Raw genomic sequence first — 144,179 nt, forward strand, 5'->3', positions numbered from 1 at the left:
ACTAAATTGGCTGTCAAACCTGCCACAGATGACCCTACGCACAAGCAGCCCTCTCATATTTCTCCTGTAATATGAACTGGGGGAGAGAAAGGGGAGGCAAAAATGCAATTACCGCTTCTCTTTCATATGTCATTTCTGTCATGTATGAAGGTAAAAACACAGAGCAGCTCTTGTTATAATGACTCCTGCCTAAAACTCATTTTCCACTCCCAGAACAGACACGGGTGTGCAGGATCCTATTACCTGAAATGCACAAGATTGTCAAAATCGCTCCACATTATATGTCATTACTCTTTATTCTTTCTCTGATTAAATAAAAGCTCCCCAGTATACTGACTCTCCTGAGGCCATAGAGCTTGAATTACATGACACCCTATTGTCCACAGGGCTCCAGACATTTTTTTTTTAAAATTGCCTTAGTGGTGATGTTAATAGTTTTTAGCTCAGCTTAAAAAGAATCTAACAAAACCAAACAATATCCACCACCTGACATTCTTATTAAAATGATTTATGTTGATAAGTGGCAGAGATGCAGTCTATAAATACAAATAGGTCATCACAGGAACTAAACTTGTCTTTTAAATGTATAGAACATAATATGAGCTTTTACAGTACAGCTTTCCTGTATACAGCTCTCACCACTACACTGAAAAACATCTAACTTTAATAAGAAACAAGATTGGTGATATTCTATACTATTGTTTTTGTGCAGAAATTCACCACTTCACCAAAACTAGCTAACACTGACAAGGTTTCTAGAAAATGCATGGTTTTCTCCTGTTTCAGTTGTTTTAATATAAAAAGTACAAAAGCCTACATCCTTCATCAGTTTATAAATACTTCTGCATTAAGTGTAGAAACCATCCTCTGCCTTGACAGAAATATATTTAAAAGGACAATTCTGCTTTACTATTGCTTACTAAAGTCTTATTTTAATATTCTGGGCCATTATTTCTACCAGTTGTGAAAACTTTGAATTCATCAAGTTAACTGTTGTTCCCTTGGAGTTGTGTAACAAAAACTTTGAAACAAAAAAGGACAAGCAGTAAAGTCATACAGGTTTTTAATCAACAACTTGCCATACTAACCTGAAAACAAAACAAAACAAAGATTGACAGTATTTTTTTTAACCTCAAAACTGTGACAATTCACAGCCTGATATTACCTCCTAATGATGCAGTTTAAGTCACGTGGCTACAGACCTCAAATGCAAGACTACAATTTTGTAAGCCAAGCCATTTCCTTTAGGGGCTCCAGATGCAACTTATCTGTTGTGCAAAAATAAAAATTAAAAAAGTCATGCAATTAGTAAAATAAAAAAATCAAGAAACCAACAACTAATTTAACTGATACCAAGTCATGCTCAGCAATCCATGAGCACACTGTTGCAATGTAAATTTGGCCATAACAAACAGTTAAAATTTCATCTCCTATCACCTTATAAAAGGACAGGTCTTACTATTATGACACTGTATATCCATTGGGAGCATGGCTATATTTGTATCCTACTAAAATTACATTGGATAAGAGTGTCTTGTACCTGCTTGAAATGAGATTGACTGACAGTCATCCACAATGATAAGCTGCTGTCTGGCCAGATTTCCTCATTTAATACGCTGCTATGACAGAGTAGAGGTGATCGATGCCACAGGATTCTCATCCTTGTGTGCTCCTGACACGATTTATCATTCACCCTCCCCCACCTCCCTCATCTACAGCAGCACCTTGTCCATTTCATTGTGTACGTATGGATAACAGAGGCTTGTCATCAGGTGTGGAGGAATGCACATGTAAATGAAACGTCTTCGTCCCATCTAATAAGTGGTAGAGCAAAAAGCTACGACTGAGGACCTTCCCAGAAGCACTGAGTCACCTTGGAGTTGTTCCTGAGCTTCATCTGATATTCTGACTCCACACTCAGACATTTCCTCCAGCTGATAGATCTAAAGGAACCCTCTCACTCAGAAATTAAATAGGAGTGTCTCTCTTCTGATGCTTTTCCTCCTCCTGCAACAAGAGGCAAGGTGATTCACCAACTCCAGGGGGGCAGAAAGGCCCCTGATGACTTGTATGACACATGAACTTCTCACACTCTCATTACCCATGATCTATCATCAGCACCCAGCCGACTTGATCTGCTATAGCTGGAGCGTGGAGCCTCGACTGATGAGTGACCACCAGATGAATCACAATTAAGCACTTTTTCCCTCTCCTCTGTCGCCACGGCGGCAGCTATATCACAGAGAGTTATCAGTGTGAGACAGCCCAGAGTGTAAATGAAATGCAGACAGAGACAGAAGCTGTCAGTCACCCTGTTCAGAGTGAGTGTATCCTCCACTGAGCAACTGGAGGCACCAAGAACGTGCAGCAGCCCATCGCCACTCAGGAATAGTTCCCACCTCCCCTCTTCTACTGTCTGATTATTATGTTCTTCATGAATAAATCTGGTTTTCAGTGTACTACTGTGCTGCACACTCTGCTCACACACTACTGTTTTTGGTAAAGAAAAAAAAGCTGCCTTTAATGGGGGCACAGGAATGCAGTGCACACACATAGAACATGCCTCTGCACTAGAAAACAACTTTCTACTGGCTATTTTTCATAACAAGCGCAAAAAGCAGACACGTGTAATGTGTGCCAGGTGTGTATATGCATGTGCGCGCGCGCGCACGCACGCACGCACGCACACGCACACACACACACACACACACACACACACACACACACACACACACACACACACACACACGCACACACAGAGACACCCTTAAAGGCACAAATGCTATTAGATTTCCATACCTTCCTTTGGTATAATGAAATTCAGATGCTCTTTTGTGCTCCAGACAACGTTGCTTTCTAGCATACAATTGCAGGATTACCATGCACTGCATGATGCTGGTGCATAACTGAGTTGTCTCAGCTGAACAACAACTTTTGACTCAAATATAACTAAAACGACTGAAGATGATAAATTTCATGGCTCTAAGAAAGACAATGCTACATTATTTTTTCAATGTCCATGGTCAAATCAGCCAGGTCAATAAAATAGATACATCTTTTTTTCCCATTTACTGGCACCACTTGGGTGGAGTGACTTTCTTGCCTTCTGTCTTGAGGAGGTGAACTTGCCCTTTAAGAAATACACCATCCAGCCAGAATGAAGTCATCCATGACCAAGTGGGTGTCCATTTGTAATTAAACGAGGATCCTTATGTAAGGAAACTTTAATAGGCTACAACTTTGCACTTCAAAGTTTCTCCTATGGTGGTTTAAGGGGATCCAGTGAGTGTTAAATGCGTTTCCCTCATTAAATGTCTCTATGTTAAGCACATATATGAGTCATACTGGGAGGGTTTCTATCACATGGGAACTTAAGTGTCTCTTGTTGTAAACATGTAGTTAGAGTCTTAGCTCATTTCAAATAAAGTTCATTAAAAGCCCTGACTTGTACTTTTATAAGATAAATACGAATAAAATAGTTTTCCTTATTTTAAACTGTCAGATTAATTATCCAAAGAGAGTCTGTTGCAGGCTCTTTCACCTTTGTCACATGCCACTTGTTAGCAAAGAGAAAGCCTAACAGGATACTTTTCTACCGCTCTGTCTGCAGCTAATTGGGTCCCTGAAACTGCTGCTGCTTGCCTGGTAATTGTGGCATTGTGTTTGAATTTGCACTTCACCGCTTTACCCTACTAGAATTAAAATTAATGAGAGCTCAGGGGTTAGCCGGGTGTTGTATGTGCACGAGACTACATATACATATGTGGGTGCTTTGGATAGAGGGGGGTTGGGTTGGGAGGGGTGCTCTCACTACCCATTATTAAGTGGAGACGGCAGTGCATTCACATCCTATCTAAAGAAATTACTGACTATTGATAATGCAGCAAACCATGTAAAGAGGTTTTGGTTTATTCGCTCTCTGGTCTTTCACTATTAGAAAAGAATCAGTAGTCAATGTGAGAGTCTCTAAGGAGATGCTCCCATGTGGAAATAGACTGCACTTATATCACATTTCTACTGTAACTTAGCAATTTACCTTCCATTTACCCATTCTAGTGGTGATGGAGCTGTCATGCAAGACACAGGCCTGGCCATGAAGAGAAACTGAGGATCAATGTTGAGGACAACATGTGTGCAGGAGGAGCCCAGGCTCAAACCACCATGCCTCCAATTAATGAAAAATAGACAATAAGCAATAAGCACACACAAGGCTAAAATAATAATTGATATTAAATGAAAATCATACTTTAAAACAATGCAATTAGTAAACTGCACGACTACACTTGATGATTTGTGTTATGTAGTGCATCTGACTGAGGTTCTAAACTGTTGAGTGAGTGGCTTTATAAAACCATGCCATTCTTTTGTAACTGGCAGTTTTGGTGTTAATGCTATCTGTGCAAGTAATGTTCGATCATGTTTTAAATCTATTGCACAGTTAATGTTGAACTGAAGCTTCACTTAAAAATTATTATATTGCAAATCAAATTGCAACTGTCGGGGGAAAAAAATCACAATTAGATATTTTCCACTAATTATCAGCCCTTAGCGCACCATTTCCAGAAATACAGCTACAATTTGTTCGGTTATTTTTATGAAAAACAACCTCTTTTGAAGGTGCAAATAATGACTGTCCTCTGCAGCAAAGTGGTTGATACAGCTCATTGTTTATTCCTTTTAACCATGAAGATTATCCCTCCCAAGGTTTTAAATTTTCCAGATGTGCTTTGCTTTTGAACAATAACCTATAAAAAGCCTAAAATATCAAATTTGTCAGGACCATATGGAAGCTGGAAATCTTGACCTAATCTTAGTTCATACTATTCTGACCAGGAGATTTCAGCATCAAATTATTTCAGTTAGATTAGAAATTGTCAACTCGCTTGTCTCCATCTCTGTAGGTTTTAGTGATGCTTCTAAAGGCCACTGGCTAATTTCCCACAGAGTCATTGTTTGTCTACAGGGACCTCAAACAGGATTCTCACAGTTCTCAGGTCATTTGAGTATTGCTCATATCCTGTTAGCTGTTCATCTACTTCTGAAGCCAAAGCTCAGGTTGACTGTGAGGTTTGGCATCACGCTTGTTAGGAAACAAAGCCAGGCATTGTAAATTCTACTTCCTCCTTCATTCCTTTTCTTTAGCCGTACTCCACTTGTCCTGCTGCAGGGCAGATTTTGAAGCATCAGACGTACAGTCCTCTAACAAAGTTTGTTGTGATTGAGGACAAAATTTTCAATCAAGAAGCTACAGGCATGTATGGAATTACCCTTTGACATTTGCAAGAAACAGAACATTGTGTGCTTGTGGCTTTTTTTAACACTTGTACTCATCCAAGACCAATGATCCACTAAATGAAAACATTCAGTGAACTGAAACACTGAATGTGAATCTGAATTCACTGTTATTGTTCATCAAAACACTTTCTGGTATCTTCATTTTGATTAAAAACATTAATTCATCACAATACAACTTTTGTTCACTTCTGCTAATTTGAAAAAAAGGAAAATAAAGAAAAAAAACTTTTATATCATTGCCCCAACTTTGGCCCACATGCATTTTATGTCTGAATTTATAGGATTTCCGTCTCTCTGTCTCAGCTATTTCTACTAGGTCACAGTATTTACTACACAGCTTGACTGTCATCAGTATCACAATTTAGCTACAATGTTTTACACAGCAAGACATTTATTATTCACTACCTGAAAGTGTTGCCTTTCCATTTTCCAAATCAAATGTTGATATCATTATATTAATAGCCATTTCATAATTCATTAATAGTCCTATCATTTGCACCTCGATTACACTTATGTGAAAGAGTACAAGAAAATTAGCATGTATTACAGTAAAGTTGCAACAATAACTGAATAAGATGCCAACTAATAAAAAAGTGCCAACTATATTGATTGTTGTTCAATCAGTTTGAGTACATGTTCAGATTTTTAAAAAAAGTCAAAATCCTCTTATTCAAGCTTAATTGTGAGTAATTTCTTTACTCCTTTGACAGTAAAGTGAATATCTTTCAGTTGTGGATGAAACGAGACATTAGAGGACATCGTTTTGGGCTCTAGGAAACACTGATCCATATTTTCTACCATGTACAGTCTGAATTTTTGAATAAAGCATTTCCTGCATAACATTATTGGTCATTTTTGACCATGTGAGCACAATCTGGTTAAAAGATCCTATCACGACCATCTGGGCTAGAATCACTAGCCACAATCTGAATCACAAGTCTCCCCACAAATTTACCTGAACTAATGTGATCACAGGATTAGTTGTGTATGTCATTGCCTTGCAACTCACAAATCTGTGCCATTTTACTCTGATTTTATTCTAACCGAAAGTGGGGCTCTTATTTCAACAAATGCTGCCGTTTCTTTTAGAATGTTGGTCCGCTCGCTTTTATTTTTCATCCACCAAACTCTCTTCAGTTTACAAAATAATTTACCAGATCGCTAAGGTGGCAGTCCATGATGTACTTCTACTGCCTCTCTAGTGTATCTCCTCCCAATGACGGACTCTGACTGGTGATGGTAGTTGGCTCCCTCATCACAAACAGTCTTTTATGGCTTCCGCTCTGGATCCGCCGGAGAGCAGAACAAGGACTACCATCACCACGTGCAGCCAGGGCGATGGACTTGGACTCTATCTGCGGCATAAGAGACTTACTAGAGAGGCTGCTAAATCACATCAAGAACTGCCGCCACAGCAATCTGGCCAGCCTGCAGATAAGGAAACACGTCTTGGGACGGGATGCTGCTAACTGGTTAGCAGTGACTGAGAAAAAAAAAAAAATCAAAAAACAAAAACCTTACATACTTAGTCCTTAATAGTTTAAACTGAAAAGCAGATAAAGTGCTAATCCGTATAAAAAAAAAAAATAAACAACTGGTGAATCTGAACAACTGCTGCTAGCTGACTAATGTATAATTACCAGTTTCAGTGCTATTAAGCTCTAAAGTGTGTTCATAATTTCAGAGAAATAACATTTGATTACAGCCTTACAGCGCAATACACCAACATCAGTAAAAAATAACAAACACACATCGTGCCTCTGTAGTTCAGCTGAGGGAAGGGGAACGTAAACACGGAAAGAAGCAGTGATTTTAGAGCAATTGTTCTGTGATTGAAGTACTGTTCTCCCCAGCCTCAGGCTATCAAATAAAGTCTGATCCCTCTTCCTCTATATCCTCCAAAATGTTTTAATGAGACCAAATCCTTTTAACTCGTGCCCTAACTGCCAGAGTTATGGATATAACTATGTTTGTCTGTGTGTGTGTGCGTGCGTGCGTGCGTGCGTGCGTGCGTGTGTGTGTGTGTGTGCGTGCGTGTGTGTACGCACAAGTGAGTTCTGAGCAGTTTTCTCCTTCTGTCGTCTCCTCTGGAGGAGAAATCACATCAAAGACATCAAAAGACTGAAAACGTGGAGCATCAATATTAGGTTAAATGAGTATTATCTCACACGACCAACCACAGTCTGAGAATCACGGCCAGCACAACCCAAACATACTGCCTTAGTGATAATTAATGCTGAACTACAGCTGAACTCTAAATAAAAAACCCTTTGTGTCCGGCATATTGCACCTGACAGACTTTCTGCTTTTACCAAGCAAGGTCTCAAATGTGAAACTATGACCACAATGTGACCAAGACATAAAACCTGAATGAGTTGTAATGTCAGATTTTATATGCCGAGTTTCCAGGCCAGTAAGTTTCATTAATCTCAGCAATTCCTTTTCATTGCAACAGTAAACCGAGTGGCAACAACTAAAATGATTTATCCTCAGTGGAAATGTCCAAAAAAATTATTTAATAGGCATCACACAAGTACGACTACATATCAAGGAAATGTTTTACCTTTGCCTCGCTTTATGGTGGAATTTTCTGAGGAACTCCTGTGAAATACAGTTGTTTATCATTCAGAGGAAGTGAAAAGGGGATTCTTCAGTGGCTGTAGAACTGAAATATTGTAAATAATACTTAGCTAAGGGTGGTACACAACTGAGAATATGCAAAGACCAAGTAGATAAACTTCAATAAAGTAATTTTTAGTCACTCAGGCTGTCAGTCGACTACTTGCATTCATTTCAAAATATTTTCATAAGTATTGGATGGACTGCACTGAAATGTACCTCTAGCACCACCATAAGGTTAAAAATTGCAGCTCAGACTGCAAAAAAAATTTTGATTGATTGTCCCAAAATTACCATACATACTTAGGGTCTCACTTAGATCTTGAGAGCACAAACATATCCAAATATCTCAACATCTGCTTGATTGGCACAAAGTTTTCTGCAAACATTCATGAATCCAAGACAACTTTTGCTTATTTTTTTGGTGATCCCAAGACCATTCATAGTCCCCAGAGGATGAGCAAGTAAGGACTCAGTGTCAGATTAAGACTTGTGGGAACTCTCCTACACGCTACACTGAGTCAGTCAGTTTTATCTATTCAGTTTCTAAAGCCATTGTTTGTGCCGCCTTGTTTCATGTGGGACTGAGAGGCAGGTTGGATAGAATGCCATTTGCTTAAACACAGCATGACCTCATTCCACTTGTTTTGCAATACAAACAACACGCAAGCTTTCTGTTTAGCTTTTGGCTGCCTCACCTTAAATGGCACTATACGGTTGTTGAAAATCAAAGTGAAAAGTAGCGATTACTCTGCTTGCTGTCTCTGCCTGAAATGAAGACTATAGCATTTAATTAAACATTAATCACTGAGAAGACGTAAGAGTCTGTTTACCTTGCTTCCCTGCTATTGGTCTGCTGTTTGGTCTTGACACAATGCAACGCATAGCAAAAAACAACACATAATGGACCCTGTACCTCACAAAACAACTAAATTAGATACAGTCCTCTCGAGTGATGCATGTGAGGTTATGTCATACTGTATGTATAGAATCACATGTGAGACACAAACAGGATGATCGATGCATACTGATGATGGCTACATAAACCTCTACAGCTCCAAGAGCCATTATTCTCTTCTGTCTCTTCTCAGCAGTGTCACATTGAAGATGAGTTTCTTCTTCGACACGGTAGCTCAAAAGAAACACATAATGATCCATTTCAGCCACGGGTGTCTAACCTGTTTAATCTGCTGTGGCTTAAAAAGCTGGCGTAAAGAGCATCACTAACTCCAGCCTTCTCCACTGATCACAAAGATGACGTGCCCGTGACTAAGAGCAAATGACCCCTGAAAGCTGTAATTGTCGGCTCCTCTTTGTGCACGGGCGGATGAAGGTGTGTACTGACCTTATTTTCACCTATTTTAATGACCGAGTGTTCATCTAGAAGGCCCAGCACGCTATCTGTTAACTGCTGCCACCTCTGATGTCAAGAAGAACATTTTCAAAGGGAAGCAGATTGAGAGGCTGACAATAAACAGCTCACGGTTCAGTACTCCTTTAGAGACAGAACTGTGCATGAGAGGAGCCTTAAAAGACTTAAAAGATAATTCAAGTTTACTTCAATTGGGTCTTAGTTTTCCAGTTTCAGCCGTTACTCCTCTTTATAAAAACAACAAAACCACCTGCAGTGTTAATTACAAAGATCTCAGATCTAATATATCAAGCAATGCACAAGTGGCCAGATTGTACTAAAAACACATTTGCATGTGTGCTGAACTTCAGAAGACAAAATGAAGTCTAGTGGTAAAATTAAAATCCAACCCGCAAGCCTTAACTAAGACCAAAACTATACCTACTCTTCGACCAGTTAATTAGTCACAGGAAAAAAAAAATGCATGAACATTATCTTTAGATAAGATAATCAGGCAAAGTGTCTAGCTAGTCTTATTAGCGTAAATATAGTCTGACTCACTGGATGTAGATCACGGGTATAAGTCTGACATTTGCCATGCATTAATGTGGCTTTCTTCTCCCCGACCACTGGCTACATGATCCTGTTGTTAAAAACCCCTTTAATACAGTAAACAACAACAACATCCAGCCTAGCAACCTACTGAACTCAAAATTTCAACTGTTGTTGAGGATTTGAATCGCCCAGTAAGGCAGTTCTGCTAGGTTTTATCAACGAATTAAATATTACAATGACAGTGCTCTTCTCTCTGCATTCAAATGTTGCATCTGAATCATCCCCCTGTCACGATTTTAAGGGGACACTTAGCTTCACCCAATACAACTGATTGATATACGAACATACAACTCAATTTTTTCTCTTCCCATCTGTTCAAACAAAACGCAGTCATGTCGACTGCTTCTTTGACATGCTCTTAATTAGTTAGGAACAGACTCCAGGTAAACATTAATAAATCAGACCTAGCAATCCCCATTAGGTAGGGAGAGTTTGAAGTCATAAAAGCATGAGGACATTCACAGGTAGTCTCTGAACATTGGATTAATACTACTACCTAAGGAAGTCACATCAGCGCTGGTCCAAATAAGTGCAGTTTGGTTGAAGAGTATATCAACCTACCGATTAACCAGTAAACCTGGAGAATGCAGGCTGTCTGATGCTTTGATATTCATCCTTCATTTTAGATGTGCTGCTAGTGTTGTCACATTTGAGCAACATGTTATATAAGCTCTACTGGTTATGACAATATATGACAGAAAAAAAATGTAATCTTATTCTGTTACATAAAGGTGCAATGGTGGAGAAAGTCAGGCCCCACCAATATTTTGGTGTTCCTCTGATGTGATTATAAGTGAATCCTAATTTTAAAAACCAAGTTAGAGGAGGATTCAAATATGGGATGTGTTACTGCGTGTACAAAACATCCTGAAATTACACCATGTCTGCTGCTTTTCTGCCACAACACACTAAGTTACAATAACTAATCCTATAGGTCACAACGTACACAACACCCTCACTTACCTAATAATTACACCGCCTCCTGCTCACACTCACAACACATGGACACCTGACAGTTCTCTATAATTTAGAAGGACAAAGGAAGAAAATGAGGGTCTTATTGAAAAGCAGGTGGGTGGGTTGAACTAATGAGTGAGCCTATTGTTAGGAATTACCCCACTGTCACGGTGCAGGATCACAGTGAACAGCTCATCGCCGCGCTCTCACGAACTGCATCACATTCGTGTCCCGAACTCCTCAAGTGCTGACAGGTACAGGCCTTTGGAGTGCATTAGTATGCCTGAGAGGTCGCTCTGCAAAAACACCAAGACAGCAATTAAAAGAGGCATTTAAAAATGGCGGCGCTCTGTCATGCCACCATTGGAAAAACATTTTCTTTCTCTGGCTTTTGTGATTTTCTGACAAATGCTGCGAACCACAGATAACCGATGGCCTATGACCAAGCCACACAAACAAACTCTTCTCCCTCACATACAAGCTAACACACACACACATGCTTCTGAAATGCTGTTATGCCAACAACCTCACAGGAACAACTGATGACAGAAAGAATGGAGCAGTGCTGACAGGATGGCAGGCGGTGAATACACTCGCATGGAAACAACACATGATGAAAAATGATACACCATTCATGGCAGAAAGGCCTCCAACAGGTGGCGTGACAGATGCTCCATGCAACTTTGTCGTATCTTCGCACTTTCTTTTACTCATTGTTTAAATTTTTTTTTTTAAATCATAAAAATTTGATGAACAAACTTACAGTATATCACAACAATCAGTCACTGCAGGTATAATACAGGATACTTCCAGGGCAAAATGAAGAAAATTTGCTTGTGATTGTGTTCTTAGTGAGGGAGAATTAAAGTTTGTGTTTTGTACCTCTCCACTTTGTCATACTATCTTCTTTCCACTTCATCTGTAGCGGCCCGTCCCACTTCAATCTGAGAAAGTCAATACATATGTACCTCAGATGTGTCATAAAAGTACCTTGTCAGTATTTTTGTTAATTTGCCATAGAATTGCTACCATTTCATTTCTATCAGACGATGAGTGTTTGTGTATGAAGTTCAATGGTGGGCCTGGACGGATTTGAAACTGAAAAATAATTGATAAATTTGCTGATGAGACTTATGGAAGCTATGAGAATGTTTCAGTCCCATAATAACAATACTGGAGAGCCTGTTAATGCTGCATTCACGTCACACAGAAGGAACATATTTGCCATTTTCCAGCTTATAAAACCAACATCCAAGTTGTAACTCCTCCTTTTCCTAAAGCTCTGATATATCCAACTTGGCCGTACATAATATGGAAAAGCAAATGACCACAAATGGCTTCTATAAACCAAAAGTAAATCATTAAAAAGATATGGAAACCTCAGTTTCCCAATTCTGTTCCTCCACACAATCAGTTCTGACTATTCTCCTGTCAGCTGACCTCAGCTTACTGCCGGAAAACTACTAATTTCTGAGCTAATTTAAATTTATCAGTCTTTTGATGTTCATACAAAAGTGAAATTTACCAAACTTTTTTTTTTTTTTTTTTTAAGAGAACAGAGTTTATTATTTTTGATTGCCACCAGAAATTGTAAAAATGTATTTTGCTACCTAATAAGTATGGAAGTTACTTATTCAAGTTTCCCAAGAATAACCAAGGATGTCTGGAAACAGTGTAACCTTTGCTGCTATAGCCTGAAGCGGCATTATAAAACAATGCCATACCTGACCTGCGTGCCTTTGCTTTGAGGCCCTGACTTGTGGCCATGACATTGAAGCTGTCTAATGTGTAAGTGCTGTAATTAACATTTATTTTGGGGTAAACAGCATCGCACTTGGCTTTGACACAGCTGTGGGAGAGGATTGTGACTTTAAAGAGACGTGATGAGTGAGACCAATTAAAAGCAGGGTCAGAAGTAAAGATCAGAGGATGTGTCACTTAAAATGTCACTTCAAAAGTAACACTGCATTCCTTGCAGAAGCTGCATGGGCATGTTATAAACATTGTTAAATTAGAACTGAAGTATTTACTTCAAATGCAGTAATAGAGGAAAAAAAAATGCAAACCTAAAAAAACAAATACTAAAAGTCAAGCAAATACACATTAGGTTGTTACAGTTGTAGATTTCCTCCTCTAGGCATGCCTGTGAACAGTCTGTATATATATTGCGTCTAGCCTGTCACCATATTTCTCCCCAAGAGAAATCTAATAACCTGTATATATGCTGTATATTGTTCAGGTTTCTCATAAAAGCATCCCTCACTGGGATAAGCTTTAATGGTTGTTATTTATATTTGGGCTGGGCAGGTTTATTCTGTGTGCCTACAGAAATCATTACACTTCCCCTTGGGAAAAGCTGTAGCAACGCGTGTTTCACCCAGGCAGATGACTCAGCGGTAATATGTTTCCCCTTTATCGGTTTTTCCTTTGGCATTATTGGTTACCTTCCACAGGGGTCATTAAAAAACAACTGGAGGAGATAGACAGAGGCCACACACTGGGGTTTCTTTGCAGTGTAATGAGGAAGGAACAACTTTTAATTATTGAATCCACACAGAGAGAAGCCAAGGGAGCTAAACACTTAAGAGCTATTAAGTATTTAACGCTATTTCAGTTGAGGCGCGTGTAAGGTTTACTGAACGAGAAATTCACTTGAAGTTATCACACTTTTGGCTCCACTGTTCACACAGTGTGCACACAAGCTATCTGAATGAGTTACTGAGTAATAACTTTGTAAAGTTATCCGGAAATGAAAAGCCTTTGGAATTCTATCAGCAAATAATATCAGAGACTGTCAGCGGAACTGGAAATAGCCAGATGGCAGACAGACATTTATATCAATGCACAACCACATGTGGCTGTTTGAGTAGTAACGCCTGTCAAACACAACAAAGACAGGTACGCACATTGGCACATGTCCCTGTCATACATACAACAACTAACAAAATGAACTATTCTCGTCTTTTTCAACACCTATCTACTACCTCTCTTTGATGCACACAAGCACATGCATTCGCTCTTAAAACAGCTGCTCAGGTTTCCATCAACCAGAACTCTGAGAGCTGCAGAAGCACATAAAACATCTGGATTATATGCAGCTACATACTGCATATGGTCCATAAAATGACTGAAAAACGCTACTGCTCACTGAAGCGTACAAAGTGTTTCAAAACTGATTAGATGAGGTATTTTGCTACGAGCTCTAAAAGACCTGAAGAAAGTGAGGGTAATCTGCATTTTAGCAGTAAAGGTTATAAGTATAATGGATCCTTGACGGGCTACCACAAGAAAAAAGAGAATCACATATAGGTCTGACCACATCTCCACATGCTTTCCACTAAAGGTCAGAGTGAGGAGGGTAAGGCAATCCAAATGGTTATACGAGGAATAAAACTGCATTAAAGATTTAAAAAACAAGCTTAATTATTGAAATTAAATAATGTAAAAAGAATATTAGGGATTAAATTAATGGTGTGGTTTCATTGCAAAAATAGCCCCAAACCTAATAAAACTGTGGTAAATAGAAAAACATTGATTTTGAAAGGATCAGATTTGGAGAAGACCTTGAATCTCGCATTAATTTGTTCCAGCTTTGTGGTGCAGAGAAACTAAAGCCTGCTTCACTGTATTTTGTTTTAAAACTTGGAGGCAAAGCAGTCTCATGTGACCCCAAAGGCCTGGAGGGTTTGGAACACCAAAGAAAATCTGTATGAGTATCTGATGTGGTCTGGTCCTAAAACATTGAGCAATATATTTAGAGATCTGAAAAACAGGACTCAAAAATCAATCATTTCAAAACCTAAGAATAAACAAATAAGCAAACAAACAAGTAGTTAGGAGCAGTGACCTTAAAGGATACCAAAATTAATATGGCAAAAATTACTCAGGCCAGATATAAGAAAATCTGACATAATATCACATTTTCCAAAATCATTTAATAGACATTTTTCCACATGTTGATTTGTCACAGTATGAAAAGTACATCTGGAAACGGCTCTGTGTCATAAGGCCTGGGCATCGAAGGCTATTGCACTGAATGTTTTATGAATGGCCCCACATCTCAAAAGTTGTCTATTTTATTATTGTATTTTTAGAAAACAGTCGAAATCTCATAAACACATAGTGTGGAAATTCTACAGGCAGCAGAGAAATGTGTTTTAAATCCTATCCTCTGATACATTCTGTAAATACACATAAAAACCAAGATAATGATAAAATTAAAACTAGGGGTAAAAGAAAAGCAGATAAGACCAGAAACATTAAAAAACACTTTCACATAAAGGTCAGCTTGGAGAAAAACTCCACTTATGGCACATATTTTGCAGGAAAGAATTTAAATCATATTTTATATAACTTTAGTGAAGTCAATGTGTGGATCAAAAACACAATGTAACATTAACTTTTGTTTATCACCTCAAGGCAACAGATTTACTTTATTGGTATTGATTGGGACTTTAGCTGTGAACTTCTTCTTCTCACCAGCACTTGCAGTTGCTCTCCTGGACTATTTAAAGGCTTGATCACCCAAATTACTACAAAATAAACTCACTACTAAAAATTAAAGTGAGCATTAATAACCTGTAAGATATAGCAATCCTACTCCAGCTGGTAGCTAAAAGGTGGCAACCCTTGTTTATCTCGGTGGTTGTCAAATGTTTGTGTCACAAGGCACACCTTTACAGATGATAATTGTTGTAAATCCCGTAATTAAGGCCAACTCCAAGACACGCAGTTTGAGAAACTAGCCTAGCTGGATGACCTTTCTTTGCCCAGAGCACAGTGTATAACATTTTATAATCTTTTTACTCTGAAATAACTTGAAAGTGATGCAGCTATAAGGTTAAAATCTAAATAAATGGTACAGTAAGTGTGCAAAAGAAAAAAAGGGAATGACAGTAAACCAGTATTTACAAAAGTAGGACTTCCCCTAAGTGGAATGCAGGTGTCGTTAATAAACCTGAAGTTTTGCATATTGCGACAGGACAATACATCTGTACAGGTGATAATCCAACAGAGTACATACCTGTTCCCCTCAACGTCTTGTTGCTGCATGCTGCTAATTTGGCTAGCCATGTTTGCTAACCAGACAAGCTATGTTTGCCAAAGCACCTCTGTCACGTTGTCTCGATGTTTCCTGCTGTGTTTACTCACAGTCCTGTCAGAAAGATGCTCCAGACGCTGAATATTTTAGTACCAACAACACGTAACCAAGAGACACGCTCACTGACAAACTAGCAGTTAGCTAGTTCTTTATTACGTACATTGACTGTATGGCGACTATACTTTCGGTGAGAGGGGTTACTTCCTGTTAAAAATAAATGCTAATATCTCCCAGCAACCATATACAGTGGGGCATAAAACTGCAACTATCAGAAGAAGTATTCGTTATGGTATATAATCACAAAAATTAACCAGAGCGTGAACTATGGGGTTCTATAAGTAATGCGCAATGCCAATATTTCTGGGCGTCCAATCGAGACTGTGCGCATGCGTGCTGCAGTAAGTTCAATTTATTATACAAATTTGGACGTTTTCTATTCATCTTTGATTGCATTCAGGAGGGTTATACAGCGTTAATGTAAAGATAAAAGTTCATAGGATAACTGCAAAAGAGATCATCCCTTTAATTTATGTATGAATCCCCTCTGAAGTAATATATTCTTCAAGCCTGAAAAAACACCATTAAAATAGCTCGTCTTATCAAATTAAATTCTGAGATAACTTTCTCTTCGATTCTCATGATAACTTAGACACTGTCAGCAAATCCTAGAAAATGGCTAAATTAAGAACGTCTCAATGCTTTAGGGGTTTTGTCACGAACTAAAACCATTATTTATTAAGTAAATATTGTAATAAAGAAAAGAAAAAACCTAAATTAAACACATTCTTATCTTCTCCCCAAGAAATACATTGACCTGTATTGTATTAGATTTTAGTGTATTAGTATATAAGTGAGTGAGCAAGTGTATTATGTATGCCTGTAAAAGCCAATACATTCCAATACAACACCTCATCCATATTTTATGGATATATTTACATACTTTAATGTCACAAACTTAATCATGTTCACTAACTCTGTTAACGACATTTTTATTTATGAAATTAATTGGCTCGCTGTCTTGTAAAATACTGAATTATCACTCTTCTCAAGACATTTTAAGCTTTTGAGTTACAATATGTGGCAGAACTGTGAACTGGATTGCATGTGTGTGTGTGTGTGTGTTGTAGGTGTGCATAATGAAGACGGTGAAAAAAATTATCTTCATCAAAGATGGAAAACATTTTAAATAGTAAAAGATGGATACAAGAGACGCAACCAATTCAAATGACATTTAGAACAGCTAATTCACCCTAATTACACTGAAGTTGTAAGGGGCTGATTAAATGAGAATATAATCTAACCAAGATTAAGTCTGATTCCTAAACTCAATACAGCCTAATTAATATGCACAGTAACAGAATCATGAATTATACTGGCACTCCCTAAAAAGTAGGATTAATAAAGCAAAATTTAATAAGCCAGAAAATAGACTGGGGACTACAGCTGCTGAGGAATGGAGTGGGTGTTGATATGCAGCACTCCGGTGAAATAATAAGGTCGGGCATATTGGGGGTAGAAAGGGGACCCTGTTGATGTCAGGCATCTGCTCCTCTGCCGAAAACCGAGATGGCAACAAAGACACAGGTGGAGCACACGAAGTACATTACTGCTGTCAGAGAAAGCCTGGAAGCTCCTGTTCAGGTGGTTTTATTTTAGCCTCTCCTTGACAGACATAGATTGTTAGGAATATCTATACCGATAAAAGCTTTTGTATATTCAGAAATGTTCTCCAGAAATTGGTTGTTTGTGGCAGCGCAACATATTGCATTCATTCAACTCTGATGTGATTTTTATGATTGCAATTCAGGGGTGCAGTCAGACAGGAAATCATTGACATTCATGCACCTGGTCTGCCACCTGTCACTGCTGGCAACCTAACGGGCAGCTCACTCACACATCTGTTCACACTGCCGGAGACGCTGCATATTATGACCAAAGACATAAAACTCGAGTGATATTTGTACCCAAACTGAGCTTTGTGGTTATGTTTCTCCCAATTTGCTGTTGGATTATATTAAACCTCTTCACAAAGTCCCACGTAAGCAGCTAAGGAAAAACAAACCACTGTTCCAAGTTCATTAAAGGTAATTTTATCAACACAGCCATGTCTGAATATGTAATGCATGAGCTCACAACAAGAAAACACACCTGTTCATGTGTTTACACAGGTACATGACTATGTACAATGCAACCCTTCACAAAGCACAGTAAAACATTACATCTCTTTTGTAATAAATAAATAAAAGCACAAACATATTGTATATACACTAAAATCACATCAGAATACTGCCACTGCTTTGCTGTACTACTGGGAAATCACAATAGCAATTAAACCAATTTATCTTTTATAGTGTTCATAAAAAACATCAGGAGACACCTAAAGCATTGGCACAGGGATGTTTTTACAGAAAAATGCTCATGAGAGATAATATGTAGCTTAAATGTGCTACATTAATATTCAAGTGTAAGAGTTTAGCATTAAACACAACAGCATCAGTAAGGCAACTTCATATTGTTCTGAGCACTTCAATACTCTCAGAACATTTTCCACCCTGTAAAGCTTGATGGGATTTTTTTTATGAAGTAAAACAAAGACAAATAAACATGAAAAACAACAATCTACACACCAGCAGCTCAGTGAGGCTGTATTTTAAGCACCGCAGTGCTTTGAGTTAAATTCAAGTGTTAAGATGCTAATATGCTCAAACAATAGTGATAGAATGTTAATGTTTATCAAGTACTACATTCACTGTGTTGTGTTTCTGCACTAAACACGAAGTGGAGGCCAAGCTGGTGGAAATGAAAATGATTTTGCAGGTACTTGTTCATAAACCAAAGCACTTGACAATGTTTGACATGAACACGGCGCAAGATGAAAAGTTGAAGGATCGCCACACTTATTACAATTCATCCTGAGGGGATTATTAATGTTTGTACCAAATGTCATGACGATCCATCCAATCATTGTCAAGACATTTCAGGCAAAGCCGCAAATGTCAAACAGGATTTATCCTCAGGGGACCATACATGTCTGTAAAATTTAACAGCAATCCATCCAACAGTTTTTAAGATATTTCACTCAAAACTAAAGCAGTGGACTGACTGACTAACTGACCATCCTTAGAGCTGCACTAAAACATAACTCTTGGGCTCAAAGTGATGTCAGCCAGCATTTTTCTTAAGTTCCTTCTCCTCCTCTACAATTTCATTTTACATTCTGCAGGAAAACATTCTTTTGCTCAAGTTTTACATTTCTCCTCGTTGATAAAACTGACATATTAGCACAACTGCGACATCTCTCTTAAAACCATATCTGTGCTTACTTCTTTTAGCAAGGCAAACATGCTTCAGATAAAAGAGAAATAAGTTATGGCTACAGGCAGTGAGTCTGGAAAAACATGGAACTGACGCTGTCGCTCCTCATTCTTCACATCTAATGTTTGTGCTCCACATTATGCTCGGCTTGTAAATAAACAGCACCTGACCGATAAATGAAAGCGGGCAGTTTACTCCATGGCAAGACAATCACCCACAAGAGAGATGCAGCCTGATGCTTCCCTGATATGCAGTATGTTTTTTTTTCCTCCCTCAGTGGCAAATTTAATAAATATAGAGCTCGAGGGACGAGATATGTGGGACCCGAACAAAGGCAGTGAGGGAGAGACAGTAGGAAGCAGCGAGGGGAGGAAAACGGGAAAATTTGTGGCTGCAGGGGACTACATAGTCAATATATGACCACACACACACAAAAAGAAAACAGAAAAGGAGACATTGAACACCCAGTGGTGCCTCCAGCTAAGGTGCATCACATATGTGAGACAGAGTGTTTGTTTATCTCTGTCTCTCTCTTTCTGTGTTACCAGTAACTCGCTACTTTACAAAAAAAAAAAAAAAAAAAACAGACACAAAAGTATGGTGAAAGAGAAATCTACAAAGCAGAAATGCCTTCTGAAGCCGGCCCGGTCCAGCACTGATGTTCCATAAATGTCTCATCCTTCACCAGGTGCCATGTTGGCTTTTGAGAGTCTGACATTGATCAACATTCAGAGGTAAACAATGGTTTCCTCCCTGCCGTCCTCCCCGTCACTGTCAGTCTCCAAGGAAACCAGCTCACTGAGGTCCAGCTGAGGGTCACTGGGATGCGGGAGCGTTGGATACGGGTCAGCTCCGCTTGCTGTTGACGACCAGCTCCCCCCGTTGTAGCTGTGATCTGGTTGGGCACAAAAAAAAAACAAAAAAATGCACCCAGAGCATTAGCATTCCATGCAGAGGAAATCCAGTCACTGACACTGATAATACATGTACCAAAGAGACTTCCTCATTTAGTAACCACTGATAAATAATCACCAGGATGGGACATGTAGCCACATGTTTAATGAGCTCAGTCTAATTGTTTAGCCCACTTATCTAATCACTAACAGCATACAGATCAACCCCAACTGCTGCAGCTCAGCCGGCATCTCCCTCCTGCAATACAGCACGAGACTGGAAATGAAAACAAAAAGATTATCCAGCAATCCATCACTCCCCCTCTCTACTTACGGCTGTCACTTTTATCATTATCTTTGTCAACGTCGTCAATTGTCAGGATTCAGTGACACCTGCCTCCTCACACTTGACGAGAAGAGATGAGGAAAACGAGGGGCCAGAAATGAGAAATGATGAACAACCAAGACGTTAACAAGGATTCACACCCTTGAGTTTGCAAACATATGGTTCAGCTCGTGGCACGCTGTTCTCATAATAAGGGGCGTCCCCTTCAAGGATCGATAGGAATATTATTCAGTTAAATGCGATCTGAGGGAGACTGTCTTTTTGCGGGTGGGATCCGGCTGAGTGTCTGTGGTGAGCTTGCATTCTTGCATTTGTGTGCATGGTGGGTGCTGTCTAGCATTAGGGCAGGTGTGCTGTCATGGTAACAGATGGCATGAACTATAAATTGCCTCATTGTGTCCCTGTAGGAAAGTGTCTCTGTTTGATTAATTATATAAGAGTCTGTTAGAGTAGCTCTGTTAGCCACCATATAGGCCTGGCCTCTGATAGATGAGACATCAGGGTGCAGCCAGACGATAAAAACACTCCATCTCTGTCTTAGAGCTTTACCCATGAAGTAATAAGACTTTAGCATTAATAATGTTACAACACAGACAGAAAATGCTTGCTATTTAAAGAAAGCAGAAATAATATCAATTTGTTCGGGCTGCAGAACATCCTAAGTGAAAAAACTCAAGGTTATTACAGGAGGTTATTATTTTCTGTCTATGCCAGTGAAATGCAACAATGGGACAGGATTGTTAATTTTTTTTTTAATGCTGATGGTGAGATTTTAGTTGGACCGTTTTGTAAGAACTGTGATCCATGTTGGAAGAACTGTGTAAATCTGGCTCCAAGTTGATCAATGCCACTAAAACAATTTTATGTGATTTTAAATCAGGCAGATGCAGTCTATTGACATCTCTTTCACTGTGTAATCAGTCTGGAGTTGTGAAAAGAGTACTTCAGTGATGTAGCGTTGCACTGTGACATTGATGGACAGTTTAGAACAGCATGGAAATGAACGCAGCAGAGCTAGACATATCTCTTTTTTTTAATTGCTTACATTTTTAACTTGCCAACTTGGCAGCTGAGAGTTCGATCTGGGATTTGGAGTGGTTCTAGCGCATTTATTTCTAACTCAAGACTGTCAAAGGGCCTCTCTGGTCATTGATGCAACCCCTAAAAACTTCTGTTATTTAAAGTTACATGTTTAACAGTTTTGCACCATGAAAAAAAACCTTCATTCCTTAAAGTGACTAGGATGCATTTCAACATCATTGCTTTCTTTAGAAAATGCAGATCTATGAATTCCACCTCTCTTTCCACTCACCCATCCTCACTTGCTGCAGCATGAGCACACCAGCTCACCTATTACTCTGCTCAGACACTGTAAAACTGCTGTACCTTGCACAATCGCAGGTTGGAATACGTGCATAATTCAGCTATACATGCTGGAACTGGAAAGTTTGTTACGTTGGAAACTTCAAAAGTCTGACTCTGTGTTTTTGAGATGGTCATTGGTGCATTGCAGTTTCAAGGTGGAACCACTCAGCCATGTTGCTGACTTCTTACTTCACTCATGATATGTCTTACAGCATATAAACAAAATACCACATGGACACTCACAAAATAAAAATAAAAAGATTGATTTACACCAAATAGGGGCCTACGTATTGTGACTTGAGTCAATGAATCATTTTGTCATAAATCATTTGAAGTATCTAGGAGCATACATTGATGAAAAACAGAATTTGTTGTTATCACATGTAAGGAAAATAGTAACATACTACTTCTTATCTGAAAATGAATAACTATTTAATAATATGCGTGTTTAATATCTCAGTCTGATATGTTTACCTGACTGTGACACACAAAAACACAAAAACTTGGGTTGATCAAACAAAGAGAGAAACTGTGGGCTTCCAAAATCACTTGATGTCCTATAATAAACTACTTCCTAAAGAAATGTTTGTCTATAATTAATGCCCCTGAGCATCACCTCCACTCTGAATTTGAGTTAATCTGTGATAAACAAGACTGTGGAACCTCAAACAAAATGAAAAATAAGGGATTCTTTGTTCTGTCCCAATGAATACAACAAATACAGAAATAAAATGTCTCCATGTAGGGAAATTTCATTAGATTGTCCATCTTTTGCACATACATTCTGCTATTGTGAGTTAATATTTTGATAGCTAGTTCAGAAGACATAGATACATTTCCTGCAATGATGGTGGGACAAAAAAAATAGATTTTTCCTCAAAGTTGGCGCAAAATAATAATTAGTATCATTTAGTCATTACTGTGAAGCCTGATTCATTGTTACTGTCACAAAGCAGGTTTTCATGTTACGTTGCATATTATACAAGGTTTCAATTCTCCTGGATACTGTAAAGCGCACGAGTTTCATCTTTCCTTTCTTCCTCGACCTACTCACAATGCTCTCATCTTTTGTGTGAAAAGGTGAGCAGCAAAAACTTGATACGACTCATCAGATGAAACGTCATTTCAGAAAATTCCTTCCAACTGGTTCCTCAAGATTACATTGTGCAGGAGCAAATTATGGAAATCCACTGAATTAAAAAGGGTGTGTGCGCATCTGTGTGCATGCAAAGAAATCCTCATGTGCTCAGGTGAGGATGAGAAATGAGATCATATTTTGATCCATGTGACTGACAGCACAATGGAGAATTTGCATTTGAAAGAGATGCCTTTCCTACTTGCATGAAAAAAAGAGATACCAAGTTCCTCCACATACCAAGCTGCATGTGATCCAGTATAAGGTTGCGCAGGAGCTCTTAAAATCTGCGATTGCACATAAAATAGGAAATGACTCCTTGCAGAGGTTTAAATCGAGCAGGAAATGATGTGAAGATTGAGAATTTTATTCACTGTCAAAGATTATTCCATGGCGGGCCCTTGTGCGACCCACTGAGGAATGCTTTGTGGGTAGATGTCAGCTGGAACGCACCCTGCCTTGTAGACCGCAGCCAAGAATCCGCCCCAGGCTTGTTAACAAGTGACTCAGTTTTCACTGGGGCGTGCGTGTGCTCAATAATGAGGAAAGGTTAATAAGCTGATCAATGAGGAAGAGATTGCGCTGCCTGCTGCAGCTGGTAAACAATACCAGCAACTCTGCATCAGCTGCAGTTAACACCGACCCCATTTTAACAAGGGCTGAGGGACAAGTGGAATGTAAGCTGTAATTTTCCTCGCCTGTTGTGAATATCAGAATGAGCGAGTGCATTAATTTATTACGAACGGGGATGGGCGAACGTGAGGAGGTGGCTGACACCTTCCGAGCAGATTAATTCATGTCTGCATCTCTCATTCCTCTGCACCCACCTTCCCCCCTTCTGTCTGATGCGATGACAAGTCATGCTCTAATGAGTTTTGTAAAGATTTTTTTTTAGATCGATGTCCCAATCAGTCAGCCATCGCCTGTGAACTATGATTCACATGCTGTTGTCTGCCCCGCCAGTCGATAGATAGAGAAACCATTGATTTTCTTTTCCTTTGGCAGGCGTGGGCCCTGGCTTGCTGCTGGTGCAGATGGAAGGCGGGGGGGAGGAGGTGGTGGTGGTTGAGGGGAAGGACAGACAAGGCCTCACCAGGGATACAGCCTTGAGAGCGCAGCGTTACTGTGTGTACAGTGCGCTCTCACATACATGGGTGAAACCAGTGCAAGCAGAGGGTTTGTTTACATTCTCACAGGTAGCAGATTTCTCATTTATGTTGGCAGTATGATAACACAGCACACTACTGTCCAACACAAGAGGTACATTAGATGAATAATAGTGCACCACTAGCAGCAAGATACACATTCTCCCATACTAAACATAATTAGTCATGAAAATTTGCTGTAGAACTACTTAATGCATGCGACTAAGTACTTAATCCAATCTTAGTTTTTTTTTTTTTTATATAAAGATAGTTAGATTTACCCATTTGCAGCATGAAAATGTATTCAAATGAGACAACCTGAGAAATGTAGGTCAAAACAAATCACTTAGAGGCTTCTGACATCTGTGTTACTGGGTCATATGTAGACACTGCCTTATTTTAACAGGTTTCTAATGATTTTGCACCGAATATATTAAAATTTAGACTTGTTGTTGGGGAAAAACAAGATATACATACATGCACAGAACTGTCAAAATAATAAAATATAACCCTCAAATGAGTTATGAGTCGCATTTGACACCAAGACAAGGTGTTGTGCACATGTACTAGAACAGCAGGTGAGTGCAACAGTGAAAATATCAGTCTTCATGAGTCCTTATGTGCTGTTTTGCTTTAAACTTGCCCTGTATTGCAGAAAATAAAATGCGATTAAGGTGATTCTTACCACTGGTGTGCTGCATGCCCAGCCTCCCTGCAGGGCCGTAGAGGTACTCTGTCCCCAGCACCCGTCCTTGGGAGCCTGAGTGTTGGCTGTGGGGAGTCTTAGCTATAGGGGACTGTCTGCTGTTGGATCTGGCCAAGAGCGAGTTGAGGCAATTGTGTGCGTTGGGGTCATTTCTTTTGTGGTGGACGTGTCGGTTGTTGACGCTGGTGCTGCCAAACGCAGCCTCATTGACAAACACGGAGCCGTTACCGGCGTGGTCTCTAGAATGACTTGGTGCTGAATCCTGAGGGAGAGAGCAAATGTCAGAGTGACATTCAGAGCTGAAAAATGACAGTGAGGACAGAAATTCATCGGAAGCTCACGTTTGTGCCCAGATGAGAACTTTGGGGGGAAAAAAAATGGATGTTGATGGTTGGATGGTGTCCACACCTGTGAAATCTTTCAACAATGCAGCTTTGAAATGCATCCATGCATTTGCATGAGGGATCAGGAAACACATTTAATAACATAACTGACAAAAGCTACACACGTGTCTTTTAAAAGAAGATCAATGTGTCGATAAGAAATACAAAGAAATTCACCCAAAAATCTATTTTCCCATCTGTCTGAGGTAAAAACATTGGTAGTTTTGGCTTTATTTGTTCAGGTTTTGAGGCACCTGTCTCTGAGATTTCAGTCTCCACCGTAATATAATGGAAGTAAATTAAATTTTATTTGTGATGTTCAAAAATGGCTTATTTATAATAGAATATATTAGAAAAGAATATTATAGAGACCTCACAGTTGCAAGTGTCACATGGAGACTATTTCTTTGATGGAAAGCTATGAAAACTGCTCACAGTGTGTTCTAGTAATTGTCCTGAGTAGTGGAGAGGCTGTTTCTAAGGAGACACTTTGCTGCAGAATTTTTCCAAACGTAATTTTTCAAAGCTTTGAGTGCCACAAATGAATCACTGTATTACTGTAAAGCACAGACTGTATGAAAAATGGACTTAGTATCCAGGTCAAATAAATGAAGCCAATATAGAGGTGTCTTAATGCTGGGCCAACCTGATAGCCGCAAGGTTAAATTTCACACCAAATTCCTTCAAGCAGCTCTTCGTTCGATTCCTAGCCAACCTGGACCTTCAGTCCATGTGATCCTCCAGTCTCTCTTTACTGTAACTATCAAATAATAAATCTAATTTCTATGGCCAGCAGGGTCAACTCCAGTAGTTGTAAAAAGAAGTATAGACATTGATGTGAAAATGACCCCACTTCTCACATAATTTGCTTCCTCAGTATCCATTTTCATATTAAGTTTATGGTCTCAGTCACTGGTTTCAAGTCTCCTTCAGTATAGCGTGATGTTCATGTTAAAAAATGATCAGTCCATTTAAAAAAAATACACAACAAGGCAGGGTATGCTTTAGGGCATGGCTACCTTGGACAAGAGCTCTAACACACCAATCTGCCAATCAGGACAAAAGGTGTAACAATGCATAAGTATGGCACTGTGTCATTTAAATAGCCATGAATTCGTTTTGGGGTGTTGTCCATGTTTTCCCTTTCAGAGTGCCTTCAGTTTTCTAAAACTTACTGAGAAATTGTCTAAAAATTGCTTCTGCTGCATCTGGATGTATTAAAACGCATTCTAAGAAATTGGTTGTTAATTAAGTACAATTTTTCACTAAAATTAGCATCTCAATTAACATCACAGCTAATATGAATTATGAATGCGCTTAATAAACCAAGTGAGCTAACTCCTGCCAGCATTAGTTGATAACTTTGAGTTTGCTTTGCTAACGATACCTGACCCTGGTGGGCTTGGAACCAGTGTTATAGATGGACTATGGGGGTGTTAACCTACGTGCTAATGCTATGCTAGCTATTCTATCGCGGCCTGATAAAAGAAGCTGATTTGTTAGTGGCGACTATGCACAGACAGTAAGGTGTTTAATATAATGTTTCCAGGTTCCTCCTGATCTCCACCCTGTCATCCAAATATGGTCACTTCTGGCTTAAAAATAAAAAGAAGATGGAACAGGTCAAAATGTCAAATGTAAGGTTTTGAAACATTAGTCTACAAACCACTGGGGAACGTCGACCACTTCTTTTATGCAGGCTATGGTGCAAACACAGCCTGACCACACTTTGCCCATCAACTGATCAGTTTACTGTCAACAAATAGGAAAAAGTTGAACCCCCAACAAATTCAGAACAGTCCAACCTAAAATTTATTCTGTGACTCGAAAACGGAACTTTACATGTCAAAAGTCAACATTTAAAATTTTTAGTGTATTACACAACTGCACATAAAGTATACTTTGCATGTAAGTAATTTTTTTTTTGACATTTCAAACACTAAACTGAATAATACTAAATAGTAAATCAGAAAAACAAAGTGAGTAAGTGGGTTTAGAACATGTTTAGAGTCATTTGGGTGAACTGATCATTTAGTGTTTGGTTAAATGTGTCACTGCAGGTTGCTTAGAGCTCCAGCCTCCTCCTCATGTTCTCTCCTTCCACCCCCTCTCTCATGTCCCATCTTCACGTCAACCTGGCCTTTTCTCAGCTGAGTGGAGGTAGCGCAGCTAATTAGAAATGACCTGAGAGCCTGTGTGTGTGTGTCTATGTGTGCATCATTCGATCTGTCTCTGACCCTATGAACTGCTGCCTCTGGCTAAAACATTAGCAGGGGAACATTAGGACCTCCGCTGCCTCCGCACGCTTCTGTCAAACCACTGCTATTAAGGCAGCCTCCACACTGACTAAAATAGATGAATGGAAATAAATAAGTCCTGCAAAACGCCAGGAGAGCCTCATCACGTCCGGCCTGCAAAAGCCTAAGGTGGTGTGTAAATTAATGAGGGAGAGAGGGAATATTGTAACTGGAGTCTGCTCATTTGTCCATCCATTCTGGTGCCTTTTGAACAGTCACACCTGCTGAACTGAGCAGCACAAACCTGCAAGCCAGCAGAGGCTCATATAGATGTATGTGCTGTATTAGTTTCACCACTGCTGCTGTTCCATGTGATTTACGTTGGGACTTAAAGGGCACCGAGAACAGTGCACCCTTTATCCTCCCTGCCTTCCAGCTGTGGGGGACATTTCACTGTAGTGCTTTTCAAACAAAGTGTCAATAATTTAAGTCCTTTTGGACACGATTGATTGCTTTCTTGGGACGCGAGCCTCTGGTTTTAATTATTTTGTCGGAGCCTTTATTTGCAACGGTTTAATTATCATCAATCATTAAGATGTTTATTGGTGAGTAGAGCTGCTGGAGCACTAAGACAAATGATGCTGAAATTACTCTCATTATCGCGGGTCGTACATCAAGAGGGGATTGAGCTGCTCTCTGTAAACGAGTGAACCAACGTAAGTCAGGCTGATAGGTATCTGAGAAAAGCTTCTCATCAATGATTTTGGCCAAGAAATACTCCATAAACACTGAATATCTACCGTACACTCCTGTCAGGGTCAAGAGCTTTAGTGAGCCCTCGGTTATTGCCTCAGATTCAACACCAGAAGTTATTCTAGAATCCACTGGCAGAAGAAACAGTTATCACTTGTGTTCCCACCCCCTGCCTACCTGATGCCCATCTAGAGGGATGACCATGTGAGGGATCACAGCAGGCAGGCTGCTCTGTCGCCCATGTTTCCAAGTGTGGAGCAGCTTTTGCTGGTTTTCCAAACGCTCGCGCTCCCTCTCCACGCTCCTCTGGCCCTCCCGGAGCCTCTCCAGGCTCTGCTGGTACTCCTCCAGTTGTTCATCCAGCTCTTCCCTCTCGCGCCTTAGCTTCTCCACCGCCAACTGGCACTGCTTCTCCCTTTCTTCCAGCCTGCTCTCCTGCTCCTCCTGCTGGCTCTCCCTGGCCTGGCACTCCCGCTCCCAGCGCTCCTTGTCTTGGCGCAGACGGTCCTTGAGCCGCTGAGCCGCCGCCACCTCCTCCTTCCGCTTCTCCAGGTTCCGCTGCTTTTCCTGTTCCTGCAGGGTGTTGACCCGGAGGCTCGGGAGGTGCGGACGCTGGGCGCGGGGCGAAGGCCGACCGCTCTCCTGGAGGAGAAGCTTCTGGACCTCATACCAGCTGTCCTGGATGGTCACCGCCGCCTGGCACAGGAGAAGGAAATGCAAAAGCTCAACCATCTTTCTCACCACACGTGCATCCAATTTGAATGGCAAAACATGATGGACATTGTGATCCGGCTCAACTGGTGGCCCCAATTTTTTATGTGTTATGACAACAACGTCTTCTTGACTGATTAAAGGAACCCACTGCAGCTGGTAGAGCTGCGGTTTCCAGGTTCATTCAGAACAAGGGATAGAATACTTTGAATATGAAAATCACGCTGTGATCAATCCTCAAATCTACACAGACAGACAGGAGCGCGCACACATGCTGTATGCAAATATGCACATGCTTTCCCTCTACACAAATTTACATTTTATACCAAAGAGCGCGTGTAGCGTGAAACTAAACACCCTCATATGTCTCTGAGCAGGAAACGATCAGTAGGATGAGCTCCTGTGGCTCACTACGTTTGGCTTCAAACAGTCGAGTAGTGTGTAGGTTCCCTGTTTACTGATGTGCGCAGGCATCATAAAGCCTGTATTTCAAATGAGGATAGCATGTATCTGTTCATACTGAAAACAGAAGAGGTTTGTTTGTGTGTTTGTTCACTTAATATGGAAGAGGGATGAGAAACAGGTAGACAGTAGCTGGTTGGATGTCAAGTGAAGCTCTTACCTGCAGGCTGTATAGCAGCTGAGTCAGATTTTGGACACTTTGGGCAACCTGGGAATGGCGACAACACAAAAAATGAAGATCAGTGTAACTCCTGTGTTTTTCATGCATGGGTTCATGTAAATTACATCATTTTACTGCTAAATAATTACCCACACAAGGGAACTCAATATGCATTTTTCTCTCTCTCTCTAGGATGATGGAAAGTCAAACCTGAAGTTACAGTCATGTAGCATTTGCGCCCCCTTGAGGCTGCACGGTCCTCTACCACAGTGTTTAAATTATCACATGGAAGTTGAAAAGAAAATTATTCTCTCATATTGGAGTAATTTACCTCACAGGTCACAAAAAGCTGCAAACAGCAGCACGACTGAGGCACGGTAATTGGAATAAGTCTCCGTATCCATTTTTAATGCCGCAATACCTTTGGGATCTGAATGGACTTCCTTTATTATGAGCTTATCAATGATTCATTGCATTAAGACCAAAATGTAATTCTAATAGACTGTACTGAATTATTAAAACAACTGTTGGCAATCTTGAGCCACACATCTGTAAAGACACAGAAAGAGGTGACGTTCAGATGCAGCCTGTAGGAGACTGTAATGACCTATAATATCTCTGCAGTACCACCATCACAACTACAGTAATGGACAAAGCATTACGCCATATAGCTGCATCAATATTTAACTCAAAAACCTACTTAACTTACAATGTCCGTATATATCGTGAAATCATACAAGAATCGCTATGAGCTAAATACATTCTAGACACCAGAATGTACCTTTAAGTCAATGCCATTCACATCAGGTTTTGGCAAGTCAGCAGGCGTCTGCAGCATCACGGCCTCAGGCTCACTGCTCTCTGGGTTATCAGATGAGGCCTCGAACGATTGTGCAGTCGGCTCTACAAGTGTAGCAGGGCTCAGAGGAAACACGGAGTCTGTGTCGGAGTCCTCGATGCCACTTGATGGAGAACAAGCCTTGGATGACAATGTGGCCTTCAGGTTCTCAGCTGCAAAACAAAAATAACACAAGTACATTGATAAATCAAATAAAAGGAGCAAAAATTTGAGTGTTGTGAAGGTGACTATACCAGAGCTGCGACGATTACGTTAGGTGTCAACTTTTAAATTGTTTGGTTTAAGTGATTTTTTAGGAAAACAAAAGTCTAAATTCTGTGTTTGCAGCTTCTTAAATGTGAATATTTTCTGGTTTCTTTACTCTAAGACACTAAACTGAAAATGTTTGGGTTGTGGACTTTTGGAAACACAGATCAACCTTTTCTTTTAATCATTTTTTGAATTGCATATAAATTGTCTGATTAAGGAAATAATTGACATATTAATTTCTGATGAAATAACCCTAGTGATCACTTTCACATTTTGTGGGATTTTCCTTTAAGTGCTGTTCCTAGTGCTGAGGTTACCAAGGAAATGGTATTATTCTGTTATTCATTTATATCACAAGTTGAATATCTCATAAGACACATTATGTTATGAAGACAACTATATAAACAATACATAAAACACTGGACAAACAATGGACTATACAACTGTCCATACATTTACATATATACATACACGCGCATATTAAACTACAGTTTGTTCTTATTTATGCTTTCATGTAGCTTGAAATTTTAATAAGAATAAAGCTGAAAAACGAGACTGTAATTTTCAGTGTAGTTTCACGTTGCCTGTTAATGATTACAAAAATGTACTGCTTTTAAATGCCCAACTGAGGGTTCAAATAAAGTGCTACCATTATTTATTCAGTTTTAAAGCAAAGTCTTGCTAACTCCAATTTTTTGACATCTAATTTGTCAAAAAATACAAACCAAACAACACTGAAGTGCACGTCTATCTGTGTTTGCTGCATGTAAAATGTCTCACCCTCTTGCAGAGCTGCAGCCAGCAGCACAGCAGCCTGAGGAAGCTCCTCTGAGTGCGGCTGGACCAGCAGTCGCGGTTCAACTAGCGAAGCATACGTCCTCCCACTCAGAGCAGAGAGTTCAGCATAGATCTGCAGCTTCTCCTCCAGGTTAGAGCAGATCTGCTGGTCCTGGATGGTCAAACTCTCTGGAACACAAGTTCATGTGATGCAACGATTACAAAATGTTAACTCAGGGGTGAATGTATGATGCTATACATAATGTCAGGTTTCCAAATACCTTGTAACTTCTGGATCTTCTGGAAGCGAGCCTCAGCAGCTCGCTTCTCCTCTTCGGATTCACTTGTGTATTCCTCCTCTTCCTCCGGACAGCTAAGCAAACACAAATAAAGGTTGGACCAATGTTTGCACATGACAACATCTGACACTGAGCTTTCAATACATAAAACACTGACGTGAACACACCTTTCTACAGCCTCTCTAATGAGCCTCATCCAGGTGTTTCGTTCCTCTTTGGACGACGTGTGGACCTCGTACATTTCTGGCCCGGCAGCTGAAGCGCTGATCAAAAACATCCCCCGCTCTTCATTCGCCACTTCCCGAACTATTAACTTCTGCAGGGCAATGACTGGAGGCTTCTGGTCCTGTAGCACATTAAAAGTGACAAAATATATTGTCTAACTTGACGGGATAATGGCCGAGAGGGTATAACAGCCTGGCGTGAATTATAACAGACACAGCTTAGCATTTTTATGATTCATTACTGTCTGTTTACCACAGTGGCAAATGTGTACTTCTGGTCTTTTTCTTGCAGGAAGATGAGTGTGTCTGTGAGGAGGAGCGCCAGGACATCTGTGAACGTCAGGGGAAGCAGGGACACTATTATACGACCAGCATGATTATTTATTTGCTTTATGTAAAAAGATGCAAAATAGCACATAAACAGTATAACGGCACACAGTTTGCAGTAAACCGAGGTCACCTTTAAGCCGACCAGCGGCAGTTTTCCACAGCAGGAGGCCCTGGTGTTTGAGTTCTTGTCCCGGTCTCATTATGTCTTGCTTGCGGAAGGTATGTCCGTTCTTCAGCTTGGCCGAGCTGCGATTCTCTATGCGCTGCCACACTTCCTGCAACCTCTGGTGCTGTTCATATTTACTGACTCTGAGGTCCACAGCTGCTATCACCTCTCGAATCTGAGCCAGAGCTTTAGAAAGGTCTGTATGCTCCTCGGTTTCCTCTGAGGGATGAAGAGGGAAAAATTCAAGAAGGCTGAAAGAGATGTTTTGTTTCAGTTGTGTATTTTCAAATCAATATTTTGTGCTGCGGGGCTGCACAGCGCCTCAGTGGTTAGCCCTGCCGCCTCACAGCTAGAAGATCTCCGGTTCACGTCCTGGACTGGGATCTTTCTGTGTGGAGTTTACATGTTCTCCCTGTGCATGCATGGGTTTTAACCGGGTACTCTGGCTTCCTCCCACAGTCAAAAAACATGCTGAGTTTAATTGGTGACTCTAAATCGTCCATAGGTGTGAATGTGAGTGTGCTTGTTTGTCTCTAAGTGTAGCCCTGTGATAGACTGGTGACCTGTCCAGGGTGTCCCCTGCCTTCACTCTAAGTCAGCTGGGATAGACTCCAGCCCCCCCACGACCCTAATGAGGATTAAGTGGTGTATAGATAACAGTTTGTGCAGCTTATTGCAAACACTAGGGTTAAATGATGGTGTAGCCAGCAGAGGGCAGTAGATGACTGACCTTGCGTATGTTGTAGGATCCTCTCCAGCAGCACTGGGTACTTAGTAATCCTCTGGGTTACCAGCAAGATGCACGCTGGAATCTCCCTCCGTCTCACCAAAGAATTACTACCTTGTTGCTTTGAAAAGTAAGATCAAGAAACACGTTAGATTGTCCCAAACTGAGCGGCAATGATGCTTCTATTTTAGATTAAATACCTTAATGAAGCTCTGAAATCTCTTATTATGCTGCTGGAGCTCTTTGAAAAAGTTGACTGCTTCATTATGTCTACTGCAGAATTCTCCGTAGACCTGCTTCATTTTTTCCCCATTCTCCTCTGAAAACTGCAGAAAATGCAATCAGTGGATGTTACCAGTACAAGGATCCACTCACCCCCACCTTCTACAAATCTTTCTTTGGTCGTTGTTCTACTTGTGTCACATTTTCAACTCATTGTGGGACAATTTTTCACTGCAATATGAAGTCCTGCTCTTCTATGGTAACAACACAACCATGACTAGAGGTAGAGAGACCTCAAAAATGTCTTTTGTGCATAAGGAAAAGTTGTAATGCCATAAAACAAAGGCAACTGAAAGTTTAATTTCTACAATTGTTTAACTTGCAAAAATTGGAAAAGCCTGGAATTAATTTGTGCACCATTTTTCCACATGCACAAAGGCGCAGCTTATAAAAATCAGTGGCTCTGTTTATTACATATATTTTTATTTTGTGCATTTTCTGTTTGGTTGCAATAATTGTCTCCTAGCTGCTCTACATGTACATAGCCTGCAGTTCAGTCAAACACTCCCTAAATTTTTGTCATGTGACTGTGTGTTTCGATATTTTTTTTGGATTCTGTGCAAAAAGTAAATTTTTGGAGAATTTAGATATATAAATGTGTGTGTGTGTGTGTGTGTGTGTGTGTGTGTGCGTGTGTGTGTGTGTGTGTGTGTAGAGTGAGGTGATTTTAATGAAATATTACGATTGACAGAAGGGGCAGCACAGATGAGCAGTTCCAAGACGGTCAGTAGGTTAAATCCTGTGCTTCTCTGTGCTTTTACAGTTCCTGGCTCTGATTTACAGTGTAACTTCAGTGTTTTTTCAAAGATTACATGCCTTTTAAACCCACCAGGAGATTTGGGGTTCAGGGGTTTACTGACACCTGAGACAAGGGGAGACGAGCAGCTAACCTGCTGGAGCAAGACGTCTCCTATTCGCTGGATGAGGTAGTTTCTATGTCCCAGGGGCTGCGCTGAATTGTGCCGCCGTTCCTTCATGGCGGCAAAGAACCCGTGGTGGAAGAGCAGCAGCTGGTCCAGGCAGGGGAAGACCCGCTCCACCGCCTCGGTGTCCAGCTGCACTTCTTCCTTCATACCTCGCCGAAAAACCTCGGCCATGATGTGTAGAGTCTGTAGGTGGTGGAGCTCAGTCTGCATCAGCTCTGCAGCACAGGTTCAACATGAAGACAATAAATGAGTGTGAGGCACATTAAAACATTACAGCGTGCCAAAAGAGATGTTACTCAATGGTAGCAATTTGAAATGAATTATCTGTGGTTATAGCAGTTTTAAATATGAAATACTGCCAGTTGCAGAAAATGGTACATTCCAGTGGTCTGACATCTGCTCACCATAGATAACATCCTGCCTCTTGACAGCTCGTTTGTCCTGCTTCTTGCAGAACTTGTGCTCCACCGTCAAACTCCACGACTCAGCCTGGTAATCCACGGAATCAGCTGAGATGTCACTGTGGATATACGAGTCCACAGAGTCTACGGAGAGAAACGTATGAAATTACATTTAATCAAAACTGTCAGGATTCAGTTTCATTATTCAGTGTTCATAGTTCATTCTCTGCAAAGAGGCAGAGCTTTCTACATTCACCCATTTAGATTTATTGCTTCTTTCTTGGGGCAAATTATGTGAAGAAACAATTAATCTCAATACTAGTCACAAATGAAAATGAGCTTTACAAGAACATATATAACGGTTTGTGAGTAATTTATGGTGTTCACATGTGCTTTTCCAATGCTAAAACTTTAATATAACCATATTTTACGAAACTTAAAGTAGTTATACAAATAAACATGAATCAGCACAAATAAAATTCTACATATATATGTATTTCTAACTTCAAGTTCATGAATCTAACAGCATTTACTTTTAAAAGAACATTCATGCATACAAACATCTAAAAATATCTACAAACTATTTATTTACAGATAACTGAATGAGTCTTCATCCACCTGTGTGGACTGTGTGTTACATGAATGACTCTTTCCTCAGCCTCTGATCCATGAATTGCATGCAAGTGCTGGTGGAAAACTCAGATTCCTGTTTTTTCCACCTCATGTCCATGGAATGTCAGACTAGGAAACGCGTTGTTTCCAAAGCTTACAACAGGACGTCACCCTTTGATCAGACCTTCGACATTTTAACATTTAAGCACATATTTGTACATGGAATATTCCAGTGCCATTAACTTCTGTTCTGAACACCACACATTACTCACAAAATGTGGTACTAAACTAGAGAACGCTGCTTTTATTTGTGGTTCATGAAACTCGCAATTGCAACAACTATCCAATTACTCTCATTAAGATCATATATTTATAGCAAGTTCACATTTATTTTACATTATAACATATATATGTATATGTTTTAATACCAGCTTCAATACAATCATACAATCAAATTTATAATTTTACCTGCTGTTTCTTCTGTTTTTTTCAGATGCATCTACATGGTTTATGAATTAACAAAGCAAAATAAATTGTTTTTTCTTTGTATTAATTGTCTTAAAAATGTGCAAATTATAACGAAAACTTAAAAAAAAAAAAAAAACTCCAGTATTGTAAACAAAGAAAATAAATGAGGTCTATAAGCATGCATGACTATAAATGTGTTGAGAGATTCACATCATTTCATGTTTCAGGGCTCAACCTTTTAATAAATTAATTGCTGTGGAGCCTCAATGAGAACGTTATTTGCTTCATCGATGACATTTTCCATGCCTACTCAGTCCACATATTGTATTGCATTTGATTGGTGCTGTTATTCATATTTTTAGAAGTTATGTTTTTTAGATTTTACATGAATGTCCTCCAGTATTTTTCCTAATAAGGCCACCTTTGGGTGATTTGTAAACAATTACTTTCCATTTGAATTCCATCCATGTATCTGTATTGGCTACTAGATGTGCAAAATTAGGGATATTTTATTTGTTTTAAAAAAAAAACTTATCTGCTTCCCAACTCTGTCCTGCTTTGTAACCTGCAGCACTTAGAGGAACTGTGTTGCCTACTCAGCAGCTTATTTGCATTTTCTCTCCATTTTTTTTCTTTTCTATCTATTACTACACAAATTTCCCCCTGGATGAACTTGGAAACTTCACTAATCAGCATCTTATCACTGCAGGAAACACAGCAAGGTTTTGTTGCATGAGGAAATAAAGCCCATGCAGAAATAACAATTCAATCTGTTTCTTTTTGGGCATTTCAAACAACAGGTCGTGTCATACCCTCCCCGAAGGATGAGTCGGTGGACGTGGAGGACACCGGCGTCGACAGGAGCTCCTCTGATTGGCTGGCCAGCTTCACGGCATCGGACTCTGTCTCTGAACTCTCACTTAGCCGGCTGTGTCATAGAGAAGGATAAACCGTTATTACCCAATAAATTTACTGATATCATATGATGTAAGAGATAAAGTGTGGCAGCTTCGTGACCTGTCACTGTTGGGGAAACTTCCAGAGAGAGAACCTGGCTGGGTCACTGTGTCCTTCCTCTCCTTTGGGGTCATGACAGGTAGAGAGGTAGAAACAGGGATGATGGACTGAGGAGAACTGTCTCTCACTGTGAAGTCTGAGGAGGAGCAACAAAGAGAATTAACCTACGTGACAATAAGCATCCCCGGTGTAACCACAGCAAAGCGAAAACAAACAGAAAATCTGTACAACATGATTAAAATCATTTGGTGACCGCTGAGCTGCGTCTTGTAAACTCACTTTGTGGGAGGGATGCTGTTCTGTTCTTCACCACGGTCATGGCATATTTATCCTGAAGTTTCTAAGTAATACAAATGGGAGTATCTGGTTAGAGCACGAAAACAGGAGATACAGGGGAAAAAAGGCGGACAAGACTCACCTTCAAACATGGGGGCAGAGAGTCCTTACAGCCCTTATGAACAATGGCAGTGCAACCTGGGGAGGAAAGGTACATTTTAAAAGTTTTACTGCGAGAACTGTAAATGTAAGCTTCTTCAAATGAAACTTTTACTTACTGGAGCAATGCAGAAGGTCCTTTCCAGAGGCCGGCTTGTCACACACCACACACACTGTGGGGCCTAAACAGGAGCCTGTTGCAAACCGGTGTCCATTCAGCTGCCTGTCCTTTGCTTCTCTGTCCTTCCCTTTCCCCTTTGAAAACCATGCCAGAGACATAGGCGTTAACAAAAAGTCCACATACACTGGGACCAAACGTGACTGGCATCTACTGCTAGGAACTCAGGACTTAATACAGGTCTCTATAAGCCAGGATAAAGATTGTTGTAAAGCTTCTGTTTGCACAGTAAACTCTTGTGCACGTAGGTAGATAAATGAGCCTGGAAGGAATCCCCGCCTTTTTCCTAACGGTAAGAAAGTCCACTGACACGGAAATGGAGCAAAGCATAAACAACAGATACAAGTTGGGGAGGGCTTCCAGTCTCTGTGCTGACTCAACAACAGGGGATTAATCATTAAAAGGAAAGAGGCTGGACACCATGTTTGGTCTGTCACTCCGACCTTGAGTTATTCCCAGAAACGTTTCCTGGTTGTGTCTCTCAGAAGGCAGAAAGAGAGAGTCACGTACTTCATACCTGAGTCTAGACCTGGGAATCTCAACCTTGCAGAAATGTTTTAACATGCAATACCACAAATACTTTGGAAATAATAATAAGTCCATCCAGTAGTCTGCATGTAAGACCACACCAGCACCTAGAAAGCAAACACTTGTCCGTGCACTTTTAAGCTGGAAAGCTGGCTTTAGTTAAGTCAGCTATTCCTTACATTTTAGTTTTAAATTTGTTTTTGATCGGTGTAACAGGACTGGAGCATTTGTGCTTCGGGTTTACCTTGGTTTTGTTGCGTGTGCTGGACATCCTGCTCTTGAGAAAACTGAAGGTACGAATGACTTTGTACTTTTCTGACTCTGCCTTAGTTGGGATGCTGTATTTGTCCAACTCCTCCTCTTCAATCCTGCGGAAATTTTAAAGAGATCAGTGCAATTTGCTACCTTGGTTTCACGTTCTGCTCATGAACTTAATTCTTGGTTTCCAGACATGCATTAGTCACAGCGTCCTAATTTTCTTCTTGCCGAGTTAACAAGACAACAAAAACAACAAGCGTAACAGGCATGTGAGTCCATGTGACATGTACAGCTGTAGATGCTTAGAATACACAAACATAAGCGAGTCATGACGTACATTGTGGTTAGTGCAAAATGCAACAGTTCATCCAGAAATATGATTTAATCTAGGGAAAGTAAGTAAAGTGTAAATCTGGTCACAAACATCCTCTGTTAGTCACTAAAATGCAGCGGTGGAAGATGTATTCAGATCCTTTACTGGAGTAAAAATATTATATATAAATACAAGACAATATCAAAATTTGACTTAAGTATATATTATTAGCAAATTTTACTCCAGGTATTTAAAGTATTGCAGTAAAATGGTCATTGTTATTATTTTAATGTAATTTGTGGTGTTTTGAGGTTAATATTATCGCTGCAACAATGTTTATGTCACATTTTACTGTTGCAGATGTCTAAGATTGAGATAATTTTCACTACTTTATATACTGTTGTGTAGTTTAATCTACATATTCTGTAAGATCATTATATGTTGGTGGTGTTACTGTCCTGTGAGCTTTTCATAAGCTCAAAAACAGCCCTATTTTCAGTTCTGTGACAATGCATGTTATTACTTTAGTTATCTTAAATAATAGGAGAATTTCTTCAACCTATACAGGAAGACTTCATCCTTCACTTTATCCCAAATATTCAAAATCACCACATCTGTTTTTTGGGGGTCAGGAAGTGTATGAAAAACTGTGATCTGAAGCAGTGAGGCAAAAGCAGTGGAGTAAATAGTAAAATATGTCCCTATGAGATGTAGTGGAGTTAAATGAAATGTAAACACTCAGGAGAAGTGCATCAAATGTGTCCACCATTGCTAAAATGTGGCAAAAAACAGTGTTTCTTCACTGTCTTCATGTGCTGTGAAAGCAAATTCAAATTAGTAGAACTATTAGAAGATTTAAAAAAAGACATGCAAAAAGACAAAGGCAGACTTTTGGTGCACATTGGTAAAAGACAAGAACAACTTGTCTATTGCGCAGCTGTTAGAGCTAAGGTGGTTTGTTGTCAGGAGGCAAATGTGCTGTAAGTTTTGTTTCGGGTTAGTTCGTTTGTACTGGACGGAGGTCAGTCCCTCCCTGACATACTCTTTGAGAAACTCAGACAGGGTGAGATGTTGGAGTGACTCTGCCAGCTCCATGCTGCCCTCGTCATCAGCAGACTGGGCTCTCTGACGGAACTTAATCTCCCTGTAATGAACAGTTCACACACACGGACACACGCACACTGTTTTACTGCTGATGAGAAGCCACAAAGGTCAAGGAGATGTGCTAAAATTAAATGTAAAGTTGCACATCTGCTGGTTCACTTGACATACAGCTAAACAAACACCGAGCACTCAGCTCAGTCAATTGGATATAATAAGAAAAAATGCTTAGTGCTACAGTCTTCTCAGCCCAGAGTGTGTCTGGTATCTTCCACTAGGGGGAGCCACTGAAATATGACAGTTCAATTAGGGAAAATAAAGATGAACCTGGGGCTGCACAGCGGCTCGGTAGTGGTTGCAGCTAGAAGATCCCCGGGATCTTTCTGCATGGAGTTTGCATGTTCTCCCTGTGCAGCATGAGTTTTTTTCAGGTTCTCTCGCTTCCTCCCACAGTCCAAAAATATGCTGAGGTTAATTGGTAATTCTGAATTGTCCGTAGGTGTGAATTTGAGTGTAATTGTTTGTCTCTATATGTAGCACTGCGATAGAATGGTGATCTGTCCAGGGTGAACCCTGCCTTCACCCTAAGTCAGCTGAGATAGACTCTAGCCCCTCACGACCCTAATGAGGATTAAGCGGCGTATAGATAATGGATGATGGACTTCTCATGAAACTGGGATGAAAAAGGCTGAACGGAACAGAAAGTGAAAATAATATCCTCGCCACTTCTCTAAGAGCCAGATAGAACCTGTATGAAACTTAAAAAAAAAAAAAAAAAAAAACACTTTTTAAAAAATCTAAAACATGCACCATTTTCCAAGCTACACAGTGGAACAAATCACACAGTAAAACACAGATGAAAGACAGGCATAGGGCTCTGATCAACACAAAAAACAAATACACTGGGAGAGGATCAGGGTCATACTGGCATCTGTACATCACTAGCTCTGTTGTCCCCAGAAAAAACTGAAAGGGTGGAAACACCAGTAACACACATAAAACCAGCTCTGCATCACAAGGACTCACAAAAAACACGACAAACTTCACAGAGTGCCGCTGTCACCCAGCAACCTGATCGTCATGGTTACCCACATATGTTTCCTTTGGCACTGGCAATCACATATTCATCGAAACGTACTGCGATTATAATTAAGAGCAAATGGCAGAATCATTTAGCAGGAGGAAATACCAGAATTCAAATGATATAAAAATCTGGAATCTGGAATAAAATTTAATGGGAATGAGAGTTGAGTAAATCAAATATAAAATGTAAATACCTTTTCTCATGAGGCTGATCTGATATACTGGAGGCTCTTTGCTCTGTGAACATGAAGGATAGAAAGAAGTAGTTAAAGTAATGGTTCGAAAACAACAGTCAAAGCACATAAACATGCATAAACATCAAAGTATGGCCCCTTCTGAGATGAAGACAGGCAGCAGAAACAATCACATTCAATGAGAACAGAATTAGCAGTTTCATTCTTAAATTGAGACAGTTTCAGAGTGAATATGGAAAAAGCCTGTCAGGTTTCATTTACACGCCAGAGGAGCTATTTACTTTCTGAATACAACCACAATTGATATGCAAAGTGACACACATGATCCTCGGCTACTTCAACACAACAGGACGATACACAGGAAGCACAGACGGACACAGAATGCTGACCCACCAGAGGCTCCTCGTACGTCTCACCAGGCTGTAAAAGCAGTTTTTTTTTGTCTCATCACTGCAAATCTGAAGTTTTCTTGTGCTCCCATGGCCAGTCTGATTACAATAAACCTGTGTCATGATTGTGAAAGCCACACACAAGGTTTGTCAAGGCTGTTACTGCTTTGCGATTCTCATTCAGTTCTCACTTCAGGAGTTTCAATTCTCCTTTCGAGTTCCTACTCATGTCTAGATTTAGCTTTCAGTGGTTTGTATATGCCATGACTTCATTCTATTTTCCCGCATACAGTTGATGCTCTTCAATGAAGTTGACTAAATGTAGACAAACCTGAAAAGAAACTGGCAGCTGCGATATTAAGCATCGCTCTCTCAGTTTAGGATCTAGTTTCTGTTGTAGTAGCTCAGTTGAATTCACATAGGTTGAGAGGTCTAGGTACTATAATATAACAAAAACTAACAAATGGAGGTCACACCAAGGAAAAAGACAGGCCACTTTCCTTTTTGCTCCACTGGTTTGTAATGCTAATGCATAGTGGGGAAAAAATTAGGTAAAAGACAGCATTGTATCAGGTTTAAAATGGGAAAACAAAAATGCGATTATACCAACCAAAAACAAGCTCCATTTTTATTTGGGTACTAAAGTAGAATCTGTTTTCCAGTCAAATACAGAAATGAGGAAAACAGGAAAACAAGCCCTTTTTTTTCAAGAAAATGTGCCCATTTTACCCTTCCCAGTAATAACAACAATAACAAAAACTATATATATCAATAATCAATTAAGTAGAACCACAGCTTGCTTTTTGATCTGGTATAATTCCATTTTTTTCTTTGGTTCTAAACATCAATAATGAAACCAACAACAAAAAACAGAAATAAAAACCGGATCATTTTTCAGTTTTCTCAAAGTCCATTAACTTAGAAACACTAACATAGTGTAAAAAGCGACTACTTTAGCAACCACATCATGAGCCTCCTAGATAACAGTTGCTTATTTAAACATCCAGCAGAACATTAGCACTTAATGAGTGCTGTAATTTGAATATTAAATTTCATTTGAGGTCTGCTGTCATCTTCTAAATGCTGTCCATCAGATAGCTGCAAACTTTGTGTGCCTGTTGTGTGGCGCTGAGCCGGTAGCGTACAGCCTGTTTATCAAAGCTTTTCCTGCAGAACAAGCTGCCTGTGTGTGGAAATTAGGCTGATGAAAGAGGTGAGACTGAACCACAACATCAAAGTCAGCGGCTACAAAACCAAAACAGTGAGCTGAAACGTGCTCTAAAGCTCCAAAGTGCTGATGGGAACTACAGCTGAGTGCCTCTCCATCACTATGAGCAACAATTTTCATGTTACACACAAGATGAGATGAGAAATATGGATTTTTGAACAGTTGAATCGGTTTATAATAACAACCTTGACTTCCTCCAGCAAACACAAACACATAAGCAGAGACACAGAGGTGGCTGATGGCTCTGCTGGGCCTTAGCAGTGTGACGGCTGTAGAGTCCAGTACTTACTACCAGGGTGGAGCAGAGACAGAGATTTAGACAGAGAGAGGGCCTGAAGGAGAGATCGGCTGTGGCTGACACTGTGGAGGACGGCATCTACAGGGACAGTGGACAGAGGGCTGCTCACACATCAACCACACAGGCTGCAAACCTTCACCACGCACAGTCAACTCCAGACTCAGAGCTGTTGAACGGCTGCTTAATTGCCAAATTATGCAGTTCTGTCGGCTTATTTTGAATTTAAAAATGAAAAATAACTAATCAAGGTAAACTAGATCAAGTTTATTTGAAGAAAAAGACTAAAGGGAAAGTTAATATTTTGCAAAATGCACTCACTTGCTTTCCCAATTGATACCACTCTCATGTCTATCCCTGTAACAGTTTCTGGGTGTTTTTTTTTATTGTTCCTGTCACATTTTCACTCACCATTGGCTCATTTTCCCCTGCTATATAAAGTCCTGCGCCTCTATGGAAACAGCACAGCTATGACTACAAGTAGAGGAAACTCAAAAGTGTCTTCTGTGCAGTATGATACAATCATAATGCCATAAAAAAAGAAAAACAAAAATGAAGTGAATACACACAGCCTGCAGTTCAACCCAGTTAAGCCAAAGATGCTGAAATTTTCTCTAGAGTTAAGTCAGTCATGGATTCACAGCTGCATAAAGGAGCAAAGAATTATTTGTTCTTTACAGAATCTTGTTTGATGTTGTAGCAAACTTTTTACACAACTTGTAAAAGAGAATAGAATCAAGTGATTTCGATGCAATATCTGGATTTTAGGTTTAAATCTGGCTAATTTTCCAGACAAACAGAACTACGTGTCACAGATTATTAGTTCAGACATAGAGTTAATATGAGGATTGAGGGAGCAGCCGGTTAGCATAAAGACAGATAGCAGCTAGCCTGACCCTGTTTAAAGTGGATTAGCAAATGAGATGAATTTAATTAACTTTAATAAAACTAATTTGCAGAGATAATTGAATTCTCCTCAGTCAAAAACAACATGCTAGATACTCATATCATCATTCTTCCAGATGTGTTTCTCTACTGCAGATGCTGACAATGTGAATTGTGGATATCTGCAGCTGAATTACAAGAAGTCATAATTAAAGTTCCAGATATCTAGAGTTGAATTGTAATTAGTCGTAGTTCTAAATAAGGATATCTTTAATTCGTCTCAATTCAAGATCTTCTAGTAAATTTCAACTTTCTAGAACTTTGCTGGGCCAATCTCCAATGAGAAGCGTCGCATGAGCAACATCATGCATTTGGACTAATCAGAATGACATTGAAATTATCTGCAGCTCTTATTTTGACGAGTCCAAACTGAAATACAGATTCCTTTAACTGCAGTTTTAACTGGTCAGACATCTTGCATAAAATTTGTAACTAGTCACAGTGTAACTTCAATGTCAAATGTTATTGATTTCTATAATTTTATTTCTGCATCGTGAAACTCAGTTAATAAATGCTAAAATGGCTCACCATAGTTGTGTGTCAGACTATGGCTTGGTTAGTTTTGGAGAACTCGCAGTACTTTCAGGAATCCAGGAATACCTGTTCCTAGCCATAAATGTGTCCGTGACAGTGAACCACAATGTTTTTTTTCCCCACCCATATAACCTATTAATTTGTGAACTTTATGTGTTGATTGGAGGATTCTGTTTTAACACCCGTGGAAAGCAGTAGCCTAGCTTTCTCCCTCTTCATGCTTAGCATTCCGCTAATTTTCAGCAAAGAAAGTGACCAATCATGTTTCTCTTTATGTCAAACAGCTTTAAGGAACATTTACTTGGAGTTGACTGTACTTTTTGTTAGTGTTAGGCTATTAGATTAAAATTACCAGAACATAAAATCAGCTCCAACCAGTCATGTGACCCCATTAGTGACAGACAAAACTTGTTAAGTTAGTTGGAACCATTGTTAGTTATGTGTTAGATGGAATTTCTAACTATGTGTGATAGTTACTAACCAGGACTGATGTCTGAGGTGTGGTTGTCTCGAGCAAAACGAGCAGGACGCAAGCTGATTTTGGAGGAAGAGTAGGAATAGGAGCGCAATCGAATTCCCTGGTCACCCAGCTCCTACAAAAGAAAGAAATAATAAATGATAAGACTTCAAACAACACTTTCCGTAATATAAGGGGGAGAGGAAATATTTGAAAAAGAAGATTTTACGTCTGAGGTGGGTTCACATGCTGAGGCTGACTGGCTGCGAGTGCAAGTGAGATCAGGAGAGGGACGAAAGGTTTCCTTTTTGTCTTCGCTTTTCTCAACGTCTGATGAGATCGGGGAAAGAGGAGACTTTGGCTCGGTGCTTTCTTCTTCACTGTCCACTTCCAGAGCCACCAGACTGGGACTGGATAATAAATGACTAGTTAGTTACACACAGACACACTGGTACATTTGAGGAAAAACTCTCTTCGATCAGTTGTACCTGAGGTCGCAAGTGTCCATTGGCAGACTGTCTCTCTGATCGATCGCCTCGGACAAGGTGGGACGGGTGATCCTGGTGAGGGCCTGGATAACGGGTGAGAGAGGGAGAGAGCAGGTCCCAGAAGGAGAGTAGAAGTCTTCTGAATATGGTGGAGGGGTGTCAGTGGCTAGAAGAAGATCCTCTGAGTCCAGAGTGTCCCATAAGCCACCATCCGTCCCTGTACTGCCGCTGGTCACGCCACCGACCCCGTATTTAACATCCTCCGCCTGAGATAAGAGGACAAGACAAATAAAGAGAGAATCAATAAACTGAAGAAGTAGCACAGCAAATGTGATTAGTTTAACTGAAAAGATAGATGTCTGACCTGCGTCTGCTGTGTGATGCTCTGATTGTTGTTGTTCATGGAGAGCAGAGGGTCTGTGGCCTGCTGGGTGATCTGGCTCTGGACTGCACTGGCCTGCATTGGATGCCCATTTACTGTGATAAACACACAGTCCAATCTCAGAATAGCTTCACTCTGGTTTATAATAATTCAAACAGGCTGCTTCTCCTCATCTCCATCCCACTTCATTTTCCTAGTTAAGACCAACTCTTACATTCTTGTTTTTCTGCTGCTGAATGATTTATAGTCACAGAGCAGGGAGCAGAAGCCACTTTTGATTACCATAATTCATCCCAACATCAGCCAGATACTTAAATGTCTGGTAAAGAGAGTAGCTTTCAGAGGAGAATAATCAGGCAGCTTATCCAGACAACAGATTTCATAATATACACATATAAAAAACATAACTTCACAGGGATGTGCCAGGAAACTGAAAATAGATTACCAAACATGTCATAATCCGGACATATTTACTTCGCCTCTTCTGCCTTCTCTTTATTTTGGTAATTTGTGATAATTTTTTACCATAATGCGTCTATCTTTCATCGCTTAAATGTCGAGGCTTAGAGTGAAGAAAGGAAAATGTGATGAGATAGTGCATACCTACTCCTGTTTGACCTTTAAAGGACTGTTTTCGTAGAAACTTCCACATATCATGCTTACCAGCAGGCTGTCTGTTTTCTGGGAAAAAGTGGATTATTGACTTGCATGGAGTCATGCTCTCTTTCATGTGCTACATCTGCTCAGTGTTTATGTACATCTTTTTTATAGACACGACTCACACGGAGGCATTGCGGTGGCACTGGACAGTGGTTGTGGTTGAATCTGGCGTGTCTTTTAGGAGCTGTCCAATTATCAGTAGGGGGGGGAGGGATTATGGGATTCCAACTTTCTGTATTTTTTCTTTGGTGTTATTTTTAAGTGTTTTTGTTTTTTAAGCTATTCTTTAAAGTATTTTTTCAGGATAGATAATGATATTGATTATTAGCAATCATGTGGACTTACCAATATTTTGGATAAAAAATATGCAACACAAATTCCAACACAAAACCTTGAATTGCATATATCTTAAACCCCCTGAGACACAAAGCCAGCCGGCCGGTTGGAAGAGCATATTGTCTATAAAAGGTTTGAAAGAATCTGTAAAAATTCCTTTCTTGGCACAGTTGTAAAGTTACTACTGACTCAGCTGCAGCCAACAGTCACAGGACTCACATTTAAAATGTAAGTTGGAAAATATCAAAAGTATGTGGATGTATAAATAATCAAAGAAATGAACTTCTGGGTTTTTTTTTTTTTTTAATCTTTTTTATGATTAATGGCATTGTAACTTCAGAATACTGCACAAAAGACATGTTTGAACTCTCTATGTCTACCAATGGTTGTGCTCTTTCCATAGAGGTGCAGGATTTTATATTGCAATGAAAAATGGGTCCACAGTAGGAGATAATGTGACTGGAGCAAAGAAACATCCAGAAACTACTTAGAGTTCAGATGATTAATTAAAAGAGAACTTTTTGATATCTATCCTTCAGTGCTGAATGATTTGTGGCATGGGACTATTAAGATAGTGAGCGCTGACGTAACAGCTAGAGACTCCATCAGAGCGAAGGTAGTGTGTTTTTAAATACATTTTGTTGAGAATTAGAATTTTATTAGATAATTATGAATATCAGGTCCAATAATTCGCCAAGCCAAAAATCAGTTGAACCCCACCTTAAAGTAACTAGTAACTAAAGCTATCAAATGTATTAAAAGTTCCCTCTGAAATGCAGCAAAGCAACACAAAGTACAAAAAAAAGTCAGACTAACTCAGAAATGGACTTCAGTACAGTGCGTGACTAAAGTAACTGTGTACAGTTTATGGACATAATTATTGGTGCCACTGCAGCATATCTACAGGAGTGGTGGATGGTATTTCTACTATAACAATGTGGAAAATTGCCTCCCTTGCCTCCCCTTCCCACCCAGACTTTGATGTCTGGACCAGCCTTGGCTGCACTAATGTGAGGGAAATCCTGGGCATCACAGAGGCATTTCCTCTCTGCTGCTCTCACACAGCGAAGACATTAACACGGAGCTCAAACATACACGGCTGACTTCTTATGTCCATTCACGGCTTTTATCTTGTTTTCTCTATACGTTTTTGCCTTCCTGCTTTGCTCAAATTAAACTGTACACACAGACATATAAAAAAAAATCCCCACTGCATTTAATTTAAAGGACGGTGACAGATTGAAGCAGTAGTCTCGGCTGGTGGACTTATCATCACACCAGAGAGCTCCAACAACAACTGACTTCAGCTGAGTAATGTCCATGGAACCAGAGAAAGCAGTACGATCATTTCAGCAGATCTGGAAAAAACAATAACTCTGGATGACAATTTTGCACCACAGTGGCCTCGAGGCGCTGTCATCACAACAAATATGTGCTCAGCTCAGCAGCCAGTTTGATAGCTTGAGCAATACAGAACAAAATCTGCAGTCTGCTTCAGTGGCAAACACTGGGATCAATGGCCATGTGGTTTCCCTCACCACTACTTCACAAAGACACATTATCATACACACACTTCACTTTATGGATACAAAGTTTACAAGCTCCATTTAGTGTCACTGGAGTCTCTCCAGAGTTTACAACAAACTCCTCATTCTTCCACAACAACACACAGGAAATTAGCATTCACAGTAACCGTGACAACACCTGAAACATTTGAGCATCCTCCTCAAAGCTTTTTTTTTTTTAACCAGCCAGCGAGTGTTTGCACTTGCTAAGCTCATACAGTCCAGTAATCTTGCGTGTGTGTGGTGCGTTTTAAAAAGGAACTCAAGGTTAATGCAAGTGTCTCATCTAAAATGTCAGCTTTTGTAAGCGCGGGACATTTTAGCTTGTTAACATTCCACCTATGTGCTTCAAGTACACAGATCCACTGTCTGGCCCAGGGAGAGCCACCAAGGGGGAGGGGATGGCAGAGCGACAAGCCGGAGGGGGGCATCTCCCAGCTCAGACAGAGTTTGAGTGGGACAAGCCTGACCCCATTCCTGTCTTTGTCCCGGTGACAGGGCAGATTCCTTGACTGAGTCACTGTGGAGGCAAAGCGGGTAAAGATCCAACCGGCGCTGCCTAACGACAGATTCTCACAGGATAATACATCCATTTAGTGAAAGAAAACAGCTCCTGCACCTCAGACAAAAGAGCATCTCTGACTGTGAGGCAGCAACTGTATTGATTTCCAATGATGTGATTCAAAACAGAGCTTTCCACTTATTCATTGTGCCTGCGCCTCAAGAGGAACGATCGCAGTCAGAGCTTCTAAACCAGCTTATTATGTGTTGTTACCACACCCTGCTGTACAGTGCAGCCACAAATATGTTGTGTTTTTTATGGATCACCCATTCATCATTTAAACCAGATGCCAGAGTATTATTGCCATCATATTAAAATGGATAGAGTGTTTTGGTCAGGATGAGTTTGTGTCTGCCGAGACAGAATGCAGAGAAGAGAAGAGAAGAGAAGAGAAGGGAAGAGAAAAGAAGAGTAGAGTAGAGAAGAGAAGAGAAGAGAAGAGAAGAGAAGAGTAGAGTAGAGTAGAGTAGAGTAGAGTAGAGTAGAGTAGAGTAGAGTAGAGTAGAGTAGAGTAGAGTAGAGTAGAGTAGAGTAGAGAAGAGTAGAGTAGAGTAGAGTAGAGTAGAGTAGAGTAGAGTAGAGTAGAGAAGAGAAGAGAAGAGAAGAGAAGAGAAGAGAAGAGAAGAGTAGAGTAGAGTAGAGAAGAGAAGAGAAGAGAAGAGAAGAGAAGAGAAGAGTAGAGTAGAGTAGAGTAGAGTAGAGTAGAGTAGAGTAGAGTAGAGTAGAGTAGAGTAGAGAAGAGAAGAGAAGAGAAGAGAAGAGAAGAGAAGAGTAGAGTAGAGTAGAGTAGAGTAGAGAAGAGAAGAGAAGAGAAGAGAAGAGAAGAGAAGAGAAGAGTAGAGTAGAGTAGAGTAGAGTAGAGTAGAGTAGAGTAGAGTAGAGTAGAGTAGAGTAGAGTAGAGTAGAGTAGAGAAGAGAAGAGAAGAGAAGAGAAGAGAAGAGAAGAGAAGAGAAGAGAAGAGAAGAGAAGAGATTTACCAGACAATAACGATGGGTGCTCTTCTTCATCATCGTCGTCATCCAAAGACAGAACAAGTTGTTCCTCAAAAACCTTTAAACAAACCAGACACACAATGCAGACATGCCTCTTAGGAAAATTGAGAATGTTTACTTGACAACACAGAAACACGCACGATTGCTTGCAAAATCTAGGAACGAAGTCAAGAGGCAAAAATCTGTAAACATTTACAACACGCAACGCCCTTTGTAGCGCAGACATGACATGCATCTTGGGATGTATACTTACATTGTCCACCAGAACGTGCTCGTCCACATGGAGCTCCTTACTGATGCCTGTGCAAAAGAAAAATACTTCACCAAAAGTTGATGCACGACAAGCTACCACTCTCCACCTCCTCCTCCTCCAAAGGAGAGTCATGTGGATGGCACCACATCAGGTTCTCTGGATGCGACTCGGCTATCCAGGAACGGAAAAGCAACCAATGAGACGCTGTGCTCGTCCAAACCAGCAGGTCCAGTGAAAAAGCACACACTGCCTGCCAGGAGGTTGTTATTATCGAGTGGATTAATGGACGGCTGCGACATGGTTAAGGTCAATACTGAGGTACACTTCCTGCTTGCCTTTATGAGTCGATACTGCCATCTGCCATCTCTATGGTTACCATAAGGATGGCCACAGGCTAACTGAGACAGAGAGACAGACTAAAAAATTAGCAGCAGGACTGAAGATCCCAAAAAGATCTTGCTCTGTGTGTGGTTGCATGCCAGTCTGAGCATGTCACTGAAGGAAAAAAAAATCTGCTCCTTAAGTTTTCTCTCAAAGGAAGAACAAACACACATGTAGGACAGAGTGCGCCTTTTATGGTGTCTGTTTGAAGTTTGTTTTTCTAGTCTCTTTAGGTTGCAAGTGATGGATGTCTGACCATACCAGTGTTTGCTCAAGTGAATCTGTGGTTGTTCATTTTCCACTGCTCCACAGTCAAGTCTCTGCGCTCACATACCGCCACACAATGACAACACACATGAGCTGTTTGTGCATGCATGGACCAGTATGATGGCATTACCAGGGCTGAAAACTAATGATTATTTGCATTATCGCAAAATCCTTTATTATTTTTTTGACAAATTAAATAATCATCTAGTCTCTAAAGTGTCAGAAAATTGTTGTCCAACAAAAACATTTTCCCAGAGCACAAAGTGAAGTGTTTTAAATTGTTGGTTGTGCCAGAGAAAACTGTCCAAAATAGGGCTGAAAACTAATGATTATTTGTATTACTGCAAAATCCTCTGATTATTATTTTTTGACAAATTAAATAATCATCTAGTCTCTAAAGTGTCAGAAAATTGTTGTCCAGCAAAAACATTTTCCCAGAGCACAAGGTGAAATGTTTTAAATTGTTAGTTGTGCCAGAACACTGTCCAAAATAGAAATATATTCTAGCTAGAGCAGCACTGACATACTCCTTCACAAATGAAAAAAAAATATTAATTGATTCCTGTCATTGTCAAATCAACAAACTTTGTCGGCACTATTTGCTACTCTGTCTTTTTTTCTAGAGTCAGTGTGTGTCAATGTACATGTGCGAGTGAGGTTTTGTTTTTCACAGCTTGTGTTACACAGCTGGAGCAGCCATGTGACAGGTACCATGTGGCACTTAAGGGACAAACACAGATGATCCTCGTGTCTGGGGTGTGCTCAACCATCTCTTGTGTAGTAGTATCACAGGTAAAACAGACAATTGATTACAACTGATGACAAATATTTACTTACAGCTATTGTAAATGAGTATCGTGTCAGGTCTGTTTCTCTTCATGAGTAATTTAAATTTGAAATTTTTGATGAAGCATCGCACTTTTTCTCTAACTAACCTCATTTTTAAACGTCTCCAAATAGGTCTGAAGGAAATAAGTGGCTACTGTGAACATGAATTCAATGTTCTAATACTACAAATTAGATAGACATAAATTTAAAAAGTCCCCTTACCGATACTGTATCTAATATCCCTCAACTGGCTTAGCAGAAGAATTACTTGCAGACTCATGCAGGACTCCCAGTTCATACTTTCTCTTCATGTGCTCAACATGGCCTGATACAGTTAAAGATTATCTTGAAAGCCCATCCAACCAACACATGACTGGCAGACATATTAGTATATTCTAATGCAGGCCCCCATCGCCCTCGATGGAAAAACCAACCTGCAGACCAATACACATGTGTTTTGGCCTCGTCCCAAACTCTCTACATTCCAAACAATTGTTTTTGATGCCTATACAAATTTTTTTTTTTTTAAATAATCTCTCCCAAGCCTTTGTGTGCCATATTTGAAGTCATGCCAGAATCCTGTCCCTTGAGGCAAGGCTCAAGAAGTCACAGCATTCATATCCGTCATTGCTAGAGAGATAATCTTGCACCGTTTACCTCCTGTGTGTTTTCACCTAGCTTTAGAAGATTGTTTAGAAACACAATGTATTTCTTAAAGGTCTCATAACCAAACCGACCAGCAGCAGATGGGTCCCCCCGTATGAGCCAGGTTCTGCTCAAGCTTTTTTCCTGTTAAAATGGAGTCTTTTCTTGCCACTGTCGCTCTGGGGGTTCAGGCATATAGGTTCTATAAAGCATTCTGAGACAATCTGAATTGTAATTGCCGATATATAAATAAAATTGAATTGAACTGAAAATGGTGAGAATCCATTCTTATTGTGTTTTAGGTCTTACTACACTCACTACTGCCACTGGCCATCAATCGACCTGAATTTTGTTCAGTTGGCGAGCAGGAACTCAGGAACCAGTAGTCATCCAGCTCAAACTTCGGGTAATCCTGTCCCCTCACTGTCTGCTGTTTGCAGCTGAGCTAACCAGAATGAGAAGCTGACTGACAGTCCACCAGGTAAATTTACAGTCCAGAGAAGCTTCTGCTAGTTTTAAAATGTCTCAGTCACAGTTAAAGCTCACCAAATGTGCTGCTGTTGGCTGCAAAAGTGAACACAAGAGTGTTCATGCAAACCTAGCATCTGAGAAACTGAAGACCCAGTTGGTTACGTCATTACTGATGGCACTGTGTTAGTATGTTGTGCAGCTAATGTTACCATTAATTTTGATTGTATGCCCACAGGTCAGAGCTCTGTGAAAATTAAAAAGTTGAGGAACATTCAGGGATGGTGGAAACTGTGAGATCGATTTGAGACAAGGACTGGGTGGGTTCCTGTGTTCTGATGTCTGTTAAGTTTCTGTGCAACCTAATATCGGCCAGTGTTTGAATTCAATTCTGCTTCTATTGTCAGACAAAGGAGCAACAAACACAGAGCATAGTATCTGAAATGGACAGCATATAGTAGTTTGGGTAAATACTCTGATAATCCACATTTGTAAATGTATGCTAACATTTTTTTTGTACAAAAGAAAAATAAAGAACCGGGTAAAGAAAAGAATAGGTTGCCTTACCTTTATCACTCAGGAGACCTTCATTTTCCCTCTTGTCTACGTCAGTATCAGCTTTGAGCACACTGATCTTGAACAAAAACACACAAATGATTATGTTAAGTAAGTCACATAGAAAATTATACAAAGAAACACAAGATTATGGTCTTGTACAATTTTTTGTTCACACTACCACAATCACCAACTAACTATACAGTGTAAACAATGTGATGAAACATTCCAAATAGTTTATTCTGCACATGCTAACATCACCACAACCTGACCTGTGTTTTATTTTCATGTTATCCCTTCACGCCCTCTGATTTACTACCTGCATTAGCTGCAGCAGTGTGTTTACTGTTACCTGCTCAATTCTTATCAAGCCTAAACAAAACCTATGCAAAAGGCCTGATCTCACTAAACCATGCAGAGAGACACATTTTTTTCCTACATTCAGCTGCAATTTGACCACATTATTGGTTTTGAATCAAGGTAATCCCTGTGGTTTGATCTCACCAGTTTGATGACGCTGTGGTCTCCCAGTCTGTCTCGCAAAGCTATGACAAGGTCTTGAGGGCAGCAACCAGAAGCCTGGTGCACAGTGAGGGTCAGAGAGTCTGTTCCAGGACAGTATCGTAGCATGGAGGAGCTGTCGGACCAAACGCAGCACGCAGCAGGAACAGGACCGACTCCGGGACCTGGAGGACTGATGAAGAAAGACAGGAACAAAGGTGAGCACACTTGAAATAAGCAGATGAAAAGTTAAAATAGTTTTAACAAGTGAATTTAAGAGAACATAAGGCAGCCCCCCTTATGAACCAGCCTTATCAAAAGTCATTATTAGTCACCATGTGCTATCGTTGCTACAGTATTTGTATGCTTTGTTTGCACTAGCATGCTCTCAAGCTCTATGTGTGTAACTTTATCGCTGCAGGTGGAAAAACCAAACGTTTGTCCTGCATTACACAGATGTTTCACGTTTGATGCATGAGCACATTGTGTACATTTCAGCCCCTGTTAAGCTTTTTTAAATGCAGCTAATGTTACCTTCAAATGGCAGCTGTCACGTTTTGAAATATGACCTTTTTCCACACCTGGAGCAACTTTACTGTGTAGTCTATAAACACTGGCTTTTCTTTTGCTGCTTGAGTGGATTTCAGTTGCTGCCTAGAAGCAAACAAGGATTTAGCTGTGTGTCTAATGTTTTCTTTTACTGGTTGAGTAGCATGTGTAAATCTGTAGTTTAACCAATGGAAAATAACAGACTTACTTGTGAGAAGTGGTTTGATCAGGTCATAAGATTAAAATGTTTAATGGTGGCATGTGTGGTCATGTGTGCACTTAGAGCTGCAATACTTACTATGTGGAGTACAAAGAAATGGTTGCCTTTCCTCTGTTAACAATAGGATCTTGGACCTTGTGTTGTTTCTGGTAGATTATTAATATAATGAGCAACTAATGTGCATCAATTTTACTGGCAATAAAATTAAATGGTTCCAGAAAGCCTTTAAACTCCTTAAATAGTTTGAGAAATTCCCTTTCAACTAGCTACAGGAAGCAATTAACGGTCTTTGTTGAAGTATCTGAAGGAGAACATGTTTTTTTATGAATTCACCCATGTATTACAGAAAGGAAAAAAAGATTCAGGATTGGACAACAGATAAAATCAAAGCCTTACGCTGCCAGCATCCTGAACATGTCGTGCTGTCCATCCTTCTGGGCCAGCTGGAGGGGAGTGTGTCCTTCCTCGTTGGGTAAAGTCAACGTCCTCTGACCTCTCGGTTGGTGAATTAGGAAACGAGCGAGGTGGACCAAACCCAAGCGCACTGCAAGGTGAAGGAGGGTTTCTTTGGGGTGAAGTTCAGGAGCTACAGAGAAAGAGACAAAAAATGAAGATGGAATTATATGAAGTATGGTAAAACTAACTGTTATTGTTTATTACTTTCTCAATTAATCAATTAGTTGTTTGGTCTACAAAATGTCAGAAAGTTATGAAAGATGCCCTATAACTCTCTGAAATTCAAGCATCTGTTTTTCAGGGGGGGAGGGTGTTTTTTTTTTAAAAAAAGTCCTGTACCTCTGTGTAAACAGTATAACCATTGCTAGAAATTACTTTGAAATTACTGTGGATAAATAATAATAATTTATTTATTCTTTTAAGAAATATATAAATAAAATAGAATCAACAAGTACCTACATATGTTATAAATATTGTAAAAAAAATGGTTACTCTACAATACATTTTTAATTTGTCTCCACCATTCAGACTCCTATTTGCTCTGTGGCTGTTCAGCCAAAAAAAAATTAAAATTGCCAAATTTCCACCAAAATTGAGTCACTAATGGATTTATGATTGTGGCAGGGAGAGCAGAACTTTTGGAGTCCAGTTTGAGCAAATAATGAAATTTTGGTAAAATACTAAATTAGGCATGCAGAATGAAGAGATTCTGATGAAATATCATGATTTTAAGCTAAGATTTGGATAAGTGACAAATCAGCAGACTACCAAAAAGTGAAAAATCTGACAGTATTTTCTGTTTTAACTGTTTCTGACAAATGGTGTCATTTAGTAGTTTTTTTTTTTTTTTTTAATGGCAGCTTTTGGGATAAAGAAGGTTGAAAAATTGCTAAACTAATTAATCAGTTGTTAAACTAGTTGACAGCTATTCGATTAATCATTGCAGCTCAAACATACAAGAGATGTACAGCATGTCGTTTTACCTAAACTTCATGAAATGTTAAACTAGTGTGCAGTGAAGTTTAACATTAGATATTAATTTATCAATAAATAATAAGAAATTGGAGTTCAGAATTTCCAGACTAAAAACTGTCACTGATACAGTTTTTCCCGACAGCACTGACAAATGTTTTTCTTCTATAAATAAACTGCAAAATAAACTGTTTAATATGTCACTTCTAAGTGTGTCATTATCAAAAATATTCTTTATGTAATATGCTAATGTGAAGAAAAATACTTTCACTTAATTTATTGTTACTGGAAACTCCCAAATATCAATAATCAGTATCAGCCCTCTACACTACACTTCACCTACGTAAACGTTCAACCTTCAAATACTAGATCACAATGTGCTGATGCACAGATCACCTGTTGTGTATTCATGGAATGTGTAGCATGTTCACACTGTGCAGATGAAGGAATGACTGACTATGAGTTATGCAAGGTGTGCAGTATTTCAACAATATGACTTTCTAGAAGAACTGGATGTTTGACTGTAGAAGCACCTGCTGCCTCTGAAACAGTTGCCGCCTCTTGCCTCATGTTCCCTGGAGTATAAACAGTAAGTATATGGGCACTTCAGCAATCTTAATTCTCTGTAAGTCTGAATTATGCTTTACCATCAGGTCAGCATGCTGAAGCAGCACATCGCAGCAGCAGCTTCCTGCTGATCACTGCTCAGCAAAAATCTTCCATTTACATCCTGCTTGTTTTATTATCACAGGAAGAAGGTCCATTTAAAAAAGAACAAGAGGTACTTTATCGTTGGGTTTTCCCCTGAAGTGTGAGTGAAGTGAGGGTGAGGGTTGCCAGGGTGCTATCTTCTGAATCCAGAAACAATGTGCAGAACACTTTCCCCTTCCCCTTCAGTTTGTAGCTGCAGCCCTGAGATGAACTGAAATGCCCCCTCACCTCCACAATGGTGCCGTTAATTGTGACCCAGTTTCGACAAACCAAGGGGAGCAAATACTGAACATATTCTTCATGCAAAGTTCAACGAACAAGAACGTCATTGTCAGATAGTTGTTATTGCAAATAGTGCACTGATGGGGCCGACACCTGCTTTGCATTTGCACCATGCCGGAGATTTGCATGGACATTTGCTTTCTCTAAGCAAACCCTGACCATACACAGACTGTCTAATTAGAGGACATGCTAAGACTGTATGTGGCCATCAGTAGGACATGTGAATTTGTTGGCTCCAGTCTGTCTGTGGTGTCATTTCCTTTTACTGGCCATGCTGAATACAAACAGTCTGGAACTCTAAAGGGGCAAAAAACTATCTGTACTAACTATCAGCACAATTTACTATCTCTCTTATTCTTGTGTTCTGGTGAGACATGTGCTCATACTCTTAAGTGTTTTAACCTTTTTTCTTCATAACAAGGGAAGTTCACTGCTTCAAAATAATAGAACATAATAATGACTACATCTGAGGCCAGAAATAACTCACACAGCGGTGGTGTAAAGGAGTGGGAGTGTGGTGCAGAGGAGGATTGCGGGAGTTGATTTAGTAGACAAAGAGGTCTGCAAGACAACTCTAATCTGACCCAAGAGGAATAATGGCAGTAATTGCACCGTCTTTAGAGCACATCAGCCTTTGTCAGGCTGACTGGCTGGTCCTGTGGGTCATGTGATGAAAGAATTGGGCTGGTCAGTCAGATAAGATTGAATCAGAAGCTATTCAACACCAGGATACCACAACAATACTAACCTAAAGGACCTATATGGTTTGTAAACAAATATAACTCATTTTCTTACATATTTTGTAATTTTCCACTATGAAGATAGTTTTTGTACAAATCTGCCCTTGTTTTCAGATATCTGAGTGAGATACACTTGTGAGATACACTAATGAGGCATAACATTATGACCACCTGCCTAACATTGTAGTGCCCCTCATATCGTCAAAAATGCTCTGAACCAATGGGCATGGACAAGAGGACCTCTCAGGTTGCCCTATAGCACCAGGACGTTGGCAGTGGATCCTCTGGGTACTCTGTGTTGTGCAGTCAGGCTTCTGAATCAAACTTGTTCCACTGCATCCTGTTGATGCTTGATCAAAACGGGGTCTAGGAAGTTTGGAGGTCAAACCAACATCTTGGGCAATTGTCATGTTCCCCAATATGTTCCTAATTTTTTGATGTTTTTGCAATGTCATGGGGTGCATTTTCCTGCACGGGCAGGCCACTGACATCTGGGATTGTTATTTGCATGAAGGAGTGTGCTTGTTCTGGGACAACATTTATTTTTATGTCTAACTCTCATCAACACAGATGCCAAAATCCAAAGTTTTCCAGCAGAACACCACATTGTACTAATATGATCAATGTTATTCACTTCACCTGTCAGTGGTCATAATGTTGTGACTGATTAGTTTATCTTGTGGAAATATGTAAAGACCTTTTGTCTGTATCAGTTATTGTTGTCAGGTACACATTGTGCAGTGTTCCAATCTATGGAAAGACGTTTTAACATTTAACAGCTGGACTGGATGCATGTGTATGTATTGCAGAAATATGAAATTCAGTTCTTCCTAGTCAAAAAGAACATTTCAGACAATGTCATGCTTTCAAGGATGTATCACTTGTACCCACTGCATGAATGAGGTTTCTCATTACAGATACCTACAATTCACCTATAGCTGAATATGAAATGCGAATAACTGCAGCTGAACTATAACTGGTACAAATTCTAGTTTGAGATATTAACAGTCATAATTCTAGCTCAAGATATCCTAAATTCCCCTCAATTCCAGATAACAAAATTGCCCTTTATAGACATTGTTAATGTTATAGTCATGTTTTTAGCGTAGCTTAGCAGGTAAGCTGTAGTACAGACTTTAAATAATACTGGTAAGTGAGCAACGATATGAATATAGCGTAGCATTTCTTTACAAGCATAATTTCACTACCGTTCATTTTTGACCCTGATAATTTGGTTTGAATCATCACTGCATCCATGGTTTTAAAAAAATCAGCAGATTTACAGAAACAGACTTTCTGTTCCTGGATAATTTACAGCCGTCAGTATCGCCAGTTACCTACTTCTAACTGAAGAAAGAGTCTATATGAAAACAGAGTGGATATTCTAAAAAATTGGGAAAATGGAACCAAAAGTATCGGTAGAGCTAAGTTAGAAAATATGTCTGTTTTTTCCTTTAAATTTGGATGAACAAACCCTTGTGAAAAGCCTCTGTACTAAACAGTGAGAACAACAGAAATCTGCTGAGTAAAGGGGGAATCCCTGACATCTGACTTCTGTGAATGATCCAGGAAGTATAACAAGACAAACTGGGATATGACAGTTGTGGCCAGTTGAGTTTTCCTGGATTTAATGCTAAACATCCTTAACTGAGACTAAAATTATCTACACAAACATTTACCTCCTGTATGTGCTTTTTTCCTACTAAGGGAAGTTTGTTTTTTGAATTTCAAATGATTCACGTGCACACTGTTATGTTTTAGGGGTGTGACAAAGCACTAGCGACAGGCAGGCGACTCCTGAAGTGTCAAGCTCATGACTTGTGTTCCCACTTCCCATTTATTACCTTCTCTCGGCTGACTGTCAGGGGTTTTCCACTGATGAGGGTAATCCATGTTAGCCAGAGCCTGTGTGATCGTCTCATCCATCAGCCTCAAATCAACGTCATTGCCTGAACTTCGTCCGAGCTGCACCTCCTGCTCATTGTGACCCAACTGTCCAGCACAGAGCTCCTCATTAGCTGTTTGCATCAACACAGGAAACCTCTTCAGGACTTCTAGGTAGCTCTGGGGGTCAAGCTGCGCCCTGTTTGCATTTAAGTACTCTGCTGCTTCCTGGGCCACGTCACTGAGGTATTCAAGAGAGGCTTCACCCTCACGTGGCTCGACTTGGTCCTGTATGTACACGCAGCATGTGACAGAGACAATTTCAACAAGGTCGTGGCCTGTGGGAAGGAAAAAACCCGTCAAAGATCAAGTGAGATGATAACAGGCAAAGACAGCTATTGAGTGGTGCTGAGTTGACTGAGAGATTTACCTGGAACTGTGAAGCAAAGAGTCAGCCCATCATCGACTCTTTTTGCTGTCGTCACATGTGTAAGCCTAGAGCCTTGCACAACAACATAAAACTCTGCATTTTCAGGAGCTCTGGTTTGTAACCTTGCACGGGCCTCCACTTGTCCCTGAGATGAGAGAAATGACATCCATTTACAATGCATCCAAAATACATGATTCATAATTGAATTGAGGCATCTTTTATAGAAGATCCCTGGTTTGCATCACGGCCTGGGATCTTTCTGTGAAGAGTTTACATGTTCTCCCTGTGCATACATGGGCTTTCTCCAGGTTCTCCGGCTTCCTCCCACAGTCCAAAAACATGCTGAGGTTAACCGATAATTCTAGATTGCCCGTAGGTGTGAATGTGAGCGTGCTTGTTTGTCTCTATATGCAGCCCTGTGATAGACTGGTGACTTTTATTGCTCACTTTTGGTGTTTCTCAGTGCAACCTACACTGTAAGAGTTCTTGAGCAAAGACCTTTCCTTTCTAGGAAATGTGTAATTTCTTCTCACACTGCAGTAACTTCAGTTTCAATATCACTAAGTTCACTGTAGTCATTGTACTGAGTGTCAACAGGGGAAAAAGAAGAAGGAAGAAAGACACCAGCTATTTTCTCACACTGGGAATGAGCTGCTCTCCACAGTGTCTTCTTTACAATCCACTGTCACAAAGACATTATTTTTTTCAAATCATTGTCCTTGTTTTTTAATTGACGTCACTGACATGATGCTTTTTCTGGCATCCCAAAGATCATCACATTTTTTTAATGAATAGAAGGATTTGTGCTGTGCAGGGGTGCAGCCAAGAGGTGGCCAGTTTTTCTGGTCTAACTTTTATGCAGAACAATAAGAGCGCAAATTCACACTGACTTGGTAGAAATTCAAAGATTTCATGATTATACCTGATTTTATTAGTTAAAATGTGTATGACTTAAGTTTAGCTGTGGATTTAGTTGAAGCTCTCACAGTCATGAGCAAAAGTTTCCATTCATTTATGTATGTACTTATGTGTATTTTCTCCAGAAGACCTATATTAGATCTATGAAAGAACTAAAACAAGTGAGTGTCTTTTGTGACAAAGACACATGGGTTTCAACGATTCCATCATAGATTCATAGTTCTAGGAGTCATAAAGACCATATATATATATATATATATATATATATATATATACATACATACATACATACATATATATACATACATACATACATACATACATACATACATATATATACATACATACATACATACATACATACATACATATATATATATATATATATATATATATATATATATATATATATATATGGTCTTTACAAGTGTAAGGAAACTTTTGTTCATGACTGTATGAACTCTTAAAAGACTGCAGGGATCAAGTCTACTTTAAAGAGCTCACAATAAAGAGGTAAAAATTGCAGCACGATACAAGAATGACTCAGAAATTGCAGCAGAAAGAAAGAAAATGCAAAAGAAAAAAAGACAGGATGCCAAAACTCGTCTCAATTAGCTGGGTGTTCTTTCACTGCGAGTGTCTCACATGTCTCATAAATACATATTTTATGTACTTTAAACTGTAATTATCTTATGAGCTCTCGCAACAGGTACAAAGCAAAATCTTAAGCAACTGGTCCAGATTTTTAATCAGCTGAGGATTACATAAAATAGCTAATTTTACAGTATATGAGTTCTCATGTACCTCTATGTTGCAATGTTGTCTGTACAAGAAAACAGTAAGAGTGAATCACCAAAAAATGGCTGTTTGGCTTATAGTTATTTACTGAAAAAAGGATTTAACAGGACATTGTGTCACCTGAGTGTGAGTAATTGTCTAAGCCTGGCCACCCCTATACAAATTGTCTGTTGTCACTGATGCTGTGTATACACAAACACACACACACACACACACACACACACACACACACACACACACACACACACACACACACACACACACACACACACATAAAACGAACCTACTTTTCCCTCAGTGCTTCCTCTTTCACTCTACAGTTTATAACCGGTGACACAGTAACTTCAGATCAGCCAGTTACCAATGTGCTGGCAGAGTGTTGTTCTTTGTATTCGCTGACACTGTCCTCAATACAGATTACCAAATACAGGAAATCACATTGTTAACTTTGCCTCCTCAATATTACTTTCCACCCGAGACTGACCTTTACAAGAGGGTTTAGCTCACAGTGTATCTGGGATCACATACTTCAAGTTCCACACTTGTGCAATATCCTTATCTTCTGTTTTCTTGCGCTCAGTGTAGGGTTTTATCTCGTGATTTATGGGGTCATCCTTTATTTATTCTTATTTTATTACTTTAGGCTGGGACATCCATCATGTTTTAATGTATTTTTAGTGCCTACACCAGCTTAGCATTACACTGAACGAATGCAGCTATTTTCTTCTCAGGCCACAGTACTGCAATTTGTGGCTTCTCCATCTGCTATTATCTGTTAGTCTTAAATCAAGTTTTTTTAATTTTGTTTACATGTCCAAATTGTATTTTTTATAGACTGGAAAACACACCATGAGTGAAATAAGTAATCAATGCCATGACTAAGCATTCCCACCTTGATATCGATGACTAGCCTAAAAAATATAAATTGAAACTTCTAAGGTTTCATGAACAACAAACCTGAAGAACCAATCCCATCAGCTGGCAGGGTTGGGATTTCCATATCATTGTTCTTCTTCAGAATTGGTTCATGGTTCAAACATGTACAGCCAAATTACTTCCATGTTAAAACCTGCCATTGTGTAGTGTAGAGTGAAACATCTTCTCATTATATGGTTTTAACACTCAGTAATTAGTTTTTAGATGTTTGAGGGATTTTCATTTGATTTTTCATTTTCCAGAAGCTAAATTCTGTTGAACTGCAGGTGGATGATTCCTCTACAAAATCTTACAACTGAAGGTTATTTTCCCCCTGACTGAACAATATTAAGGCTACATAAAAGCTACAGTTTTGAATGTGTGTTCAAACTGGGATCACTTCCCAACTGAGCCATGTCTACAGTGATTCAGAGGTAGAAATGCCACAGACCCACTGTGTTAGCAGACTATTTGCTATTAGGACCGATAAAGAGGTCTGACTCAAGCTGCACTTTCTCAGCTTGTAGTGTGTGTTAAGTGGTTAGCTGCAGTACCACTTAGTGCACACTTCTGCTATCGCTGATTGTTTTTCCACATAACAAAATGATAAGATGTCTGCCTGCGGTTTGCGTAGACTTCCTGGCTTCTTACAATGCTAGTCGGACACTGGGAATTCATTCATTGAGAAAAGCAACAGGGGAATTTCATATTCATGGAATGTAACAGAATTGATCTATTTTCAAATTATGTATTAATCTTTTACATTTGCAGAATTTTTTTCTATGTATTTGGACACAGATAATGTATATAATTATTTAATTATTGCCACACAACAAGTCAACAACAAGTTTTATCCACGTTTTTTATTTCTATTCCTTCCAAATGTCTGTGAAAGACACAGGAGCATGTGTGAACAACTGTTTCTAATATCTTTTGATTTTGTTTTCACTCCCTCCAAGGAGGCTATGGTTTCCACTTAATTGTGCCAATAGTCTGCAGCAGCCCCAGACGATATTGTCTTACACGGCCACAATTTAATCAGACAGAATTTGGTTGATCCAAATTGTTCTCTTGAGCCTTGGGGAGGAAGGAGGATGGCGTAAGACGTTAGCCTGCTGTGATCTATGGCCTTTTCTCCAGAGTGTTATCATGACACAAGCAGATCCAGTAACAATGAAATATTCAACACCTTGTGGTTTTACCTCATGCCTCCCATATGGGCAGTTTTCAGATGAGGCATGAAGTAGTTATGGGACATAAACATGAGGAGGTTTAATAAATATGCAATCAGAGCATGATAGAAATCCACAAAACTACAGTGCTGCAATACAGCAAAATGAATGGTGGGTAATTTGTTTAATATATGTTTTTATTAAAACACTAAATTCAGTGATACACCATTGACCTGATCTTATAATCTGCACATGTTGTTGTCCTTTCAGTGGGGAAAAACAACATCAGATCTGCTGCACTGGTCTCCAGGAGACCAGCAGTCATCAGCTCCAGAGCTCTTTGCCATGATCTCCTGAGTGCAACATGTAGGTGACGTCAGGGGAGTAAGATCAGTGGCACCGCAACAACAAAAACAGCTCCAATAACAGTCAGTTCTCTTTAGCAAGAAGACCGTCTGACATCAGTTTTTCACCGTGCAGTATTTCAGTTTTGAAACTGACACAAATGACATTCTGTCTCATTAAGGAAAGTTATACTGCTCAATGAAGTTTCCTATAATCCTCATATTAAATCACCAGTTACAGCCACTATAAATCATTGTAACTCAGTGGCTTTGCTTTGATCAAAATCAACAGAGGGCAGAGAAAAGCTTGGACCCTTCTGCTGACTTCCACATGCTCTAATAATTTCATAAACAGTCACACATGCTAAAGCATCCAGCAAAGTATCTGTCAAGCTGAAAGTTATGTAAGGGTGTTTCAAAGTGAAAACATTTTAAACATGCTGAAGACTGACAATAATACAGTGACACTTAAGGCGATTCACATCTGAACTACAATAACTCCTGAGTTTCTTTGGAGTCTTGAGGGTGACACTGTACAGTGGGTTTTTTCTCTAACTCAGCTGAGACACATACCTCTGACTTAATCTGCTGTGCAAATGTGGTACTCATAACGAGTCTACATGTCAGAGAAAGCTGTCAGCAAATTTCATTTCAAAGAACAGTGCTGTCAGTATGCTCATTGTTACATAATCAAGAAGCACGCTTACTGAAACTAATAATTATAAAGGTTTATGCGGATATTTTAGGTTTCCAATGTGTGAGAAAGCCACTGTAGTTCCTGTATGTCTATGTGTTCAAGTAAATGTTTCTTCTTTAATGACTGACTGGTTCATGCGACATCAATAAACAACTGGCCCAGTGAGGTTTTTCTGTTGGTTTGACATGTGAAAAGCAAAGCAAACACAATGACCCCAGCACTTAGAGGGAAAAAAGTCATAAACCATTACAGAGACTGCTAGCTCAAAGAGAACTGCGATAACTAACACTATCAAATCATGCTGGCAATTGAACAAACAGTGCAACAAGGATACACCTAATCTATCTCCATTTGTGAGAATGTAACTATACTGTGTTGCAATAACAGTGGCTATAAGGAAACAAGACAGCCTATGCTTGCTGGCAGTCCAGTGAGGCTACACTATTCCTGCGTTTCATTTACCTCAGAAGTCTCAGCTGGGAATAACATCCCACCCAAGTTGAGTGTATTCCAGTCAAAAAGATTGGCATAGCACTGTGGGTTCAAAAGAGTGAAGCTGATGCAGAAGTGCCTTAAAAGAGCATCCTTTTAATGGCCAGCAGTAGTTGAGTGAGATTGTACAGAGGTCTATGAGAAAATAACACTATTTCTCACTTGATTTGTCAACTCAGTAAACCTTTCCCTAAAGAGTTTATGGTTTCAATTGCTAGCTTTAAGTCTCCTTCAAAACAGCATGATGTTCATTTTAGTAATTATGGCCCTATTTAGCATAAATAAGTGATAAAGCAGGTTATGCTACATTGTGATTGACAGATCACTAGCATATCTGCATGTATATTATCCTCAAGTGCTCTGTCAAATCCATCACTCACTCTTTACATGCGGTTTCACAAGAATAATATGGTCACAGCCAAATTCCAAACTTAAGCAACTTAAACAAAATGGTAGTCCACAAACCAAGGAGTGATGTCACAACGGCTATGTTCACATTTTACATACAGTCCATGGTACAACAGGTGGATAGACCAAGATGCACGCCTCAAGAAAAACTTTTAATTTCAGGTTAGTCATTGTCAGTAATTGCTAGCAATACCAGTTGATAACAACATACCTGGTATTTGGCACAATATGCCCACAGACAGGAGTTGGACAGTCCTGTGGATTTCATGAAATGCAAGTAAGACCAAGGTGCTAACAAACAGTACATTGCACTACTGTTGACATGTGGAGCCACCATCTTTAAGGTAAGGATTTTTGAAGTTCTTCCAATTTTCTAAGCAAGAAATTCCACTACTGGGGACATTTTTGTAGACATTTCCAAATGGCAGCTCACAACTTCCGACTTCTCAGTTCAAACGGGAAGCACCATGACATCAACATGCTAACAGAGGCCTTTTTCAGACATGGGATACGTAGCATTGCTAGTTTTAACAATCTATTAAACTGACAGCAGTCTCTCTGTGTGTGACAGCTCACCTATCTGGAGTGAAGAAAGGTACAGTGTGACTTGCCGTTAGAGTTTGACTGATTCTGCCAACATGTAGGGGATAATTTATAATAATATGAAATTAGTGAAGTTACTTCTGTTGTGTCATTCATATATACATTGGTCATAGTTTGGCAACTCTCATATGGATCTTGCTGCGGTTTGATGCTGCTGGTATTTAATAAGTTCAGAGGAAAGACTCCTACAAACAGCTGGAAGCAACAAATTAAATCCTGTTAATGTTTTGCCAAAACATGGGTTCCATTTATTACTTGTGAAATTGTCGGGCAAAGTGGATGAAAAAGGTGTTTTATGATTTTGGCTGCAAATGGCATCTTCTGCACTTTCTCTGATGTTTATGGCCCCATATTTGTGCTAAAATGCTAAAAAAAAAAACTCTCCTAAAATGCTTCACACAACTCTAATTACATCCCTTATGTGTGCCTATCCATTATTGAGACTGCATTCGGTTCAAACTTGTGCCATGTTGAAAGTGATACGGAAATATATTAGGTCCAAGCTAGTAAGATTGTCGTTGCTCATTTAGACATGAAGCTGGCACAACCAGATGATGTCAGATTAAAGGAAAGGAGTGCATGTCTGAAAGGGTTCATGACATGAGGCTCAGCAGGTATGACATTTACCATCTCAGTTTTCAATCCCAAATAATGGATCTGCTAAATTTTTGACCTGATAATGCTGATAATGTTAGATTACAATGTATCCTCTGAGGAACACGAATGTCTGAATCAACTTCAAGCGCAAAGCAATATTTGGAACAGCAAGATTTTTCACTCCAAAAAGATGCTAACCTGCTCCTGATGTGGAGGTTGCTAGAGTCACATTAATGAGATTTATCCTCTGGGCACCATAAATGTCTGTATTAAATTTCAAGGCAATCCATTTAATACTTAGAGATTTTTCAGTCTGAATGAATGTGGTGGCAGATCATGAGTGGGGCCACCCTGCTAGTGTGGCTTCAACTGAGAAGCACAGTGATTTTTAGTGTATTTCTTTCTCATGGCAGAATCGGACTTTCCAGTTCACCAACAGTGTTCGTGCAAGGGCATCAGTTTTACTCACTCGTATACACCTGGACGCACAAAATCACTTTGGCATGAAGTCTGGCACTGGAGCTCAATGAAACACTTTCTGCCTGCGATTCAATGCAGCCATTTGTCCATTGATCTTTGCCAACAGTATCTGCCATGGACCTGACACGATGTTGCATGTGTGGAGGTGCACCATAAAACTTTACTAGGCGAGTTACAATAGCAGCCTTTATATCACAGCAGTGTGCCACAGCTTGTCTGCACAAAGCCCGGCATTGAAATCTGGATCTCATTCGGCAGCGAGAGTTGCTCCTGTTGAGCTGTGACCTTAGAGGGTGGAGACGCCACTTCCTCTAGATGGAGAGGTGCATGTGTGTAAGTGGTAGAGCCCGTAATGATTCACATGCCTGGGTTTCAGACGGGTCCTCCATCAGCCTCTATGAGTGAATGGAGGCAAAGGATTTGGAGCGAGCCCCCTTCCCCCCTCTGAAAGTGGTGACACAGCAAAACAAGCAGACACTCTGCTTACCAGAAATCTGGCAACGCTTCAGTGACTGGCCCACCCAGACTTCCACACACACACGAGAGAGAATAGAGGCAAGAGAGAGACAAAAAGAACGAGAGACGGTGTATATGGAAGATTGAAGGGGAGAAGGAGGGCAGATGGAAGAAATAAAAGCAGTAAAGAAAAACTATGTCAAACAATAATCCAAACGCACCTGTGCACTCCGCACTCTCACATTTCAAAAAAGAAAAATGTGTATTTATCTAATTCATAAAATGAAGCTTGTATAGTCCCTTGAAGCTGAGGTAGGTGGCCTCACTGAGCAAAAACTCCATAATAACTTTCAGCATGTTGTAATTCAAGTGGTGTAAGAAAAGACTAGACTTCTGCACTTCCTCTTCATTTTGTTTTCAGACTCAGGTGAGATGGGATAAGGATTAACAAAGTCAGCAGAGGGAGGCTGATGTGGATGTTGACTTGTAGCTTGATGATTTTTGTGCATTTTAGGTACATGCATTTCCCTATCCAGAAGGGTTGTATTTTCAAATTCTTCTTCTCCAGATTTCTGCTACTGCAGCTTTAAAAGCCTGAAACCAAATGAGCATATTATTCTCTTATTCTTGGTCCCATGTTCATTCTGGAAGCCATGCTTTCAGGGGCCCTTGTCATTAGGTGAACAGGTTGTCTAAGGCCTAGCTTCCCCAGGGACTGAAATCCTGCTAGCTTGGGTTTCACCTGCAACACAAGGCTTACCAGTCAACCAGTGCACACAGAGAGAGAGTCGGGACTGAGACAGGAAAGACTAGAGAACTCTGCTTCTATTGAGGAAAAAAAATACTCAAACAAACCCCTTTAATAGACCACCAACATATCAAGCACCTACAGAGTAAAATATGCATTCACTTACGTATAAAGGCACCTCTCTTCTGTTTAACTCCATTTTCTCCCCATCCACCAGACGCCTGGAGAGGAAATAGTCATGTTACTACAGTGTCAGGTTAATAACAACACCTGTGGGTGGCCTGCAGACGTGGTCTAATCTATAGCTGTGCTGTAATTAGAGCATCAAATGTTTCAACACACAATCATCCAATGCAATGATATAAATAACTGGTAATAAGTCCAGAAAAATTTCTCATAGTCAGACAGAACATATGCTAAAGATCTTAGAAAACCCTTTCCTGGGGTGATGTAAGATGTTTACTCTCCATGAATGATGCAGTTTCAGTCTTTAGGTCACTGAGGTCAGATGTGTGGGTGAAGCTACAATAACTACAGTAGCTGCAGTGTCCAGCTCTTCAGAAAGGGTGCAGCAGTGGAGGGAAGGGTAACTGTATCATCAGCACACCTGATCCGCTGTGACTTCACTCTCAGCTGTGAATAGTGCATGACTTCAAAGCTGCAGAGGAGTGTCAGTCTCTGCAGGCTGCACTTTGTCTAGACACTCATCTGCATCAGCTGGGGCCCCTCCAACAAGCCATTACAGTTTAATCCCGAGGCTCAGCAGCACATTATTTCTGTCTATGTGTTCGTTTTGCATGGGTGTTACAAATCAACGCTCTTTAGGGAGTTTCTGCTAAATCATTCACTTTATTCTATCAGGTCCCAATTATCTGTTTTAATATTCTCACCCCATCACATATTATCATAGCCCAAGATTATGTCTTTAAACAGTTCCAAATCTGATGGATATTCATCACACAATTTCAAACACAAAAGAGGAAAGCAGAAAAAAAAGAAAATCATAACGTAGCAGCAGGAAACACAGAATGTTTAACATTTCAACAAATATAAAATAAATACAAAATATTTTTTCTCAGTCAACTTCAGCATTTACTGAAATACATTGAATCTAAAATTATTACACAACTAAAATAAACAATCAGTGTTTATTCGCTGATGACATTTACTCTATATCAAAATAAACATACATAAATGAAAAGTCAGTGAATTTAACTACATAGAATGTAGAGCTCTAGGCATGATGATAATGGCATAAAAATCTGTATCAGTTAATAAGGGCTTTAAATTAGTCCAAAATGAACACTGACAGACAGAAAACACCTGTTGAGATGATGTTTTGTTTGAAAATGTTTCATAAAAAATAACTGTCATATTTAACTAGCAAGTTAAAGTAGTTTTCCTTTTTTTTCCCCAGTGAAGATGGATATTCATAAAGCATTAGATTTTATGCATTTAGTGGCCCATCAGAATAAAAGCAGGCATAATAATATGTTAATTCCACGACAGGTGACTTGATGTTTTCCACATTAAGGTGGAAAAAATATCTGCATACTTCTGCAATCAACCAAAATGAGTTGAAAAGTATTGGCAAAAATCAGACAATGGCAAAAATCCAACATCATGCATCCCTAATAGGAGGCGGTGTTGAACCCAAGATCACTTCATGTTATTTTGTGAAAATAAACCTGTAAAGTGACACAGCAAAACAAGAACATCATTCACTGTATTAACAGCAGCTCCAGTCATAATATACTGTAATATACAAAATGATCCTAGAGGTTTATTTTAACAATAATATCAGTGTCACGTTTGCATGCTGTAATATTTTGTCCAAAACACAATTATCAATAGAAGAGCATAACACCCCAGGCTTGGGCGTCTAGCTGTTTTTAATCCTATTCATATCACTGGGGTTACACTATTGTGAAATGGAACTAGAGATGGTTTATATATCATAGAGTAGAATAGACATGATCCCTGGGTGGCAGGTTTCGCCCCATTAGGTCAACAAATGTGAAAGATCCAGTCAGCTTTCCTTTATAAAAGGCTTAAAGACATTATACAAGTCCACACAAGGAAATAACCAACATCCATCAAGATTTAAGCTTCTTGAGCTCAGGTTTTAAACCGAAACAGGAATCAGGAAACCAAAAAGGACACAGCACCTGCAAGGATGAACCCTAAATCCAAAGTTTTATAGTCTAGGGTTTTCCTGGTTTGCAAAGAATTTGACAGTTATTGTCCTCGGCTTGACTTAGGTGCTGACATGTTCAGTGTGAAGGAGAAACCTGACCTGGCTCGAGGCCACGCACTCAAGAACAGAGCGTGAGAAAAGAGATTACGCATAACAAGAGAACGCACGCTGTCAAAACGCATTTGGGAAAACTCTTTGACATCTATATACCTGTTTGACTTGAGCGAGCACATCCTGTTGTCCTTAGATTTTTGTCCAGTGATGCATGATTGAATAATCTAATTCCTCTCACATGAACAGCTGCCATCACAGACTGCATGAAAAGGTGCTTTTTTTATATGCCTTCTGCCAATGTTAATGATACTTTTCTGTAATGCAAATTAAGGAGAAAATGCTCAGTATAATCATTGCACTCACTCAACAGTGCCCTGCATGTTTTCAATGGTCTTCTTTGAGACTACTTATGATAGTGACAGTAATTCCAAAGAATAGCCTTGGAACCACAGTCTCCATACCCTTTTCATTAGAACTTGAAGCCTCTGTCACGCCATTGGTTTATGTGGTCACACACAGAAGTGAAAACAGGCTTTCACATTATTACCACACAATTGTATCCTTCAGGAACAATACATGACCTCTACTGCTTTCACTGGGAAGTGAAACCCCCGCAAACAACAGTCAAATACAGTCATCGGAGCAGAAAACTCAGCTGAAATGATGCCTGCAGGATCACAACAATGACACTGACTCAACAGCATTTTATATGGAGGAAGCCGAAAAATTCATGCCACGCTTTTACCTGTGAACGCATCAGCAGTTTCACCCATCTATATTAAACAGATGAAGCGACAGATACAAGAAAGACTAAAAAAATATATCAAGGCTAACTAACTGGCTGCATTTTCTTTCAGCTTTCATCAGAGGCACTTTTACGCAGAACTTTTCCATGTGATGATGAATCAGGTTGCCATTACCTGCTGTCGTCTGTCTCCCAGCACTCGCTCCGAACAGAAACACGACTTTTACGGTTCAAAATATGTTTCTTTTGCTCTCTTCCACGCTTACAAACTACAGATACTCGTCCATGCCTTTTACTCCGAGTGAGCCGTTTCAGCTTCGTGCGTCGTCACGCTTCGCCGAAGACTCGGTTTGGAGTTTGTTTGCAGGTGTCGCCGGAGCGGTTCGTCCTCTGCAGGCTGCTGGGGTTGGTCCAGCCCCTTCACACCGGGCTGCAGCGAAGAGGCTCCCAGGAGGCAGGACCAGTCCCATAATATGACACATGCCGATGTTATTCATAGGACATTTGATGCTTTATGTAATGTTTGCATTGGCTGTAATTACTGCAAGGTGTCATTTGTCGTTTAAATTCCTTCCAATCAGAGACAAACTGCAGGAACGTCACTTTCACTTGAGCTCAGTTGTGTTTGTACACAAAAGAAACCACAGGCATGCTGGCAGTGAAGGAAAGTAACTGAGTATATTTCCTCAAGAATATCAGCTGTACTTGAGTAGAAAATTGAGGTAGTCCCTCCCCATCCGCTATATGTTTTCCACACATTCATCTACTACCCAGCATACAGTAACCTTTAGAGAACCTTCAAGGAACGTTTGAGGAACCTTTAGAAAACACTCCTTAAAGGTTACCGTTTGCTAAGTAGTCATTTCATCAAATTTAGTTTGTTAGCATGTTTTAAAAATGCTCCTTAAAGGTTGCTGTTTGATGGTTTAGTAACTTCATCAAATTTAGCTTGTTAGCATGTGTTTCCCCCTTTTTTTTTTTTTTTTTTTAAGTTATTTTTTTTGGCCTTTTTGTCGGCTTTTTATTGGATAGGCCCAGTAAGAGAGAGACAGGAAACAGGGTAGAAGAGTCGGGGAAGACATGCAGCAAAGGGCCGCGAGTGGGAATCGAACCCGGGCCAGCTGCGTCGGGGACCAGCCCCTGTACATGGGTCGCCCGCTCAACGTGTTGAGCTATACGGGCGCCCTACGTGTTTCCCCAGTTTAAATTTACAACCTAGCAAACAGTAATCTTCAGGGAAAGTTCAGGAAGAGCTCCTTAAAGGTTACTGTTTGCTAAGAACAACCTTTATTATATTTAGTTTGTTAGCATGTTTTTTTCCCCCTTTTTTATTTGCCACTTAGCAAAAAGCAACCTAAAGGGAACCTTAAGGGAACACTCCTTAGAGGTTGCTGTTGTAATTTTAGCAAATTTCAACCACCATCTCTATTTCAACCAGCCCCTATATAAAGATGCTGCTTGCACACTAGCACATCAATAATTACTTTTAAGTTCAATTGCAGTTACAAAAATGTAAACACGTAATGTTTTATCATTTCTATCCATTATTTTTTAACATTGAAGAATGAGTAATTGTTTCAACACAGAGAATGTTTATAACAATAATTATCATGAAACCACCAACTTTTGGAAATATTGGAAATAATACTGGGCAGATCAAGTGTTGGGTCAAAGACCAGAAACAACAACACAGTAAGAAGTACAGCATCTGCAACAGACAGAGTTAATGAGGTTGTCGATGCTGCTTGTGAAGTGTTGTGTTACTCTTCCTGAAAAGCTTGGTGAAGTTAGTGGACATTATGGGGGATATGATCACGTTGCTGGGCATGTCCATCCAGAGCTGTCTAAAAGATTTCAAATGCTGGAGTGGACATTTAAGTGCCAAGCTACAACTCTGACTGATATCTCAGCATCCAGCAGCCAACAGTACGTCCTCATGCTTCTCTTGTCATCCATTGCATTGTGTCATTTGATTGAAGCTGCATAATAACGTGACATTTCATAGTCACTGGTCTAAGGAGTGTCTGTGTCTTGGTCACTGTATCTGATCATTGTCCTGTCAAGTCACACCTGACCAGGCTGTGGATGAACTCAGTAGCCAAGAATTTGTCAGTTCAACAGCTCAGAAGCATTTTGTGCTCTTTGAACTTTATCTGAGTCAGAAACAAAGCCATTTCCCTGTGTGTTTATATATATATATATATATATATATTAACAAATAAAAAGATTCCATTTGAGCAAGCGTTTTGGTGACAGTGGGAAGAAATACATACCTTTTCACAGACGCAAACCTCTGGTTAACCAGGCGCAGGGGGGAAAGCTGGCTGCCTGAGTTCAAGATAGAGTGAAATAAGGAAAGCTTTTCTTTAGTCTTATATTCTAATATCTTAATGTTGGACACTGTACTGATGAAATTAGTGCTCCGTGAACACACATGGAACAGTGATGAAAATACGTCCAGGGTCTGTTAATGTTGTACTATCTGGCAGATATATCGTCATAAATTTACACCTAAAATAATAATAATTCAAAAATACAAAGGATCTCATGACATTGCTTAATAGCACAACTATTTTAAACATCTTGTTTAAACTTAAGTGAGGTTTTCAGTGCAGTCTTTAATAGAGTGCTGTCACAGTGTTGTATAGCTACTGTCACTACTGCCTTGTTGGTGTTTCTGACTCAGGAAATGTCTCAGTGATAATTATAGTATGAAGCATTACTCAGAAATGTGTCTCATATGGTTCTGAGGTATAGGTGTTATTATTATCTGCAGCATATTTATGTTGCTTGATGCTCAGCTTCAGTAAACAGCATTAGTAGATGTTGTTTTTATTAGAGGAGCACTCCAAGGATATTGTATCACATGTTTCTAAGGTTAGGAAAATCATAAGAGACTGTATCTTTCTATGGTTGAAATTAAATCTGAGTAGCACCACTCTTAGCAAATAACTGAACTTCATTTGTGGAGGACCACTTTAAAGTTTGGCAGCAGCTTTACAGTTGAGTGAATTAACACCAAATAGACATATTTTATTATCTGCATAATGTCTGAAATGAATCTTTGTGTCTGACACATTGTTTTTAAGTTTAGAAGGTCATATTGAATATTTTTGCACTCTTTAGAGTAACTGTACTGTTACAGTCAATGAACCAAAGGATTAAGATTTTAGAAGTCTCTGTAACATGCAGCAAAAGACATGATATTATGAAGTCCAGCATAGGTTCTCTGACAGTCATTTGTTTCTCATTAAGTATTTGAATTTGCCCTTAACTTCTCACCTGAACAGTTTAAGATGTTGTATATGGCATCAATGTAATCCCTGATCATCCAAACATATGGGCAGATGTCACCTTTTCTGTGTTTGTCGTGGTTGGGTGAGGAGATGATGCAAAATACATATTGTGGTTAGAGTATACAAACCATTTTTACACAGAATTGTAGCAAATTTCTGAAAATATTCAGCCCCCAGAAACTGTACAAGTTCAACATATTCAAGTATCACCTTTACTATACAGAGAATACACGATGACATGAATTCTCACTGGCTTCGATTAGTAAAAAATGTGAAGAGGAACATCCAGTTCTCCAACCTCAACTATATTAAATGATAAGTGGATGTAATTTGCAACTTGCTCACTCTATAGCAAGCTTTCACATAAACTGCACCACAATAATTTCTACTTTAACAAAGTTTAGTGTTGTCAAAAAGGTTGCACTTACGCTAATTATTGAGGTTAAAGTGACTGATAGTAGTATACTGGATTACATTATATTTAAAAATGTCCCTACTATTTTGCCCCCCGTGTGTATGTTAATAGGGTGGATAATACATATGTTTTAAGAATCAGAAAAGATGGATTGAAAGCTTGTAATTCAAGCAGAAATGACTTGCGCATTGAGGGGGGAAAGACAGTGCTGTTTCATATCAGCGTTCAATTTGCATGGGATAGTTTTCTTCCTAATGCCCTTCAGCTTTCTCTTGGAGCCTGACCGTGTCACACACAGAGGACAGACGTTCACACAGACATATTACATTAATGAGAAACAAGTGGACTTTCCCACCGTTCCTGCTCCCAGACTTATCTCACTGACTGATAATGAGCCACAGATTAAATGAAATGAGGTCACAGCTGACAGGATACAACAATACTGTCGTACCTTTAACACAGTCAGCAATCTCAGTTAATTTTACCGTATTCAACGAAAAGCACTGTCTTTCTTAATTGGGGAGATGAAAGGATTATAGGCCATTTGGGAAAGAAACAAAGCCTGCAATACTTTCAGTACTGTAGATTATAACATGTGAGACTGTGGTGCCATCTGCTGGCAAAAGTGTAGAAGTAACTTAAAGGAGAAAGGATATACAATGCTGCCCTTCTGTGGAGGTTTTCCAGATAACATTCCACATTAATCATCTTCAATCTTACTAAATTTCCAAATAGATGTGGTACAGTAATGTGTTGCATTTTCTGTTCGCTGCATGTGATCCATGTGTCCTGCAGATGGCGAGAACAGTCCACTCTGTAACCCATCACACACTGAGGCTCACGCAGAGACCAGAGTTGCATGCTCGACAAAATGAGGCAACCTCCTCAACGCAACTGACCTGGAAGCTTTTCATTCCCAAGACCCCCCGGTGTCATCAGAGCGGCCCTGATGGATGGGCCGCAACCCACGACCTCCTCATTAGAGATCCCAAAAACAAACAAGTAGGCAGTAAAAACAACTGCACGAGAAGGCCTCAGGACAAACATTGTTGTCTCTTTTTTCTATCAAACAACAGAAAACAAAACCAGTAATGTGTTAGATACAAAACACCCACATTAAAGAACCAGAGGGGTTCCTCTTCCATCTCAGCTGCCATCAGACTATTTCAATCAGGCCATTTTTCCTGCCTGAAAAAAAATCCACATACTGTCCAAGAAACACAGCTGACAAATCATTGTGGGTATTTTTCGCTAGAGCATAATCACCCTCCAAAGCCTCTCCTGACCTCTCAAACACACCAGTCATACAAAATTAGCACTTCATTTTAAATGGAGGCATTTGAATTATGCAACACAACCTCTCAATAAAGGCAGTGATTTGTATTCTTGTTTTTGTCTTTCTTTGTTTTCTCCAACAGAATGTCCAATTTCAGTGTTTTTGTCTCAGTGTGTTTTATAAAAGTCACGAAAAGTCTGAAAAGTAAAATCTGAAGTTTACATCACGTGGAGATAGAGTGCTCCTCACCTGAGTTACTGTTATACATGTGAGTCACAAAGTGGTGAATACTTGTGCAATTATTAAATTTTATATTCTTAATTATTTGACAGTTTCTTAGTTTGGAGAAATCTGTTTTCATTTTTAAACAAAGATTGTTTTTTGTAAATTCTTGTCAAACAAGCCAGATTAAAATGGCCATGACTGAATGTTGAAAAGCAATTAACCATTAGATGTATAAGTGGGTCAAAAATGACTGGATGAGGTCGGTTTCTTGCAATATCTTTTTTTAATGAAAAGTTTTTCTCATTTCATATTCCAGTTATTCCTCAAAAAACAGGGTTTTTGATATCATTCCATTTCATTTTTTATGTTCCCTTTTATACTTTAAAAAAAAAAAGCATAATATTTGTATTACTACCCCAACCTCTTTATCACTGATAATATCATACAAGAGGTGATGCATAAACTTTGAGGGATGGAGAACAGCAACAGCTGGAGGAAAAGAGTGGAAAAATCTCAACAAAATGGATGTTGACATTCTTCTACTGCTGTATAATATTCTTCTTTTTCAATTATCAAAATGTTCAAAATCTATTATGAAGTGAAAAATAAACATATTTCAAACATGGAATCATTCTTGTGTGGACACAAAAATAATATACACAATAATACAAATGATTATTCTTAAGAAAAATAGCATAAAAACACTATGATTCTTATACAGGTCATTTCTGACCCACGTTTGTAAGAGTGTAGGGTCCATTCACTAAAGAGTTTAATTTGTGCTGTTCTGTAATTACACTGTGTGCAACTGTTGTACACTTTAACTATACTGCATGTTTCAAGACTGCTGTACATCAGCATAAACACATTCACATACCTGATTTTGTCCATTTTTCTAAAAAAAAAAAAAAAAATTGAACAAACAGCTGACATTGGTAACATTTTATCATCCAGTTATTGCTTGTTTAATCTTAATTTAAACAGGAAGAACCACTGAGCACAAATTCTCATTTACAATATGCCCTGATCACAATTTTATAGAACTATAAAAGCACCCAGAAGTTGCAACATAAATCAACAAATTATACAACAAACAGGCCAAAGACATCAACATAAAGGGCAACATCACTTCAAAAAAACCACACGTATTCACACTGGTCTATGTCAGTCAATGGATTGACAGTAAATGACTCAAAGGTAATGGCTTATATAATTTGGTGAGTTTCTATGGATTCGTCCATTTATGTGCAACATAATAACTAAAAGCCAGTTTCTCATTCTCTGTACTTATATTTAGATTTTTGAGATCCAAGTATTCTTGTGATTTAGTACAATGTGAAATTTACCTATAGTTTAAAAGACATGTACCTGGGAGTTTTGCCGAGAAGGGATTAAAAAATTAAGAAAATTTCATTCTGTAATGTATATGCACACAGACAATATCCAACCAGCCATCTATCCATTATCTATATACCGCTTTATCCTCTGTAGGGTTGCATTAGGGGTTGGAATCCCAGCCTACTTATAACAAAGGCAGAGTTCACCCTGGACAGGTCACCAGTCTATCACAGGGCCACATAGAGAATATTTTGAATCTATTTTTTATGTCAGTATATTTATGAACAAGTATGCAAAGACAATAACTCATGTCAACACTTTAATGGGCTTATTTTAAAATTGGGTTATTATCCTAATGAGTCCCATGAATCCAGTTTTGCAACAATATATTAATAACAATCCAACAACATGGTCAAGGACAACATACTGAAGTTATTAAGACAGTAAAATAGTCTGTGTTTTTTTTCTTTTTACTACACAGAAAGAAAGATTGTATGCAAACCTACAGTGACATACTGATTACACAACAATAAACTGGGTATTCATCATGCATACAGATAATGACATAACATCTGTCCTGAAGCGAGACGACTTATCTTGTGAATATATATCAGAGGCTTCATTAGGCCTGACTGTCTGAGACTATAGCACAGAATATTTCATGAACAGCCCTGGAGATTTAAATCATATAAATAAGACTAGTTTTAAGGTGTACAATTAGAAAATCACTGAACTAGTGTGCCTGCACTTGGGATATGAATGTAAGCACAGAAAGAAATTGGGGTGACCTAATTTTGCCTAGAGCAAAGTGTCTTACATTTTAAATTCATTTTACTCTGAAACTACTTTAAAATAGTTGTATTGCCAGAATGAAATCTCAAGACTGCTGGGCTGGGTTAAATCCCAGATGTGTGAAGTTGCAAACAACTCTTATATATATGGTATATGATTACAATAATACAATAAATTACATTTATTTGAATTCACCTCAGCTGAAGTGAATTAAACTGAGCTGAAGTTAAATGTATTATTATTATTATTATTATTATTATTATTATTATTATTATTATTATTATTATTATTATTATTATTATTATTATTATTATTATTATTATTATTATTATTATTATTATTATTATTATTATTATTAATAAACTTAATGGGTGGAGTACAATAAAAAACAAAGAGTGATCTTCCGGAACCTAAAATGGGGAAGTTAATAGTGGATACACTCAACTTTATAAAGACGCGCATGTGCAGACTATGAAAACACCGATACGGGACCGATGGTTGTTTGAGGTTATTCAAGAAAAACATGTCCTATCGAGTAAGACATTTTTCATTTTAGAAAAATATTCTTTGTTCCAGTTTATGCGTATTGTGTCTCCATGTTAAACACGTCTTAACCTCAGACAGTTTGTGTGACTAACGGAAGGTTACGATAACAATAGCTAGCATGCTAACTGGTGGCTAACAGCCAGTCGTTGTTGGGTATTTAACTGTTAGCATCCGTTGTAGTTTGTTCGTCTTTTATGTGTCCACTTACTACGTAATCAAAGTTAATGCCCATAACTCTGAGGCAAAATGCTGTTTTATATTATTGTGTGATTTTATCATATATGTGTTTCAGGCGTGCAGTGACTTCAGTTCAGTCTCGGTGTGACATCTCGGTGAGTGATCAGAGGATGGAGAACGTTGCCATGTCAGCCTCAGATGGGACCGCGGACTGTCCTCTGGTCTCGGAGGACATGGAGGGGATCTGTGTAATGCCAGACTTGAGCGCCATAAAGACTGAGCAGTCGGTGGGTGCAAGCCCAGATGACACATCGACCCAAAATGTGGCCATGGGCATCAAATTCATCCTGCCCAACCGCTTTGACATGAATGTTTGCTCAAGATTTGTCAAGTCGCTTAACGAGGAGGACAGCAAGAACATCCAGGACCAGGTGAACTCTGACCTGGAGGTGGCTTCTGTTTTGTTCAAAGGTAAGAAAGAGATCCAGTACTGTTTATGTGTTGTCAAAGTGATCATCTGACTTGCTTGTCATCATAGCTACTCAAAACTCAGCAGCAACATTACTTACAAAAACTTAGTCTAGTCCTGGATTAAATACACAGGCTCCCCATTTGGGACAGAATTCAGTTTAAAATTCTATTGGCTACTTTTTAAATCTTCACACCTCTGAATTTTTAAGACACTTTTCTGCACCTGGACCCTTCAGATCAGAGAATGAATTATAATTTAAAGTCCCAGGATTAAATCAAAGGGGAACTATGTTGTTTTTTTTGTTTTGTTTTGACCCCAACGCTTAAAACAAGCTTTCCTTTGCAGTCAGAAAAGCTCAGTCGGTCCTCTGTTAAAAAGCTTTTACAAACCCACCTGTACAGGCAGGCATTTCTATAACATTTTATCCCTTTTGTAATAATTTGTCAGTGCCCTTTTTAGCATTTCACTGTCTTTACTAATGCTTTACTGTCTAATTTTCATGTTTTAATGTTGGTTTTGAATGTTTTATAGATTTAAATGTTTTGTAAAGCACCTTGTATTTCCAGTTTTTTGAAAGTGCTATAATATTATCATTCTTATTATTATAACTAATAACTAAATAATGGTAATTTTCCTTTGTTTTCTTTTAGCTGAGTGCAATATCCAGACCTCTCCTTCACCGGGAATACAAGTGCGCCATGTTTACACCCCATCCACCACCAAACATTTCTCTCCCATCAAACAGTCCACCACACTCACCAATAAACACCGTGGAAATGAGGTTTCTTCCACACCTCTTTTGGTCCATTGTAAGTATTGTAGATGTAACCTCAATTTCCTAGATGTTAACATGAATTGTTTAATTGTAATTGTTACACCTGCTTATTTTCCCCCTCAGCTTTGTCCATTCATCAGCTGGCAGCCCAAGGAGAAATGGTGTTTTTGGCCAGCAGGATTGAACAAGGTAGGTAGGCCATCTAAGCTGTCCCTGTTCACCATATAATCATAGTTACACAGTAGTGACATTTTTGAAATTACTCTCACTTACTTTTACTTTCAGAATTCATTATTATTATTATTCATTATTATGCTGAAATTATTATTATTTTTATTAATCAATGAATCATTGATTAATGATCATCATAATCATCTGGCCACCACAGTTTCCCAATGCATAGCACGGTGTCTTCTTTTGTCCTCTGTCCTTCATATATATGATGATCATATATTTATGATTTTATAAGAAAAGCAGCAAATTCTCCCGAATAAGGTGCCGTAAACAGCAAATGTTGAACCTTGAGAAATGACTTCAATCTTAGATTATCAAAAAAGTTGCAAATGAATGACCAATTTGAAAAAAAATAGGATCTTCATTGCGTTCAAAGTAGGGCTGAAGCAATAATCAAAATATCACTGAATTCCCAAAATTGATAAATACTATATCCACATGGCATTGTATGCAGCTTTTTTTGATAAAGTAAAATGTGTGACAACATATAATTTTAAATAAAGTATCGTGGTGCTGCAGACCACTTGTTGGGTACAAACCACAGAAAAAAATCAAATCATCATTTCAATTATTTATTTTATCAGTGAAAAAGAAATGTAAAAATGACCCTTCCCACTAAAACTCTTTACACATATTCCAATTGCAACATCTGTCAAACTAATCACAATGGGATATTTTATTTTTTTGCATATTGTCCAGCCCTAATTTGAAATATTTCAGGTTTTATTGACTCAATCAACTCAATCAGGCTTTACACTTCATGCTGTTTAATTTCTATTTCTATCCTCATGTTTATAGAGACTGTCATAAATCTTCAAGATGAAGAAGGCTTCACTCCCCTGATGTGGGCAGCTGCTCATGGACAAATTGCTGTTGTTGAGTTTCTGCTCCAAAATGTATGGAAAAATTCACCCGATATTTATTCAGATCGCATCATTTTATTAAATGACAGCAAACCTTCTTAATTAATGTGTTCATCGTTTGTCATTCTGCATGTTGTTTCGCTGTAGGGTGCTGACCCCAACCTCCTGGCCAAAGGGAGAGAAAGTGCTTTGTCCTTGGCCTGCAGTAAGGGATACACAGATATTGTGAAGATGCTCATTGACTGTGGGGTGGATGTCAATGAATATGACTGGGTAACAATGCAAAGTTTTTTGTATTCAAAAATGTGTGTAGTGTTGGGGAAATCTTTCATTCAGTTTGTTCTGGAGGTTTATTAAACAATGTTGTGATGTTGCCTCTTTGTGCTTTAGAACGGAGGAGCCCCGCTGCTGTACGCTGTCCATGGCAACCATGTGCGCTGTGTCGAAATCTTGTTAGGTAAGAAGAAATCTATTACTGAGAGTTTGTCATCTGTATTAACATTTATCAATAGATAGACAGAGCAGCTGTGTTTGTGGTGTAGCTAACATTAACGGTTACAGTAATTGCTTTTTGCTGTGTTTTATGTCTTTCAGAGAGTGGTGCTGATCCCACCATAGAGTCAGATTCTGGTTTCAATGCAATGGACATGGCTGTGGCTATGGGCCATCGAAATGGTGTGTATGAAAAATAAACACATTGTCTATCTGTGGCTGCACTTAGTGCTAAACGACATGTAGACACGCAAAGGCTGAGACTTTGCAGAAACATTCTCTGGGGTTATCAAAGTTTGTCAGGATCACTCCAACCTGTTGCGGAAATGTAATCATTTTACGCATTATTTAAAATAAATTATACAGTTTTCCAGTGTAAGCTCAGTATACAGTTAGTTGCTTGACAGTGATAATGCATTTGGAGAATAAATATGTATTTTATCTTTCTACTATACAAGGCGTGGTTATCAAATAATGATACAAATGCTGTAGTTTAATTTCAGTGTAATTCACCAGTGTTTTTTTCCAATAATCACACCTTGTAAATCTACAAATCATGATGTGCACCTTTCCAAAAATTATATTTCATCCTGTTGCTGAACCCAGAAGTGGATTGTAGTTTGTCCTGTCACACTTAACTGCGATCTGAGTGGGAGAGAAGTTGTTGACAGTGCTGCTGCTTCCAAGAAAGTGAAAGAGGCTGCTAAAATAAACACAGAGTTGCTTTTCCCACCAATTTCCCCTTTCTCCTCCTCTCTTGGAGTGAAGGATAACTGCATGAGAATGTAAATATTTTGATTATTATTCACTTTTAATGCTCAGTGAGCGTAGAGCATACACAGTGTGCAACACCAATGCATCTGTTTGGCAGTGAAATCCATCGCAATCAGGGTTTCTTTCCGAAAAACAAAAAAAAAAGCTCGGCTTTGTCCAGTAAAACACTGTATGTTTCTCTGTTTAGTTCAACAGGTGATGGAGGCACACTTACTGAAGTTATTGATGGGAATCAGAGAGTGAACTGTTGCACTAGAGGAGACGTTGGAGGGATGTTGCTGGGCGCTGGACAATCATGTAGCATGCCCAAGTTGTCGGCCTACAGAAATATTTTGTCCTCTTAAGGGATATTTCAGCAGCGTTGCATCATATTATTTATATTATTTTGTATGCCTGATTCACATGAAGGTTTGTGCTGTGTAAATTTTCAGTTTTTCCTCTATCAAACTGTTATACTCTGCACTTTTTTTGCATTGACTGTGGAGTAGCAGATCTAATCAGGATACAATGACCGATTTTCAAATGTAAAACTGACGTGTTCACAGCAACCAGGCACACACTGCACTCCACCTGCAGTATGTTGCCAAATGTGCAGTGCAGTGTCGGCTTGATTTTGCTTTAACTAAGCATGAAGGTTTTGTCAGTCTTTAAATGTTTTATTAATTTAATATCCTTTACCAATTACTGTGTTTTTTAAACTAACCTATCAACCTTAATATTGAAACATTTTTAAAAGATAAAGAATTTTAATGTAAAACTTAGAATTGCCTCATTTTCATGCTGTCTGGTTTTCATAGTGAGCATTTTTCTGAGGCACATTGCACAGACTTTGTGATTTTATGATGTTGCCAAGCTGTTTGTTATCTGTTTACTGGAAATATTTGTGTTGTTTTATTTATTTGAATTTGTTTAGACCGTTACAAAGTCAGTTTAGTTCCTCTGTATTGTGATACAAATGTCCAGATGTATTGTTGAATTTCAAAAGACCTCACATCACAATTAAATATCTCAGAAATATATTGTGGTGCTGTTTGCTACTGTATGATGGCACTTTTGTTCTATACCAGTTATAATAATCACTGGAATGAAGCTGTTTAACTAAAACATCAGACTTTTTAAACTGCATTCAACAGCATTACATCCATAAGGTGAATAAAAACTGAGGTCATGTTGTAGATAGTAGGTCAAGGGAGCATTGATAGCTAGATTACACAAGAATCCAATCATTTCAGCCTTAAACATTACTTGAAAATGCCGTTTCTAGCAACTCGACTTAAAAGAGAAAGGGTTGCATTTTACATAAGATATGAAATATTGAATGAATAAAGATAAATGTTTAGCAAAACTATGACATAATTTGAGCAAAATCAAATCACGTACATAGAATAATATTTCATCAAACTTCTTTTTACAACTGTTGAGCTTATAGCTAAAATTGTATTTATTTTCAACTATTCCAAGTACTCAAGTGTTATACTGACTATGCCAAAAAGTTCCAGTTTTGTCTCATCTGTCCATAGGACATTCTCCCAGAAGCTTTGTAGCTTGTCAACATACAGTTTGGCAAATTCCAGTCTGGCTTTTTTATGACTTGTTTTCAACAATGGTGTCCTCCTTGGTCGTCTCCCATGAAGTCCACTTTGGCTCAAACAATGATGGATGGTGTGATCTGACACTGATGTACCGTGACCTTGGAGTTCACCTTTAATGTCTTTAGAGGTTGTTCTGGGCTCTTTTGTTACCATTCCTATTATCCGTCTCTTCCATTTGTCATCAATTTTCCTCCTGCAGCCACATCCAGGGAGGTTGGCTACAGTCCCATGGATCTTAAATTTCTGAATAATATGTGCAACTGTAGTCACAGGAACATCAAGCTGCTTGGAGATGGTCTTATATAAAAATATATAATTATTAAAAAAATAGCAAAAATAGTAGATTAAAAGGCATAGGATCACCAAGATTCTTACAGGGGGGAATGATTGTGTATGCAATGGACTGGCGATCTATTAATTAGTTGCTGAAGCACAAGGATCATCAATCAGCAGGTTTCATTCTTTAGGGACCACATACCTACTATGTCTGTGCAAAATGTCATGGATATCCAATTACAATCAAATGCGAACACTGCAGTCCATTGAGCCATATTGGTAGCAAAGCCCCAGAATTTCTGAGTTATAATTTGGATTTTGTTTTTATTCACACTATAATGTCCTAATATCTTACTTGATATTGCATCTGCTCAATATTGGAAGTATGTTTCTGCAACATTGTACATCCGCACGTCTTAATCCGCTGGTGACGTAATTATGAATTAAACACTTGTGTCATCTCTATTTCTGCAACTAAACCATGTGATAAAGAAAACAATATTAGAAAAGACTGACCTGCACACCTGACTGTTGCAGGAAATATACACAGGAGCAGCAACAGTGTTTGGAGTTGAGGGGAAAAAAACAATACATTTTAGCAATTTTTTGACAGTAGCAAAGGTTTATTCCAGATATGGTGGTTTTAAGGAGGCCACAGAATTAAGGTTCAGTAACATAGAGGAAAACAGATGTACAGCAGGAGCCTTAAACACCACATTTTACACACAATCTCTCACTCTAACTGGACATAGAGACCACAGAGCACAACAAGCATTTCGATAGTCTGGTGGCAATAAAGAGGTGGAATGAGTACTAAAATACCTTACACTTAAATACTGCAACCCCAGTTTTAATACATCTGAGCACTATTCTAGAAAATTACCCAAAAATAATTCACTTAAGAGTACGTCAGTACTTTGTTCAGGTGTTGCACACATTACAGAATGCTCACAGCCAAAAAGTTGACACTTTATTCATCTTCTCAAGTACTTTAACTGTTAACTTTCCACCTCTTGAAATAGACATTATAACATCTTGTGCCCCACATGGTCCTGTCAAGTTCTGACACTCCGGGGAGTCCCATTTCCTCTAGTTGGCCTCATCCTTGGATGCCTCATCAAAATTCTCCACCAGATCTGAAACAACAAGCGGTAAATTGATTGAGTGGGGAAGAAAGGCATGTCCATCTGAGTAAATGACTCTGAGGTGCCAGAGCACAATTCAGGAAAAGTGTGTTTATCTGAAACATGATACTCGGTGTAATGCAATCCCACTTCTTTGCTCATCTCTCCCACATCTTATATAGACCGCAATGTGCTCGACATATGAGGCCCTCAACACTACTGAAAGCAGCTGTAAAAATTGTGGCGAAGAGCATCAAAAAGTTGGCCTCAATTACTCCATGAAATCTGAGAAATCTGCCTGTCCAAGTCGTGGCTCACGGGGTCGAAGGTTAAAATGGAAACAATTCGAAAGCTCTGAGCAAACATGTTCCTTCAGTGGGAGAACAAAAACGAAACTTAACTCCAATAACAATGTGATGGCAATGGCTGTTAACCCTGGTGCCATCAGGCTTCAACGGTTCCAATTGCTGAATACATATGTAATCGTTTGTTACATTAGTGAGAACTCGAGCTAGAGGGAGAGAAGTCCTGGGAAAAGCTGAGATTATTGTAATGGCAACCTCATGTGTTTGGTCCATTTTCTTCACAAAGAAAAGCAAACTGTATCGTACAATCTTATAAACAATGAGCATGAGATTCAAACACAAAAGCCCGCATTGCACCATCGTCAAAAGTAACTGATGAATCCCCTTCGTATGACCCCTTTCACAAGCCAAAAGAAAAGCAAACCTGCCACGGGTATTTAACTGAGAGAGAATGAGAAAAAAAAAAAATCCTGCTGCAATAATCGACAAGTGTGAAGGAGGACTTCCAAATAAAACTGCAAAAGCAGTTTGATGCAAGACAAACTGATTTTTCTTGAGATGTTTCAGTAATTTTTTATTTGAAAGGATTGAACAGAGTGCTGTGCACGCACGCTTAAATGCAATTCAAAGTGAGAAATGCTAGCCTCACCTGGAACATCGTCATCTTCTTCTTCTACTGCTGCAATCGGCGCTTTTCCATCTGCAGCTGTAAGAAGAGAAATGAGCTGTGAGAAGTGTGGAGTGGCCAGAAACAATTAAGATCACATCCTGAGGGCGAGATTCTTCTCTGGAAACAGTCTGGAGAGGAAGAGTTCGACTAAACAGAAAATACAGCTATAAATCTGCAGTGTGATAGACGCTACGTTGTAATTTGAGGTCACTGACCCTGTTTGGGCAGAGCTTCAGCGAGTCTCCTGAGGCTCGTCAGGCTGTCGGCTCCCAGCTGGTTCAGGATGCCCGGCAGCATCTCGGTCAGCTGCTTGGTCTCAGCGTGGCCAGTGATGGTGAAGGTGTTGGCTGCGAGGGAGGCCTGCACTTTGGGATTGTTGAAGTGGATGACTGTTCCTTGATTTGTAAACATGTTGACCTGGAACAGAGCAAATTCATACACTGTTAGAACTAAAATAACATACGCAGATTGACCTCAAATCTAACGTGAAGCTTGGTGCCTACCTCTTCAATACCAGAGATGTTGTTGACACCAAGTTTCTTTAGGGAGAACTGAAGCTTCTTGTCATCTGCGGTTGCTGTTCTGTGCACCACCTTCTTCTTTCTGCGAGCACTACCCTGCAGGGACATTCATGCAAACATGTTTCTGCTTAAACCTCCAGGTCCTAATGATAATGCAGAATGTTCTGTAGCCAACATAACCTGTGAGCTTAATTTGAGACTTAATAGGCCCAAACAAGACGATGTATAGAAGATGTATATATTCAGTTAAATTCCTTTATTCCGTTCTATTGTATACTTTCTCTTACATACTACTTACATATTTTTATTTTTCATAGATTTTTTTTCCTTTTTCTACTGTGTTAATCAGTTTCAATAAATTGAAAATCATTGTATAAAATGTACAGACTTATTTTTTAAACTTATGTATTGCAATTTTCATAATATAAATGTATTCTCCTGTATTTTGTACTTTATCTTTCACATGTTCTATTTTTTACCTTTGCCTGTAATGCACTTCCTCTCTCACACACTGTGTATGATACGGTGCTATACGAATAAACTTCCTCCAAAGTGTATTTATATATACTTTGTGCTGTTGCCTATGACTACTGCCGCTGTGCAGGGCTACACATTTAATGAATTTTGATGACAATTTGGGTTTCTAAAAATTCCTTACATGAACGTGACAAAGTATGATATTGACATATAAAATGCACTCTGCTCATAGAAAAGACCACTTACACACAGCAGCCCATGTCAATAAAATCATTTGGTTTGAACCTCTGCCATTTAAACATCTCTTTTCAAAGCCATATTTGGTCACACAATTATCTGAATTGCAGTAACTGACTGGAAACTAGAGATTTCTTTGCACACGGCCACCTAGTTAACATCAACTATAGTCTGCATGTGGGGCATTTAGGGAACACTGGTAAACTGCGATGTATGGATAAGCTGATGTTCAGTAAGTGAGGTGCTTCAGACACAATTCTATTTATACTTTCCCTTTAACAGAGGCTCTGAATTCAGGCAAAGCTTATTTTAAGTCTTAAAAAGTAAATTAGCAGAAATGTAGCACAACATGGAAGTGAAAATACAAATATTTCATTCCCTAAAACTAATGAATGATTGGGATAATTAGGACATCAACATTGATCAAAATAACTGTGATGGCCATAATCATGCAGCCCCACTGCTGTGTAACAAAGCTATATATCAGGTTGTATAGAAACTAGTCCCAGGAAGTTCTTTACAGCCCAAGTTCTAAGTATCTGCATTGCCTGAGCTCAAATGTTATCATTTCACATTTTTTAAGTCTTTCTCTGAGTATCTAAACACTCCTTCGCACATTTACTTTAGTACAGTACTGATTTCACTGCATTTGTCGGGGTAGTTTATATGGACCCATCTGTACCATCTGAAATCTTGGTAGTAAATAATAGAAAATGCATTGCTCTACAGCACTGAAAAATAGCAAATACTACCAAGCCCTTTCCAAAAAGTTACCATTTCACTTATATTGCATTTAGTTTGCCAGTTACCTTGCCACCGATGCGAACTTGCGCTTGCAGTTTAGCAAGTTTTTCTTGATTCATAACTGATTCTTTCATCTGCAAAAAGAAGGAACAGTAAATACAATTATGTCGGTGTCATCAGCATGGCTGATCTTCACATAGACTGGCCTCAGATTTAACATGCTTGTTTTTTAGTAAAATTTTTTTGAATATCAAAACACAAATGGGATAAGACAGCTAAACATGTTAGGCATAAATAAAGTGAACTGTGGTTGAGGAAACTTCATCACAGCAAAGCAGGTAACAACACATGAAACCAACCATGCAGCTAAGGAGGTTACACTGTCAGACTGCAACACGAGACACCTTTGTACCAATTCAAAGTCTAGTATCTTTATGGCAGCGATAATTTAAAAAAAAAAAAAAAAAAAATACTGCAACATATTTTGTTTTGACACTGGGCATGGATTAATGAGATTAACCTTTAGAAATCAGTTACTTTTTTTTCGCCTACAGTCATTGCAGACTGTTGGCTACTGCTCCAGTGGTACATCTGAGCAGAAAAGCATACACTGAACACAAAAATGAGTATATCACTGAAAGCTGTGCAGCTCCTCATCTAACCTGCTATTCATAAATTTATTCAAGCTTTTAGTGGCACGTATGTGATTAGTGTGACCTGCTTTTCTTTCATGTGCTGATCTGAGGCTCTAACACGATCAATATTATTGGAATATCTTACGCAAAACACAAACAATCAGCAATGTGCAATGGAAATAGAAAAGTGGCAGCATGGTGATAGACATGAGGTGAAGCCGACTTAATATGTTTTCTTGGGAGCGGCATTGTTCCTGTATCTGACCCCTGTCTTGTCAACAGTATGAATGAAGGGAGTACAAACACACATATGGACAATTGTGCTATTCTGAACAAAGATGAGTCCTGTGGAGCAGCTGCTTTGTTTTTTCCTCTCATTGTGCTGCCTTACTGGCATACCACAATCTCAACACACTCAGGTATTGCAATAGACAATTACCAGCAGGACAGAGCATAATGAGCATCACCAACATCACTTTTTAAATGCAAAGTAAAGCTACTTTCTCCAGTTGAAATTTGTGCCTTGAATCTATGCAATTTTAAATTTTGGATCATTTTTATATCATTTTTCCAACATAAAAGAAATTTTCATTTTTCCAACATAAAAGAAATTTTCATTTTTCCAACATAAAAGAAATTTAAAAATTAGAAATAACACTTCAAGTTTGACTTATACTGAAATTACAATATTTGTTAAAGTAATCACAATATGGTTGTCATATTATTCATAAAACAAAAACCTACCATAGTATGCAACACACATTTTTGCTCATTAGACCAAGTCTTTGACATGGCCTACTTGATAAATTTTTAACAAAATAGAAATTGCGTTTTATTAGACATGGCTCACCATGCAACCAACTAGATCTATATTATTATCAGTTCACAAATATTCACATCCACAACATTGTCAGTATGCAACAGGGCTGCAACTAACATTTATTTTCCTTGTTAGTTCATCGGTCAGGTGTTTGGTCTATGAAATGTAAGAATATAGTCAAAACTATTGATTAGTGTTTTTGCAGAGTCCAAGGTAACGTCCTCAAATGTCTTCAGTTCAGATATAATGTTATAGAGGAATAAAGAAACCAGAAAGTTTTCAAATTTAAGAAGCTGGAATCAGAGGATTTAGATTTTTTTCCCAAACTGATTATGAAATTAATTGGGAATTAAATTCGCTGTCAATCTGCAACAATTAACTGACTAGATATCGACCAAGAAATTAATTGCTACTTTTTAAATGCGAATGTTTTCGGGTTTTTTTTCTTCTTCTCACTGAATGTGTTTGGATTGTGGACAAAACAAGGCATTTCTGGCTTAGGGAACCACTGATCCACATTTTTCACGATTTTGTGACAATTTATAGACCAAGGAAATGAATCATTCATCGAGACAATAATCGATGGATTAACTGACGATGAAAATAATCAACTAATCGTTGTAGTTTTGGTGTGCAGCCTGGCTAATAACACGCACTGTGTTCCCGAGAAAACTCACATAATATAAACCTATGATATTTAACAGCTAAGCAACCAAGAGGAGTAATGAGGGAAATCCAGCTCCACTGACTCACATGTAAACACACAGCAGCAGGGCTATGCAGCTGCAGTGTGGGTGTGGTAACAAGCGGCAAGACAGTTTTCAAAGCGATAAGAAGCTAAAAAAAATGCTAGTAAAGAGCTGTCAATGTCACAGTAAACGCTGCCCACTTAATAGGTATACTAGCCTTCGAAAGCTAATGGTTTTCATTTTTTGTGGTCAGTATTGTCAACAAGCGAATACACACAAAATGCCAAAGGGTGTGGTACGCCACACAAAATAACCCAAAAAATACAGCAGGTAACGACGGGACGGTTTTAGCTAAATACCAGTTTACCGAAACAAGGTGTGGTTCAGCTTTTGAGCAAGAACTAGCAAGCTAACTTGAGCTAGCTTGTTAGCTAACAGTGAGACTGAGGAGTGGACGGCCTGTCACTCACAAACTCCCAACACCGTCAGTAAGGTTAGCTTCAAGCTTCAGATTTCAGCCATCTAGTGAGAAAAGGCTTTCGTTTACCTTTTGCCGTCGGATCGGGGGGAAACAGTGCAGGGAAGAAGGTATTTAAAGCTCCTCACTGACCTGTAAACTAACAGCAGACACATGCGGGGAGCAAGATGGAAGCGAGAGAGGAGGCCGGACGTGACGTCAGGAAAGAAGTGCGATGCACGGCGGGTATTTCCTGCCCTCAGTTCAGCTCCGAAGGCTGCAGGAAGCACTTTCACACAAACTTCACTAACCAAATGTAAAGGTTCAGATCAGAATTTGGACATACATGATTCTGGGCTGCAGATACCTTAAGATGACTTTATTAAAGTCTAAAATTTATAATTAACAGCATGGACATAGTGTCTTTCAATAGTATCACACATTAAGTTGGAAACTGTCGGCCCTCCTGCAGGACAATTTGAGCATTCAAGGTTCTGTGTGATGAAAATACATTTTTTGTTGTTATGTTATAAGATTGGAGGTATAAAGTAAAACCTGTTAAGATATGAAGCCATCTACTCATGCCGTTCCCTAAGACCCCCAACAAGTAGAAAAGGCCAATTCATGCACAAACAAGTGCTGTCAAATACAGTGTATTCTTCCTGAAGAGGGCAGAGCTAAAGAAGTACATTTAGAGCAGCCCATAAAAACAGGGGTTGTACATTCATGGTGAAAGATACCATCTTTGCAATATTTTGAGTTGAAAACTTTTTGAAATTCTATTATGTTGTTGAAGTACAAAAGGTTGTTAAAAACTGCCAGTAAAAGTAAAGAAATCACACACGTTGATTTTTTATTTTGCAGTGAAGGTTACTAATCATCTGATGCACATAAATTAATAAAAATACAGTTAACATTTAGTTTACTAAGGGGACCACCATTTCAAATGGCTCAGGGGAACACACATGATGCTGTATTTGAAGGAGAAATTTCACCCATTTGTAATTTCAATACTGAAAGTAAAGACTACTACAAACAGTTAGAAGCAACAAACTAAACTTCAGCTCCTGTTAATATTTTGAGATATGTGTGCACCTTTGTCAACTGAAGGAACAAACTTTGTGCTATACTCTTTGTGATGTTTATGGATGACCTACAGTCAACCGTCTGCTGCTGTAAGTATTACAACAATTACAGTCATCAGTGCTACTTTCTCGTACACCAACACCGGAGTTGCATTCACTAAATCTGGGCATCAGAGTTTTAGTGAACTAACTTTACCTGCCAGATCCTGGATGGTCACAGGTGTGGCAAATAAGATTTTAAGGGTGACAACAGCATCAAAAGTACTGCTTTTACTATTATTACTTTCAACGGGATTTAATCCATCATTGTGATTAATCGGATTAAACATTTTAACGCAATTAACATATCTGCAGCACAGAATGACTGAAAACTTCTGAAATGTCTCTGGCAAAGCATTTCGGGCAGTTTGTCCAAGTAGACTTACCGTAGCGCACGCCGTCGCGCATGCGCAAATGGGCAGTTGATCCGGTAGTGACAAAATCAAGCAACTCCAAATGGAAGACGGCAAACAGTAGTGCCCGACTGATTTATCTGCCGGCTATAGCCCTTTTCAAAATAATCATCATCGGCAGGAGTTTTACCGATTAAACGCCGATATATTCTTTATTTTTCATAAAACAGTAAATGCTGTTGAATGTCGGAGCAGAATAATGTCCTTGCGCTGTTTGTCCAATACAAGGAGCTCTGACTCCATTCAACCCTCAGTCCTCACCGCTGTCTTCTCAGCAAGGTACTGGAGTAAGTTATAGCCTGGCAACATTACAGGAGTGGACTGAGCCGACAGGTAAGTTTATTAACAATGACTCAGCATGTCTCCCATTTCAATGAAGAGAAAAATTTAAAGTTAAAATGATTAATATCACAGTCTGTCTTTAGCAACCGTCATGATGTCACTCTTACTTTTACTTTGTCAGAAAATACTAGAACGTGACCCAGGCAGTAACAGCAACTCCTGTGTTGTTATGGAGGAACATTAGTGTCGGGCTATTTGTGACCATTATATATTTAAAATGCAACTCTGTCATAGATGGCATGTCTTACATGTGAGAACGACTTCTCTGTTTTTTCTCTTGGTTCATATGAGTCCTGACTTCATGACAAAGAAAATAATGGAGTAGAGAAAATTTGATTTAATGTTAAAGGGCATCAGAGGGTTGCATAAATAATGTTTTGCCAGTAACTTCATTCATTATTTTGCTTATATACAGCATATATGTGTATGTACACACACACACACACACACACACACACACACACACATATATATACATAACCTACCTCTAATTTGCAGCAATAAGAAGTACTAGACAAGACATATTCATAGCTCATTTGTAGACTGACTCGTTTTAAGGTTATATAATTTCCCAGAGGTTAAATGCTTTGTTGCATGTTTTTGTACTTGAAAATTCCTCTCTGTTGTAAAGTTAAGCAAATACTACAGGAAGTATTGTAAAACAGTAAAATGTTCTGCAAGTAATTCATATCTTTGTTGTTGTAAGCGTTAAGGGACCAAGAAAGAAGTTATTTTATTCATTATATATTTTTTAAATTAATTGGCCGATTAATCAGTTATTGGAATTCATTTCTGCCAAATATTGGAATCGACTTTGGGTCATAAAAAATTAATATGGTCGAGCCCTACTAAACAGGCCCATTGGCCGTCTCGGTGGGAAATTTGAATACAAAACAACCCCAAGACGGAACAGTCACCGACAGTAATATGCACACTCTGCAGGAAGGATTCTCCACATTCAAGAGTGAGAAGTTTTCATTCCCAAGCAGACAGAAGTCCAGAAAGGTGCACACATGTTTGAGATATCTTGAAAAGAGAGCTCACTGGTTAATAAAGTGTCTTATATTAGTGTATTTTCTGTTGTCAGGTCATTGCAATGAACAGACAAAGATGAAGGATCACGATTCAGCACCTCCATAAGGCAGCAAGAGCCACTGTTTGGTTCAGGATTAGTTGCAGCCTTAAAGGAGAAAAATCCTCAAAGTGCAACCAGAAAGATGAAAGAGGTGCACATCGGAAAAACAGTAAGTAAACCCAGCAGGTGGGGTGGTTATCAGAGCATCACTCAAGTTCATCTATAGAATCTAATGCTAAAATTAGATATAAAGACTTCACCATGTGGTTTCTTCCAGAAAGATGGGCTCTGGGAAGAACTTCATGCTTTGTTGAATGCAATGATCTGGCCAAGATTTTGAGAGATGCTGTGCAGCTATAGTGACACTGACATTCTTATTTTTATGAAAACAGCAGGTTTATTAACATTTAGCAGTGGAGCGTTTGTGCCCATTATGCATGATGAGGATGACGATTCCAAATTGTTAGAAAAATGTTTTAATGGTTAAGTTAGTTAGGTGTTCTTGCGTCTTCAAATAAACATTGAAAGAGAGAGAAAAAGATGCTTAAATTGGATAAATTAATTGAATTGGAAAAAAGTTTTTAAGCCACTTTTAAAAAAAAAAAAAAAATGACAGAGAATAGTGCAAAAATACCAGTGTGGTCCTTCAATGTGAAAAAATGATGTTTATATAGAGTATATAGCTTTTCATTTGTTCACCGGAGTTTTGATGTTAAGCTCAAAATCATAAAGTTTCTCCTGTGTTCACTTCCAGATATCCCATAAGCACATAAAGGCAACTTGTGTCAGTCATATTCAAATAGCATGATACTGGTTGTCTCACTAAAACCTTACACTTGTACCTGATACTTCCCCCCGTTATCGTTCAGCTTAAACTCAACTCATTGCTGTGGTGAAATTAAAATTTTGGGCGGGGAAATGTAGCAGCTGTCTGCTGTACTCCATGTAATATTACTGTGAGTTTTCTGTGAAATGTTTGTTTTGTTGGCTTTTAACTGAATGTGTGATGGAGCATTTTGTTTGGTTTTGTCATTTAGTCCTTCAGGTAGTGACTGAATTTTCCTGAATGATTTTTGACAACATGTTGAAAACAGGTGGACATCTATTGCATTAAGGAAGCAGAACTGAGTTGGGAAAACATCTAAGACTTTGTCCTTTACTCGGCTGTTCTTGTGCACAACTGCCTGCATTGCATTGTGGTCTACTGAGAGTGCATTAGTGCAGAAGTGGAAACTGCTGGTTCAGATGTTTTGTCTCTGTATGATGATAAGTAAATTCACAACAGTAAGTCTAGAATCAAAAAATTTGTCTTTTACTCTGACTGGCACCAAAATATTAAGTTGTTGCCAGCAAATGTGACAGTTAAACATCAGCATCACAACATGTGAAACAGCTGTTTAATCAATAAAAGTTACACATAGACAGTGAATGCTACAGGTGCATGTTCCTTCAAATATTCAAGCATATTATGTAAAAACAGATACATAAATGATAAACAAATTTCCCAGTGCACCTTTTGTAAGACATAATGATGATTTATATTTTTACAATGATCCTAATATTTCTCTTCTTTGTGCAGTGAATTTACACCCTAAGAAAGCAAGTTCACTTAAGTGTGCAGAAGACAGTAATCCTTATCATGCACACTGAAAAGGAAATTGGTTGGATCAGCTTTTAAAAAATAGTTTCAACTGGTAAAACGCAATTGAATAAAGTATATCTAAATTAAGGTAACAAGCAAAATGAATAAGTTAGATGTGTTTAAATCATTTGACTCCTCTCAAATGTTTGCTTTGCTGCAAAAAAAGTCAGCTTAAATACTCCATTTTTTCCAACTTATGAATTTAAAACGTGATTTTGTCATTAGACTTATTGTTCTTTCCTTTTCTTTACTCCGTAATCAAGAAAACGGTGCCTGAGTGGAGGTCGAATAATTAGAAAAGAAGTGAACACTAAAAGAGTAGTGAAGCTAATTTTTGCAGGTTTGCTGAAATTAGATCTGTTTAAAGGGACAAGTTGTAGTTTCAAGTTGATACAATCCAAAAAAGTAAATCATCTTCACCTTAGCAGAAGGTAAATGAGATTCACTAGAAACAGAACCTTACCTCAACTGCAGCTCAGATACACTTTTTACAGTGTACAATTAATGTGAGCCAAACATGAAACAGAATATAGCACTAATAGTTATGTCTACAATGCATAAAAATTAGTATAACAGCAATTACATGTTCTTTTTCTTTCTGATTCCCCATGACTGTCACATCCTCTCTAACCCTGACTCATCTCAGACTTGCAGTTGGGGAACTCAATGTTTTGTTTCGGGAACTTTTTGAGCTCTTGTGTGTTAAATGTTCCTCAATTTTCTCCATATAGAACAAGATTTTCAATAAATGCACCTAAAAGAATTTTTTCTGGAGTGACTCACAGGGATGCAAAAAACTAAATAACTTAATAAACTATATGGAGTTAATGAGCTTCATACTTTTCCCACAGTGTCAGATGTTGATGTGTTTTTCTTGTTAGAAAAGTCTTCAGGTCGAAAAATCTTGCATCAGTTATCTAACTTCAGGAGGAATGTGGAAGAAAAACGACGAGCTCGATGTGAGACTGACAGCTTTTTATGCGTAAAATGAGAAAAAAAGTGTCACTACTTTGGATATGTCAGAATAGTTTGAACCCTTTAAATGCACTGGTGCTCTAAACATTCCCTTTTAGTTTTACTTTTGTAAAAATATTTGTTATTTAAACTGTGTATGTATTCGTTTAATATGGTTTGAGTGAGATGTTCCTTTTGCGCAGCCACACATTTGTGGTCTCCTCTCCTGTCTGCAGCACGCACAGTATTTCGTCTTTTCTGCATGTGATACACGTTAATCACATGGCCCAGCTTCAGACCGACTGGTTTAGGTGACACTCATGGCTTTTGTCAGGGCAGGAGTCAGGCAGGGATTGCGTTTAAACAGCTAAGTGCCTTCCTGGTAGCCGGTGGCACGGAGACACCCTCGGATCGCAGAGGAGAAATTTACAAACGCCTTAGAGGTGATTCACCACACATGCGAGTGATGCTGTTCTAAGAGTCGGGTCAAGAAAAAAAATCCAATCCCTATTCATTTAATGTTTTTGCTGATAGTACGAGTTAGTTAATTCACATTAGTTGGAACACAAGCATGAATCAGCCTCATATTTTCGGATCTTCCAGTCTTCTGTTGAAATACACTAGTAGTTACTCATTCCTCAAATATCCAATAAATCCACAAGTCCTCGCAGTAAAATTCACTTCTGATGTCGAATTTTTGGATTTCCATCTGCTTTCGGGTCTGAGAGATAAAAATAAGGAGGACTAACATACTTTTAGTGCAATTATTTCATGCCCACGAATCCCTCTTCAATTAATTTACCCGAAGTACTTCTGAAAAAAGTGACTCACTAATTTCGAATCAATAAGATTAAAATTTTAATTGATACAAAAGAGTGTTGAGTCTGCATCACGAAATCATGGCACGGTTCTTACTAACTGGTGATTTATTGGGCTGTTCAGATAAAGGTAAACCAGACAAATGACTGTGGATAATGTTCGATTAAATAAACATCAGCCTTCGAATGAACGAGTTGTTGCAATAATTCCCCTTATTTACATTTATGAACAGCACGGATACGTTCCATTTATTTTAAATAAATAACAAAAACAAGCACTACAGTTAATTCATGCAAAGCACGCCTGGAGGGGGTTGAATGTGGAAGTTTCTATATAGTGATAGTAGAGAATAATCTGCCAACTCAAAGTGTAAAAACGCTGCAGTGATAAATTTTTAAAAAACCTCCAGTATTTTGTTATGAATCTACCAGAGAACAGAAGTATTACTTGTAAGTATATATAGTTTGTATTTAACTCCCAACCATAATGCTAATTCATTTTTTTAAAAAGATCATTCTAGAAGTCTTAGTATATAGAGCTTTATGACAGAATGATACACTTTCTACCAAACTCTATTCAAAAAAATGTTAATTTAGTGACAGTTGTCTGCAGTTGTAACAGTTTCTATCTTCTGTGGGCCAGAAAGTGTTTTGTTAATTGTGAGACAAGTTCACCACTTGATGGCGCTGAACTAATGTGAACGTCTGAAAAGTTATTGAGGGGCCACAGCAAATACAACACAGTTTAAAATAAAGATTTACATCAGAAGTCCAAATGCGTTTTTACGCACGCATGGAAGCTGGTAACTCCGATGTTTAGGATAGAAAAGGCAAATATTTTACACTTTCGTTGTGTTTTTTCTTCATTTATAGTTTGGTTAAGTTTAGTAGAATATAATGTTTTGCTTTTATTATGTTTATTTTTGCCAAAATGACATAGCTCGTCTGCTTTTTATTGCTCACGGGAAAATGGGGAAGGAGCGACAGAAGTGACAGCTTCGCATCTAAAAAAAAAGTGTCTCATGTGAAAGGAAAGCTGAACGGCTGAAAGAAAATGGCCCAGAGGTAAAACTGAATAAATAACGATTTATATTCAGTCTTTAATACCTCACTCATATTCACTGTGACTGGATAATCTAATAATGTCTCTTAAAAAAAAAAGAGAAAAAAGAGCCAACCCCATAGTGCAGTGTGCAGAATCAACAGACATGCATGTTTTTTTTATTTTTATTATTTTTTATTATTTTTTGTGAGATATTTTTAAAACAATCCAGACAATTATATTTGGAATATTGTGTTTTTAATAAGCTTACACACATTGCGCATATTTCCTCTGATAATAAGATTAACACTATTTCCTCCTATGTGTTTACAGTCAAATTTAATGATATTAATTGTCTTGTTATTCGTTGAACACAAAGAAACGTAATAAAAAAAATCATCCCATCTAATTCATTTAAATGAACGGAAATGTCCACACACACACAGCATCGTGCTCCAGACGCACGGCAGAGGCCTTATATCTGGGGCTTGCATGCTCTGCGTGACCCGTGACTGATTCGAGTTAACAGCTGACTCTTTTCCATTACAAATGGCTCGCGGATAATCTAGATAACTACCGGATCACGCAAACCGAGCTGCCTGGATATGTCGCACCAGTCTCCGGGAGTAGATTTCACAAGACATTCGGGTTAAAATAAGCTATCATAGGTCTTCTTCAAATTATAATATATTAATTAATATTTATACAGGCGTATTATTCCATTTTGCTTCATGGCTTTATGCCCTGCGCAGATATTTTGGAGTTTTGTTTCTCCAAATTAAAAATCCAAATGTGCATGCGCTCCCCTGATGCACCATATTAGTCCCAAATGAATAAAAAAGATTGTGAAAACGTCCGCTCCGAGCTGAGCAATAACCATACCAGCAATTACACTTTCCTAAGGATCTTTTTTATCTTCCAAAAAAACTATTTTTGTGCAAAACATTGCGTGGAATAAGAGCTCCAGATTATGCGGACTGTAGGCCACCATGAATGACCACTAGAAAGGATGTAGGCCACACCAAACTTTTTTCAAAAAACCACTCAGTTAATTTTCAAAGACCTTTTTTTTTTGTTATTTAATTTTTTTCTGTCTTTTCATTTTTGCCTCTGTGACGTCTCCTCACCATGTGACCGGAGCGGCGGTATAAAAAGGCAGAGAAGGTCCGCCCCCTGTGTGATTCAGGTTTGGCCCTTTTGCAGGTTTCACCGGCGCAGTTCTCAGCCTGGTATCGGCGCGGGTCGCTCCTTCCGTCGGAGAGAAAGAAACCTGAAAACATATGGAAATAGCGAGAAAACTGGGGGACATCTCTGACCGGCGGCGACACGTGCTCCTCTCCTCTCCCCCTCCTCGCATGAGTTTTTGAAGAGGGAGGGCAGGGCAGCTTGTGCATCTCATCGTCTTCCTCATCTGGCGTCGGAGCGCACAGCCAGCCGTGTGTGAGCCATGACTCTGAGCTCCGAGATGTCGGATGCCTCCATCCTTTCGGAAGAGACCGACATAGACGTGGTCGGAGAGGGCGAGGATGGAGACAACCAGACGCGCTCCTACGTGGACGAGGTGGCGCAGATGCACGACGGCATCCTCCTGGCCGGCTCTCCTCCTCCGTGCCTGGACGGCTCCACCTCCTCCCGGGATACCTACAAGCCGGCGGGTAAGAACACCCTGGTGAAGCCCCCTTACTCCTACATCGCCTTAATCACCATGGCCATCCTGCAGAGCCCCAAGAAGAGGCTCACCCTCAGCGAGATCTGCGACTTCATCAGCAACCGTTTCCCTTACTACAGGGAGAAGTTTCCGGCCTGGCAGAACTCCATCCGACACAACTTGTCCCTCAATGACTGCTTCGTCAAGATACCGAGGGAGCCCGGGAACCCGGGGAAAGGCAACTACTGGACCTTGGACCCGGAGTCAGCAGATATGTTTGACAACGGGAGCTTTCTGAGGCGAAGGAAACGTTTCAAGCGGCAGCAGACGCAGGACTTGCTGCGGGAACACAACAGCTTCATCCCGGCAGCTGCTGCGTATGGCTACGGACCGTACGGCTGCGGTGGATACGGCATCCAGCTCCAGTCCTACCACACACACTCTGCGCTTTTTGCTTTCCAGCAGCAACAGCAGCACTCCAGGCACACAGGAACCATTATCCCCTCTCCGTCTTTGATGCCCGCCACCACGGACTTAGCCAGGAGTAGGTTTTACCCGCAGCTCAGCTCCAGTCTGGGCTCCTCCAGCGTGCAGGCTGCGTCCCCGGTGCAGAAGTCGAGCTCTCCGGTGCAACGCTCCCCCTTCTCCATAGAGAGTATCATCGGAGGGTCGCTGAGCCCCTCCAGGACTTCTCCGGTCGTTGTCCCGGTCTTACCCTCCTCTCTGGGGCCTGCAGCCGCCAGCCAGCCGCAGAACGTCCACCCCGGAGCCGTTATACACCCGTTTGAAAACTTTCCGAGCAGAGTTGTGAGCGGCACTAGCGCCTGTTAAATGTCTTAACTCCGAACTTTTCCAAGAGACTAAAAACAAAAAAGAAACAGCATCAAAAACAAAAAACAGCCCTCTTTGAAGGTAGGATTATTTTTGTATGTTTGTTTGATAGCACGCAGCTGAATGATGGACATACCGATCACTATTTGTGCCTATATTCATGCTGTTTATGAAGATATATTTATGTTAATTTTTTCGGTGTGAATCAGACTTTTGACCACGAACTTTCCTTGTATTTTCCATGAAGTGATTCGTTTCCGTCACTGTTTAGGGCGTCTCAGGACTTAATGGACAGGTTATTAAATGATCACATGTTTTAAAAGAAAAAAAATAGGCTAATAATGTATTTGTGTCAAACACATCCATGTTTTCTATTAGTAAAAAAAAAAAATCAAAACAAGGTTTGGACGGTTTTGATTTGAACTTTGTATTAAAAGAAAAAACAGAGCAAAGTCATAGCCTACATTTATAATAATATGCAGTGTGTGTTTATTTCAGTAATAAAACATTGTACATTTTTGGCAAGTATTGTGTAATTGAAGTGTGATATTTTTACACAGTTTGTTTTTCAACAAGAATAAATATCGTTTTGCAAAAAAAGTAATTTGTTTGGAAATAAATTTATTAGTTAACGCATGAGCTGCGGCCTCAGGGTGCAGGAAATAGGGGAGACCATGTTGCCAAAAAGCAAAACATGGAACATTTACTGATGTTGTTGTGTGTTTACGCTGTGATTGTGTTACTTAATAAGGGAAAAAGAAAGAAGAGTCAGAATCAGGTTCAGGGAGGATAAAAGGTCAACCTGAAAGCATCTGAGTGTGCGTCAGGGGCCGCAAACAATATTAACAACTGCAGAAATCAGTGTTTGTTCAGATGCTGCACACTCACATGTCAGTGTTGCACACTTTGGAACATGCGCACATGCGCCCTGCGTGTCCATCTGACCTCTCTCACACTCATCCTCGTAATTACGGTGAGCGGACAGGAGGGTGTCAGCGGGGTGAGACAGGGGCTGTATTTTGCCTGCTGCAGGTCGCTGACTACACCGGTGCTGATGTCGACAGCTGGCGAGCTCTTGAGAAAACAGTCCTCGTCCGATATTTCATTTTCTGCTCTTTTTTGACACACTTTCCCCCCCGACAAGAGAAAATGAAACGTTGCTCCTCAAGTCTGCACCAGCGGGGTCAGCAGGGCTCACGGACGGGCGCGCATTTGGAGGTTAAAATCACCTTATTACGCACAGCATTTCCACTGTTTGCTCACCTTTATTTTTGGCCCTACTTAGTAATTTGGAACAAGATGCTTCTATTTTTACGCACAGAGAAATTTGCATTCAATTAGACGCGCCGTAAAAGATCTGATTACTTTAAAAAAAAAAGAAAAAGCAATGCATTAGTCATCTCCAAAGCTGCTTCTGGAGCTCAGGGTTGTGCAGCACCTCTAAGGCTGCATGTGTCAGACCTGCTGCTTTTAAATTTTTCATCAGCTCTGTATGTTGCCTTTTTCCACTGTACAGTCCTCGGCTGCTTCCGTGACTGGATGTGTGCGCCCCGTCGCCTGCGTGTGTCTGCCTCCCCCTCATTCAAAGCAACGTGTGTGTGTGTAGTAGATGGCTAAATTGGTGCAGGCTTAGAGCCAGTTCACTAGGCCACGAGAGGACAGCTATTGCGTGATGATGTAACACGCAACGAGAGACAGACAGGAACACACACACACACACACACACACACGTACACACACAGAGCAGGCAGGCAGTAGGGAAGGAGGTCAGTTGTACTGTATGCGCCTGTTTACAAATAGACGAGGCTAAATAGGGAAAAAGGTAAGAATTGATGCAATATTATGATACGTGGCGTGGGATTCTTCCACTTGCTGCCAGAGCCCTGCAGGGTTTACATTGTATCAGTGATGATCAGCCCTGTAGTGATTTCATGGCATCAGTCTATATATTGTATTCCATTTAGCTTGACGCACCATTAGAGTGTGTTAGCTGTGTGTGTGTGTGTGTGTGTGTGTGTGTGTGTGTGTGTGTGTGTGCGTGCGTGTGTGTGTGTGTGTGTGTGTGTGTGTGTGTGTGTGTGTTATTCGATAAGGAGCCTCCCTCTCACAGGCCTGTGTTGTGTTTCATCATATGTGCTCTTTCATCTACATGCTATTTTATAGGATTTCCTGTGGCTTATATTAAATGAAAAAAAGGCTTAGCAGCCCCTTTTTGCGCATTGTCTGTGCGCATTTGCTCATATAGTAACTTCGAGTGGGAAAACTGCTGTGTTACTGCTATGATGGGCAGTAGTGTATTCATACAAGGGCATTCAGGGCTCCGTTTGGAAACACTGAATTTAAGCATTCAAACGCCATATTCAGCACAATGCGCTCGAAAAAGAGAATTGTTCAACATAGTTTCTCCTGAGACTCCAAACCTCATGTTATAGCGCTATATGCTCTGTGAATGTTCGAAATTATTATTTATTTATGCGACTGTGTGGCTGACTGAGGCCTACGCTGCCATTTTGGCCACGACTGGTTAACTGGTAAAAGATATAATGTCCCCCCAGAGACGCGCTTAAGGAAAAACGTAAGATGGGACGAGCATGAAAAAGACGCAAAGCGCAAAATAAACATCTATCTATCTATCTATCTATCTATCTATCTATCTATCTATCTATCTATCTATCTATCTATCTATCTATCTATCTATCTATCTATCTATCTATCTATCTATCTATCTATCTATGCCGGTATTGGTTCTACTTGCACTAAAAACAGTAAAAAACAAACGAACAAAGCAAAACTACACGGCTGTTGTCCATCAAAATATAGTTATGGTGCTGTCTTTGACCTGTGTGGAAATAAGACTAATATCTGCATTTGGGCATTATTATTATTAATACCTCGTTATTCGCATTTTCATCATTTAAAACACACTTTAAAATATATTTATTAGACCGAAAAAACACCCTAGAGGCCATATTTAAAATGGAAAAATATATATTTTTTTATATATAATTGTTTAAAATAAAGCACACAGTATTTAAAAGTGTTCGTTTTGTTGAATCACAGGGAAAAAAAGACAAATATGCTTTCGAAGACTTGTGTGTAACGGTGCAGTAACTCAGAAATAATCTCAGGACATGTTTTCTCCTGAGCAGCAGCAGAATATAGGTAGTCCTGCAGTCTTTTTTTTTTTAAAGGGGGCCTTTCATGAAATGTCACGGATCATGTGGGCATCAGCCTCCTTGAGCATGACTGAAGCTCAGTTAGCAGTTTATCCTGCTGGGTCACAGGTCATGAGGAGAGGGGATAAAGCACAACACTCAGCCCATAAAAGACACCAGGCTTTGGGCTAAAATGTGTAAAGACGTTGGAGGCTGTGAGAATAATCTATATTTCAAAGAAAGTCATAAAGGCTTCAGTTTGAGCTGCAGGCCAGTAAACAGGTTGTTATTGAAGTAAAAAGGTTTCAGACTGGCCTCATGGAATTTGGTCAAAGCAGCAAAAAATTAGTTTTGAGGAACAACTTGCAGATATTGGAGAGAATCTGACAATCAAAGATGCAGGATTTAAAGTATAAAACACACATCTGTGGAAAATAGAAACGTTTTCTGGCTTAAAAGGGTTCAGCTGCAAAATAAAACTGCCAATATAGGGCTTCACATATGTTGGAAAATTAAAAAAAATCTGACCTTTTGTAATTTTAGGATAACATTCACGAGGATTTTATTATTGCTGTATTGCATTAGAACTTATTTAAGCAAAACTGGATTTTTCCTGCTATGACAAATAATTTTTGAGGTAAATAAAATTCCAAACACTGCTGCGAAAATGCAAACAGCTTCACTTCTTTTGGCCTTTACACACATGTGAGGTCGTTTATAGGCTTAATTTAGTTTAAATAACAACTCTTGCGATGTAATCGAAAAAACAATGTCATCGTAAAATGGCTTTGTAGAACGTTAAATTACTTACAAACCCAGGTGCAGTGCACGAAGAATACTGGAAGTCGTCAGTAAGAGGGAACTAAGGCATTTTTATTGCTTTTGTGTTTAGTTGTTTTTGCAAATACTAATAAAATATATTAATAAAAATCACCATTACGTGTCACCAAAGTATTGTTTACTTATGTCTTAAATCATACGATTTTTTTTTCAAAACGCCACTTTTGCCCCATAAAAATAAATTAAATTGTTTAGAGTTTATTTCTTTGTCTTCTTTGCTTTTCTTTTTTTAATTGTATTTTTTTTATCCTGCCACCAGTGAGGAAAGATACAGTAAATGATCTTCAATAAAAGCAAATCAGGAATAAAAAGAAGTCTTTCTGTGGATCTGTACGTTATACTGATACAACATTTTTATTTATTACTTTTGAATTTAAGTCATACGACTTAGGGAGATATTTTTTCCATTCATGTTTGATCCCCATTTAAGAAAAAAAAAGTTTGGAGTTAGTTTTACGCAAACATTGAATACATTATTGTATTTATTTATAAAGGGACTCAGTTCACCGTAGCTCTTCACAGACAACATTTCTCGTGTTCTTTAGATCATTTTTTCTAAGATTACCAAAACAAATGTGTCTAAACTTTGTGCCATGTGAAATGTATTGAACGAGAGGAGAAATGTAAGAAAAAGAGAGCAATTGGAAAAGGGGGGAGAGTGCGACGAATGAAATCAAAAACAGAGTGAATACCTCCCAGGGAGGCGCAGAATCTCTCCATCTGCTATTCAGTGTATGGAACAGTCGCTACACTTATCCCCTCTCTCTAAAAGGAGCTCCGCTTTCCACCCCATTAAAAAGTTTGGGAACTAATGCCACCCCTGAATACTACCCTAATTAGAGGCTGCTCAGAATTGCAAGGACCTGCTACACTAGAGTGGCTTTGGGAGAGATTCTGCTTTTCCCCTTTTGAAACGCCATCGTTTTTGCTCTTTCTTTTCCCTGACCCATTACATCTTTCTTTCTTTCTTTCTTTCTGTCTTTCGAGTCCTTTCACCACAGCTCGCCAACAAAGAAGAAAAACAAAGCTTTCAGCGTCTTTACGCGCTTTTGATCCACAGTGATGGTGAAAACCTCCACAGTAGTGATGAGTACACACCATGATGAGACCTACAGTTACAGTAACAGCCACAGATGCATGAGGTGCTGTTTGACAGAGGAATTAAACACTCTGGCTCCGGTCCACATCGCTCCACACAGGCCAAAGAGAAACTCCGAGCTTTCACCACTTTCATGAAGCGCAAGCTTACGCGTCCTTGCACATAATTTATTTAGCTGAAGACTTTCGGGGGTGTTTTTATTTGTTCTACATCTTGCCTGTCTCACCTCAGTGTGAACCCGCAGATCCGGGATCTGCTGCAGAATTATGTTGCTGCCTCTCACCGCATTTTTCACTTTTTTTTAGCCCAGCACGTGTTTGCTTTGGCATGCTATCCACTCATACAAACAGCCGGGGCCCGTAGCTTATCCATCACGCTTGTGCAGAATGTGATGATAAAATAACAGGCGGCTTGAAACAAACCATTTGTTACAGCGGGATTTATTATTCTGTCCACTTGAAACAAAGTACAGAGGTTACCTAGACATCTCCTACTTAGGTTACAACAATAAATACAGCAAGATTTGGCTGCGCGCAGCCGCAGCATCTCAGCCAGGAAAGTCTCGCCCCTCAGTCCTGGTCCCTGCAAAGACCTCTGGGTCCAGCAGCTGCGTGATGTCACCGCAGCATCCACTGACTGTTTGCATCCTACACACCATTAAGCATCGTTGCATTACCGTTTGAAGGCCTCTGCCAAAGAAGCACCGCCTGCCTACCAGCTTCAGGCCTGATTAGTTACATGCAACAACGCCTCTCGGTCATAAACACTTCATCGAGCTCCTGCAGCCCGTTCATCATCGTGACACCCACAGGTAATCCACACCAATGGCTGCAGCTGACACAAGGCAGAACCCAAACATTTCCTCTGAGCTGGACCTGCCTCCAAACACAGACTGCCAGCAGCCAATGCAGAGCGTTAAGCACAGCAAAATATGTATCCAAAACCAGCAGACTACGCAGCTGCCTATGTATATGCATATGCAGTGCTCTTCTGTTTGTGTATATGTGGATGGGTGAGGGTTGGGGGTGGTTCAGACTCTCTCAGACAGCTTCCAAGTTTGAGTTTCAGTCTGCATCCTCTGTGTTATGTCATTGATTTCTCGATGATGATGGCCTTGTCACTCAAAAGGAGAAAAACATACATCAACACTGGAAGCCACCCATGTAGACCCATTCACTCCTTCCCTAAATATCCTCCCCCAAACATTCCCTTCTGTTTGTATATTTCTTTCCTTTCTCTCCAGCTCTCCGCCTCATTGACTCGACCACAAAGTGTCTATATGGCAGATGACTGGGATCTTTAAAAGGGAGTAGGCAGACTCTGGAGCAGAGCGTTTAAGGCTTCTTCTCTCTCTGTGTCGCTGTGACTTCCCCAGCATTTGGACGTCTTCCCAAATCTGTCTCAGTGTTTGACAGACGTGCTCTTCTCACACAAAAACAGATCAGGCCACAATTAGTTCCAGAGATTTTTTTTTGGTACACACGCAAGTCTTGGACATAGCCTTTGCCAAAAAGTGCACCACATTAAAGATAAAACCATGATTCTCTGCAGTACATTAAGAGTCTGAGCTTTGATTTCCTGATCACACACTGCATGGTTATGCATGACACTATAGAGGTGAGGAAAAGCCGTTAGAAGCTCTTAAATTGTCCTTCTGAGTCATGGCGAGGTAATGCCTGGAAAAAGAATGGATTAGTGAGCAAATGAGTGGGTTTATGTGAGTGCTTGTGTGTTCGTTTTCCAACATCTTCTGTATGTGTGCATGAACAGCTCTCACTGGCCTGCAGTCAGTCTTGTGTGTCATCGTGGAGGAGCTTTCTGGAGATTGAAGGAAGTCAAGGACAGGTTTTCACCAAGCCCTTCTCCATTCCTTTCTTTTTTCTCCACAGGTTTGAAGAAAAAAAACATACACCCAGTGTGCAACAACAATGTTGACTCTCTCAAAGGGAGGAATGAAACTGTAAAAACACTGTATATCCTACTGAAAGCCTCCTTTTGTCTGCAGTGCCAGTGTTCTAACTCCTATAGAAAACATCCAACTGGCAAGATCTCACCAAAGTGGAAAAAAGATGCTGTTTTATTTGATACTTCCTCCCAAGGCAGTAGGCACTTCCCGTACCCTGTCACAACATTTTCAGGGGCCTCTATCAAAGTATAACTTCACTGTAGGGGGTGTCCAGTGGCCCTTGTGCTTCAGGGTGGCCAAGCCCGCCATTTCTGAGCTGATCTCTGTTGGATATGTGAAGTGGCTCCACTGACAGGTAACTGGATACATATTCAGAGCGCAGCAGGGTGCAGCAGACCTGCTGAAATGTAGCCTAGCTTTGGTGTTAGCACAGGCTAAATTTACCGCCTGAATATTAATGCAATTCGACCGTTTACATAAGCGAAATACACTTGATCAGTACCAAAAATTTGGTCTACTACTCAATTCACACAAATTGCAACAGTTCACAGAGCGGTAAAGAGGTCCATCTTGTGTGTTTACTGAATTACCATAATCTGAACTTGCTGCATGTATTCCAGTGGAATTGACAGTCATTCTGGTTAGGGGGGGAGTTCACATGTTTTATCTCCAATGCTTAGAGTGCCTCACTTATGCTTCCATTTTTGCCCTCTCGTACACTGCAAAGCCGGAAAAGTGGCTTTTACACACCCACATACCCTCAGTGCACACACACTCTTAAATGTGAACACCAAGACTAATTACTACCATCCAATAATGGTAATTCAGTGCCATCATTATGCATGCAGTCTTCTCCAAACAGCTAAATATCTGTTTCACCAGGAGTCGGTCTTACTCTGACAGAGTGATGCTGATGCTGTGACCACTGGTCAAAGGAGCAACCAGCTACCAGTAGTCTTAATTTAGGACATTTTTACAATATACACACAACAAGTTGATGACATTAATAATATTAACATAATGCAAATACACTTTTTATTCCAGTACAATTGCTTGCATTCAGGACACTGAAGACTTGGGTTAGTTTTTGTGCTAAATATTATATCTACGTGAACTGTTTTAGTGATTTGTTTTACATATTTGAAGAAAAGATTTGCAGTTTATGTTTTGAGATGTGTAATAATGCTGATCTGAAACTGATCTGTGGCTAATTATGCACTCATTTTTTTCAAATCATTTTTGTCTTAGATTTCACATGTGAAAACTTCAAGTGACAAAAGTGTTGGGCAAATTTTTTAATGTCATATCACTCTTCCCAGAATTGCAGGTCTGGCTGCCGGGAATCTAATTTATACATGCCAAATGAAATAAATGTCCATACTCAAAAGAAAAATCTAAATACTCAGGAAATATTTTGGTACAGTTAGTCAAAATTTCCTTTTTGGAGGTATTTTGGCACTCAAAGAATTTGGATTTGTGAGCTCAGTATTTCTAAAAAAAAAACCTTGCTACAGCCAAGATTTAGTGTTTTAAAACTGCTCCGTTCTGATATCCTTAAAAGGGACTAAGCACCTGGTATACAGAAATAAATTGAAAGATAATGGGAACATCTCCAGAGTTCAGCTCCAACCTTCTGAGTGCAGTGTTTGGTCAGGTGTTCCTCATGTCTATGTAGCTCTCAACTGTTTTGTTTCTTCTAAGCAATCAAACAAAAAATGCCAAATGACTGACTTTAACTATATATGGCATCTACAACACTGTGGCAATATTTTGGGTGGGTTTTGCTGAACATATGTAGTGCTTCACTCATTATCCTGTATTGTCTGTAAAGCCTAAGAAAACAATATCAAAATTTGTTTAAAGTCTGTATTTGTTTCTTTAGCCGTGGCAGTCTTTCAAACGATGCCCTGGATGGTCTTCAGTGGCTGTTTAGTTTCTACTGATTCATGTACTGAGCTGCAGCTCGTGTGGCCAACTCAAACATGATAGAATAATACATTTGGAAACTTTCAACAAAAGTGGATTACATAGTGAGTTCTCGTTATAAAAGCAAAGAAATTAGGTGCCAGATAAACATAGTTTAGAATTTTGACAATAAGTAAGACAGCTTATTGGAAAAAGGCTTTGGACAGTGAAAACTTCTTGATTTGCTTTTTGAAAGTCATCCGAAGGAACCAACCAAGCATCCATTATTGAGAAATGCTGCTTTTTTGTACTTTGAAGGAAACCAATGAGGCCAGAAAGACAATGAGACGTGCAGCCGTGGACTCGAAACTCACTAAACAAACTGTGAGCAGACAGGATGCTGACGGTAGCAACAACTGTGACTTCTCTGCCTGCATGGGCTGTTTTTACAGAAGCATAATTGATTCTCTGGCTGTACCGGCCTCCTCTTCTTGATCTCTCCGCCCTCTCGTCTCTCTGCACTCAGGTGGAACCGGGCGGTTGGGGGTCCAGGACGTGGTCTTAGTCCGGCGTGAGCACATATGTTACACACATCAGCGTGTTTCCACTTCTCTGCCCTTCACCAGAGGGAATAGGGTTACTGTGCTGATGAGGGAAGAAGGGGTGAAATGCAGCGCTGCCTGCATGGTGCTGGGATGTCACAGAGCAAACACATAAATCTGTGCATCTGAACATTAGTCATTTGTCAGCTGTCCAACTTTCCCTGTTAAATTGGTTACTTTTAGGTGGGGGGACTTTACATTTTTTTTTCTTCCACGGTCAGTGAAATGCATCAGTGCCCTTCCAGTGTCTCTTCATGCAGTTTAAAAGTGAAGCATAGTAAAAGCTTTGATCTCCGGTTTATGGGTATTTATCGGCTCAATGAGGTGGGCCAGTATGCTTGTCAAAAAATTAATGTCTAGTATTTCATGTACAGTAGAACTAAAAAGGTTCCATTAGCGCACACAGCCATGGTGAGCAGCCAAAGTGGCTGAAAGAAAAAAAAAAGTAGCTGGAAGTGAATCCTGAAAATTACATCTATGTGGAAATACAGACACATTCTGCTGAAACATATTAAAAATCAGTACCATAATTTATGCTTAATTTCCAACCTGAACAACAGTTTTATTGGTTTGTACTCCCTCAAAACTTCTCACATGATTTAATTTGGATAAATGTGCAAATAATTCAGTATCTCAGCAAAAATCTAAGATTTGAGAAAAAGGCCAAAGACGGAAAATGGATTTCAGAACTTTGGTTTTTCTTCTTTCCCTTCCCATTAGCGACCTCACAACTCCTGTGATTTATGTGCTGTCCCTGCACATAAAACTGTATAGAAAGTAGTTCAAACCATCTTCACCTGCAGCGACTACAACACAAACATGGTGCTGACACGCCGACGCTTTACGATTATTATAATATTATAATGGTCATCATATATAATAATAAATCAGCCAGAGGGACCAAATCAAGACTTCCACTTTCATATTTCAACTACATTTTGCTGTTAATAGTTATGCAACTTTACTTAAGTTAATTTTGGGACTTTTATGTTTAGTGGAGTATATAGACATTGCTTTATTGATACTTTTACTTAAGTAAAGGATCTAAATATGTTTTTAGTTGTTAATTAACAATGTAAATCCATCTGCTATTATGCTTTGATATTTTGGGAAATGCAATTAGGTTGATACCATTTTCATGTCTATGTGGAAACTATGTAACTGGTTTAATTTTACCTACTTTGTCCATGTGTGATCCTTTACAAACCCAAAAGGATATTAACAACACTTATTACTCTATTAAATTCCTATCAATAATCCTCAGAGTCTTCTAATGATCTGGTTGTCTGTTGCAGGTAAGAAAAGATTTGTATTTCTTAATATCCCAAGATGACATATGTCTTTGCTTATTATGTGAAATATAGGAAAAGAGAATATTTTCATTCAGAATTTTTAAGGTTTTTCACAATAATCTCAAAACATGAATTAAGTCATTAAATTATCAGATTAAAAAAAACACTACAAAAATGTTTTTTGGGTTGTGAGATGCTCAAATGTTTTAGCAATACATGAGAGGCACGAACTAAAGCTGAAAACAAATCTACCAAGCAACTTTAAAGCTCAATTCAAACCTAAATATCGTTCTTTACCCCTCAATGTCTGTAAAGATGTAAGACTTGTGTCAGTCTTCTCATGTAGCTGTCAACATGAAAGCAACTAGTCTTTTAAATCACTGTCACTTTTCTGATGGCATCAAGTAGCAGACAAAGCAGTCCCATCCAAACTAAACCAGGAAGTGTAATGTAAACACCGAAAAATAAACCTGAACTTTTGGTTGTCAGGTACATCCATCTTCTGCCTCATGTCGGTCATATTTGACTAAGAGTTCAGGTTTGTTCTAAATCTTGTGAACCTCAGTTTATTGTAGTATAATTTATTCAGCTCCGGATGTGCCTAGAAGTGTATTTTCCACTGTTGTTACCTGATTTCCAGTTCACACAAGCACAAGCTGGCAGTTAAACAGCCTGACAGATTGATACTCTCTCGTTAATGCTTAATGACTTTTCCAGTCTAAACAAATAATCAGTCTCTCAGTAGCAGAGCAGGGGGATTCATGGGGCTATCAATTCACTCATTAGGGATGTAAAAGGGAGGGATGCGGGCAACAAGGCTTGAGTGCAGGAGAGGGGTGGGGAAAGGGGCTCGGAGAAGAATTTATCCTCCTTGTCTCTGGCTTTCTGCGCGGCGCTGCTACGAGGGCGGTCAGTGTGGTGACCTCTCCCCAGTAGGAGGGGTCCGCTGGTGACCCCTGTATTCCCCTGCATCCCCTTCCAGCCACGGCTCAATGCAGGCCATTCATGAGTGTGTGTTTATCCTAGTGATGCTCCACAGGGACGGCCTGCTATCCACTGCCATTTTATAGAGCCTGAGGGGCAGGAGAAGAGAAACACAGAGAGCAATGGAAGCGTTTAACTACTCCACTCACACTCACACACAATAACATTTCTATTCAAGCCATTACTGCTTGTTTGTTGTTCTTCTCCTCGCACTAAAAATGCCATTACAATACACCTGATTCTTGAGCTTCTTTCTGCCAGCAAAACACCTTTTGACTGCATAAATGCAGAAGGATTGATATGCGCCAACGAACAACACAAACTTTCACTCTCTCACACTGCCTTACACAAACATACAGTTGAGGCGCACCCACCGAGAGTGAAAGGGAGAAAGTGAAGGAAGTGTTGAAGTATGTCTTACGCCGCTTAACCAAGTGAACCTTGAAGTTATTTAGCTTCCTTCGAACCAAGCATCTGGATCCCCCCAAAACCCAACTTCAGCAAACTCCCCCTCGCCAACACGGGCCTCCAGGGAGCTGCTGTAGGACAGGCCGAGGAGGAGGAGATGCGTACCCTCTTTGTTTTCACAGCTGAGGTCATTAAAGTTGTACGTGCAGGATGAGACAAAGAGCAGAACAAGGTTGATGATGTCTTACGACAGATTCACATTCATAGGAAAGAATTTGCAAACTCATGACATGCAGAGCAAGTGAGCCACCGATCTGCATCGTGTTGTGAGTAATCGACAGCATGTGTGTGATGGTTTGCATACAGGCAACATGCTCTTTGTATAGGAAGTGCGCTGTGTGGTGGATGTGGGTCTGACTGAGCCGTGGCATGCAGAGAGACCTCCCACGTTTCGAAAACTTTTATCAAAACTGATGTGTCTTTTATCGTGTATGATAAACAGCAGGGCAGGTGTTCCGGTTTGACAAAGATGGGTCAATGTTTGGGGGAAAGTACAGCTCAATTTCTCTTCTTTACTTCCTCATCTGTTCTGCATGACACAGCATGTTTTGCATACTCTCTTTGACCCTCTGTATTTTTGCGTTTGGTTTGCGTGTGTGAGGGTCTGACTTGGGTTTGAGCTGCTTCTACTTTTGCAAATATCTCACTATGAAACTGTGGGAAGGAAAAAATAGCAGAATTTATTATTACATAAGGAAATAATGACTCATCTTGTTTTCATAGGGGTTATAATGCCAAGTCAGACACTGCAGGAAGCAAATATAGTTTGGTAGAGGTTTCTGAAGTTAAATATGGAAGGTGAAAGTATAGGTCACAGTTTTCCAAAAATTGGTCATACATCATTGAAAGAACCTGGATAACCAATATTCAGTTTGTTTGTTTGTTTGTTTACATTGTTAGCATGTCTGCAAGATGATTTTTATACACTAGAAGACACATCATGAGAGAAATAAGCCTAAATAAACACTCCTGTCACCTTGCATGGAGGTTTCTGCATCAATATTCCTCTTCAGAATTGACTTCAGGTTCAAACATGTATAGATAAATTACTCCTGTGTTACACTTCGCCATTGTGCAGAATACATTAGTTTTAATGGGTTTTAGTGAGGATGGGTGAAGAGAGAGATGGAGATTTCATATAGCTACACATTGTAAAGAAGACAATGGTGTAGACTTACACTACCATTCAAAAGTTTGGGGTCACCCAGACAATTTCATGTTTTCCATGAAAACTCCCACTTTTATTTATGTGCTAACATAATTGTACAAGGGTTTTCTAATCATCAGTTAGCCTTTCAACACGATTAGTTAGCAAAATGTAGCATTAGAACACAGGAGTGATGGTTGCTGGAAATGTTCCTCTGTACCTCTATGGAGATATTCCATTAAAAATCAGCTGTTTCCAGCTAGAATAGTCATTTACCACATTAACAATGTGTAGACCGTATTTCTGAATAATTTAATGTCATCTTCATTGAAAAAAAATGCCTTTCTTTAAAAAATAAAGACATTTCTAAGTGACGCCAAGCTTTTGAACGGGGGTGTACATCTGCAGACTGTATATAAAGATGGCCCAGCCCTCTGTGATGTCACTCAAAGGTTTCTGAACTGAGGTTTTGAAACTCAGTGTCTCCTCCTAACTCCTGGCTAATCAAAAAATGAGTAAATATGGATGGAATTTAAGTGGAGCTGAGGCGGGCCATGCCTCAGCCATCTGTTCGACGTTGCCTTTTACCCTGAATTGTTCATAACTTCCAGCCTTAATACAATTTAAATCTAGTAAAATACATTAAAATATCACTTCAATAAAGTTGTTATAAATAGGTAAATTAGCTATAGAGACCAAAACGTTTTTGGCTAAGACTGTAGACACATTTATTTCTGCTGTAAAGTTGGGCATTTTAACATGCAGGTCTATAAGGATTAACTCATTTTTGGATCCAGCCTCATGTGGTGATCTGAGGAACTTTTGGCACTGACTTAATTTTTCGCTTGGTTTCATCTAAATAATTTAAAGGAAGGAATGGGTTCTTTTCATGGGAAAAAAAACTACAACCAAACAATCAGATGCACTTTGAAATTATAACAGCATACAGAACATGGACAGTATGGATTTTAATTTAAGGAATGTATTTAAAATGTTAAATTGTTTTGTATTTCACAACAATAACACTGCATGTGTTTTGTTCAGTGAATCCAGTAAGAAGATGTAAAAGATCATGTGACAAATGTAGTTATGTCAGTGTATGACACTTGACACCACAATCCAAGCTTGCATTCATTTAACTCATACAGAAATGACAATACAGGGTATTGTAAACATTTGAAGATCCAACTAATTTCAATATATACCTGAAGGATGTAACCATAAAATCACAATTAAAAAAAAAAAATCACAACAAATTGTGATATTTTTTCTCTGAAATCTTAAGACATCTTTTTGAAATGTATTTCACAAGAATACACTAAATTGCTGTATACATTCTCTTGATCAGTCTTTGTAATAAAGTAAAGCTAGATCAATATGCATTTAATAATATGAATACAAATGCAGTGAAAATTAAGTTAAACCAGCTGCTGCATTTCAACCACATAGAGAACGCTGTAAATACTGTTCCAACCTGCTGAAATACATATGAAAAGATTTAGGGTGAGGTCAGCGTCTTCTTGTACACTCCATATACTATCACATTCACAGCTCAGTACGAAGCATTTTCCTTTTGCTCAACACTATTTGAAGTGTCTATTGTCATCTCTCTTGTGGTGTAGTTTGATAATGCTTCACATGAAAACTATAGCACTGACCGTAAATTTTAGTCAATTTTCCTCAATTTTCAACTTCTTTTCCGACTAATCAGTTTCTGCTCTCAAGTCCATCAAAAGACGCTTTATAGCCACAGCATATGTCCAAAAGTCAATGGAAAAAATGCTGTATCTTGTTCTTATATGTCAACGACATTCCTCTGCGTCTCTCTAAGAGTGACTGAAAACCTTCAACAGGCGTTCCTCGAGCACACGCTTAGTAAGAAATCCACAAGCAATGGGTTTACCTCTTTACATTGTGGCCAAACAAATATATGGGGCTTTAAAAGTATTCTGAGGACTTTCACATTTACATGAACATTCATTACTTTCAAGCCTTTACTAATTAACTGCACACAATGCTGATTAATGCTATCAGCACAACATAAATCTTTGTATTGCACATTATACCAGAGTTGTAAGATCTGGTTTCTGTGGCAATATTCTTGCAATGGTGCATCGGTAGTGATGTGTTTTATGTTAAGCTGCCGTGATTGGCTTGCCAGAGCTTGGTTTGCCAAAATATATCAGTGGACAAAATAAAAATGAGGAGTATGATGGGAAAAACCTGGAAGACGTCAAACAAAAGTTTTTAATGCTCAAGATGAAAAAGAATTAGAAATTCTGCACTACAGTTTTAGAAACTTTGAGAAGTTCCGTTTAATGTTATTACTCATATAATGACCATAAATACTGTCAAAAAAGGGCTCTGATTTAATGAAAATCCTAAGGATTGTGGGATGAACTAATAATAATAATAATAATTGTGATAATGATAATTTCTTAATATTTCTTTCCATCTTAAAAGGGAGAAATATTTAAATTCCATATATTGTAATATATAAATATGTATATTTAACAGGAGCCCAGATACGTCTTTATCTGCTGCTTTACTATATCAGGAGCTACGAGGTGAAGCTGACATTCACCAGGATATGTTAGTCACATATAGACTGTATATAAAAATGGATGAATCCTGTGTGGCGTCACACATAGGTGCACCCTTGTACATTTGCCATGAATAGAGAAATTAGTTAAAGAGACTAATTTTAAAGTTGTTTTTTTTTCCAGGCTGTAATATGTTTATTTCTGCTGTGAACTTGGACAGTGTAACACAGGGATCTATGGAGATTAATTCACTTTTGAAGCCAGCTTCAAGCAGACATTTGACGAACTGCAATTTTCTGCATTTCCATGTTGGCTTTGTTGTTCAGGCCCAGAGTTTGCTGGTTGGTTGCAGCACAATTTCCTGCAGTCATTGTAGAAGTGGAGAAGAATATTCTGTCATTGAAAAATCTTTGTTTTATGCATGATAACATATTAACATTTAGTCATCATTAGATCATTAATTTTCTTTGGTGCACCTCACTGTGCTGCACTGACTGATGTTCCTAGACTCTGAAAAGAACACTTCTGCCCACACACAGTAAACACAAACTAATTAAAACATATCTACTTTACTGGTAGCAGACAAAAAACTGTAAAAAGCTTTAATCAAACTTGTACTTTTTTCTGTTTTGGGTCAAGCACATATCAGGTATTGGTTGTAAACAGGTCTATTACAGTATGAGTGCTGTTGCTAAAAGAACATGCTGTAATGGATGTTTTTGGTCACATGGAGGTTGTTTGTTCGATGTGTGTATTGAAGTATGTTGCTACCATTGAACAGAAGACTCATAACAAGCACAAAAACAGCCACCTCACATTACTCAGCCCCATTACATTGGCTCCCACTTTGGTTTAAAATCAATTTTTTAATACTTTAATTACAGTTAGTCAGCGCAGCCCATTTACATTTTGTCTGTGGTCACCTGATTAAAGTCTCCAAACTGTCTCACCAACACAACTAAAGGAGACTGAGCTTCTGCAGTTGTGGCCACTAAATTCGGAAACAGTTTATCATGTTAAAATTCAGGCCTTAGGGTATCTGAAACTTTACTCATTACCTTTTTCTGCCTACTTTCTTGTGTCTTCAGTGTGTTTATGGTTTCTCTTACATAAAGTGTACGTATATTTCATAATGATGAGGAGCGCAATAAGGATATTTTTCTCAGTAGATGTTGTGGTATTTGTTGTTGCTTTAGTTGTGTTGCTGTGTTGGTGCATCATGAACTCTCTGAAGTAGTTTCTAGTTGTTCCAGTCACATTTTAACTCCCCCTGGGCTCATTGTTTTTACTGCAATATAAAGTCGTGTGCCTCTATGGAAACAACACAACCATGGATAGAAGTATAGAGAACTCAACAAATGCCCTTTGTGTGGCATAACAAAGTTTTAATGCCGTAAATCAGAAAAAAGTACACAAAAGTTGAATTTCTTGGAGGATTTATTTTACAAACATCAAAAAGAAATAAAAACAACATGTACAACATTTTTTCCTGCTTACAGATCCTAAAAATTGTGACTATATATACTATGGATATTTTACTATGTACATTTTAAATGTGTCTACACAGCCTGCAGTTCAGCCCAGCTCAGTCATAAAGCCCCTAAATTTGAACCGTCAATAATGGATTCACAGCTGTACTGAGCAGTGCAGAATTTAGTTTTTTTTTTTTTTTTTTTACATAATCTAGTTAGAGCAAATAGTCACATTTTTACTAACTTTTAAAATGAGGCTTAGATGAATGAAGCTTAGATTTATTTTTCTAGAACTCCAGATCTCACATGCTGCATTCAAGACCCAATGGAAAGCTGAAAATCAGATGATTCTTTTGTTTTTCAATTTCTGTCTCTGATAAATGATGCAATGTTTGTGATTTTTTTTAGAAGGTAATATGCCTTTCAAACATGCAAGTGGGTTTTAGGGTTCAGAGGGTTAAAAACCTTCTGTTTGAGTCATCATGCAAAACTCATCACACAACTGATGAGTTGTTACATCCCATAAATAAAAATGTGTATTGTGTGTATGAGGTGAGTTCAGCTTGTTGTTTCCTACTGGAACGTCCAACGCTGTCTCCTAAGAGTCAGTGAAGGACTGTCCAGAGAGCCCTCTGCATATCAAGGTGCTGTGGTGAGCAATGCCTCAGGATGTTTATTTTAAAGTCCCCATAAGTGAGGCTGTTGGACAAAGACAAACCGCAAGCAAAGCAAAGGAACCTGCACTTTAATGATGTTAAAAACCAGGCGCAGCACAATGAAAAAACACGTTTCCCCGCCATCATGCGCTGCTCTTAAACCAATGTGAGAACGGTGATGATTTTCCTCTTTGGTGTTTCCCGCTTGCTGCCGTCCTCACAATGTACAGTTTATGCAAAACCACAGTCATTTTGCAAGATCACATAATTAGAAGGCGAGTGGCTGTCATTGTAAAAACAATGTAACAGATCTGATATTTTAGGCACCTATCTGAACAAACTTTAACTTACAAGGCAGTGTGTGCGTCTGCCTTTGTTGCACACAAGCATTTAAGTGTACTTTACAGCCCTGCTATCTTTAGTTCCTTGGGAATATCACAAGAATGCCGAAACTGGCCGCTCACATAAAACTCCTGCTATAGTCCTCCCACTTTGAGGTTTCTGGCTTTAACGTGCTCTGACATACTTTGGTAAATATAATTTGCTTTATTTTTTATGATTATTTCTATACCAAACCATGCTCTTCAAAGGTTTTCAATCTTTTTCGCTAACCCCTTTTTTCTCAGTTGTTGAGTTCATTGCCAGGGGAGCCATGACCTCATGCTGTAATTTTAGTCTAATTCCATTTGGGGGGGAAACTCAACTGAGCAGGCCCTTGATTCAAGACCAAAAAGGTTAAGAAACTACCACTGGCTAATAGCAGAGGCAAGGATGCTTAAGAAAATAAAGATCGCTTTTTGACCTTCTTTACTTCCTCTTTCAATTGTGCCTCTCAATCATTTTTCCCTCTGAAGAGTCAGCTGCATGTGTTTTCATTTATGAGAGATTATTTTGAAGTGGATTCTGCAGCAGTACAGTCAATTTTGCACCAGTATTGATCCATCCATCCCATTCATACGTCAAAGTAATAGTTGGGCTGTTTTTAGAAATATGTTAGTAACTCTCAGCAATATGTCTTGCTGAGAGTTACAAAAAGCTTTAATACCGCTCTCTTTTAAATATGAATTTAACAGTTGCAACTTGCCTTGGCACAATATTAGCTTTGCACAAAGTTGGAAATGGCACAAAATAGCTGCCTGACTAGCAAAGTAACAAAGCACACCAATCAGTATGTATAAAGCCCTCAATTTAACACAGTGCAGTTTGTTTGTTCAATCCTTACAAAATCCAGTGTTTTCCAGACTATTTATTGGCTTGTCATACAATCAGCAGAGACTTTAGGGAATTACTTGTCTCAGCCAAGAAATAGACAGGTACATAACCTTGTGTAAAACTGCATCGTTTTATTTTTACATTTAGTCTTTTCTACATACAGACATGAAAACTGGATCAGTATTCTCATGTAGCTCTCTGCAAGACAGCAAATATGTGTATGTTCCAAAATCTTGAATTCAATCCTTAATAAAAACAACCACACAGACAACAAAAATAGCGCAGTCTGGTGGAAATGAAATGTTCCTCTGGGTGGATATAGAGCAAAAACAAGCTAAGTGCATGTGTTTTTCCTGCTCCGGAGGTCACACAACTGAAAGGTGCCTGATTCACAAAGGGGAGGTTTTCCAACCATCGTGGCACAGAGGAAGAGGAGGGCAGCCTCATCAGAGCTGTGATAGTTGAAGTCTGGGTGTCAGTCTGCTGTAACTGATTCAGTCGTAACGAACACGCTGCTTGGGCACAATGCCAGAGAGCACAGAGCCACCAGTAATCAGCAAATCTGAGACCCCAAAACATGGACACGTTTCCTAATTTGGTTCTATTTTGTATATCAAATATTTAATGTCCTGTTTGCTGCTATCCTCAGGAATCTGTGCACTGTGTTGTTGCTGTGCTCTGGGCATTGTTGGTGGCAGGTGTGAAACTCCACTGGGGCTGGATTTAGGACTCTCACTGTGAGAGAGCTCATGAGTCAGCATCCCCCCTCTCTCTCCTCACTCCAAGACAGCCAGGTCTTCTAACCTCCCATTAGCACAAAATCACATAATACCCATAATGTGTCTTGTCTATTCTCATCTCACACACACCCTCCTCCCTCCCTCCCTCCCTCCCTGCTTTTGGAAGATAGCCGGTCCTCCTCTCCAAAAAATCCATTCATCTCAGTCCTTTGTCACCGCTGTTTCTCATGCAGTCCGTCCCCCTCAGCTCACACATCAGGTGATATTTCAGGGCTTTTATCATCATGTGAATGAAGCAAAGTACCTTCAAGCCCATTAGGAAGATGAGCAAATGCATCTATTTTACTGAATATCATGAAAGGAATGGCTGGGCTAATGCTGAGCTGTCAAGATGATGATATAAAGAATGCATCTGTGGCAAAAGAAAAGGAGCTGAAGTGATGTTTATGTGTGTGTACAGTATGTTTGTTTGTCTGTTCGGTCATACAGTGAGTCCCGTATGAGGCATCTCGTGCAGAGAGCACCCAGGGACACTAAAGCCACACGCAGCGTTTGTGAGAGATTATTAGAGCGAAAGATATCGAGTCTGTCTCTCTGGGAGGAGGTTCCTCGAAAGACTGAGCCAGTGGATGGAGATGGAGACAGTGTGTGCGTGCACACCACAGGGCTGGAGTGTGTGTCTACGTATGTGTGTGTTTATACAGAGGGGGAGGGGCTCCACCAATAATATTACTGACATTCAGATGTATAACAGTAACACACATGTTTCCATTGTGACAATGCTGTGGCAGTGATGGATTCAGTGACATTATGCTGCATAAACATACAGCTGATGAACTAATAAATCATTTAAGTGCAGAGCAGCGTCTGCTCAGCTTCATTCTTGAAAACCGTCAGAGTGCAGAACCGCAGCTGCTTTGCAAACTTTCTAGTATTTTTTTCAGCAAAAAGAAATATATTACTGGATATTGCATAAGACTATACACACATCAAAATAGCTTTTAACCACACTTTAATTGAGTGCAGAGATGTAGGCCCAGTGTCCTGCACACACATCCACACTTCAAAAAATGTATGAAAGTAGCTGAAAACAAATGTTTAGATTTTTCCTTTTTTATTTATTTAAGTAACTGTCCAAGTTTACTATATGTTCTAGAATGGTGTGACTGGGATTTTGAAACTGTTTTCACATTTCCAGAATAAACTTTTGGTAAAGAAATATATTTTTATCTTTTTTTTTCACACACCAAAAACACAAAGACTCCGCTGCTAAAAGTGTGTTTTTCTTATTATTCTTTGCAGTTAGACTTTTGACTGTTACTGTGCAGGATTTGACAGTTGAGAGCAATTTTTACATTAATTTGGTGGGAAAAGGTTCTCCATTCTCACCTTAAACTACAGTTCGAGCATATATTAGGACAAACAACCAGTCATGATCCACTGTGATTATTACACAAGTGAAATTTCAATCATCCTTTATCTTTTGAAAAAAATACTTCTTTTAGATGTTCATAATTGTGGATTTTTGTTTGTTTGTTTGTTTTCAGTCTTCAGTCTATTTAACCTTCTCCTCAGGTTGCCAGAAATCCACATTTTCAGAAAGTAACCCAACCATCTCTGTGAAGTACTTAAAATGCAGAATGGTCCAGTCATTTTCATAGTGTTGAATATTTGCCATTGTTTGCATCATTACAGCACTTTGATGAGGACTGGGCACTGATTTATATCATTCTGTAAAGGCTAATGTATTTTTGTGTAAATAAATTTCAAAAATAATTTGAAACAAACACTTACCAAACCAATAATGTTATGAATCAGCAGTTTAAACTACAAAAATGTATCATATTCTATAAACTCATGGTGAGATATGTATGTAAAATGTTAATCTGCCAGTTGTCCTAGTAATTACAGCTGTGAGTCAGAGTTGTGTTATTACATAATTCTTAATTACCCCTGATGCAATACTATGTTAGCAGCTGTTTAAAGGGGAATTGACACTGATTGTAACTACTTTAAATAGTGTTTCTTAACATGGGGATCAGAATAACTTCAAAGAGTATCTAAAAAAATTAAATTTCTCCAGATTAAGAAAGAGTTCAGGAAAAAAAAGATTTTCCAAACAAACTTCTTATCTGTTTTTTGTGTTAAACATATAAAAAAGTATATATATTTTTGGTAAGATTGTTTGATTCAAAATTCTATGAATTAAACAATCAAGCCAAACCAGTAAGGTTGGAAACAACACATCATATTTATGAGCTCATAACGGGTTTTGCATGTAAACTCTAAATCTGCCACTATAGCTGCCAAATAAATGTAGAGAAGTGAAAACTGCCAAGTTTACCAAGGAATGTCTGTGTAAAATGGCGTAAAATGGAAATAAAAGTACCTCCAATTGTACTTAAGTGCAGTAGTTTAGTAAATGAACTTAGTTATGTTCTGCTTTTGGCTTTGGTGTTTTTCATACCTGTGTGACTGCTGGCCAAGAAGAGCCACAGTCAGACTTTTTAATAAAAAAATAAAATAAAAAAAAAGTGGCCCAGCAGTCAGTTGTTCCTCCAGCTGAGAGACTGAAAAAGCAACACTGGCAAGACTGAGGGAAAAGTACATCAATAACACAGCTAAACATACAAAAAACAGCCTCGGTCTCTGTCTGACACGCACACACACACACACACACACACACACACACACACACACGCAGGCACACACACACACACACACACACACACACACACACACACAGAGAGAGAGAGAGAGAGAGCACTACACTCTTCTACATTTGTTCAACCTGAAATATCTTTATTTCTCTAAAGAATAAAGATAAAGTTGTTCAGCAGGATGAAGGGTTAAGTTAAATGAATGAAGGTACATGACAGTGGAAAGCCCAGCCTGATTCCAAGTGCCCCTGCTTTGAAAGTTTGCGTGAGGCAGCTTAACGGAACGTCGGGTTGTTTTTCCGCTCCGCTGCTTTCTGGACTCAACTATAAACTAAAGACGACATCCTCTCATTAGTCTGCCCTCTGTGGCAAAGCCAGGCCATTTAGTGTACCCAAAATCCCATTGTTTAATTGTGCGGGTCAAGTCAAAGGTCAAGCAAAATATTGATGAACTTTTTTAAGGAAGAGGGGAGGTGGGGGTGAGCAGTGAGGCTTGAAGCGGCAGGGAGGCAGGCGAGGGCAGAGGTGCGAGGGCCACAAACACAGCTGTACTGGAGCAAACAGGCCTGTGCACTGGGAAAACACGGCGAGCGCGTTTCACAGTCACGTTACAGACACACACAGCTCGCTCTCCATTCCATCAGACGCTAGTGCAAGGCCATGAAATTACAGTGAGAACTTGTTCCGGTGATGCAATGCAGAAATAACAGCAGCAGAGACCCATAACCTGAATGGGATGGTGTGCAATGGCTGAGTGTTATGGATTACACTGTTTGTTTAAATCCATGTTAGGTGGATTATGCTCCTTCACTAAAGAGGGTTGGCTTGGGTCAAAGGCCAGTGAGGCAAAGGCTGCTAAGAAGGTCCTCAAAACACAGCTTTCTCTCTGACCTGAGGGAATTCCTGCAGACACCACTCTGTGCACTCGTGACCCACGTTTGTTACAACCTAAATGGTGCAGAAGAGGCGTGTGAATATGCCAAGAAACATAGGTTTTACAGTGGAAAAGAATTCAGTGCTGTTACATATTTATGCACATGGGTCTGTCGTATTGGGATCAACTGGGCCAAATAAACTGAGTTTCTCTTTTCGTATCTTCTGCAAAAAAAAATTATCAGTTTAAATCATCCTAACTGCTCAACATTATTCTGATTCACATGAACCAGTATTTCCATTCAGCTATAGCTATAGATGGAAGAAAATGAGACACTTTGTCCTTTGGGTCAAAGTTCAATCAATTTGGTTTTGTTGTGCAAACAAACAAACAAAAAAAATGACATTCTGACTATATAACCTAATTAATGCAATTTTTATATCAGGGGTCAAAAATAGCTGAACAATTTTCTCCTTCAGTCATCCAATATTGATTAATTGAATTAACTTTGCTTTGCTCTCCTGTGATATCAGCAGCAGCATTGCAACTGAGAGGGATTTAAGCACACAAAACAAAAACAAAGTGGTCACTTTATGCCCCAGGCGCGTTTCTGGTGACATTTAACAGCAAGGAAAGCTATTTCCTTTTACCATTCAAAGCCAAACGCTCTTAATTGCTCAAGAAGCCTGCTGCAGTTCGGAAAACACTTTGTGATATTCCTTCAGCTTGATCTCTGCGGTTCACTTGCGTCTGTGTTTATTCCTGTGTGGAGAAAATTGGTTTACTCGAGTTGTAATTTTGATATGACACTAAAATATGCCCTTGAACGCGCACCATTGGGAAAGCTTTGTAGTTCTAATGGCCATTCATTATGGTTTTCAAGATACGTTTATGTTGTCATTAAATCTGACTAAACACAGAAACAAACATTTCCCAAACGCACCTTATCTTCTCAGTCCACAGCGATGCCATTTGGCTGCACAAACGTATCAGATAGCCAGAAGTCATCTGTTAACCGGCGCTGCACCGACTGGATCATTTCACCGATAAAAATCTTGGGAACGTTTTCTTCTCGCAGCAGATCGCTCCTGTGAGCGGGCACCCGTGGGCTCCCACAGGGAAAATGGAATTTCCTTTATGCTTTGTCACAGCCTTCAAACTTAACATCACCGAGCACGTATTGAAAAACTGTCGAGAAAAAACCTCCATTCCTGAGTTTGTGTGCGCAAGGCGAAAAAACGCGCACTTTACGAGTTATTTTAACCTCTTAACCATCTCTAAAAACTTTATTTAAGACAAAAGGGGGAGAAAAAAGTCCACCATTGCTGCTGTCGTTTTATGTGTTTTAGAAATGAGGTACAAGTGTGTGACAAATGAGTGAAAAACAGACACATCCCTGCGCTCTGTCAACAAACACCTGGTGACACTTGTGACTCTTTAAGTAGGAACACTGGGTTTTCCAAATTATGAACCGTGCAATTACAGAGAACTTTAAAGACTTTGCTCTAAATTAAACTCCAAAGTAAGCTGAAAATGCTTCATTTTTTTTGCATTAATATTACATTAAAAGCTTATTATACCTGCAGCAACCCACTTTTATGTTAAAATTCACATTATTAAACAGGATTTGTTCTCAAAGTGTTTTGTTTTAGTTTTTTCTCACAAATGTTTCCCGTTACTTTCTTCCAGTATCTCCAGTGCAGTTTTCTGATGCATATACAGTATTTATTGAACAGTCTCCAGAGGTGGACCCACGAGCTCTTTTAGTTCAACTGAGGTAAACCTGCTGACTGGAGCCTTTCCAGTTCAAACTCTGCAAACTGGCCTGATTAGAAGGAGTTTAGCAGTTCTTATGGGAGTGGAGCCAAGCAAGTTGTAATGCCTTTTCATGGACTTACTCCCGAATGAAGGATGTTGCCTAACTTTGTGAGATTACACTGTTTGTATCTAAAGGGAAAAATCGAGATTTGATTTTAAAATCAGGGAGAAAATCTGTATTTTTAGGATGAACCAGTCATGTTTGTAAGACGCGGTGCGTTCAGGTGCCATTTTTCCAGTTTATCTCCTGCAAAGAAAACCTCTTACAATACTAATGTCATTTTCTGTGCCAAAAACAACCTTGTTTAATCTATTTTTGTTTTTTTAAAACGATTATCAACAAAAACAAGTATAAGCATGACATTGCATATTTTATATTAATCCATGTTTCATTGCAGTTGTTCATCTTGTATGGAGTCTTCAGTGCTTTTAAGTAACCGTAAGTATATTTACTTTAGTACAGCATTTTTGAGGTACTTGTATTGGAGTATTTAATTCATGCCATTTTTTTCTTTTCTTTTTTGCTTCACCAATGAAAAATAGGCATTTATCTGTAATTTCTGAAGCCTTTTGTACAAAACATAACTCCTTAAATAAATCCATCGGTACACAAAAATTCTGAAATTATAATGTAATAAAATTTAAGAATTTCACACTAACTTTTTGAGCACTTTAATGAGCACATTTTGTTGGTAATACTTTAATTATAACTCTATTATATGAAATTGTGAGTGCGTATTTGTGCAGAGGGACATTGCTGCGTTTATTTAAAGAAATCTGAACATTTTCATCACCAGTGCTCATAATGTGAGAGGTTTTTCCTCGGAAGCTCTCATCCAGGACCTGCAGTCATTGTCGCCCATGCGAGACCGATATATATTAATTATTGATCGCTCCCAGCTGCTTCTGGTTTCTGGTTTGGCATCGGCACAAGCTCCTCAGCGCAGAGCAGGTCTTTCCTGCATGGTGTCCCTTAATCAGGATTGTGTGTTTGGCCTCTAATTATTCATAATGCCCTGTGAAAAAAAAAACAGAAACAATGCTCTCACTGGGAGGGGATTGGTAAAATGTTGCAATTTAATAAATTGACGAAATTCGCCACCTAGAGTGAGGGAGTTTTTTTTTTTTTTTTTTTAAATCCCTGTGTGTGAGAAGCGAACAGATCTGACTCAGAGGTTTAAACTGCGCTGCTTGGCTTTACCATCACAAGTAAAATATTAATGCCGAACAGTCAAGTTGATGAAAAATCTGTTTAAAAATGGATGTTTTGTTTTGCCACAGCCTCAACTAAATATGTTTTGGGAGAAACTCCATGTGGGGGCCGCGTCGTGGTGGGAGGTACTGATGAAAGAGACGAGTGTGTTTTGCCCCAAAGCGAAGGAAGCTGTTCCCCTTTTCCTTCACCGCCAAACTCACTGCATGCGACTCACATTTTCATCAGATCAAAGCCCCTCTAAAGGTTTGAAAACAAACACAATGTAGAGCTGAAGGTCTGCAGGATTTACCGCGCAGACATGACAATTTTGACACAGGCTAATTTTAGAATGTTACTTTTTTGTTTTGTTTTGTTTTGCTGTTTGTTGCTACAGCCTTTACAAATAAGTTTTAAATATAATATTATTTAATGTATTTTTTGTCTGCTTATGCTCATAAGTTGACAGGGAGAATTTAAATAAATAAATATTTTAGGAAACCATTCAAACACCTCATAGGGTATTATTCCTTCCGATTTGATTTTAAAATTCTCCCACAGTAAATTTAAGGATGTTTTCTTTCAGTTGGTTGTTGAAATTTCTCTCTTAAATCAGAAATTGAGACGTGAACCTACGAACACGGACCTATTTAGTTTGCAACTTTAAACGTGTGATTTTAAAACTTCAAACCTGTAGCCACACAAACGGAGTTGTGTCGTCAGTTTTTGAAAAAACTTCTATGGAGAACCCATAGAGAAAGACAGGAGGAATTTAGACTTTCCAAAATAAACAAATAAATAAATGAATAAATAAGACATTTATTAGTCCTTAATTAATTCTTCTAATACTTTTAGGCACAATTACGCACAGCTGTTTGCGTAATTGTGGGTAAATTTCTCCAAATGCAGCCTCCCATTACTCTATCGAAGAACAGCGGTGTAACTGCAAAAATAAACAACATCTTAAAAGAAATCCAAAAATAAAACAATATTAATAATGTTAATCATAAAACGAGTCAGGACGAAAAATCAATAAAAACATAAATCTCGGTTGCAGTCTATATGTCACGCATGCGTGGGTGGTGTTTATTGGCTCAGAGCTGGTGCTACACGCGATAGCCGTGTTTGGTTGCAGCTAGTTTTTGTTTTCTCTCCTAATTGACCGGTCAGGTTCTTATGGCTGTGTACGTCCTCTGAGAGGCGGTGAATGTGGGCCACAGCTCCCCTGAGGGCCGCAGTATGAGGAGGAGCCCCAGACTCCTCTGATCCACAGAGAGGAAAGTTGGGACCTTAAAGCTTCCCAACAATTACAAAAAAAAAACCATGAAAACATTTAACAATACTTAGAATTAGTAACATTTAAGCTCGTGTCAGAAAGTGCTTCATTTAATCCATACAAACTGAAATATTAGAATAAAACGAATATATTTTCATATATAATTACATTACTCCAATTTAACTTCCTTATTCATCTGTAATTTTGCCTTTTAGTTCACGTAGAAGCAAAGAAAGTGCATTTTTTTAAAGGACAAGTGACAATATTCTGATTGATTTTAAAGTTAGTGTGCACACTTTCAAAGAATTTAATGTCTGTCAAATCTCGCGATAGAAAGGCCTATTGACTAATCAATTGTTTGTTTCGGAGTCCTGTGAATCCTTTTAAGATAAGGTGGCTCCAGTTTTCGTTTGCTAATTACACTAATGTGCTGGGAACTTGTGTATTTAATGGTTGTACAAGCAGATGGATGTGTATTTATCTAAAGCAAAGTGGCATTTAGAATAATCCACATGCATATCTTATTGCCCGCCATGATTAATGGAAGTCCTGTAATCCTGAGCTTTCTCTTCACTGAACTGTCTGTAAATTATGCTGGGATGAGGAGCTTTTCTTGTCTTTCATTTGAGTGCATTTCTTTTACATTTTTTTTAGCAGAGAGATCAAGAAAATCAAGTTTATATGAGTGATTTGCTTCAGAATAACTTTTTTCTATTCAATTTACAGTGAAGTTACCTCACTCCACACATAAATACACATTGTTCAAATTCAATTAAAAGAAATGCAATTGTAAAAACTCTTTCACATCACTGTGTTCAGAAAAGCATTAAAATCATCAGACTAGAAAGTTAATCAAATTCTACAGGCACAAAACAAAAAAGGGGGGGGAAATGGTGCTTTAACCTCCTGAATGAGGTTGGAAACATGATGTCAGACTTCTCCACATCCAAATTAACCTCCAGCCATGAGCATTGATTTGCAAATCGCTGCCATGTAAACCTCCAGTGACTCCTCGTGCTATTCAGTGCATCTAAGTTCAACAAGCGCTGGTGCTCACCTGCTACTGCTTTGACTGCTGCCAGCTGCCAATTAACACCTATGGCATGTTAATTAGGCCGCAGAGTCTACCACTTCAGGAGACTTTTCAGACCCTTCACCACAAGTGCCTTTATTTTCACAAGAGCTCATGTGCAATCTGCATATGCATCTTGCATGGGGGGAAATCGGGAGGAAGCCAAAGTGGGATTGGAAGCTCAGATTGAGTCATTTAGCTGCAACATGTGAATCAATAGACTGAAAACATTTGGAGATCATGTGTAGTTTTAATTTGAAGCAGTTCACTATTGTGGGATATATTCATGTTGGTGGCAGAGGGGTAACTGAGTTCAATGAGTCTGAATGACGTCTTGAAATTGTGCAAAAGTCATAAATTCTTCAAAATATAATGCAAAAGTACTGAATTAGCACAACTCATCACTCGGTTTGTTGTGTTTTTTTTTCAGATTGAAAGGATTTTGCAGAACTCAAGAGGGAGTAAACGAATGCAAAATCAATGTATAGCTTGACTTTCATTTAAATTCAAAGAAATGTGCTCAACATCTACTATTAGCTGGCAGATTTATACACACACTGTTTGGATTCTGTTGCTCCGTCATACAAAAGCACACATGGATGAGTAAGACAAACAAACCTCAAAACAAATTAACGAACGGCAGGCTCTTCTCACGCACAACCAGTCGTGATTCATCTCCACAAATCTGGAACCAGTCAGCTCCGAGTAACGTAAAGAACCTGCCGGAGAAACTGGCCGGGTCCAGAGGCAGAGGAATGTTTCAGAAAATCAGACAAATGCACAACATGGCATCATTAGTGCCAAAAGGGATACTGGAAGGTGAAGTGGGTGTTTGGGGGGGCAGGGGGGGTAGAGGCCATAGAGAGGGGAGGTGGTGTGTGTGTGTGTGTGTGTGTGCATGTGTGTGTGTGTTGGTGGGGTGTTCATGAAACGTTACTCAGAAAAGAAGAAAACCACCTAAAAGGCTCGAGAAACACAATGACACATCAAAAGGGGAAACCTGAAAACTGTGGCATAATAAGACTCATGAATAGCTCAGATCCCAAAGGAACAATGTGTGTTTAAGTGTGTGAGAGAGCAAAAGAGTGTGTGTGTGTGTGGGAGAGAGAGAGAGAGAGAGAGAGAGTGTGTGTGTGTGTGTGTGTGTAAACATTCGTGCGTATGTGTGCAAGTGTTTGTTGGCATCGAAAGCAGCTCATCTGTCTCTTTTTCTTCAAAAAAGTGCCTTCAATTCCCTTCACAAGATGAAATGACTGTGTGCAGGTGTGTGTGAGTGCGAACACACAGGCCCAGAATTACTGTTAAATCACTGACACAGCGGGAGGACATCCATTCGCCACATTAATGATTTCATTGCTCCACATAATCATTTCAGCTCTTGTCTGTGGTCACAGTTCAAAGACGAGACTCGTTTCATCTCTTTGATGCACAAAAAACTCAGTGAGAACACACTAAATTCAGCTCATAACAAAGGCAAAAAAATAAAAAAAAGAAACCTGCACTTTGCTCTTTAAAGAGGCTAAATGTTTGCAGGGGACTTTAAAATGCTGACATTGTGAATTAAAGCATTAATGAGACTCAGTCCAAAAACTGTTTTAGTGTGAAACATTTTGCACTGTTTCAACAAGCAGTTGGGCTTCTAGCAAACAGCTGAAAAACTAATTTCAGCTGCAGAGGACCATAAACCATGGTCATGTTACTAGTGTGCACATTATCAGGCAATTTATTAGAATTTTTGACATTTTAAAACCTACCTTTGGCTCCATAATTCCTTTTGGTCTTGAGTGAATATTCTCAGCAGCTATTACGTGGATTGGTGCTGACATTTATGAGGAATTGTTAGAAGTTTTTCCTTTAGCACCATCATCACGGCAAAATTTAAATGTGTCAAATGCTTTCGTTGATGATTCTGAAAAATATTCCCATCAACCTCAATTGTATTTGGTGTTTAGTGCTAATTATCAGATGTTTGCCTGTTGAATATCTACATGTTAGCATTGTGAGTGTGTTGGCCAGGGCCGGTGTGAAAGGGTGGCCCGAGGTGGGCAAGGCCACCCAAGGTTGGAGTCTAACACAACCAATAGTGAAGCCTGCCACAGGTCTACGTATGGACTCATAGAACTTGAATTACATCTAGTAACTTTTCTAACAGAACTTTTTTCTTCTTCCTTTTTAACAGTGAAACTACCACACATTCAACCAAGCAGGTCTAACCAATCAGAAAATGCTTTCACAAGATTTTGTATTTTTTTTCACAAAACTGCTGTTTTTATAGGTTAATGGAGTCTCTGTGTATGTTTTTATTAGTTAAAACAATAATGGTTTACGTCAAGCTCCTGTACAGACTCTTAAAGAGTATAAGGATGAAACCTAATTTGAAGAGTTTTGGAAACAAATGCAAAACTGATCCAGAACCTGCAGCCCAAAGAATAAACCAAAAGGCTGGATGGACACAGTGTGACATCTCAACTGTGTGTCATCAGTATAACAAGATATCATACTACATGTAAGTTCTCATGTGCTTCTACATGCTGAAAGTCTGGCCTGTATGAACACTCCTATTTGAGTAATAGTCTCAACCTTATAAAAACTGTCTGGCTGTGCCACTGACGTTAGCATATTGATGTTAGCATTTCACTCTCACGCCTACATAAAACCCAGCAGAACTGCCAGCATGGCTGTAGACTTTTATTCTTGCTACTCAGCATACTTTAATCTTTTACAAATATTTTCTCTTCTGCAACAGGACATCAAACAAGCTTTTGGACGATGCACTAATGGGTGTTTGAAGAAGAGTTAAAACTTTAAGTGACCAAATAGCACCACTGCAAATTTCCATTAACTTTATGGGCTAAAGTTCTGTCAAAAAGAGAAAAAAATATCTCCAAAAGGATAATGTTGATATACGTGTCTGTACTCTGAATAAACACTTTTGATTAAACTTTGCTGCACCAGATGCCATGGAGAAGTAAACGCGCAGCAAAAGAGCAAAAACATGGAAGAGAAACAGAGTCATCTGGGTTGTGTATGCTCGCACGGCGCTGTGACCCATTAGCTGTGGGCTTCACTGTAGTTCTTCTGTTGTTGTGTGTGGAGGGATGGTGGTGGTGTAACACATTTCTGCTTTCTTTCTTCTGTTTTATCATTTGTCAACAAGTTACTCATTGTGAGTGTCCCCTGTTTTTAAGTCGACCCCCTTCTTGTGTAGAATGACATCATTTCCTTATTGTTAGGCAATTTGTGCTTTGAATCCAAAGTAAAGTGATTCTGTGCCAGAAGTTAAGGGATACAACTTAACTCCTACTCTAAACAACGAGAGGCCAACTTAGTATAAGCAGAGTCTGTGGACATGTAAGGTGAGAAAAGGCTCTTTTTGTTGTGTACATGGAAAAGTCAAACAAACTGTTCTGCGTGGCAGAACTTTGACTGTGTTTATTGCATGTGTGAGTGGTTTGGTTTGGTTGGAATGCATTAGCATATGAAATATAGCAAGAGAGGGTCGTGAGGGTAACAGGAGTTATTGATCATGTTTTATTGTTTTTAGGCTAAAATACAAGTCAAATGCTGTCATGTCTTATAAAATAAGATCACAGAGGTCAGAACGGTTGGTGCCACAGTTTAGATAAAGGTCATGTTGTGTCAGAGGTGATAAGTTCTCTATGAAACTGTTTTACAGTTGTGTTTTTTCATTAATATATATAAAGTAAGGTCTGCACAGAGGCATTTAATTTGTATAATATTTGACATTTAAATGATGTTTAAAGAACAGTGTCAAAGGACTGATTGACTATTAGGGAAAGTGAAAGTAAAAGGCAAGATGAGAACAGAAGGGGAAAAAATCACCCATATATGAATAAAGGTGGAACATGAGAGTAAAGATTTCCTTTAAATCCTGTTTACTTAAGTCAACACAGCAAACTAACTAATTTGCTGCCTGATAACACATTAAATTACAAAGAAGAAATTGGAAAGGTACTACAGTTCAAATGCAAGTAAGTAAGTTGTGATTCAAGAAAATGGTTGTTTTTGCTGTCCTGTGACTATCAGGAAGGTATTTCAGAGCCCAAAGGCACAGAATAGCAAAGGTCAAATCACCTCTGGAGCTTTTATTTATCTGGACGCCACAGTGGCGTCATTACTGCAGTAGCTGGACCTGCATGGACACCAGTTCTGACTGAACTTTAAGAGGTATGATCTTAAAATTACTTATCAAGCTACAACAATTTTAGTAATTGCCAGTTCAATAAAATCCAAATAGGATTTTGGTAATTATAAATTTCTAAATTCATTCATTTTCATAATGTTATCATTTCACTAAATGTGTGCCAGCTGGATTTTAGCCCATTTGGTCATGAAATTATTAATACCCTTATTTTTCTTAAGTTAGTGTTATTGGTACCTTACATGATTAAAGGAGAAACGCCGTTGAAAATTGGTTTATGTTACGGTCTGAGATCTGACAGCATGCACGGTGTTAGACTTTCCACACACACACACACACACACATTTCAAAAGCACAGGACTGGGGACTTAAGTGGCAAACATTCTGCAGGCCTGCCCAATTTTCAAGGCGATTTCCTAACTTGAGAAAGAGTGGGCTGTGAATAATTGCGGTGCTCTTCATGCTTGTGATAATAATGTTATTCTAAAGGGGTGAAAGTGGTACAAATGGTGGAAAAAACACTTACGAGGAAAAAAAACAGAAGGTAGGACATGTAAGAAACCACACATTTTAACTCGCCGCCAAATTACTCATTTATCGTGGTGTTTCATTTACTCTCACAATTAAAGCGGCGTAAGGGTTTTGGTAACATGCGCTCTGTTTCTGAGGCACGCAGGCCATGTGGTGATCCATTCCATTAGACAGGGTTTTTGAGATGTTTTAAAAGGTCACTGAGCACAGGAGGGAAAAAAAATATCCACTTTCCACATAAATGGGGTCATTTTTAGATTACTGTACCAAGTATCTGTCACGCCCAGGCAGTGAAACGCTGCACAGAACAGTGCACAATCTCTAGTTCGCTAAAATGTGTTACACATGCTCCATTTTTCTTAAATATGTGCTAAAATAGGTTAATTTGTCACCTATTGTGTCTATGTTTTGTTTTTCTCTCAATGAAATGAATGGAACAACTAAATAACCAACCTTTCGACTCTCTCTTTCAACAGCAATTGTTCAGTTGTACCTTTGCAACCATAATTTGTCATGGCAGGCCTGGCAAGCTTTCACTGCACTTAAGAGGTGTGCAGTGGTGTTTGATCCTGTAAAATGGGATTCCTGGGAACCCACTTCCAGTCTATTTCCTGTTTCCTGTTAAATTTAACAGCAAAAACTGGGGGGGAAATGGTTGCGTTTTCAGAATACATCAAATAGGCCGGTACATAGAAAAGGTGCATATCCCAACTGAATAATTCCGTATCTTTTACGTCTTCCTGTGTAAATGTGAGTCCTGAGGTCAGCACTGGGCAGGCACTGATATAAAACTCAGTTACATCACAATGTCTGCCAGCAATTTTGTGTGGAAATACTTTCAAGGAATCAAAAACAAAGATTCTACATGTTTGCTCACAGAATGAGTGATAAATTTGTGCAGGAGGTTTAACAAGCAGATTATGGTTACATTAGGAATCGCAGCATGACAAGACTAGATGTGAAAGCCCACTAAAATGTGAATAAATATCAGATTCACACCTTATCCAAAACACCACCTGAAATACAACTGTATGTATCAACATTGCAGCAAACTGCCTTAATCTCAGAGCAGCACTGGAGAAAGATGGCAATAAACTCATGAAGAATGTGTCCAAAATGTCACAACAAGTGAGAGCTTCTAGGAATGGAGAAAAGATTAGCTGGTGGAGAACTTAAAAGATTTGATGAAGTGTATTTCTGTCCAAAAAACATTTTTTTTTTGAACAACATGAATCCCGAGAGTGCTTGTTGTATGTAAGGACACAAAACCGGAAGAGCAAAATTGCATGGAATAAATCAACCGTCTTTATCATCAACATTATTTCTAAGCTACAATGCTACACTACAGTAGTAACACCAATGCCATTCTTTTTACAAGGCTGAAGAGCCTTCATTAGGAAACATTACAATATATTTTGCTGTTTAAGGTTATGTTGGATTACGCTTTAGATGTGTGGGAACTGCTAGTGGTGGCTACTATATCATCATACCTCAGGCTAATGTTAGCTGTGCTTCCACTCTTTACTGGACTTGGAGTTATTTTTGCATCATTGATTCTCTGTTTTTATTGATTGAAGATCAATGAAACAAGCTTAGCATCTAAACAGCATCAATAACAGTGTGATCACACTAAGGGCACCCAATGGCACATTAGAGGAATGTTGTGTCCCCTATTTCTTCTAGATCATCAGCTGGTGAAGGTGCTGACTTTTTAACTGGGATCATTGAAGCTGCAGTAGGTAGATACTAGGAAATGCAAAAACAGCAACAAAAAAGTAATATTTTAGAAGTTCCTCCCAGCACACGAGTACACTTCAAGCTAAAAGTCAACATTTGTTTGTGGCCTTACCCAGGATTCAAACCCCAATTTCCTAAATGTAACTCCTCCTTCTTATCAGTTGTTTCACCACATTCTGTTTCCTCATGGACTTTGTTCCTGTTTATATCTCATCTGAGTGGTAAAATTGCCCATGGTTCGGTAAAATCTCTTGAAATGGACTCCATTTTCTAGGAGGGTGGTGAACTTTCCTTTCAGACCACTTGAATTCCAAGATACTGAAATGTTGCCTACCTCAGCTTTAACTTTCATCTCACTCTTTTTTCATGATAACTTGCTTTCAGCGGTGTATATATGTGGTCAGATACGCGTTTAAGACCAGCCAAGGGAGTAAGCAGGGACTGGCAAAACAAAAACGTCCATACATTATACCTGTTTAGATACCAGTTGACTGATAACTTGGTTTCTGTTTATCTCTGTGTGAAATCAGACAAAACTACAAGAGTTAAATTAGTCCCTGTTATCACTGTAACCTGCATGTGTCACATGAGAACAGATGGCTTAAAGTACAGCAATCAGTCACTTGCTTAAAGATCCATTCAGACAGTACAAAATAACAGTCATTGGGTGTATTACATGTCAACTGCACCTTGATAATACAAAGATGATTTTTTTTCTTAAATCACAAATTAATCAAAAATGCATCATTGTTTTAGTAACTATTCTCACTTTTTTTTTTAAAATCAAGTAAGCTCACATTAAGGTCCAAACCCAAGCTTGAAACTCTAATCTAAGGTCTATTTATCCACTCTATACTATCACATAATATGCTGTAATATGTAACTCCTACTATAATCCAAAGGTTTATGCCCCTATCAGACACTATGAACAAATATTGTACATGATAAGACAAATTACATATTTAAAACCATTTAAATTTCCTGTTGTTTACTAAATTCTGGATTTCTGTATTTGAATGCAGCATTGCAAACGTAAAATGGGGGAAGGTAATGAAAAGCTTGTGTCCTGTTGCGCCGAATGGTTAAATAACTGCGTGTTGTGTTTGTGTGCGTGGGTGCACCTTTGTGTGAGGAGGAGAGAGGAAGCATGTTTGTACACTTCAGTGTTTTGTCTGTGGTTTGAGAGCCCAGACCGTTCTTTCATTCTGCGTGTGTGGCGTGTGTGTGTGTGTGTGTGTGTGTGTGTGTGTGTGTGTGTGTGTGTGTGTGTGTAATACCTCAGAGAGTGCTCTACCGACTGTCTGTGTATGAACTGAATAATGCATCAGGAGGTTCCCTTCCTCTCGCCCTCTTATATCATTTCTTATGGTCGTCTCCTTCACCCATCTTAACCTCTAATCTCTCAATCATTCGCTTGTTTTTCTAATATTCACCTAGTTACACGACCTTTGTTCCATGTCTCATCCTCCGCCATCAATCTACATCGTCACCCCTTCTCCCTCTCGCCTCTCCATCCCTCCCCGCTATCACTCAGCCCCTCCCTGGCCTACTCATGCGTAAGGTAGTGGGGTGAAAATGCTGTGCTCTCAGTGCAGCCTCTGCACGCAATAGTGCTGGGATCGTGTGAGAAGGCCGGCAGACATGATGCAGCCCCACATGGCTGTGGCATGGAGCCACGGAAGAGAGAAACAGTGAGGAGGGGAGGGGTGTAAAAATCCCCACAGCCCCTGCTACCCGCAGCCAGGGGTCTTATAGCTCAGCCGAAACCATAGCAACGTTTCACACTGATGAGATATTTTTTTTCATCGCCATCACCAGGGTCAATCAGGCAGGTCAAGGTGAAATGACTGCCACTCACGCAATGCCACTCTTAAAGTACAGGGGCGGGAGGAGGGGAAGGAGAGTGGATTGACAGAACGCGCCAAGAAAACAAACAAAGCTGAGCAACTTTCCATTCATTTAGGAGCTCTCCTAATGAAATGTGTGGCTCAGAAATCCCTGGGCATATTTCTTTTAAACACATTGATTTAAAGTGGTGATTACCACGACGGCTGTAGGGAGGAGGAATGGCTTCAAATCACACCCATCACTCATTCTCTTTTGATTTCCAGGGCTAAATCCTCAAAGGCCGGGCCAGCCAGCTCCTTTGACTCCCCATTTCCCCCCTCGGGTCCCCCGCAGCCACTCTCCACACCTCGGCTGATCCCGGGCTCAGCGCAGGGGCGGCTTGTAATGAAGTCCTCGCCCTCTGATGTATGTTCCTCGGAGGCGGCGGGCCGTGTGGGCCGAGCTGCTGAGCAAGCGAAGGCCTCTCCATTACAGACGGGTTAACGTCTTGTGTCAAGCTTCGGTCGGCGCGGCTGCAGTTGTGATAACAACATAATGACTTTCTACCTCTGATTACCAAAGAGTCCGAAACATGCAGGATCAAAGTAAATAAAACAGAGTAGCACCTTCAGCTAGAATAATAAACCCCCTCAGAAGTGGTGCATGCTGGGAGGATTACTCATATTTTTTCATCTAATTAGGACAATACATCATTTACATTTCACATGGTGGAATGAGGCCAAACGGAGAGGGCTGGGTTACTCAAAATGAGGTAAGCTGAAGCTTAAGAGGAGCCAAGGAAAATGAAGCAAATGTATGAAATATACAGAGTATGTGTAATTATTTTAAAAAAGCATGATTCTCTTTAGTTAATTGGTGTAATTGTAGTCGCAGCTTACATCTTGAGTAATATAAGCTAGAAAATCAATCAAGCTCTGTTGCAGTTTCTTCTTTAAATAGACAAGTGAACAGGGAGAGTGTGTCATTCTGGCTGAATATAGGCTCCTAGATTCAAGTGTGTGTTCGAGTGTGTGTTTGTGAGTGTGCCTCCGATGGTGCAGGTGTCTGTGTGTGTGTGTGTGTGTGGTCCCACAGCAGAGGTGCTGGCAGCATCAGAGGGGGGGTCTTTGAGTGAGGAGGCCTCTTGGAGAACCATCACTCGCAGGGTTAATATCTGCTTCCCATCTTTTCCAAGTGGCTCTTGAGGAATTGTGGGTTTCCCCCATTTCATTTTCAAAAAGGAGGAAAAGAGGGGAAAAAAGCCTTCTCTTATGAAATTACAAGCACTTGAAAAGATCTAATGTGGTCTTAATTGTCTGGCTGCATTTGACAATGGGTGTGGAGGGAAGCCATGGGGTTGGAGGAGGGGGTTTCTCAAGTATGTTTCAAATTACAATAGGGAGCCCAACACAAAATGTGCTTGGCTCTGTTGTGTGGCTTTATTTTGTTGAAAAGGGATAAAGAGGTGCACGGCGTGGGTGAAGTTATTACTATAAATTTTTTTTAAAAAAGCATTGTCCTTCGAATCTGGAGTTTTTTCTGATCACATGGTGTGTCTGCAGCAAAGATGTTGCGTAGTGTGATGAATGAATTGTTGGTTGGATGTAACTCAGCTTAAAATCACCTGATGCTGTCCTCATTGTTCTGTATTACCTATGGTGAACATATATAATGTGACAATTGTCTGTGGGCCAATGGAAACATCTTAACATTGATATTAGCCAGAACAAAGCTCCCAGTGCAGAGGTGTTGAGACACATGAGAGTGTTACCTACATTCTGTTTCCTATAGACAGTCAGAGGTAATTTCTTATATACTTGACAGTCATTGTTCAGTATAATTACCAAAGTAATATTTATGTTTAACCCTTATCTAACTTAATTTGTTGTGGATGCTTTTTGTAAAAGTTTTAGATAGCACTTGGAAGCATTGTCATCATGCTCATACTGAGGATGTCAGATCAGAAAGTACTCAGTTTGGTCAATATAGAAAACAAATGGGCACAGTTGGGTGGTGCAGTAGTTTGCACTGTCGTCTCACAGCTAGAATGCACTATGTAATGGGAAAACACTCTGGATTTGAACCTGCTGCTCAGCTGGAGCCTTCCTGTGGGGAGTTTGCATGCTCTCGATGTGCATGCATGGGTTTTCTACAAATGTTTGGCTTAATCCAAACACAGTTCAAAGACATGCATGACAGTTTACTTTGTGATTCGTGACTGGTTGTAGATTTGAATATGAAAGTGCATGGATGTGTGTCTCTTTGTGTTAGTCCTGGGATGGACAGGCAACTTGACAAGGGTGTACCCTGCCTCTCACCCAGTGTCAAAGAAGAGGCTTCAAGCCCCCTGCAACAATCTATAATAATTACAACAACAAGAAGAAAAGCACTTAGAGAGCACAGTACTCCACCAAGGCTGCTCAGTCTTTGTATGATTACTGATGGATGAGATCTTTGAACAATTCGTTGGTCCACAGTGGTCGATTTGTAGTAGGATCGCAATCAAGTGATCGTCAGCAGGCAGCTGACGTAGTGTTCACTTGTTGTCATAGTTATAGTGACACTGGTCTGCTATCTCACAATGACACGGAAATCCTGAACAAATCCATGGATCCAGACTATAAGCCACATCACTGCCAAAATCTAATCAGTTATTCCTTGTGTCATTTCTGACCTTCCCTGAAAATTTCATCCAAATCCATTGGTACGTTTTTGAGTAATGTTGCTAACAGACAGACAAACAGACAAACCAGCGTTGATCGTCACATAACTCCGTTCCTGTGTTCCTTGGCGGAGTAATAATAATTTACACATTAAAATTTCAGTGCTTTGCAAACAAGACAAATGTCAAATTAGAAAATAAATTCAACAAATAAATAAAATCTACAGAATGAATCCTGTATAGCTAACAAATGGGTGGTGGCAAGCATCAAATTAAAATGGTAAATGGTCCACACTTAAACTGTTTATATTTACACTTACTTTAACTGTAGCTCGGTACTGCAAAGTGGTTTTCAACGTTTCCCATTTATCCATCCATGCACCAGTCTTGCAGAGCTGCTATTCAGGGTCCTCTTCTGCCATTTAGAGCAACTGGGGATTCAATTTCTTGCCAAGGGACACATTGGCACGTGGAGGGGCCGGGATTGAATCACCAACACCAACTGACAGACAACCCTCTCTATCACCTGAACCACCCAAAACTGGTACTAAAAGTTAGTCCTTTAAAGTTGGCACTAAATATGAATAGAATAGATCCATGGTGTGAAGGGTTTATAGTTTAGTGTTTAACCAAACATCCTCTCCTTTACTTGCTTTAACCATTGTAGCTTGTGATAACTTCTAAACAATGGTGTGCCCACTTGCATTTGCCCATGACTTGTGACTGAAAGGGTGAATTCCCTTCTCCAGACTGTCTAACTTGAATATACTTTAGAGTCCTATTGTGGTATCAGTATCCACAAGTAAGTACTTAGAAGAAACAGAAAAAGACTAATAATAGAAACCATAATATACAGTTTCTTCTTCTTCTACTTTCCTTTGCTGTTACTCATCTTACAACGACTGCTGTGACCTCTTAGATCTCCACCCAAGTTGAAAACCATTATCCCCAGTTTGTCAGCAAAGCTCCAGTCTTCTAACACCACTTACAGATTTGTAGGGAACTTGTATATGGTTGGTTTTGTGTGGGAAATATGTTTGGCATTAGGGAAAAAAAGTTTTACAGCCTGTATATCACCAAGTGAAGAACCAAACTCTTCTTTTAGCATCCTTCAGATGTTGATTTGTTGCACCTTAAACACCAACAAATGATGTTTCTCCACACAAGTGCCGTGGAACCCACAGAAACTGAAACCGAAGCGATCCCTGGAACTGAATGAACAGCTCGACTGTGTACGGCCACCCCGGCTGCCAGGCTTCTCCCTTGCCAGCTGCTGTAGCCTAATTAGCCATTTCAAGAATCACCCTGCTAGAGGAGATGTGTTTCCATGTATGTGAATTTCCCTCACCAGTCATTCACTTCAACATGTTTCCCACCCGCCACGACTACAAATCTGCATATGGCGCACATCTGGGCCTTCATTCATGATCATTCAGAGTACTGAGGTGGTTATCTGATGAGAGGAACACACAAGGAAATCTGGCAGGCCTTTTTGCTTACTGTGTGACCAACTCGATGTTGACAGAGGGATGGTTTGAGAAATAAATGTGTCTTGGATCCCACGGAGCTCAGTCGGGTTGGTATACACAAGTGCTTTTGTTATTTTCCTGTTTAACCGTGAAAACTGCCTCCACTGCAATGTGTAGAACGAGCTGAAACAATGAGAGCAGTTTATGGAGTTTGATTATTTTAAAATTAAAACACCAAAAAAAGCAGCCTTTGGTCTGCAAGGGATTTAAGGCTTGCGAAAATAAAGAGAAAGATGCACGCACACACACAAAGACACAGACACATATGCAAACAAATCATCTCTAATTGGATCGGGGCAACTCGTTGGGCTGATTCACTGACCATGGAGCCCTCATTCTCTGATAAGCAGGGTACCTAAGTGACCTCCACAGTCGCTGAGTGTCCGCTGACACCTGACGCAGCCGGCTTATTCTCCCCACTGGAGCCTAATGTCTGCTGATGGCAGAGACCACCATCCCCTCTTTAGTTTGGGTGCAGTGGGCCGCGGAGGCCGAGCAAGACTGTCACCCTCCACCCACCCACCTCTCATTAGGACCAACCTGTGTCTGTGCAAATGACTGTGTATTCGGTATTCTACGCGGGTGGTGGCACAGGGGTTTCCCACTCGCTGTGTCTCCCTGACTGATAGATAATAATTAGGCCCAGCGCTTGTGCTAAAATACCCCCAGAGTCTGCTTCTGGTTGGATTTATACAAGCATTTAACATTATGTGGTTTTTAAAACACTTTAGAAAAATTATACCCCGGTGATAGTGGTCTTAAGTTGTGGTTTTTCCCATTACGTTGAGCATGTGCACAGCAAGAGTATATGTAGCAGCATAAAACCTGCATGATATTAATAGTATGCACTGCAGCAAATTTGGCAGGGAGGCGGCTACTTCACAGACCCCACCAACAGCGATGCAGTTTTCCCAGGCTTGATACTGTCACTTATAGCCTCAGTGACTTATTCCCAACAGTTTATACCCGATTTTGGTTTAACCCCATACCGCTCATAGAAAATTGCACTTCTTACTTTTTCTTTTGTCTGTCAGGCTGCACACTGTTTTTACCATAAGAATCCAAGGAAAGGTCTCCTAGCTTTTAGTCTTCTATTTTTTTTTTTTTTTTTTAGGAAAATGGGGGTGACTC

General features: G+C 39.4%; 4 protein-coding genes across 8 annotated transcripts; 2 read left to right on the forward strand and 2 right to left on the reverse strand.

Annotated features, from left to right (window-relative positions):
• Positions 1-18,005: 18,005 nt before the first annotated feature.
• arhgef28a (Rho guanine nucleotide exchange factor (GEF) 28a) lies at positions 18,006-71,992 on the reverse strand. 4 transcript variants are annotated; one of them, XM_035946046.2, is made up of 36 exons: positions 71,752-71,992; positions 68,747-68,801; positions 59,953-60,097; positions 59,483-59,860; positions 54,874-55,063; positions 53,712-53,901; positions 53,220-53,286; positions 50,064-50,110; positions 49,796-49,868; positions 45,677-45,789; positions 45,313-45,578; positions 45,054-45,234; positions 44,849-44,960; positions 42,883-42,969; positions 40,977-41,019; positions 39,641-39,742; positions 38,272-38,395; positions 37,441-37,576; positions 37,305-37,360; positions 37,166-37,226; positions 36,887-37,022; positions 36,682-36,797; positions 34,793-34,933; positions 34,353-34,603; positions 33,381-33,506; positions 33,184-33,301; positions 32,418-32,672; positions 32,211-32,287; positions 31,901-32,079; positions 31,716-31,807; positions 31,438-31,623; positions 30,331-30,560; positions 29,550-29,597; positions 28,394-28,912; positions 24,823-25,105; positions 18,006-20,148 (listed from the first exon to the last, which is right to left on the reverse strand). In XM_035946046.2, the coding sequence occupies exons 2-36, from the start codon at positions 68,777-68,779 to the stop codon at positions 19,982-19,984; spliced, it is 5,328 nt and encodes a 1,775-aa protein (XP_035801939.2). In that variant the 5' UTR covers positions 68,780-68,801; positions 71,752-71,992; the 3' UTR covers positions 18,006-19,981. The 4 variants fall into 4 exon arrangements, with proteins under 4 accessions (XP_035801939.2, XP_023121248.2, XP_035801940.2 ...); XM_023265480.3 differs by lacking the exon at positions 42,883-42,969; XM_035946047.2 differs by lacking the exon at positions 39,641-39,742.
• A 7,367-nt stretch (positions 71,993-79,359) lies between these two features.
• ankra2 (ankyrin repeat, family A (RFXANK-like), 2) lies at positions 79,360-84,268 on the forward strand. Its single transcript, XM_023265495.3, has 9 exons — positions 79,360-79,453; positions 79,757-80,112; positions 80,764-80,922; positions 81,012-81,077; positions 81,921-82,018; positions 82,133-82,258; positions 82,376-82,442; positions 82,580-82,660; positions 83,439-84,268. Exons 2-9 carry the CDS (start codon positions 79,812-79,814, stop codon positions 83,492-83,494), a joined length of 954 nt encoding a protein of 317 aa, XP_023121263.2. The 5' UTR covers positions 79,360-79,453; positions 79,757-79,811; the 3' UTR covers positions 83,495-84,268.
• A 1,453-nt stretch (positions 84,269-85,721) lies between these two features.
• On the reverse strand, positions 85,722-92,038 carry btf3 (basic transcription factor 3). 2 transcript variants are annotated; one of them, XM_023265498.3, is made up of 6 exons: positions 91,952-92,038; positions 89,263-89,331; positions 87,722-87,835; positions 87,434-87,635; positions 87,198-87,254; positions 85,722-86,255 (listed from the first exon to the last, which is right to left on the reverse strand). In XM_023265498.3, the coding sequence occupies exons 2-6, from the start codon at positions 89,329-89,331 to the stop codon at positions 86,209-86,211; spliced, it is 489 nt and encodes a 162-aa protein (XP_023121266.1). In that variant the 5' UTR covers positions 91,952-92,038; the 3' UTR covers positions 85,722-86,208. The 2 variants fall into 2 exon arrangements, with proteins under 2 accessions (XP_023121266.1, XP_023121265.1); XM_023265497.3 differs by having other exon boundaries at positions 91,889-92,032.
• Positions 92,039-93,418: 1,380 nt separating this feature from the next.
• Positions 93,419-102,287, forward strand: foxd1 (forkhead box D1). Its single transcript, XM_055019009.1, has 3 exons — positions 93,419-93,668; positions 94,765-94,921; positions 100,412-102,287. The coding sequence occupies exon 3, from the start codon at positions 100,656-100,658 to the stop codon at positions 101,685-101,687; it is 1,032 nt and encodes a 343-aa protein (XP_054874984.1). The 5' UTR covers positions 93,419-93,668; positions 94,765-94,921; positions 100,412-100,655; the 3' UTR covers positions 101,688-102,287.
• The last annotated feature ends 41,892 nt before the right edge of the window (positions 102,288-144,179 follow it).

The sequence above is a fragment of the Amphiprion ocellaris genome, chromosome 17 (genome assembly GCF_022539595.1).
Source record: "Amphiprion ocellaris isolate individual 3 ecotype Okinawa chromosome 17, ASM2253959v1, whole genome shotgun sequence".
NCBI classification, from domain to species: domain Eukaryota; kingdom Metazoa; phylum Chordata; class Actinopteri; family Pomacentridae; genus Amphiprion; species Amphiprion ocellaris.

What these genes read in the sequence shown, in the direction of transcription:
- foxd1 (XM_055019009.1), top strand. Translation starts at nt 100,656, where the DNA reads ATGACTCTGAGCTCCGAGATGTCGGATGCCTCCATCCTTTCGGAAGAG.
- ankra2 (XM_023265495.3), top strand. Translation starts at nt 79,812, where the DNA reads ATGGAGAACGTTGCCATGTCAGCCTCAGATGGGACCGCGGACTGTCCT. An exon ending in GGCCAGCAGGATTGAACAAG is followed by an intron (nt 81,078 to 81,920) that starts GTAGGTAGGCCA and finishes TCATGTTTATAG; the next exon opens with AGACTGTCATAAATCTTCAA. An exon ending in ATGTCAATGAATATGACTGG is followed by an intron (nt 82,259 to 82,375) that starts GTAACAATGCAA and finishes TTTGTGCTTTAG; the next exon opens with AACGGAGGAGCCCCGCTGCT.
- arhgef28a (XM_035946046.2), bottom strand. Translation starts at nt 68,779, where the DNA reads ATGGAGTTAAACAGAAGAGAGGTGCCTTTATAC. An exon ending in GATTTCAGAGCTTCATTAAG is followed by an intron (nt 33,302 to 33,380) that starts GTATTTAATCTA and finishes TACTTTTCAAAG; the next exon opens with CAACAAGGTAGTAATTCTTT. An exon ending in GATCCTACAACATACGCAAG is followed by an intron (nt 32,673 to 33,183) that starts GTCAGTCATCTA and finishes TTCATCCCTCAG; the next exon opens with AGGAAACCGAGGAGCATACA.
- btf3 (XM_023265498.3), bottom strand. Translation starts at nt 89,331, where the DNA reads ATGAAAGAATCAGTTATGAATCAAGAAAAACTTGCTAAACTGCAAGCG. An exon ending in TGAAGCTCTGCCCAAACAGG is followed by an intron (nt 87,255 to 87,433) that starts GTCAGTGACCTC and finishes CTCTTCTTACAG; the next exon opens with CTGCAGATGGAAAAGCGCCG. An exon ending in AGAAGATGACGATGTTCCAG is followed by an intron (nt 86,256 to 87,197) that starts GTGAGGCTAGCA and finishes TTGTTGTTTCAG; the next exon opens with ATCTGGTGGAGAATTTTGAT.